The following is a 119,270-nucleotide window of genomic DNA, read 5'->3' as shown; positions in this document are numbered from 1 at the left end:
GATAAAAAAGCACTCTGCGCACGTTCAGAGGCACTCTCTCTTCGCCAGGCACGTCCAACTAAACTTTCGCTCCTCATTTATTCATATGTGTTTATTTGTGATGTTTATTGCATACCCTGCCTTTCTTCCATAGAACTAAAGGCCACCATCGGTGGCCAGATGTGCAGTGGACAGGGAAATAATTATTTATTAATTATGCCAGGACCAATCGCTGCACTGAAAATAGGCTGTGCGCCCCTGGAGTATCCCATTTAACACCACCAGTTACACCAGCACACTTTAATCCGGGCACAAGTCTAGCCCAGTGGTGTAATGGTAAATGTTGACCAGCAGTTAGTCTTAGCAGCAGTCCTCAGATCTACACACCCCAAGGAGGGACCAAAAATTCAGGCTGCTGTGTTGATCCATATCAACAAACCAATTCTAGCAGTTTTCATCTCTGCCCGGAGCAAATCTTTGGTAAAGCTAGTGGGCCTCAATTCCCATGCAAAACCAAGCCACCCCAGGATACTCTGCATGACACCAGGGAACAATATATTGTTGCCGGGAGGATTCATTTCTCCCCAGCTACTGTGAAGATTGCAGCTTTGCTCAGCAGGAGCAGGGAAGCCTGAGTGGCAGATGGCATCAGTGTCCCTGCTCATAAACAAGCGCAGGTGCTGAGTCCCTGGGAGCCCTGGCTCCCCTTTACCACTGGTGCGGTCCCAGCCCCCACTAACCGAAACACATGTGTGGACATTATATAGAACAGATGGAGAACCAGTGGCTCACCAAATATTGTTGGACTCCAATACCATCATCCCTGCCCATTGGCCATGTGGGCTGGGGCTGATGGAAGTTGGAGTCCAAAAACATCTAGGTAGGTCTAAGCTTACTCAACTTGGTTCCAGTGAGCCTCCCTACCCAGAAATGGGGGGGAAAGAATAAGAAAACTTGATCATACCACTCTGACATTTTGAAAATCTCATATCCATCACATCTTTCACATATATTCAAGCCAGAAACTGAGATTCTGAATCACATTAGTGACTGAGTATTCAGTGTGGAATTTGTCAAATGAAAACGGGTGGGGATCATTTAACCTGTTATATAATAGCTCATTCCTTAAAACATTCATTTGGTGTCTGGTTGCAGTTATTCACTGCTAAGGAAAAGAGCCCTCCTTCACCCTTAGGTGGCCTGTCCTAGGAGTGATGCCGGGCCCTAAAAGCAGGCTCCAAGGCATACTGTGTGCGTGCCACCTTCGGGCTTAATTTTTAAAACGCCAGCATTGGTGAGGAAATGTACTCTTCAAATGCCCAGAGGTGCTTTCCCTTTGCACATTCTAGTGCTGAGCAGTAGCTTGGTGGTCTTGGCCACTTCTTTTCCTCTAGGAAGAGAAGAGGAGGGACACTAAAGCTCAGGACACTTGGGGAGCAATGGGACACTGACTCTCTTTCCCTATATGCTTTTCTTTGACTGAGACAGAATTGCAGATGTTTGTAGTAACAGACTGTATAACCGGGGGGGGGGGGGGGATTAGTTGACTGGGAGAGGCAGGCTTTGGAGCAAATGTCTGTTTCATCATGAGATGACCTACAAACTAACAAGAGAAAGAAGGAAAGAAGTCCTGCATTTATGACTAGAATATTTGGGGTTGGTTTGAGTGATCCCCTGGAGGTTCCTTTCAAGCCATGGTGCTTCCAGACATAGGGCTCTTAGAGTGCTACCTATCAAAAGACATTCTGTAGTTATTCCATCTTTCTCTCCTGAACAGCTTTTTAATTTTTTTTATTTTGGTGGGAAGAAACAAGATGGAAGAAGTGGCAGGAAAACACAAGCAGGGCTACAAGCGGAAGGCATCAGTGTCTCAACCCCTGTAAATTCTGTGAATTAGGGAAAGCAATGGTGCAACAAAAGCCTTGGCTGGAAGCCCCTCCCCACTTCCTGAGACCCCCACCCCATAGCTTCTTCCTCCTCCTCACCCCAATCTGCAGCAGACAGCAGTGCCACAACACACTGGCCAAAGCCCTATCACACTGGGGGGTTAACACGCTCCCTACCGTCACTTCTCCGTCCATGTTTTCCTTCCTCAAGTTACTTCCTCTTTCAAGAAGAGGAAGTAGACAATGAGCACGAGGCCCATTGAGTCCGCTGCTCTAATGGTGCTACTTCTCCTGCACACAGCAGGAGAGAGCAGCGATTCCGTGTTTAAAAATACATCAGACTTAATATGGGGGGGGGGGTTGTTGTTGCACAAGGAAGGCCAGAAAGGGCGGAAGGCGCGTGGGAGGCAGACGGTGTCATGTGAGGGACCTGAGCAAACTCCGTGAGTGCCCAGTGACGAGTGCGCAACAAAATGTGGGCTGCCCACTGAATGGACCACATGGTCGTTGTGACTTCCTATTGTGGAACAGAAAAGCAATGGTAGGGATTTCCCCTGTCTAATGAAGCTCTATCTATCAATCTACTATTTGCACAATTTCTCCATATAAAAGGCTCTCTACTTGGATATGGGGCTGCCCTTGCACCTGGTTCAGAAGATGCAATTAGGGTAGAATGCAGCAGCTAGGGTGCTGAGTGGGGCACCCAGTTATGCATGCATTACACCAGTGTAGGCTGGTTGCTTCGATGTCAGTGGGGCAGTGAATCTGCTCTGGGTTTCAGTCAGAACCAGTCAAAACTCTAAAAGTTGGATAGCACAGTTAAGAGTTCTGACTGAAACCCAGAGCGGATTCACCATCAGCCTCCATTGTATTACACCTGTGCATTTGCGCCTACTAGCTACTGAGCCATGTTCAAGGTTCTGCTGTTGACATATAAAACTCCAGACCAAGATAATAAACAATATCTAGCAGGATGCCTTCCGCTCGATATACCTAGGCGACCTTTAAGACCATGTAACATCACGCAAGCAGGACTTCTCAACAGTGTGGCCACCCTCTGGAACACCCTTCCGTGTGTGGTTCACGAGGCAGAAAATGTGGTGAGATTTAAAGGCTTCTGAAAACTTTCTTCTCCATGCAAGCTTTCAAGTGTTTTTATTAAATTCTTTAAAAATACCTAAACCCCCAAAATTCATGTTTTTAGATTTTTTCTGATCCATTTATATGAAGACCTGCCTGGGTGAACAGCATTAAGGCAGTACCATATGTGGAAGTGGGTAAACATTTTGGGACAAATGTGACACACACATACTTTCCGCTTTATAGGTAGAAGATATATATTTGAAATGGAAGGGTGGATGGACTTAATGGCCTTACAAGCCCCTTCCAACTCTACTATATGATTCTGTTAAATCTCTCCCCCCCCCCCATAATTTTCTTTTCTTTCCCCTTTTTTATTGCTGTTGTTGTTGTAGTTGTGTTTACAAATAAAAAATTAAAAACAAACAGAAGAAACATGGGGACTGCCTTGAGGTCTTCTTTGCCCCAGGGTTCTGAATCTGTGCAGCGTTGGTTAGATGACGCAGTCGCAGATTCAAAGCCGTCCTTTAGCAAAGAGCCAAAGATGCACAGCTGAAAAGTTGGGGACTCTTCCGCTGGTCTGTCCTCGCTCCAGAGCCACTCTAGGGGCATTCCTGGGGGATGGCGACTGTGAGGTCCACCCCCTTGGAAGTCCTTTATTTCTCCTATAAATCGAAGGATCACAACCCTGGGGTGGTTCCTCAGAACGCTGCACTCTGTGACTCACCACCCTCGTCTGACCTGCCAACAGCCCTGCCCATTCTGCTGCCACCATGAAATACCTGTACCCCACCTTAGATACCTCACAAACCACAGAGTGAAACAAAAGAAGATTTATGAACAAGTAGTAAGGTATTGCAGTTGTAAAAGCATAATGGTTTCCTCAGGCACAAAACGTAATGGGTTCAGTACAGTTTCTTTAAATGGTTTCAAAAATACTTCAGTTTCAACCCTGCCTACTCTACCCTCTGGGCCACACTATCACTCCTCCCTCTATCTACTCCCCCAAAACAACAACCCACATAGATCCTATACTATCCTAGACTCTTCCTATCTCTGACAGATCCAAAACCAAACTCTCTCACACACAGCACTTCACACACAGACCCACTCATCTAACTCCTCCCACACTCTTTCCAGCAGCCAATTCAGACCTTCGACACACCAGCCAATCAGCACTCCCATCACATCCTGATCACTCACTCCCCCTCTCTCTAGCATTTACCCCTAACCATCCAGGTTCCAGTGTAAATTTAGAGCTTCATCCTATGTACCTGTTTCCCTCGAATTATCCCCTACAGCGCTAAGCTGTCGCTGTTATTGTTGGTGTTGCTACCAGGCGGCTAGGTCCTTTGCATGGGTTTAAGGGGGGAAATGTAAAAAAATCATTAAAAATCAATGGATGACCCAATCCAATTCAAATTTGATATGCTTAAAGCTGTCCTTAATGAACTTTATCACACCAGCATTATACTGTGCAATCACTGCAAATTGCATGCAAAGGACTCCAAAGTTTTCCAGCTTATAATCTGCTTTTATTGTAAAGTACTCCCATGAATCCTGCTTTAATTGTGCTATAAAAGCAAAAGACTCACCGTATTTTGATACTAGTTTTCGAGCGTATCATCTGAGCGGCCACTGGGGCGCAGGAGCAGGATTTGAAGAAAAATTAAACAAATGCTTACATCTGCGTAAGCTTTAAAGATAAAGACATCAAAATTGGCATAGTAATAGATATTAAGGAGAGCTTTAAGCATACCAAATTTGAATTGGATTGGGCCATCCGTTGATTTTTTAATTATTTTTTTACATTTCCCCCCTTAAACCCATTTCCTGGTATGCAAAGGATCTTGCCGCCCGGTAGCAACAACAACAACAACAACACTGACAGCTTAGCACTGTAGGGATAATTCGAGGGAAACAGATACGTGGGATGAAGCTTAATGTCTATTACTGTGCCAATTTTGATGTCTTTATCTTTAAAGCTTACACAGATGTAAGCATTTGTTTAATTTTCCTTCAAATCCTGCTCCTGTGCCCCAGTGGCCACTTGGAAAAGAACAAATGATATGCTTGAAAACTAGTAGCAAAATATTGCACTTCTTTTGGGTAAGAAGCACAATTAAAGCAGGATGCATGGGAGTACTTCACAGTAAAAGTAGATTATAAGATGGAAAACTTCGGAGTCCTTTGCATGCAATTCGCAGTGATTGCACAGTATAACGCTGGTGTGATAAAGCTCAGAGTGAGTACATCTTTAAACAATAAACATTCTTAAAAATGTTACACATGCTTACATCTAGAACAGGCATAAACCAGCAAAAAAACACAGCGACCCCTAATTGGTTGCTGTCCGTCTGGGCAGAAGGTGGATCAGCAAGTGGAATGGACTGTGCTGCCCCCCAAGCTGCCTCCTCCTCCTCAGTTAAATTCTTCCCACACACACACAGCTGCTGCCACCACCGCCTCCTCCTCCTTGCCCTAGTCTCAGGGAGGGACAGGGTGGGGTGGATGACAGCCATAAACCCCGCGCTTGGTCCTTGGCATGGGGATTATCTGGCACAACCCTGCAGCAGGAGTGAAAGCGCAGGGTTTGAGGGGAATGTGGCACCAACTCAGCATTATGAAGGTAGCCCCCATGGACAAAAGAGGGGGAAATAAATGGTTGAATCTCAGTTATTTCTCACTGGATCTTTCTGAAACTACATTTCGGACAGTGGTATTGGGTGATTTCTGTACCACCCAGTAGCTTTTGGTTTATGGATTACCGCAAGGTTCCATTTTATCACCAATGCTCCTCAACATGAAGCCGCTAGAAGGAGTCATCTGGAGGTGCAGACTTCAATGACATCAGAATGAAAAGCAGCTCTACTTACCTTTTCTACCTAAGTATCCCAGGGAGGCTGCGGAACTCTTGAACAGGCATCTGCAGTCAGTTCTGGGATGGATGAGAGAGAAGACGCTGTAACATATTCCAGGAAGTGTGGAAGTTCTGTGGGTTGGGAAGCCAGCTGATCTGGACAGTGATGGGCAACTCGTCCCTGATGGGGTTGCACTCTCCCTGAGGGCCAGGTATGCAACTTGAGCCTGCTCCTGTATTTGTCACTGTCTGGGGAGGCATGGGTGGCAGCAGTGATCACAAGTGCTTGCACAAGCTCCACCTTGCACATCAGCTGTGGCTCTATCTGGAGCAAACAAGGGCATACACCTGTCCGCACAAATGGGAGCATGTTTGGTAACAGGACTTAATTTGAGCCTGATGGTAGTGGTATGTCAATCCTTGAATCTGATTCTAGTACGACGTCTGGAGCTACGTAGAGTTTTGAGAAAGCCTGCTGCTGAGTGAAGGGTTTTTGCATTTTGGACCTCAGCATCTCTCTTGCAGATAGTAACCACTGAGCACGGCTCCGCTTGTTATTCACCCGGGGGAGAAATGGGTAACTGGAGAGCTGCTGGTGTCTGAGGCAGAAAATCCAAACGGTTGCACATACCACCACCACCACCATCACCAGGCACAGTCCACTGAACAGTTCTCCTATGTCCGCTTCCTTAAAACGAACAAGAGCACAGGGCCTAAAATAAAAGCAGGAGAGATAGCAAGGCAATATGTTGCCCCGAATGCTGGCAGTATCTGAGAAATCTGCCTGCTGTGACAGATGGGTGGCTGGTTTGCAATCAACCAGCAGATTAAGCCTTGGGGGAGTTTAGGGGCTTCTGCCTTATTATCAGCTAAAGCACAGAATTGATTCCATTTCTGGATCCTGTTGTTATTTTCACCCCACTGAGTCAGGACAACGACTAGTGTTGAGTGGCCTAGAAACGGCCCCTAGCCCTGGTGCCCTCCATCAATAGCAAGGTCAGCCACTGGAACGTGAAGAATGGGGGGAAGAATTAAAGACATAAGCCTATGCGGCAGGGCCTTGCTATTTACTGTTTTACTCTGTACAGCACCATGTACATTGATGGTGCTATATAAATAATAATAATAATAATAATAATAATAATAATAATAATAATAATAATAGCTTAATAATGTTTCCAAGCAGGAAACATGGGGATCACAGAGGGTCTGGGGGAAATGTGGAGCTTTAGGGTTACCCTGACCATTGTGACAAATTGAATTGATTTCTGCATAGAAAAGTTATTTATCGACACATGGAATGACTGACATTCCATTATAAAAAGGAGGGTTTTAATTCCTAAATGCAGAGATAATACTAGATTTTAGCATATTATGTTATTTGTGTATTAATGACTGTTGGGGTGGTGGTGAATCCTTATTGTTATTTTATGGAGGGCAGAGCTAAGCTTTGAGATTTTTTATTTATTTATTTATTTATTTATTACATTTTTATACCACCCAATAGCCGAAGCTCTCTGGGCGGTTCACAAAAATTAAAACCATCATAAAACAACCAACAGGTTAAAAACACAAATACAAAATACAGTATAAAAAGCACAACCAGGATAAAACCACGCAGCAAAATTGATATAAGGTTAAAATACAGAGTTAAAACAGTATAATTTAAATTTAAGTTAAAATTAAGTGTTAAAATACTGAGTGAATGAAAATGTCTTCAGCTGGCGACGAAAGGAGTACAGTGGACCTCTCCACTGTACTCTCTGGCGGACCTCTCTAGGGAGCTCATTCCACAACCGGGGTGCCACAGCAGAGAAAGCCCTCCTCCTAGTAGCCACCTGCCTCACTTCCTTTGGCAGGGGCTCACGGAGAAGGGCTCCTGTAGATGATCTTAAGGTCCGGGTAGGTACATATGGGAGGAGGCGTTCCTTCAGATAACCTGGCCCCAAGCCGTTTAGGGCTTTAAATGTCAATACCAGCACTTTGAATCGGGCCCGGACCTGGACTGGCAGCCAATGAAGCTGGAAAAGGACTGGCGTAATGTGATCTCGCCAGCCAGTCCCTGTTAGTAAACGGGCTGCCCTGTTTTGTACCAGCTGAAGCTTCCGGACCGTTTTCAAAGGCAGCCCCACGTATAACGCATTGCAGTAATCCAAACGAGAGGTTATCAGAGCATGGATAACTGTAGCTAGGCTATCTCTGTCCAGATAAGGGCGTAGTTGGTATATCAACCTAAGCTGATAAAAGGTGCTCTTTGCCACTGAGTTCACCTGTGCCTCAAGTGACAGTTCTGGATCCAAGAGCACCCCCAAACTACGGACCCAATCCTTTAGCGAGAGTGCAACCCCGTCCAGGACAGGGCAAACATCACCTCGCCGGACAGATGAACCACCCGCTAACAGTACCTCCGTCTTGTCTGGATTGAGTCTCAGTTTGTTAGCCCTCATCCAGTCCATTACCGTGCCCAGGCACTGGTTCAGAACAGTCACTGCCTCACCTGGGTTTGATGAAAAGGAAAGGTAGAGCTGGGTATCATCCGCATATTGATGACACCTCAGTCCACATCTCCGGATAACCTCCCCCAGCGGCTTCATGTATATGTTAAACAGCATAGGGGATAAGATAGAGCCCTGTGGAACCCCATGGCTTAGGAGCCACGGCACAGAGCAATAATCCCCCAGCACCACCTTCTGGAATCGGCCATCCAAGTAGGAGCGGAACCACTGCAACGCAGTACCTCCAACTCCCAGCTCAGACAACCTATCCAGAAGGATACCATGGTCGATGGTATCGAAGGCCGCTGAGAGGTCCAGGAGAACCAACAGGGTCGCACTCCCCCTGTCTCTCTCCCGACAGAGGTCATCCCACAGGGCGACCAAGGCAGTTTCCGTTCCAAAACCAGGCCTGAAACCCAACTGAAATGGATCTAGATAATCCGTTTCATTCAAGAGTGCCTGGAGTTGTCCTGCAACCACCCGCTCAAGCACCTTGCCCAGGAAAGGGATATTAGCCACCGGCCTGTAGTTGTTAACATCCTCCGGGTCCAGATTAGGCTTCTTCAGGGGTGGTCTAATTGCCGCCTCTTTTAAAGAGGCCGGCACCACTCCCTCCAATGCAACCTCTTCCCCCTCTTTGTTCTACAACTTCATTTGAGCAAAGCTTGGACCCAAAATATGTCTTGAGTAGAAGGGCTTGGCACCAGGTCAATGTGATGTAAAAAGGGACATCTCTGGGCATATCTAGAGTGTTTTTCCTTTCCATAGAGTTACCACAACACACACCCTCCCATTGGGAAATTAAGGGCCAGTGTTTCCAAGTCAGGGAATGCGGTTTCACTGCATGCTTAAATCCTGAAGCTAGAAAGAGCAAGACCATTGTTCCTATGAACCAGTGTAAAGTACACAATGTTATGTGATGTGCTCTCATTAGACCCGTGTACAAACTTGCACACATTCTAATAAGACTTACACCCACTTATAAGGAATCTTTTGACTTTGGCAATAGAGCGTCTGTGGCTAAGTAAAGCGATTCTTACTCAAGAAACTTACAGCACTGAAGGGGATATCGCCACAATGGCACATTTATTGAAATTGAAACAAATACAAAGGCACAAGCTAGTTTTGGGGAAATTAGCTGAGCAAGTAGAAGCTTAGAAGCAGTTTCAATACTGAAAAATAGACTTTTTGAGACTTAAGAGCATACACACACAGACAGCAGGGGAAAGAGTAGAGGGAATCTTTAAAGGCAGTATACCTTTCCTTGGGCTGCAGCCCTTTCCTGTAGACCAGAACTGGGGAGCGTTGCAACTCTTGGTCTTAGGTGAAGAGGGAAAAAGAAAAAGAATACAGCCCGGCAAAGCACTCACTCATGGCAGCCAGCTGGAATGTGTTGTATGCTATGTGTTTCTCTGTTTTTACAGAGAGAGCCAGCCTTTTTCTTCCCCCTAACTTGAGGGGTTTTTGTGTGTGTGATCTTATCTAAAGATCTACTTGCTATGGGAACAAAAGAGGGTGATTTGGGATGATGGCTGTACTTGATGCAGCCTGGAGTTCAGCAACAGGGCTACATTAGCATGTGTATGACCAGGTAAAACTCTTGCCATCCAGCATTCATATTCTGCTTAGTTTTACCCCTACCTTTGTCTCTGGGGAAGGCATTTGAAGAAGTCTATCAGGAAATGGTTACTTGACCTAGGCCTTCTGTGAATGCTCTCAGTCTGTAGGTGGGGTTTTGGGTCGCTTCAAAATGGAGTCAGTACTGCTCACAGAAGCTACCTTGTAACAACAGGGAATGCCAAGACCAGTCTGGCCTGTACTGTGGATCAGCGACCTGTTCTTAAGAGACGTTGCCATGCTCAGATGCTGGCAAGCCTGAACTAGGGTGAACTAGATGGGCCATGTGGAGCTGGAAGAAGTTGGAGGAACTACAGGAAAATAAGGTATGGAGCATGAGGTCTGGGAGGGTGCTGAGGGTATCAGCACCAGATGGCCTTGGGGCCTAGTTAAAGGGTAATTAAAATTAATATCCTGACCTTTGTTCTATATCATCACCTTCTCCGTGGGCCCCTGCCAGAGGAAGTGAGGCAGGTGGCTACTAGCAGGAGGGCTTTCTCCGCTGTGGCTCCCCGGCTGTGGAATGAGCTCCCCAGAGAGGTCCGCCTGGCGCCTACGCTGTACTCCTTTCATCGCCAGCTGAAGACCTTTTTATTCGCTCAGTATTTTAACACTTAATTTTAACTTAAATTTAAATTTTACTGTTTCAACTTTGTATTTTAATCTTATGTCAATTTTGCTGCGTGGTTTTATCCTGGTTGTGCTTTTTATACTGTATTTTGTATTTGTGCTTTTAACCTGTTGGTTGTTTTATGATGGTTTTAATTTTTGTGAACTGCCCAGAGAGCTTCGGCTATTGGGCGGTATAAAAATGTAATAAATAAATAAATAAAAATCATAGAGAGCCTTCTGCAGTCACACAGACACTTACAAAGACATTTATGCATGTCATAAACCATAAATATATCATGCAACCTACAAGTGGCATAAAGTTAAATGATATCATTAATTCTTTTAGAAATTTTTCAATGCAAATTAAGTTAATTTGCATAAAGTATTTTACATTAGATCATTTTCAGTTTGCATCAGAATATTTTCTGATGCCCTAGAGAGTGATTGAATTTAACATGTTTATTTTACTTTACCTCGTGTTAATTTTTTGTGCCAATATACAAATATTTCATCAGAATTATTTGACAAGGAAAATTAAAGCACATACTCATTTTTTGTTGGAATACAATAGTATTTACTTCCCTTGCATTGTTTCAATTTAAGGAAAAATAGAGTTACTGGCCTATCCAGTGGAATTTTAAGGTGTTTTTAAAATGTTTTTAGGATGTTTTTAACAATGTATATTATGTTTTAATTTAGTATTATTTATTTATTTATTTATTTATTACATTTTTATACTGCCCAATAGCCGAAGCTCTCTGGGCGGTTCACAAAAATTAAAGTATTATGTATAAAGTATAAAGTATTATGTATTTTATCGTTTATTGTTGTTCTCCGCCTCGATCAAAATGGAGAGGCAGGCAAGAAATAAATGTATTATTATTATTATTATTATTATTATTATTATTAAAAACTATTGACTCACTAATAACTTTTAGCAATCAAAAGAACTGTGCACAATATGCTGATAATCGCCCATCTAGTTCAACAGAGTTCAACGCTCTTCCACTAAGATGGTTGGGGCACCTTCAGTTTCACTGTCACCATCTATTGGTTCTATTTCACACTGAGACAGCTCTTCAAGCACGAGGAGCCCTACTGAAAAGCATCTCGGCCCCATTGACAAAGCATCAGCACACAAATGAGTTCAGCACCTGTGCAAGGAGAAGAGTAATGCTATTTACTTATTCACTTATTTATGAATGAAATTATTTCAAGTAGTCATTTAAAACTCATAAATTATCCACTGAAGCCAAAATAAGGGTGCAACAAAGGGAGCTAAATCCCAGAAGGGTAGCTCTTTACAAACCTACAGTTGGGAGCTAAATCCCAGGGGGGAAATCCAACAGGAACTTACAGTTCTTGCAGCTTTGCTCTAACAGAGATTCCCAAGTGGTTGAAGAGATTTAATAAACCAAACCCAAATTAGGACCTCTAATTGGGTTGCCTGCAGCAACAGTTGGGCCAGGCTAGATAAAGAGATAGGCTTGCGAGGGAGCCAGCTCTCGGAGCATGAGAATCCTCACTGGCAAAGCATCTCAGCCCCAGAGATAAAGCATTAGCACACAAGTGAGTTAAGCACCCATGCAAGTTTAGCAACAGGATGAGAAGTCCAGGACAGTCAACTCTTCCCTTCCTTCTCATAATAAGTAACTGCAAATGAATAACTAAAATTAAATTCACCACCTTCTCCGAGTGAAGAATTTAGTTTTCGTGGTAAACAAACTTAATGATAGCAATAAAAAACAAAACAAAAAATAAAAATAGATATAAAGGTAGAAAGCCAGTAGGGGCGTGGTGTCTGTCCAGTGTACTGCACTGAGTGCCACATGTATCACTACCTGCCAGTTGGACAGATGTTATGGGTGTGTGGTCGATGTAATGAGCACCTGGCTGTAAAGGAGCAAGTTGGTTCCCTTGAAGCCAAGGTTACTAACCTGGAGAAGCTAAGAGAGGTTGGTGGACGAGACCTTCGAGGACCTAATAGTGGTGTCCCAATCTCTGGGTGGTAGCTCTGCTGTCATGGAGAATGGAGGTCTCATTGGAGGAGGGCATCTGAAGAAGAGGGAAATGATGCATTATAAGGAACCCATTCCTTAGAAGATGAGAAAATATCCTCTTGCACTGAGGAACTGCCTCCAGGGGACTTGTGGTGTGTCCAATTTGATCACTGGACACATAGACAGCTCAGTTTGTGTTGGGTGTGTAGACCACATGGTAATTGCCTGCCTGGTAAGAAGGTTGCAGGTATCACTCCCCATCTATTTATTCTTTCTTTATTTATTTATTACATTTCTATACCGCCCAATAGCCGGAGCTCTCTAGATAGCTTTGTAGACAGTGCTGGGGTGGAGTCAGTGGTCATCTTGGAAACAATGACATGGAGAAATGTAGTCACAAGGTTTCTGGAAGACAAATTTAGGTTGTTAGATAGAAAGTTGAAATCAAGGTGGCTTTCTCTAAAATACTACCTGTTCTACATACAGGGCCAGCTAGACAGGCAAAGCTGAGGAGTCTCAATGCATGGATGACACAGTAGTTCAGGAAGGAAGGGTTCATAAATTTTTAGGCACTGGGTAACATTTTGGGACAAAATAGGCCTATACAAGAGGGACAGGCTCCAGTTGAACCCAAAGGGAACCAAACTGCTGGCACAAAATATAAAGTGGCAGAACAGCTTTTAAACTGAATCCTGGGGCTCGTCCACATGGGCACTTTGCACCTGGATTGCTTTGGAGTGGTGACAGGTGATCTACATGACGCAGCCTCCACTCTGATGCAATCCAGGGGTAAAGCCCCAAAGCTCCGCTCTAAAAAAGTTGGGGACTTACCCTGACGTTTTTATCTTGGAGCAAGGCTCCGTGCCTCTGTGGAGCCTTGTTAAAAAAAGGGGGGGGGGGAAGAAAAGAAATAAAGGGGGGTGTAAATCCCAGTAGGGAGGGATTTGCTCACATGATATCATGCTTGTCCTGCATTCACTCCCTCCATAAATGTGCAGAGGTGGATTAACTCAGAATCAGAGGTGTGCGTGTGTGTTTATGGAGGGGAAATGATTTGAGAGGGGATTTTAAAATCCCTAAAAAATCAATGGATGAAGGGATCTGGTTCAAACTTGGCATGTCTAAAGCCCTACTTAAGAGCTATCATGGTGCCAAGTTTCATCTCTTTTTCTTTAAAAGTGATGGAGTTGTAAGCATTTTTGTTAATTTACATAGACTACAATGGAAATGGAATGGAGCTCCCATGAGGCGCCCCCACTAGACAACAAAGCTAGAGTGAGGGGAAGGACGGCCACATCCATCACAATGTCCATCAACGACAAGAACCAATGAACAGGAGGGGGAAGAAGAAGGGGTGGGGTAGGGCAGGGTAGAGTGGGAGAGTGAATATGCAAGGAGGTGAAATAGCACAACAACGTACGCATGTGAAAGTGACCAGTACTTGCTGCGCCAATGGTCAAAATCGCAGGTGCATATCAGGAGGCGGGGAAAGTAGGTGTGCTGGAGCTCAGTGCCATACATGTATTCTTTCACATATTTGCTACTAAAGATAATGACCTGAAAAATATTAATTGCAACTTTGAAACTGCCAAGCTTGTCTAAGTTTGTATTTGCAATTGGCCTCCATTGTTACTAATGAACTTGAAATTGAAAATTTCCCATGGAAAAATAAAGCACAAGGAAAAAATCCAAACCAGAAAATTTTCCAGGGTTTTGTTTTACCACCGGGGAGGGGAGGGGGAATCAGTTTTCAATTTCACTGAGCATCACTAATAAAAAGTGGGGAGAAACATAGAAGAGATAAGCGACTGTAGTTGAATTGAAGACAAGGCGACAGCCATTGAACAAAAGCCCTATTTTGGGCGTTCCCCTCCACACAGTTACAATTTTGTGGGTGGGGAGAGTAGGGCTGTGCTCGCTGAGCCTGGTGCCTCTGTTGCATCCCTGCAACCAAGCTCCACAGCCTTCCACACGTTGGAGGCGACAGGTCTGAAGGAGGCAACCTGCTCTATTGAGATCACAGTGGGTTCTCGATCACACGGGGCCACACAGGGAACCTACCTGTGCTCTCCCACATGTGGAGGGCAGCGGAGCCATGTGACTGGGCTGTGAGGAAGGCAGCAGGGCCAATGAGTATGGCCCTGCTCTCCCTCTCTACAGAATAAGGAGGAGTACGGACTAAGAATTCCCTGGTAGGTCCATTTCAGGACAGTCTGCTTGAGGCCTTTTTCTGGGCTGACCAGAAAAGGTCCAGGCCCCTGTCTCGACGGCAGCTGGGAGGCCTCAAGCTCCTGCACTGGTGCTGCTTCCTGGCATCTGCACCAGAAGGAGCGTGAGTGAGGAGTTGCTGTCGCCGAGCACCAGGAAGGGGGAGGAAGGCAGGGACGCGAACCGGCTCTCCTCCCTCTGATCTCCCACTTGCCGCTCCATTCCTCCCCCGCCCCCATCGTTGTTTTTGATCTATAGACGTGAAGGATCACATCTACAGATTAAAAAAAAGGAGGGTGTGGAAGGAATGGGGCAGCGAGAGGGAGATCAGAAGGAGGAGAGCCGGTTCGGGTCCCTGCGTGAGCCCCCCTCGCTGCCCAGTTCTTCTCCCCACCCCTTTTATTTATTTATTTTTATCTATAGATGCGATCCCTGAAGATCAGAGATTCTGCTCATTCCCCCTTTTCTGAAGATGTTAATTGCATTCTGAAGATGTTAATAGCATTCACAAACAGCTGATGTTGTTCAGTAACTACCCTTTCGTGGTTGGATTTTATACTGATTACTGTTTCATAACATTGAGCTGTATCTCTTTTCCACGTCCGTCCGTTGTTCCCTTTCCAGGCAATCACAGTATGTTCAGCCCTTCAGCTGAGGTGCGTGCCAGCACTTACAAGGCCAATACTTCTCTTCGCTTCATTATTGAGTCTGTCCTACCAGTGGATCAGCACTCCTCAAGGAGGAAGTGTTCCCCCTGATGTTTCCTGTGGGTGGGTGAGTCTAACGGGCTTTGAGGATGAAAGTGAGAAAGAAAAGAGTCCTGGGTGAGGGTGTAATGGAGTGGAACCAACAGCTGCTTGTAAAATAACAATAGGCTAGTTGAAATGGTCGCTGCTTGGACTCCTGTTACATGATAGACAGAAATTCACTGTAGCGCTCCACTTGTTGAATTTCAGCCTGCCTTGAAGTTTCTGGGGATATGGGAACCATGTCAGAAGTAAAAGGTGGCAACCTTATTTGGCAATGCATGCACACGCAAACAGTTATCGTTCCTCACCTTCAACAACAAGGGGGCAGCAAAACAGGAGGCACCCTTAATCACCTAACTGCATCTTCTCCCTTTTCCAAAGCTATTATTTTAGAAAAAGAGGGAGAGGGTTATGAGAGGGGGTGGGGTGGATGTCCCTTCCTCCACGCTGGGTACAGTCGTGGGGGAATCACTCCCCGTTCTTTAAGCCTTCATTTATGAAAGCCAAGCACGGATGAGCAGTTTCGGGGCCAGAGAACAGGCCAGGCCTGGCAGGATTATAACTGCTGAAATCTAAAAGCCTATTAAAATTAAAACCAAATTGATTTTGCAACCGACAGAGAGAGAAAATAGCACTCCTCCCCACTGCTCTTTAATCTGTTTGTTAATAGAGAGATTATAGAATGTTTGTGCCTGTTTACTGAAAAGGTCGTAAAAGCCCCAATCTAAGCAAAATACAACAGATCTGAAATGAAATCCCAGATAAAGGATTCAACAGATGCGCCACATCGACTTGGAAATTATGAGGCTGCTCTTCTGTCTTGTGACCCTTTATTTTGCCATGGGATAAGCCTCCTCCCAGATTTAGCTGATAATTAGGAAGAATACAAGTGAGGACCTGCAACAAAATGTTGCAGCATGTATCTCCAAACCTGAATAGGACTGCTGCTATTCAGGGCTCCAGACAGCTTGCAACAGAGGCCTTATATTGCTGTTCAGGGGGTTGTCTTGATGACTTGTTTGCCCCAGGGGGGGTCTGAAACTGTGCAGTGTCGCAGATGATGCAGCCACAGATTCGAGGCCACCCCAGGGTAGGGTTGCCGTATTCTGAATCCACAAAACCGGGACATTTGGGGGGTGGGGGTGGGCTAGGATTTTTTTAAAAAAACTGAGCAATATGTAAAGGTCTAGGGAAAGCCCAATTTTTTGCAAAGCCCAATTTTTCAATTAAAACATCAACAACTATAAAACATCTTAAATTCACTGCAACTTACTTCCAGGTAACAGATTTGAGGCTTGCAACCCAAATCCAAGGAGGTGGATTTTTGAAGGGTGATTTTTGGGGGAGTGACTTTCCTTTCTCCCCTCTTTCCTTTCCTCTCCTTCACCTCCTTGTCCCCCACTCACTCACTCACTCCTGTCCCCCACAAAACTTTCTTCCCCCACAAATAACCCAGCAGCTCCGCCCCGCGCTTACCCTAAAGGTCTGACCGCAACCAGCCAAGCTCACCAAACTCCTTTGCATGGCCTGGGGCTCAGGGAGCCAGAGGAGCGCACTTGCGCCTTTCCTCGCTGTTGTTCCTCTTCTATGCATCCACAGGCGCAATAAGGTGAGCCACGGCAAGTGATGCTCTGGAAAAGGCGCCAGATTGATGCGTCTTTTTCTCTGCTGTTCCACTGAGCACCATTTTGGAGGTCAGAATTTCTCCAGCCTGCTGGACCAGGAATCTGGGATTCTTGCCCAGCCAGTCGGGACATTTCAGAATCTCCTGGAAATTCCCAGTTTTCCGAGATGTATGGCAACCCTACCCCAGGGCAAAGAGCCAACGAGCTTCATCCCACGTACCCGCTTCCCTCGAATTATCCCCATAGCATAAAGCTGTCGTTGTTGTTGTTAGTTAAATCACACCCCAGGCAGCAGCACTCCTAAGATCCTTTGCATACCAGGTAAAGGGTTTAAGGAGGGAAATGTAAATAATAATAATAATAATAATAATAATAATAATAATAATAATAATAATAATAATAATTCAACAGATGACCCAATCCAATTCAAATTTGGTGTGCTTAAAGCCCTCCTTATTGCCAATTTTGATGTCTTTATCTTTAAAACTTATGCAGATATAAGCATTTGTTTAATTTGTACTTTAAACATTTCAAATCCTCCTCCTGTGTCCCCAGTGGCCACTCGGAGAACAACAAAAGATTCACTCCTAAAGGAGCTTCATCACACCAGCGTTATACTGTGCAATCACTGCAAATTGCGTGCAAAGGACTCTGAAGTTTTCCAGCTTATAATCTGCTTTTACTGTGAAGTACTCCCATGCATCCTGCTTTAATTGCGCTTCTTAGCCAAAAGAAGTGAAATAGTTTGGTTTGGGAAAGTCTGGTCCTTCCGGGCATGCGAAAACACATCGCTCAAATATCAACATGTATTTTCATCCATCATTTTGAATGCGCTGTACTGTGGGTGTGTTTTCAAGGGGCAGTATTGATGATGAATGAGAGGGGTGTGCAAATTCAAAACTTTTCCTCCTCCTGCTTCTGAACTCCCCCGCTCCCTCCTGGCAGGGAAACAGGAGTGTAATGATTGTGTGCTGATTGGGTTAGTTGACTTGAGTGAGTGTTTTAGTGATTTGTATAAATGCATTCACCTGACATGGGAGAGGCAGTTTTTGTATGTATCGTGACTCACTTGAAATAAAGGTTATTCTTCGTATGCTGGCTGTAGGAAGTTTTTCAGATATATGAAACCATAAATACTACATGGTGTCAGAAGTAACCAAATGGATCAGCTAAAGCTTCCAGAAAAGCTTTTGTTTGAAGGTAATGTGGCTGAAAAGTGGAGAAAGTGGAAGCAAGCATTTGAACTGTATTGTATAGCAAGTGGAGCTGATAAGAAAAGCGAGAAGCTTCAAGCTGCTTTATTTTTGCACGTAATAGGCGAAGAAGCAAGAGAAGCATACAATACCTTCCATTTTGATGATGAAACTGATAGGCACAAGATACAAATTTTGCTGAGTAAGTTTGAATTATATTGTGCTCCTAAAAGAAATGTTACATATGAGAGACACAAATTTTTTTCAAGGGTTCAAAATGAGGAAGAACCTATTGATTCCTATGTGACTGAATTGAAGCTATTGGCACAGTCATGTGAATTCAGTCAGCTGTGTGACTCTTTAATTAAAGACAGAATTGTTTGCGGAATAAGATCAGATAATCTCAGAACAAGGCTACTGAGAGAAGCCGATTTGACTTTGGAAAAAGCTGGATATTTGCAGAGCAGAGGAAGTGACTATGAAGCAATTAAAAGGACTGGGATTAGCCGAAAAACAAGTGGATATTTTGAAAAACAAAGATAGTGTACAAAGGAACATTCAGCTGCATGAAGAGCCGATCGTGAAACCCGTTTCAAGTTTTGGTTCCAGTTTAAAGTTTTGTTCTCGATGTGGAAACAATCATAAGATGAGACAATGTCCTGCACTTGGAAAAGATTGCAGGAGATGTGGAAAAGCTAACCATTTTGAGAAAATGTGTAAAACTAAGAATGTCCAGTTTGTTAACAAGAAGATGCATTTGGTGGAGGAAGACGATTTGCAAGATATGTTCATTGGAAATTTAACATCTGAAAAAGGGGAAGAAGAATGGACTGTGGATCTTAAAATAAAGAATAAACATGTAAAGTTTAAGATTGATACTGGGGCACAGGCTAATGTTATATCCTTAAAAACTTATAAGAAATTCCAGAATGAATGTTTACAGAAATCAAACACGAGATTAGTTACCTATTCAGGTACAAGATTGGAAGTATTTGGGAAGTGTGTTATGAAATTTACATATAAAGGGAAAGAATTTGAGTTAGAATTTCAAGTAGTAGATTTTGAAGCACAATCAATTTTGGGTTTAAAAGCAGTTATTGAATTAGATTTAGTGAAATGAGTAAAATTGTTAGAAGGAGAGGAAGGAATAGAAATATCTAAACAATATGAAGATGTGTTTCAGGGATTAGGATGTTTGCCAGGTCAATATGTAATTAAAATGGATCCACAGGTAACACCAGTGGTGCACGCTTCTCGTAAAATTCCAGTTATGTTAAGAGCAAAAGTGGATAAAGAACTTAGAAGAATGGAGCAAATGGGTGTAATTGTTAAAGTAGAAGAACCTACTGAATGGGTAAATTCAATAGTAATTGTGGACAAACCTGGTAAAGATCAAATAAGAATTTGTTTGGATCCAAGGGATATGAATAAAGCAATCCGAAGAGAATACTTTCAATTACCTACAGTAGATGAAATTACTAGTGAGTTGTCAGGTGCAAAAGTGTTTTCTGTGTTGGATGCTAGTAATGGATTCTGGCAGATCATACTGGATGAAAAGAGTTCCAGACTATGTACTTTTAATACACCTTTTGGCAGATATAGATTTACTAGAATGCCTTTTGGTATCTCATCTGCTCCTGAAATATATCAAAGAGCCATTCAACAAGTGTTTGAAGGGTTAGAAGGAGTTGTGTGTTATATTGATGACATTTTGATATGGGGAAAGACACAACAACAACATGATGAAAGAGACAAGTTCTAGAAAGATGTAGATTAAAGAATTTGAAATTGAACAAAGATAAATGTAAATTTTCTATGAGTGAAATCAAATATTTGGGACATATTTTGACTATAGAAGGAATAAAACCTGATAGAGGTAAAATTGAAGCTATTAATGCAATGCCAAGTCCTCAAAATAAAGAGGAGTTACAGAGATTTTTAGGCATGGTTAATTATTTGGCTAAATTCATTCCAAATCTTGCTACATTGACAACTAATTTGAGACAACTTCTAACTCAGGAGGTAGAGTTTGAATGGACCCAGAGTCATGAAGAAGCATATAATGAATTAAAACAGATATTAACAAAAGCTCCTGTGTTAAGATATTATAGTGTTACTGAACCTGTGGTTGTATCAGTAGATGCTAGTGGTACAGGATTGGGAGCAGTTTTGCTGCAAGGAGGTTTACCAGTGGCATATGCTTCTAAGGCAATGAATGAGTGTCAGCAATCATATGCACAAATAGAAAAAGAAATGTTGGCTATTGTATTTGGGTGTACTAGATTCCATCAATACATATATGGTAGAGAAATTACTGTTGAAACTGATCATAAACCACTGGAAGTAATTTTTTTAAAAATCATTACATGCTGCTCCTCTAAGAATTCAGAGATGGTCAGGAGAAAATTTTAACACTGAAGAAACTGAAGTGGCTGTAAATCTGCTAATGTCTTGTTTACCTATTTCTGACTCAAAATATAAGGAATTTAAATTAATAACATCAGAAGATAATGTTCTGCAAGAATTAAAAGCAGTTATTTTGTCAGGGTGGCCAGAAAGGAAAGCACAAGTATCTGAAGGACTTAAGCCATATTGGAATTATAGAGAGGAATTAAGTGTGTATGATGGATAATTATTTAAAAATGATAGGCTGATTGTGCCTCAAAAGTTAAGGAAAGAAATGTTGCAATTAATTCATGAAAGTCATTTGGGAATTGAGTTATGTAAGAGAAGAGCTCGAGATGTGATGTTTTGGCCAGGTATGTGCATGCAAATAGAAGGATTAATACAATCTTGTAAGATATGTCAAACTTTCAGAAATAATAATCAAAAGGAACCAATGTTGCCTCATGAAATACCAGAAAGACCCTGGCAGAAGCTGGGAGTAGATTTATTTGAGTTTCATGGGAAAGAATATCTTTTGATAGTAGATTATTATTCAAAATTTGTGGAAATTTGTGCATTGGAAATGCTAACTAGTAAATGTGTGGTCGTGCATTGTAAATCTGTATTTGCTAGACATGGCATACCTGAAACTGTAATATCTGATAATGGTCCTCAATTTAACTCTAAGGAATTCAGAATGTTTGCAAAAGAATGGAATTTTGTGCATGTCACTTCTAGTCCATATTGTGCAAGATCAAACGGAATGGCTGAAAGAACTATTCAAACAGTCAAAAAGATCTTAAAGAAGAGTAGCTTGGATAATACAGATATATATCTTTGCCTGTTAGATCTTAGAAATACACCTATGCTAGATAATCAGTCCCCAGCATAGCTACTAATGGGAAGAATGTTGAGAACAAGATTACCTGTAGCAAAGACATTGCTGCAACCAGAAAGTATTTCACATAGTAGGGTGCAAGAACAGTTAAAAAAAAGACAGAAAATGCAGAAAACTTATTATGATCGTGGGGCTAAGCTATTGCCACCACTGGATGTGGGAGAAAGAGTTACTATTCAGAAAGAAGGAATATGGCAACCAGCAAAAGTAATTGAGCATCATCAAAATCCTAGATCATATGTGGTGGAGACGCAGGATGAAAGGTTATATAGGAGAAATAGAAAGGACTTACAAACATCTGGGAAAAGGATGAGTGAGGAAAGTCATGACAGGGAGAGTGAGAAAGAAGGTGGTGTAAGTGTAAATATGGAACAGAATGAAGAAAAAAAGATGGAGCTGGAGGAGAAACCAGTAATCACATCTAGAGGAAGAATTGTGAGAAAACCTCTAAGATTTGGGTACGAAAATTAAAAGAAAAAAAAAATAGAAAAAAGGAAAGATGTAATGATTGTGTGCTGATTGGGTTAATTGACTTGAGTGAGTGTTTTAGTGATTTGTATAAATGCATTCACCTGACATGGGAGAGGCAGTTTTTGTATGTATCGTGACTCACTTGAAATAAAGGTTATTCTTCGTATGCTGGCTGTAGGAAGTTCTTCAGATATATGAAACCATAAATATTACAAGGAGCAGCTAAATCCCCCAGTTGAATAAGCAAAAAGCAGCAGCAGCAACCCTCACCCACATATATAGAAATCAAGCATACAGGACAGCTAGGGAGGAAAGGAAGGTGGGGAGGGGGAGAGATTCTTTAGATCTGTGTGTGCTTTTAACCATTTCCACTGCAAAGGAACAGGTTGTGCTCTTCAAAAGCTGGCCACTTTCTCCCAAATGTCTGGTCAGTTTCAAGCGAAGTCCTTTGGCTGCTTCTGAAAGTGTGTGTTTGTGTGTGTGTGTGTGTGATACTAGGAAGCCTCCAAACAAATTTACCAGCTCTCAGTTGGATATATTGTGACTGCCCTGTCTGAGCGACGCCATGCCCTCTGACACCCCTAGGCAGGACCCCTGCCGTGGCAACCCCTTTAGTGCTCTGAGGGGCCTGTCCACCCCATTCCCCTGTACCAGGGCTGTCCACTTGTGGCTTGAAACTGTATGGACTGCAAAACTATGTGGTGTTAGGAAGGTCTGCCCCTAGTTGTTGAAGGTGGTACTGAAGGCTTCATTTTATTTATTTATTTGTTACATCTATATACCGCCCCATAGCCGAAGCTCTCTGGGCGGTTTACAAAAGTTTAAAACAGTAAACATTAAAAAGTATACAAAAGTATACAACAGTATAAAAACAACAGTAGCCATTTAAAAACAACAGTTCTGGGGTCCATTAAAAAACAAACTTAGTGTTGTTAAATGGTGTTAAATGCCTGGGAGAAGAGGAAAGCCTTGACCTGGCGCCTAAAACATAACAGTGTTGGCTCCAGGCGAGCCTCATTGGAGAGATCATTCCACAGTTGGGGGGCTACCACCGAAAAGGCCCTGTCCCTTGTTGCCACACTCTGATCCTCTCTTGGAGTAGGCACCCGGAGGAGGACCTTAGATGTTGAACATAGTGAGTGGGTATATTCACGTCGGGAGAGGCATTCCATCAGGTATTGCGGTCCCAAGCCATGTAGGGCTTTATAGGTTAAAACTAGCACCTTGAATTGGGCTCGGAAACGTATATGCAGCTAATGCTAGCGGGCCAGAATCTGTATTATATGTTCGAACCTCCTTGTTCCAGTTATCAATCTGGCCGCTGTATTTTGCACAAGCTGTAACTTCAGAACCATTAACTGGAGTCCGCATAGTGTGCATGCCAGGTTTCAGGTGTCTGGGGGCTGTCTTCACAGGGTTTTTCCTGCAACTTGGCTGTATTGCTAGGTCCTTTGCAGCACATGACATTGTGGCCAGTGTGCTCTCAACCAGCTTCTTCCACCTAGAAAAGCCGCAGTATCAGAGAGCCCTTTTATTCCATTATTTTAGTTAAAGCACCTCTCAGATGCTCGATTTGCAGTATGCCCCCGTGCCTGCGCATTAAATCTGGGATGTGCCTGTGACGTGGGCTGGCCCTTCCCCCATTCACGCCTTTAGCATTCCCAATGAGAGACGTCTATGCACTTCCTGTGTTAATTAATTCTGGAACTTTGTTAATTTGCTTTTCTGATGTGTTGTTAGCTCCAGAGCTGTGCAGCTCCAGAGTTGCAACTGGACTGTGTTAATTCGCTTCTGTGATGTGGTGTTAGCTCCAGAGCTGCACAGCTCCAGAGTTCAGAGATACGTTAATGGATTCTCTGATGTAGTGTTAGGGCTAGCACGATACTTTTTGGAGTGGGGGTTGTTTGTGATGGTGGGGTGCTCTCATGGGCAGGCAGTATTGTGGGTTAATTACTCCCCATTCTCATTCATTAAACTGTAGTGGCAGGGTGAACCTGGAGAGGGGCGGGTAACAAGCCTCTCTCCGAATGGCATTGGTTGTACTCTGCCCGTGCCCCCAGCCAGAAGTATGTCTTTGCCAGCACTGAAAAGCCAGGTTTTTGGGATGGCTGGCTCTACAGTATAGCAACGAAAGAGCGGAGCCAATTTCACCATACTGCAGAGAATAACAACAATGCACACTCCTCCCACATGTGTGAAGCTGAGGCCCTGGTTTCATGGTCTTGATGCTATGGTGTTGATGGACGGACAAACAGATATCTTCTTTTATTATTATAAATTTGTTTTAGTTTGTAAACATATAATTTTGCATGTCTAGGAATGCTCTGATGACCTAGAACCCACCACCATATTTTTGAGTGGCCCTTTATAGCTTCCAAGTGAATAGGCACTAAGCAAATTGGGTTCATTATTACTGGGAACAAGTGGGATCTGCAACAAAGTTTTGTAGTACATCCCCACACCTAAAGAGCAGTGCTCCTGTTCAGGGCCAGCCAGTTTGGAACAGGAACCATGCAGTAATGTTCAAGTCTCTTTGGAGGAGGAGCAGGGGCGCCATTGAGGAAGTAGAGCATAGGAAAGAATCACCCCTTTTCACCCTTTCCTGTCCCCCTCAGACCTTCTCCTGTTATGCTATATAACAAAGCTCAAGCTTGCAGCTGGTTGACCAGTGAGGGTAATTAGGGAACCCTGATGAGCACGCAACTGGCACATGCAACATGTTAACCGTGGCTTGTTAATCACACCAGTCAAGCAAACTGGGTCACTGTCTCTCTCGCCCATTTTATAGCCACTCCATTCCACTTCCCACCCAGTTTTTCTTTCCCCTTAGCCACCCCATTCCACCCTATTCCCTTTCACCCAGGTTTTTTTGTCTCAGTCTGTCAACACTGAATGCCGCTGAGGGGCTGCCTATACAAATCTGCACTGCACCGGTTCTATGATGCAGGTGCAGATTCGCAGCCACTGCAGGCTTTTCCGCGGAGCAGCATGCTAAAAAAAGTTGAGGAGTTACCCCAACTTTTTCAGTGGGAGCGAGGTCACCCGAGCTCTTCCGCCGTCTGATCTCGCTCTGTGGCTGATCCAGGGGGCAGTTGTGGCGGATGGTGACCGGCGATTGGTCACCGAAAGCCAGGAAAAGGGGTGCAGCTCCAGCACTCAGATGACCGCTGGAAACCCCACACTCCCTCCTTGGCGTGGGAATTACCCGACGCCACCCTAGGTAAGCGAAACCAACGGGTTTAGGGGGAATGCGGTGCCAACTCAGCACTGTGAAGGCAGCCCCTGAGTTATCACTGGCTACTTTTTGGTGCCCTCCCCTTGAAGAGATTAACAAATCTTTTTTCTTAAGATTTTTCATACCCCTGCAAGCCTTAGGTTTACCTGAAGTTGGCTGATATCTCCCTCTTCTGAATTGGTGTTGTTGTTTTGGCAACATTCACACAAGCATGGGATTACTTGAATTGGTATTAGAAGGGATAAATGGGACCTTGCACCCATATGTTGCAGTATGGTGTGCTTCTGTTTAAGAATTCAGCCATTCCAGATATTTGTTTTCTCAGCTTTTTTTCCTGGCAAGTGGGGTAGATGCATTCGTGTGTGGTTCAAGCTACATTAAAAATCTTTTCTGCATTGATATCTATGGGCAACTCTCATGTCTGTCCCTGGGGACAGAAGCTTCTCAGTGTGGACCAGGGAGTGACCTATCCAGGCAATTATTTTTCCTGTCTACTTTTTCTTTTTTTAAACTCCATGTGTCTTTTCCTCCCTCCTCCTTGCCCAGCCACTTCATTCGCTTTGCACCCGGCCTTCATTTATTTCTAGCCGCTCTATTCCATTTCCCCCTCCCATCCAATTGTCAGGATTTTTCCCTCAGAGCTCCATCCCACGAGCGTTTTATTGCACGCTTGTTACTGGGCGCTCACAGAGTTTGCTCAGGTCCCTCCCATGACGTCGTCTGCCTCCCGCCCCTTCTGGCCTTCCTTTCATGACAAAAAAACCCTGGTTAAGTCCGATGTATTTTTAAACACGGAATTGCTGCTCTCTCCTGCTGTGTGCAGGAGAAGCAGTGCCGTTAGAGCAGCGGACTCCATGGCCCTCGAGCTGGTTGTCCACTAACTCTTTTGAAATAGGAAGTAACTGAGGAATGAAAATACCGGCTGAGAGGCGAAGGTCGGGAGCTTGTTAACCCCCGGTGTGATGGAGCTTTCAGACTGTCAATATTCTGCATCATTGAGTTATTGAGTTGCAGGGAGGGTCAAGTATTTTCTTAAGAGTTTTTGTACCCTTGCAAACCCCAAATCTGTTGATACTTCCCTCTTGTGCATGGGTAGTGCTCATTTGGCTACATTTGCATGAGTACATTTGCATGGGTCAATAGCAGGGAGAATGATGATGTTTGATACGCAAAGTGCCTTTCTCTCGGCAGTAGCCCCTGCCAATCTTGGACCAAACAGAAAGGTTTCCAGGGAAGCGTGTGAGGCCCAGATATTCCTCAGCTCAGGAGTGGGGAGTCTGTGTCCCTCCCCGCCCCCACACAAATATTGTTGGACTCCCAACTCCTATCAACCTTAGTCATTACGGCCAATGGTCAGGCATGATAGGAGCTGTAATACAACATCATCTGGAGGGCCACGGGTTTCCCATCCTTGGTTTAGCCCTAGCATCTTTTATGTTCTAACTGAGAATGTTATCCAGCTTGTGGGTAACAGGGTGGGATATATTTTATATTTTTGTTGTTGTTTATTCGTTCAGTCGCTTCCGACTCTTCGTGACTTCATGGACCAGCCCACGCCAGAGCTTTCTGTCGGCTGTCGCCACCCCTAGCTCCCTCAAGGTGACCTGAATTCTCTGAAATCTTCATCAACACAATCAACAGCTATTAAAATAAAGTGTTTACATTATATCCTCCATTACCCACATTTCCAAAGAAATTGGAAGGTAATAGGTTTGATGTAGTGATCTATACAAGGTCACAGTAGCATTAATTGATCTGGAAAAATTACCACACCATTGCTCTGCATGCACAACACATTGTAAGAATGTAGTGAATAGTTGTTGTTGTTTTAAAAAATCACTTTAAAACTTTGCTGTGGGATTCATGATACTTTGGCAAATTGTCTCAACCATATGTACTCAACCATCAGAACCATGCCACATCTACAAAGTATTTACAGACCTGTCCAATCCAGTTAAGGTTAATGTAGCATTTATTCTTAGCATGTTTCTCTCAGTATCAGATAGGGGATATGTCCTTTCAGAATCAACCACAACATCACTCAGCAGGGCAGCCAACTTGTAAAAACCCAGCAAGCCTTAGAAGTTATTTCTTGACTGAAATCTGATGATGGATAAACAGCACTCACAAATTCAGGTAAGTGAGCATGAGCTTGCTATCAAGACAGGCAGGGGGTGGGGGTGGGGGGTCCTCCAAAGCCAGTCCTTGGGTCCCAAGAGCCTCACCTGCAGAAACATGCAGGACATGGCAAGATTCATCCCCAGGGTATTATGTGGTAGCTCCAGCCATCACGAATTCATCAAACTTTGAAAGAAGTTGTTGGCAGAGAACAAGCTTGGCATTCATAGTGGTGAGCCTGCCATGCCTATCAGACTCCAATGGCTTTTGTAAACAACAACAACAACAACATTTAACCAACATTTAAGAATAGTCTTTTTGTTTATACTTGTCATTAATAGCAGGGGTAAGCGGAAATTAGATCTGGATCTACTGGTGGATTTCTGTGTTATTTGCAGGAGATCACAGAGCTATTTAACAATAGCAGCAACAAAATGAACACACACACCCCATCTCTAAAATATATGCTGAAATGAAACTTTAAAAAGAATGGATTTTGTGGGGAAGGACAGTGAACTCCATGCAGTTTTAGTACTCTACTCAAATTAGAAGCATTGTGTACAAAGGCTCTTCCAGTACCTATGAAGAAATTTGTATGCAGTGCAGAAATATGCTGGGGCTCTTGCCTTACCTTGTGTTATCTGTAAATCATGCCACTAATCCACAAGAGATGTAGGTATTAAGTGATGAGGGCAAAGCATTCTGCAGATGATCAGAGGCAATCTCTTGTCAATGTGCATTCCAGGGCTGAGTCCTAGCCTTAAAAGCAGGGTCCAGGTTCTGTATCCTGACGATCTCTAGCTCAAATTAAGTCTTATTTTCTATAGGCAAGGTACCTCCTGTTCAGAGGAACGTGCTGGAGATGGACGGTTTGTTCTAAGAAAGCCTGTCCAAGGGTGGAGTTTCCACTGGGTAGTTCCAATATCTTCATCCACTCTGTAAATGAGACGTGCCAAAGCCTGGGCCACACATTATATGGGAGCCGTGGGCCCCAACTCACCTTTTGTATGACTCCCATCATGGAGGAACACAGTAATAAACACTTTCTCGCCATTCCCTCCTTCTGCAGGAGTTGACAGTCAGCACAGAATGGTACTCATGGGAATATGATGTCTCATCACCAACCCTACCTGAGTTGTGTGAAAAGGAGGCCATCCGTGTTGTGGCACATATCTACCTCCCAGTCATGGCCATCCTGTTCTGTGTGCTGGGTGTCCTTGGCAATGGGATTCTGTTGCTGGTTCGTCTCCGTTACCATACAGTTCAATCCCTCGGCAATGTTCTCCTCTTACAGCTTGCTACCTCCGACTTGCTGCTGCTCCTGACACTGCCAGTGGGTGTGGCTGGGATGCTGGGCAGCTGGCACCTGGACAATGCCACATGCCAGGCCCTACAAGGCCTCCATGCCCTCAACTTCTACAGCAGCTTCCTGTTCCTCATGGGCCTCACCATGGATCGCTATGTAGCCATTGTGAGGGCACCGGTTGCCCACCGCCTACGTCCTGCTGCCAGCTGCTGGGGCAGGCTGACCTCAGGATTGATGTGGTTGCTCTCTGCTGCTCTAGCACTGCCTCACTTCATGTATGCTCGTGTTGAGGACTATGAAGGTTTCCAACTCTGCAGGGTGGCAGTTGTCACAGCTGCTGTTAGACTGATACAAGTAGGCGTTGGCTTTGTGCTACCGTTTGCAGTGATGGTAGCATGCTATGCAGCAATCACCTGCACCCTTCTATCCTCCCCTTGTGCCCAGTCACACAAGGCTTTGCGGTTGATCTTGGCCCTGGTCTTGCTCTTCTTGGCTCTGCAACTGCCCTATGCTCTACTCACCTTACTGGACACAGCTGATTTGATGGGCCAACAGGCATCAACCTGCAGAGTAACCTTACACCGGGACCTGGCCCTCCTCATCACCAGTAGCTTGGCCTTTGCTCGCTGCTGCCTAAACCCAGTGCTTCACACCTTCCTAGGTGTGCGTTTCCGTAGGGACCTGCGGTCGTTGAGCAGGGATTTTGGCTGCCTGGGGCACTGGGTATGCTGTGGTGAAAAGGCCAGGAGTAACAACCGGCAAGCATCACTCACCACCCACCTGGAAGGAATATCAGGAGCACCATGAAACCAGGGGCACTGCCCACTTGGAAAGAACCTCAGAATGTTGAAAGACTGGCTTATGTACTATGGATGCATTTACGTCACTGCCAAAATTCTCTGGGGTTCTGGTAGAGTTCATATTTCCCCCCCATGTGTGCTCTGCATTTTTTAAAAAATAAATAATAAAAAAAAAACATTTGCATTCAGAGGGCCACTTGATTCCTGTATTCACATCTATTAACAGTCAAGGCCACTGTGGTCACAACTGAATCTAGATCTGGAGGGCATATATTCCAGATCAGGTTCCTGAGGTTAGAGGCAGGAGGTTGGATTATTCTAGGGAGGATGGAGCCAACATTCAGCAGGAAGAAGGTTCTGCTATGCTGATGAGGGGGCAGCAGCGCACGCGCGATAAACGCTCCTCTGATGAGGAGCGAACCTGTTAGAGTACAGATTCCACTTTGTTTGTTTTTGTTTTAAATTGCTTTATTTATTTTTCCAATATATACATTTAAAAAATATTCATAAATAGGTACATGTTCATTATACAGTAACCTTTTTCTCCTCCTAAATTTATAAAAATAATTACTTTTCATTTCGAGTTTTAATTTTTAACCATTTTTTACCTCTTCCATCCCTTTTTCCCCTCCCCACCTAGAAGACTTTCTCACAGATTTCCCATCTCTTCTTCTGGCATGTTATATCACCTCTATTTGTCTCTTCCTTTGTTATTTTTCTAGACTCTACTTGTTTTTTATGAGTCCCAGAGGATCCTATAAGCCTCTGCCATAGTTGTTCTATTCGTTTCTTTCTTCATATATTCGATATATTTTTGCCAATTGCTCTTAAAGTTATCCTTTTGTTTTATTCCTCTTTGTACTTGTAATTTCTTTGTCAATTTTTCACTAATTGCTATTTCCCAAATTTTCCTTTTCCAAATAGCTACTGTAAGCAACTTTGCAGTTTTCCAATTGCTTGCTATTAATTGTCTTGCAGCTGTCAGCATGTAACCTATTAGAGGCTTTTCTTTTATCTCTTTATTTTCTTTGGCAAAAATATTCAATAATGCCAATTCTGGCTTTTTATATATATTTTTGATCCATAATTTTCTCCATTTCCCTGAAGACCCTATCCCAAAATTTGTTTACTTTCCCACAATCCCACTACATATGTACTTGAGTTCCATTTTCCTTACACCCTCTCAGACACCAGTTCATAACCTATTACTCCGGCCAATCAGAGAGCAAGGGTGTGTGTCAAAACCACAATGTTCAGTAGTTTCTCTTAAGACTATAGAGAAACTAAGTCCATAGACTTAAGATTATAGAGCAATAAGGAGTTAGCAGACATGCCTTGTATACACAGAAATCATCATGAGAGTGCACCTGCGCCCTCGAAAATCCTGTTGGAAACCCCTGCCTTAAAGGAATCATAGAATAGCAGAGTTGGAAGGGGCCTACAAGGCCATCGAGTCCAACCCCCTGCTCAATGCAGGAATCCACCCTAAAGCATCCCTGACAGATGGTAGTCCAGCTGCCTCTTGAAGGCCTCTAGTGTGGGAGGCATACAGGTCCTCCCTGTATTCCAGCTGAGCAGAACCAAAGAGGATCAGCTATCCATTAGATACAGTTGGGAAAGCGTGTCTCAAGGCATTCCAGGTAAGTTTGTTCCTAAGTGTGGGACACAGATAATTGGCAGGTGGAAGGAAACCCAGCTAGCAGTCACTTGAAACTCTGCATCCTTGCGCTATGAGTCTTTTTATTATTATAAAAGACTGATCTCTTCCGGCAGGCCTATCCAGTGGAATTTTAGGATGCTTTTAGGATGTTTTTAGGAAGTTTTAACAATGTATACTGTGTTTTGATTAATATGCTTGCTGTTGTTCCCCACCTTGATCAGAATGGAGAGGCGGGTTAGAAATAAAATAATAATAATAATAATAATAATAATAATAATAATAATAATTTATTATTATTATTATTATTATTATTATTATTATTATTATTATTATTATTAGACAACTCCGTGAATTCTCACTTTGCTTCACACAGGGCCACCTGTGAAACAGAGGGAGATGAGAGGCAAAGCAGAGCCGTTCCATAAACCCTGCTACTGAAAGACTACTTGATTTCTCCCCTCTTTCCTCCCCAACCTTTTTCTTGTGCATTGTATATTTTAAAAGTGTAAGCCTGTGGGCAGGCACTGCCTTGTTTTACTGATTGATTGTATGTAAACCACTCCAGGAGCCTTTTTGGCTGAAAAGTGGAATAAAAATACTTTAAATCAATCAATCAGGGATGCTTTCGGGTGGATTCCTGCATTGAGCAGTGGGTTGGATTTGATGGCCTTGTAGGCCCCTTCCAACTCTGCGATTCTATGATTCTATGAAATATACATTGCATCAAGTACAGAGAAATCTAAATCTGCATGTCTCCAGCATTTTGTAGTATAGGGGAATAAATATTTTAGCCTATTTTTCTTTTACAATTGCTTTTTAAATTGCTATCTCCCCCGAGTTCATAAGACCATTAGTACAAAGTAAAACTTCAGATATATGTATTTGGAACAGTATATAATATTTATATTATTATTTTTTTAGTTATATAAGCATTGATGTTTTCCAGAGTGCCCTGCAGGAGGCAGCAAACTCAAGCATTTCTTACCCCAGTTGCTAGCCTATTTGTCCTGCTTTTGTATCCGAAGCCCTGTGGCAGGTGGATTATTAGGGCCATCCAGTACTCTGCTGCCCAAATTCATTCTAACCATGTGACCACTCTTTAAATAGGGTGACCATGTGGAAAGGAGGACAGGGCTCCTGTATCTAACAGTTGTATAGAAAAGGGAATTTCATCAACTGTCATTTGTTTGCATGCAGCACCTGGGGAAATTGCCTCTTCATCAGGGCCGGTGCTACCATGGAGGGCACTCAGGCGGCTGCCTAGAGCGCCAAGGTAAGGGGGGCGCCAAACGCCGCACCCGGAAGCCGCTCTCCCACAGCGGCTCTGAGAGGACAGCTTCCGGGCGCGCCGTTCCGAAGCTGCCCGCCCACCCCAGTGTTCTGGCTTCACTTCAGCTGGGCACCCACCCAGCCGAAGTGAAGCCATGACCGCCCCCCCACTCCAGCGTCCTGGCTCCGCTTCGGCTGGGTGGGCGCCAAAGCGAAGCCAGAACACTAGGGTGGGGGTGGGTGAGTGGTTTCGGAACAGTACGCCTAGAAGTCGCTCTCCCAGAGCAGCTTCCAGCTGGCTGCGCTGTTCTGAAGCCGTCCACCTGCCGGCCCCCCCACCCCAGTGTCCTGGCTTAGCTTCAGCTGGGCGCCCACGGAGCTGAAGTGAAGCCATGCCGGCCCCGGCCCCCCCCCAGCGTCCGCTTCGGCTGGGTGGGTGAGGTAGGTGGGTGGGGTGGGTGTGGGTGGGTGAAAGCAGCTCACCTGTCTAGGGTGGAAAATAGTCTGGCACCAGCCCTGCTCTTCATAACAACAATTAAAGCTGCAGGAGCCCTGACCTCTTTTGTATCTGCATGAGCACAGGGCTTCTGCAGCTTTAACTGTTGTGATGGAGGGAATTTCACTAGGTGCTGCATGCATACAAATGACACCTGCTGAAATTCCTTTTTCAATACAACTGTTAAAGATACAAGAGCCCTGCCCTCCTTTCCATATGGTCACCCTATATTTAAATACCTTCACTAGGCCAGTTTACACAACATGGAGGTGGTTAATGAGCTACTGTGGCTAGTTAACCACCCCATGCGTCCTGCCCAATTGACCTACTTTCACTGGGTGTGGCTTGTTGTGATGTCAAAACCTGACGAGGGTGGCTGGCTGGGGTGGTTAACAAGCCACCTAGCAATAGTTAACAACCCTTCACAGCTGATTGGCTGTTCACTGAGCCCGGAACTCGCAGCAAACAGCAACAATACTACAAACGAGAAGGATCTTGGAATTGTTGTAGATCACAAGCTGAATCTGAGCCAACAGTGCGATATGGCTACAAGAAAGGCAAATGCTATTTGGGGCTGCATTAATAGAAGTATAGCTTCCAAATCACGTGAGGTACTAGTTCCTCTCTATTCGGCCCTGGTTAGGCCTCATCTAGAGTATTGCGTCCATTTCTGGGCTCCACAATTCAAGAAAGACGCAGACAAGCTGGAGCGTGTTCAGAGGAGCGCAACCAGGATGATCAGGGGTCTGGAAACAAAGCCCTATGAAGAGAGACTGAAAGAACAGGGCATGTTTAGCCTGGAGAAGAGAAGATGGAGGGGAGACATGATAGCACTCTTCAAATACTTAAAAGGTTGTCACACAGAGGAGGGCCAGGATCTCTTCTCGATCCTCCCAGAGTCCAGGACATGGAATAACGGGCTCAAGTTAAAGGAAGCCAGATTCCAGCTGGACATCAGGAAAAACTTCCTGACTGTTAGAGCAGTACGACAATGGAATCAGTTACCTAGGGAGGTTGTGGGCTCTCCCACACTTGAGGCATTCAAGAGGCAGCAGGAGAGCCATCTGTCAGGGATGCTTTATGGTAGATTCCTGTAATGAGCAGGGGGTTGACCTCGATGGCCTTGTAGACCCCTTCCAACTCTGCTATTCTATGTTTCTATGAACCACACAAAGGGGGACACACCACACACGTTTTTTGGAATGGACACGAGAAAGCTGGAAAAACCATGACAAAATCAGGGATTTTGCTAGATATTCCAGGAAAACTGAGAGGTGGAGCCGAGATCATCATGGGAGCAGGTGAACGTCATGTGCCCTGTTAGTGATGACTGCAATTTAATCCTGCAATAAACGGGTGGTGTAGACTCCCCCTGGGGCTAAACTTTTACCTTGATTAAAATTTGGTAGAGCCACTGGGGTCCAGTTACAGATAAGTTTTTCGAACAGTTTCAAAGTAAAACAAGGGTGTAGAATTTCAGTCCAGGGTGACAAATCCAGCCCAGTCTGACTTTCTGGAGAACTCCAGAAAGTCATGTTCCCTTTCCCCCGGTCAACAATCATTTTGTGTTTTCCCAGCCTTTTTGCAGTTTCCCCCCTGGACAAATAGGTTGAGGTGCCCTTCCTAAGGCTTAGGCTGCGTTTGGACATCACTTTAAGCCATGATGGGTTAATAATCTACTCCCAGTAGTTTATTTTGGAAAACAAGCTACTGGTAGCTTTCCCTGAAATGCTACCAGTTCCACATGCAGGGCCAGCTAGACAGGCGCAGCTGAGAAGTCTCAATGTGTGGATGAGAAGATGGTGCAAAGAGGAGGGGTTCAGATTTGTTAGGCACAGGGGAATATTTTGGGACAAGCTGGGCCTGTACAAGAGGGACGGGCTGGACTTAAACCAAAGTGGAACCAGATTGCTGGCGCTAAACATAAAAAAGGTGGCAGAGCAGCTTTTAAACTAAACCCTGGGGGGAAGCTTACAGGAGCTGGGAAGCATCCGGTTCAGGTTAAAACATCTGAAGGAGACAAATATGAAAATGTTTTTGATTGTCCCAATGTAGAACAGGAGCAAATAGGTCAAGAGTACAGGATAGAACATGATAGCCAATCAAAGAGACAACAATGAAAAGGGGACATGCCAGAGACATCTGGGGAGGGACAGCATGCATAGGTGCTTCTATGCAAATGCTAGAAGCTTCCGAGCCAAAATGGGAAAACCGGAGTGTTTAGTTTCCAAGGACATTGTGGGCATGGGAAAGGAAATCCTTGTTGGAGGATTATCCAATGCAGAAGGCTCGGTCAGAGGGAGCCCTGCAATCCAGGCCACAGCATGCCACCAGCAGAGCAGTTGTGCTGCAGAAAAAGCTTACAGAGCAAATAGTTTGAGATAGTGACTCTTGCAAACAAGCCAAGCTACATGCTATAGTAGTTTGGTACTGCCACCTCCTACCTGCACATCTATCATATAAAGATTTGTTCGTTTGTAAAATCTTTTTTTAAATTGCTGGATGTGACTCATTTTGATTTCTTCACAATAACGTCTTTTAATGACCAGATGTTCCACAGCTCTCTGTTTCTAACAAATTAGGCTAAATGTTTACATGCAGTTCAGCGGGTTTCTGCTCGTCATTATTATTAGTTGAAGGCTTGGGGAAATTTTATAGAGGGGGATCGGAGGACGCTTCCCCTCCCCTGTCATCTTGCCTGAGCCCTTTCCCCCCACCCTCACTTGGTAACTCCGCCCCCAACTTCTCTTCCACCCATTCAATACCCCTACAATGAGAAGTCACTCCCATTGTGCAGACAGACAATTGAACTGGAGGAGTAAGTTACTTGCTCTAGGAAGTCTAGCAAATTTACAATTAATATAGTATGTGCGATCCTAAAATTTTATCCATCGGCTCATGATGTCTTTTACAGTAACATTACTGTAGGATACTTTTTTGGTTGTGTGTGGGACCAATTTCTGTCCATTTTTTTTCTTTTCTTATACTGAGGTCAGGACCCATTGAACAGAGACTTACTTCTGAGTAAACACATATAGAACTGATTTTTAATAGTGTGGTCACTCAGAAGCTTTTTTTTAAAGTCTAAAACAGCAAACTGGAAAGAAGTGCTCTGCAACCCTATGCTTACTTTGGAGGTCTTACCTGTTTACTCAGATGTAAGTTCAATGGGGTTTACTCAAAGGTAAGCATGCATGGGATTTTAGTATGAATTGGATGTAAATGCAGTTGAAATCAATGGGATTTACTCTTGAGTAAGGGAACCAGATGATCTGTAGTTTATGAATTTGGAGATGCACAACTTCACTGATCCTTCACAAATGCAAACAGGTGGAATTTCACACTGGTTGGCTTTCACACTGGTGGAGTATCAGGAAAAGGGTTTAAGGGGGGAAATTAAAAAATAATCCTAAAAATCAAGGGATGAACCGACCTGTTTCAACTTGGCATGCCTAAAGCCCTCCTTAAGTGCTATCACTGTGCCAAGTTTGTTCCATTTATCTTTAAAAATTCCACAGGTGTAAGCATTTTTGTTAATTTCCATTTTAAAAATTCCTTAAAATCAAGCATCTCCCTGAGCCTCTGATGGTTCCTGTCCTCCTGAGTGGGCACTTTGAGGGCAATGCTTGCTTGTTGCTGGGCTAGCCTGAGCTGGCTAAGCTTAGTCATCTTCTTCTAACATGTCACAGGCCCTTGAGTGAGCAAGCAGGCAGAGAGGCAGCCAGTCAAGGCCAGCAGGCATTGTGCATGTGCTGCTCTGCTCATGAGATGCGTGCTGATGTTACTGCTGTTTGAGAGCCAGTGAGTTGGTGCCAGGCAGGGCAGTGAGCGAGTGGCAGCAGAGCCGTGAGGTCATGGCATTCAGCCGGCAGTCCGGTTGGCTTCTGTGTATGGAATTGGGGGGGGGGGGGGGAGCATCGTCTTATCTTTTGCCTCAAGCAGCAGAATGTCTCAGGGCAGCCCTGAAAGTTCTGGCACTGAAAAAATGGGTTGTGGTACTGAGCAACGGCTTTCGAACATGGCTTTCCTCTTTCTAGTGCAAAACAAAAAAGAAAAAAATCCCGAATAACAGCTCAAAACAAACACAAAAAGGTACAAGGGACCAAACAGAATTGCATGAGACCAGTGAGAAAGTTTTACAGAAGAACCATCTCTCAACCTATAAATCAAATTGGCTGTTTTGCCTCGTTGACCAGTACACTATTGGAAATTCATTTATTCAGGAAGTGAAACAGTCTTTTAATGATTATCAGTTATCAGAGTTTGTTATCAGTTTGTTGTGTAGTTTAAGAATGATCTGTCGGAGCTCCTGGTAAAGTTTATATATTGTTAAAATAGGAATATATCAGGGTTCCATAGACTGATATGATTATGATTGATATGGTTGTTACAACATTGGCATGACTGTTATAAATAGTATATAGGCATTGGAAATATTCGCTCCCTTTATAATTTGATGTGTACCATCAAATGCTCTATTTATCATATAGGTTTATAAATATTTTATAAAATTTATCTCATTGGTCTTGTAAAGTTCTGTTAGGTCTCTTGCACCTTGTGTGGTTGTTTTGAGCTTCCCTCTTTCCAGGAAATTCCCACCAGCCTACTGTCCACATCAGTGTGTAAAGCAGAACTCCAGAGGGGACTTTTATTTTGTTTCATTTTCTATGGCAGACCAGACCTAAGCTCTCGTGCATTTCCCCAATTGGCTGCGAGCAGCAAGTCATTTGCAGATGTGATAGGACATGCAATATCAGCAAATGCACTTCCTTCTGCCCAGGCCCAGCTGGGCCTTCTTTAACCAGTTTGCTTGCAGACCCCTTTGGAAAATAGCAACTAATCATTCCTGTGGACTGGAACATTGCAGTTGTAGAGTTATTAGTAGTCTCAGACTCTTGTTATTTTTGTTTTTATCAGAAGTTCTAACTGTAGGACAAGAGAATAAAAAAAACACCATGTATATTCTAAACATATACATGGTAGGCTTACACTGCTTGACAGGGCAGTATTCTTCATTTTCATTCTTCAGGCAAGTGAAGATGGGAGAGAGCTGCTTTCTTCTCAGCAAACTGAGAAGAAAAGCAACCATTAAGCGCATACACACACATCAGTGAAATACCAGTGAATATATTACTGAAGTCAAGCATGTTAGTAACATGGAAGAAATTGCCTGTTTTAAAAGCAAGGCTGCCAATGCAAATTTAATTGTTTATGACAAAAACAGCATCAATTCGAGAAATCCCAACTATAAACTTCATCCCACATACCTGCTTCCCTCGGATTATCCCCGTAGTGCTAAGCTTCCAAATTAGATTACTGCAATGCCCTCTACATGGGGCAGCCTTTGAAGACGGTCCGGAAGCTGCAGCGTGTGCAAAATGCGGCGGCCAGATTGATAACTGGAACAAGGAGGTTTGAGCATATAACACCGATTCTGGCCCGCTTGCATTGGCTGCCTATACGTTTCGGAGCTCAATTCAAGGTGCTGGTTTTAACCTATAAAGCCCTACATGGCTTGGGACCGCAATACCTGACAGAACGCCTCTCCCAACATGAACCTACCCGTACACTGCGCTCAACGTCTAAGGTCCTCCTCTGAGTGCCTACTCCAAGGGAAGCTCAGAGGATGGCAACAAAGGAGAGGGCCTTCTCAGTGGTGGCCCCCACTGTGACTGTGGAATGATCTCCCCGATGAGGCTCGCCTGGCACCAACATTGTTATCTTTTTGGCACCAGGTCATGACTTTCCTCTTTTCCCAGGCATTTTAACAGCATTTAACAATGTTAAGTTTGTTTTTAATGGACCCCAGAATTGTTGTTTTTAAATGGATACTGTTGTTTTTATACTGTTGTTTTTATGTTTTTTTATGGTTTTTAAATTTTGTATACTTTTTAATGTTTACCATTTTTAACTGTTGTAAACCGCCCAGAGAGCTTTGGCTGTGGCGTGGTATGTAAATGTAATAAATAATAAATAATAATAATAATAATAAGGAGGAGGAGGAGGAGGAGGAGGAGGAGCAGCAGCAGCAGCTTTCGCAGTTGTTGTTGTTTTTGCATACCAGGAAGTGAATTTAAGTGGGGAAATGTAAAAAATAAAAAAAATCAACAGATGACCCAATTAGATTCAAATTTGGTATGCTTAAAGCTCTCCCTAATATCTATTACTGTGCCAATTTTGGTATCTTTATCATTAAAGCTTACACAGCTGTAAGCGTTTCTTTAAAATCCTGCTCCTGCGCCCCAGCGGCAGCTCGGAAGCTACGCTCAAAAAGTAGGGGCTAAATATGGTGAATCTTTTTGCTTTATTGCACAATTAAGGCAGGATGCACGGGAGTTCTTCACAATCAAAGCAGATTATAAGGTGGAAAACTTCTGAGTCCTTTGCATGCAATTCGCAGTGATTGCACAGTATAATGCTGGTGTGATAAAGCTCTAAGCCTCCTTTGTCTCAGTATGGGGCATGAAGAACTGGAGGAGGCTGGAAGGCACAAGGAGAGAACAGGGAGTGCAAATAGGGCACAACAGTAGAAACTAAGAGCTGTGAGGGGTAGGAAGGAAGAGGATAAAACTGGGGGTGAGAGACTGTGGGGAAGCTATTGAGAATAGCAGCCATCCACTCCTTCTCCAAGTCTGCTAAAGTAACAGGGATTCCTCAGATCATTCAGCCAGCTGAGTCATCACCATAGCAAAGCTGAATACTCATTTGTAAATGGTTAAAACCTGCTTGTTTAAGAGGGTTATCAGGTAAAGTGCATCCGGATCCTTTGCAAGTTTCTCTGCTGATATGATTTGTATTTGCATTTTTACTTAATTATCCATTTATTACTGGCTCCTTCCAGACAAGGCCTTTAATCTGCCTCAATGATGGGATTTTATGAGCAGTACTGATGTTGTCTTGCATTTGTAGCCCTCCTATATTTTCCCAATGCCTCTTCCACCTTCTTTTAAAAAAAACAATTTAAGGAGGAGGAGAAAAAATAGTTGCACAATGTCTTTTGATTCATAATGCTAGGAGACCTCATCTGGAAGTACCCACTATCTTTCAGTTTAAAAAATTCCCAGGGCACTTTGTATAAAAAGAATACAAATAAAAATATCCAGTCATAAAAACACAAGAATTAAAAGGAAACAAAGTCTTAAAAGACATATAAAAACAACGAGCAGAACTAATATTATGTCTAAAAAGGCCTGGGAAAATAGAAAGGTATTTGGTGCTGAAATGATAAAAAAAGTAGGCACTTGGAAGTCCTCTGGAGAGAACATTCTATAACTGGGGCACCACCACTGACAAGGCCCTTTTCTCCAGTAGCCAGATGCCTTGCATCAGACACAAGGACATCCACAGAAGGCCTTATAATAAATATGGAGGCAGTTGGTTCTTCAAGCAGCCTAGTCTTGAAGGACTTTAAAGGTCAAGACCAGAATGCTGACTTGGGCCCAGAAACAGATAGCGAACCAATGTACCTGATGTAACATCAGCATAACATGATCATAATGCTGAGTCCCATCTTGTTGATAATCGAGCTGCCATAGTCTGAACTGCAGTTTCTGAATTGTCTTCTGAGTAAACAGAAGTAAGGCCTCAGAAGTAAGCATAGGTTACAGAGCACTTCTTTCCAGTTTGCTGTTTTAGACTTTTAAAAAAGCTTCTGAGTGACCACACTCATAAAACTGTGTTTATTCAGAAGTAAGTCTCTCTCTGTTCAAAGGGGGTTTACTCAAAGGTAAGCATGCATCGGATTTTAGTATGACTTGGTTGTAAATGCTATTGAAATCAATGGGATTTACTCTTGAGTAAGGGAACCAGCAGAACTCTATTTTATTAACTGGAGATGCACAGCTTTGCATTATCAAAGTAAAGGAAAATCAATCCTTCACAAATGCAAACAGGGGTTTAAGGGGACTTTTAAAAACAAAAACCTAAAAAATCAAGGGATGAACCAATCTGATTCAACCTTGGCATGCTGAAAGCTCTACTTAAGAGCTCTAAAGGTCCCAAGTTTCATCTCTTTATGTTTAAAAATGAAGGAGCTGTAGGCAAGGAGGGTGGGGTTGGAGCAGTAAAAAGTCCATTCATTTGAACATTGAGCACGGAGTGCTAGAGGAGAACTGCTCCGCCCTCCCCCTTCATCAGCAAGACTCCATTCAAAGCACACACACCCCAATGAAGGAAAAAGCGAGAGGACAGCACTACACAAAGGCTTCAAGGTACATTCAATGCACTTGGGGAAAATCATCCAGCCTTTCCATGTTCTCGGAAATACAGAAAAGGCTGGGGAAGAGGCAGGGTGTCTGCAGGACAGGCATGGCACCATGTGAGTACCATGTTGCAAAACCACACACCAGGCATGCTGAGAGTGCATTAAATCGCTGGTGTGATGGAACCTGGTGAGAAAGAGTAGAAGAACAGAATATCTTTAGATTATGTACTTTCACATGATTGATAGGGCAAAGGCATTTATATGCCTAGAAATGCTTGGAAACAGAAATTACATTTGCAGAGTGTTAAACTAATGATTCCATTTTTTCACAACAATTATACCAAATGTGTTAGCAAATGATTGAACATTAACAAGCAACTAGAAGTAGAGAAAGAAAAGTAAATTCCCATTAAAGCATCAGACTATGGGTGGGGGTACGAGCAGATATGCTCATGTAATGGAAAATCAATGAGCCATATGGATTGCAAGTCAGTATGCAGCAGAGTAAATTAAGAACATTAAGAAGCTACCTACAGAGAGCTTAACGTTGCATGTCTCCCTCCAACTACTGAGGCTGTTATGAACTGGGTTCATTTCTGATGGTGGGTATGGAAAACACTTGAAATGTGTTTCAGAAACAATAGGGATGGCAACGTTTATATGGGTATCTTCATCCAAGAGCCACCCAAAAACAACAACAACCTCAAAACAAAAGCAATACATAGCACCAGAGCTGCACCAGCCAAATCAGTTAATGAAACTTGTAGTTGATGATGTACATGCCAGCTTTGCACTATTGCTTGTAGTTTGCAAGCGTTGCAATGGAAGCAACTGCACAATTCTTACCAATGATTTTTCTTACCAATTAATTTTTGTGAACCGCCCTAATTTTTGTGAACCGCCCAGAGAGCTTCGGCTATTGGGCAGTATAAAAATGTAATAAATAAATAAATAAATAAATAAATGAGGAAGAGAACCAAGCAACAATGTTGGTACTGAAAAACCAATGCATGTGTATATTCCTGTCAATTGGTTCAATGTCAAGACTTCATTATAATGACCACATTGACATATCACCCATATCTGTCTATATTTTGGTGTAATCAGACATTAAATATAAAGTAGGTAGCTTCAAGTTTCATGTTTAACACTTTTTGACAGTTCTCTTATAATAAACACAATTTACATTTGAATTTCATTGAAGTATTATATGAAAAACAAAAAGAACACATTTATTTTTAGACCTGCTTCATTGGTTCTAGACTGTGGATATTAAATGTAGAATACTGTCCTAAACAAAGTATAAGTGAAATGTCTGGTGGAATTTGTTTAAGGTTAAGCCATTCTATGCAGTAGGTCTACTAGATTAATCAAACTAAAAGAAGAACCTTTCTGTGGCAAGATTCTATCAGCAAATCTTTCAAGGTTAGCTACCTTAGATCAACCTATCAAGCCGCATAGACTCCATTCTAGGAATCCACTGGTCAGCAGCCTGGGCCAGTGCAAATGTGATGTAGCCAGTGTGGTGTAGTGATTAGAGTGTTGGACTTGGAGTTGGGAGATCTGGGTTCTAGTCCCCACTTGGCCACCCTACTTCACAGAGTTGTTGCTGTGAGGATAAAAATGGAAAGGAGGAGGATTATGTACACCACCTTGGGTTCCTTGGAGGATAAAAGGCAGGATATAAATGCAATAAATAAATAAATAAACTTAACACAGATTAGGGGCCTCTCACCATCATTTAACCTGGATCCCACAAGGTTGTGAAAATGCTGCGTAAGGATGGATTTTTCACATGCAAGAACTGAAACAGATGTGACCCAGGAGACCCTTGATGAGGTCTCTGAAGGTCTCCCACTTAAATACAGCTGCAGGCACCTCTGATTTGATTGGAGCAGAGGTGCTGGGACAAAGTAGATTTGATTCTTCCCATGCCATTTTCTGGATCTAAATCACCCCTCCTCCAAAACTCCTATGAAAACAGGTGCCTATATCTTGCCTGTATTTTGTCTGCTATGAGGTTCACAGCAACTTCAAGGTGGACATCTCAGATCTGGCAAATTACATGGGAAGAGTTAAACACCCCCTCCAGCTCCACTGTTTCAATAAAAACCAGAGCACCTATAGCTGCCTCAAAGCGAGAGCACACGAGCAAAACAAAACATTGAAATTCTCCTAAATGTTTTTGATCAATCTGGAACACAAACTTACATGAAGAATGTGCATTCAGTTTTAAAACTGCAATGCTCTATTTTCTGTTCCACCTTAATAACATTTCCATATAGGAAAGATCACAACCTTTTTAAATGTCCATATCTTCATATAACAGGGGAAAGAGACCTGCAGACAAAGGTTCTACAGAATCACCCCAATCCAAGTGCAAAGTCAGTAGTCAAATCACAAAGGACCTCGCTATCCAACCTGCAAACTCCACAGTTCACCAGACACACAGTACATCTAAGGAGGAAGAAGAGTTAAGAGCGTAAAACGAGCCTCTGGGACAGACCAAAAACCCATGCAGTCCACATCTTGTTTCCCACAGTGGGTAACCAGATAATGCTAGCAAGCTCACCCAACCAGGGTGTAAAAGAAACAGTTCTCCCCTGCCTGGTATTTAGTGGCATGCTGCCTTTGAGCCTCGTGTGGCACAGAGCGGTAAGCGGCAGTTACTGCAGCCGAAACTCTCCCCGCCGCCTGTTTGATACCAGCGGAAGCTGGTTCTCAAGTAGCCAGCTCAGGTCGACTCAGCCTTCCATCCTTCGGAGGTCGGTGAAATGAGTGCCCAGCTAGCTGGTGGAAAGGTAACTGCGACTGGGGAAGGCAATGGTGAACCACCCCGCTACAAAGTATTCCAAGAAAACGTCAGCGAAAGCAGGCGTCCCTCTAGGAGTCAGCAATGACTCAAGTGCTTGCACGAGAGGTTCCTTTCCTTTCCTTTTTCCTGCCTTTGAGTATGGGGCTTCCATACAGCCATTATAGCAAATAGTGCCTGACAGACTTGCCAACCACGGTTCAAACGTTATTTCAGCTTCTCTAGCACGACTGCGAAGAAGCTGGTAACTGGGCATGTACTGCTTTATTTATGTAATGAAAAGTAATGGAACGCAAGCAGAACTTATTTTTTAACTGGAAGATGCGAGGCCTTTGGCCTTTTATCTAGCTTGGAAGCCCCGAATGTATGGAGGTGCTGGTTATTCCGAGGGGAAGGCAGGCGAGGGAACTTCTCAGCACATGCAGAGGAGAGCTCTTGCCTTTTATGACTTTTCTCACACAGTTTAGGGCGACGGCTTGTGAAGCCTTAATCTGCTTCCAGGTCGCCTGGAAGTCACATTCTCGAAACTTCCCTATCCTAACTCCTGGTATGTATGTAGTGGAGGAGGAGCGAGACCGGCTTCAAGGGCAATGGCGAGAGGAGAAGTTCTCGCCGTTTGCCCAAGAGACCTTCGTTCCTTCTTCCTCATAATGTTCTAGGGTTGAAGCTTCGTCTTGCCAAAGCTCCCCCGCGGCCATCTCTGAAGCTTCGAGGCCTTTGGACGCCTCTCCCGACCTCGCCCCCACTTTCCCTCCCCCGGGCAAAATGTGAAAGCCATTCGGCTCCCGAGCACTTGTTTCGGCGGCGCCTCGCCTCCACTGAAGGTTGCGGGAGGCTGAGACTGGCCCGCGCCGCGCCGCGCTCCCACGCCAAGCCAGGACAGGCCATGTGATGCAATACGCCGCCGGCCCCCCGGAAAGGGTGGCTCTTCCTTGGGCAAGCGGCAGGGCCTCGCCTCGCCTCGCCTCGCCCCCGCTCCCGGACGGAGGCGGGGAGGAGAGCCGTGCCGGGGCGAGACCGTGGCGACGCGAGCGGAGTAGACGGCTGGGTCGGGGCGCGGGCAGAGGTCCCTCTCGCGTCTCCAAGTGCGCCCTGGGCGCGCCGAGCCACCGCTTCGCTTCCCCGCGCAGAGCGAATCCCCTGAAGAGAGACCCGGCTCCGGATGCCGTTCTCCGGCGGCTTGTGGTGGCTGCTGTGCTGTAGGCAAGGCTTCACCTTGCTCCGGCGTGACTATGGCGAGGCAGGCAAGCGGGGGGCAGACGAGGAGGAAGCCGAGGAGTCCTTCGAGCTGCGCAGTCAAGCCGACCAGGTGGGCTCTGCTCGGGCGGGCGCAGGCAGTGCCGGGGTCGCGCCCCGTTCCCTTCGGGGGTGTGGGTGTGTGTGACTTCTGCAGTGTTGTTTTTTGTCATTTATCCCGTGCTTTCCTGACCCGAAAGGAGTCACTCGCGTGTCCCCCGCCCCCCACCGGAGGACAAGGGCTTCTGGAAGTTCCTGGGTTGGAACTTCGCACAGGTTAACTTCTAAAGAGAAAAGGGCTAGAATTTGGAAGAATTTGGTGTGGACTTGCTTACGTTGCGATGTGCAAGAATTAGTTTGGAACATGCCCAGAGGCCTTCTAAGTCGAATTTTGACTCAAATTAAGTCCCGGACCCCACGTCCTTTATTCCCGAAGAGGTATCCCTTGGTCTCTAAATGGATCCATGCTCTGACTCTGTCTAATTTATATGTTCAGGTTTCTTTAGGGTCCTTTGGACTTTGGGAGGTAGCCCTCTGCTATTTGGGGCTGATCTAAACCGTAGAATGGCCCCATTCAGCCCCCCTCCTTCTGCTTGAGTCTCTCCAACCTATCATTAATTCTTTGGGAAACCACCCCAGGGGCAATGTTACCTGCCTCACACTCTATGGGATCAATCTTTCTCAGATAGGCAGAAGCAAGCCGACCACAGGAAATATCTGCTGGCAAGGTGAGTGGGGGAAGGGATGTTTCCTTATATTTATAACCCTTATAGAATGTCATTGCCATGAATTATGTAGGAAAGCTGTTGGCCTGGGTGCTTGGACACCACTTACTCCCCAGTGCATTTCCTTGAAATTGTGGGCAGAGGAAAGTCATGAGGGTCAGAGTCATGGAGAACCAGGCTGCCCCTTGGCTGGCATGAACTCAGACCTGACTTGCAGGGGCGATCAAAATTCATAAGTCATTCATGTCTCGTCTCCCCACATTTCCCACTGCCATTCTGTTTCCCAGGGAATGGAAGACATGGCACTGGTTCTACTGTCTGTATGCCTCCCTCACAGGAGAGGTGAGGACCCAAGCCAGCTGAGATGGGGATGAATTTCCTGACTTGCTTCATCTATCTTCCTTTAGAAAAGGATGATTTCCAGAAAGAAGATTCTGAACCTCTTGGCTTATGTGAGGGCTGGTTGTGGTTACTCTGGAGGCAATGCACTGGGATCTTACCCAAATGTAGTATTGTCTTTGTCATTATTGTTGTAAAATCCTTCTCATTCGAAACAGGTTCAAGGTAGCCAAGCTCTGGCTCAAATGAAGCCATTGTGGCAAGCTGATGTGAGTTGATTTTTAGAGGCATGGTGATGCTAGACACAGAGTCTGACCGCCAAGGACATCTTTCCTTTGTCTGGGCTAGTTCTTTGGATAATCTGTTTAATGGCATCATTTCTTGGCACATGCAAAAGGACAAGCTGCCCTCTTGTACAGAACTGGGCTGAAGGCTGGCTGGCTGGCCGGCCTTTAGAATCCGAAGGCACTTCATAAAGTTTAGCTTAACACAGAGATGGATCTGCTAAGGAATTATGTTTGTGTGTGTGTGTATGAGTGTGTGTGCGCACGCTCACACCCTTTCTGTTCAGGAGCCTCTCTTTCATGCTTCCCTAGTCAGGAAGGCAGGCCCTGTCAAGAGGAACGGGATGTGACATGTTGAGGCAGTGCATTACCGCTGACTGGAAGGAACTGGTTTGAGGTTCTTTAGTTTTCCACACGTGTGCTATTAGGACTCCACAGGAGAGGAAAGACTAGCCCTGAGTTTAGAAGAGGAGAGGGGATCTCAAAGCTTGATTGCCCGGTGGGTTGCAGCTTTGAGTTGCTAACACATCCCTGCCTCTAGCTGCATTTGTAGGCCTTGGAGATGGTCTTCGTACTTGCAGGTTTGGGCTGACAGTTGCTCTTGAATGGATGTGAGTGAAGGTTGTGTCCATCCTGGGAAGTGAGAAGGATTTGGCTTCAAGGAGACTTACATGTGGCTTCCCTTCTCACTTCCTTCCCCCACCTCTGGCCTGGAAGTCCCTGAGGAGCACCTTCTCCTTAATCCTACTTAGCAATAACATTTGAAGAATACGTGATCAGCTAGAGGCAACTGGGAATGGGATAGGTCAGCGTGCCACACCTGGACTATAAGGTATGATTAGTACAGCAGATGCCCCATTCCCTAGAATCATAGAATAGCAGAGTTGGAAGGGACCTACAAGGCCATCAAGTCCAACCCCCTGCTCAATGCAGGAATCGACCCTAAGGCATCCCTGACGGTTGTCCAGCTGCCTCCTCCCCTGCTAACCATGGCATTCTTTCTGAGAGTCCAGAGGTCTGATGAGGCTCCTATCTAGTCACTGCATAAGTTGAAGAACCAACTAGGAGGTCCTGGGAAGTCCACAGCAAGGTGTGAAGTCAATAGGCCCTCCCTTGCTGTTTCTGCCCTCCACCATAACTGATATTCAGTGGAAGAATGCCACCTTTGGACTTGGAAGCTCCATTTAGCTGTCATAGCTAGTAACCATTGACAGTTACATTTAGGGAGGTCTAATCCCATTTTAAACCATCTTAGCCAGTCTTCCCCCAACCTGGTGGTCTCCAGATATATTCCTAGCCAGAATGGGAAATGTGCTGGGGCGTTGTAGTTCAAAGCATTGGAAGGCACTGGCTTGGGAAAGGCTGATCTAAGCCCATGGCCATCACATCTTTGAGCAGCAAATACAATAAAATTAATTGTGTTGTGTGAAGAACTATTTTCTCTTCTCTGTCCTGAATCTACTGCCAACCAATTTTATTAGGTGACCCTTAGTCTTAGTATTGAGAAAGGGGTGGGATTTAATTTTCCCAACACCATACATAATGTTATAAATCTCTTGTCATGTCTCTCTTTAGCTGTCTCCCCCCTCCAAGCTACATAATCCAAAACACTTTAGCCTCTCCTCATAGGGAAGATGTGCTGACTGCTTGATGTTGTTGAACTATTGTGTCTTAAGCCACCAGAACTGCTTTCCCAATTAGATGCTGTGCCAAAGCAGCTGTGGCAGGCATTATTATCTTGCCACTTTCAAGATATCTTGTCATGCGTGAGAGACCAGATGCTGAAGCCAGTCACTAGATAAGTGTCAGCTGGGCGTGCTATAATGTCACCTGAGACTATTACCCTTGCTCCTCTCCCCAGACATCTTGGGAAAAGGGATTTAGAAGACCTCAACCAGACTAAGTTGGCTTTGGGGAGCATGGTCCATAGGAGCTGTCTAGGTTCATTTCCACACACGAAGCCCCATGGGACAACTTGTAGAGAGGCAACGCTTAAGAATGAAGTATGTGATGGTAGTAATAAAACAAAACTATCCCCTTTAAACAGAAGGGCAGGAACCTGAGTCTAGCCAGGTAGTTCTGCCTAAAAGTAGGTGCCATCTCAGCAAGAGATAATGTACCAGAAAGTGCTTGAAATAGCAGCTTTTATCTACTGCAGCTGAGATAGCTGCAGTGCTAAAGGACACCATCCTGTTGTGACTCTGCTTTCATAATAAAGCAAGAGCTCTGGCTTCCCTTTAGGTGCAGTGTCTTAGCCATGTGATGTGAGAGTCCAAGGCTTTCTGAGAGAGGAGTGGAGAGCGCTGGATCCTGGGAACGGCATCCCCAAGAGTCTGCAAGTTGGGTGGGCTTGATAACCATGCATGGATTTCTAGTAGTAGCTGCGAAGTCCCACTATGATAGTTGAACTTTATTGCATGCATTTATTAACACAAATACACAGGTTTTACCTAAGTTGATGAATATGTAAAATTATGGTTTTTTACTTTTAATCTTTGATTCATCTACAGCTTTTAACGGCTTTTCCCCTCCCAATTTTTAAAAGACTGTACTCTCCCCCCCCCCTTTCATACATACAGCAATGTCTATGTTTTATGTCATTTCAGATATTAACTTTGTTACTTTCTGGTACAAAGTCCCAAATGTGGGAAAGGTGGATTTTTTTTCTTTTTTATAGCAAAAATGTATATTTTCCAGGGTGAGGATTTGAGGACTGGAAGTTGTCTATTTTAATTTCTTGTCCAAAAATGTTTTTTTACAAAAATAAGGAAGAAAGACAATTTTTTCAAGGAGGAGTCCTGTGGCACCTTAAACTTTTTTGCGGCATAAGTTTTCATAGGCCAGAGCAGACTCCAGATATGTTAGCTCCCATCATCCCCAGCCAGCAGGGCAGTAACTTTCTGGCTGTGGATGATGGGAACTGTAGTCCAAGCTATCTGGAGGTTTTTCCAAGCTGGATCACTAAAACTCTCTGCCTTTGGGGTTTGAAGAAGTTACTCTGGGGTTTGTTTGTTTTAAATCAGAATGAATGATGAAACCAGATTTTTGCCATGCCTATCTTTGTTTAGGGCAGAGGGATGTGAAAACTGTGGCCCAAGGTCTGCGTGTGCCCTCAGCCTAGTTTCAAGCAGGTGGAGTAGTCTCACCTGCCCTGCCCACCTTTGGCTCTGGCTAATCCACTACCGGCACGCATTCCCTGACTGAATGTGGCCCTAAACAGAAAAAAGATTCACCACCCCTGTTTTAGGGCCTCAGAATGGTGAATATTGATTAATTTCTTCCTCCAACACCTTGCGTGACAAAATGATACAATGCAATCATGCTTTTGCAAGCTGATATCACTTTGCTCTTAATACAACCCCCCCATAATTTGGCAAGTTGTTGAACTAATTAGTCCCATTAAATAAAAGAAGCATCAAAACTCTACTTGATTGGGTTCCTCACTCCTTTTATACATTTATTCTTTGATATTTTAGTCCTTCATGTTTCAAGCTGCTAGCCTGAATTTGAAATATGTGGACTAAAGGTGTTTTTCTTATGGACTGCAAGGGCTTGCAGATGAACAGAGAGAATCAAATTCCACCCTCCATCCCCCCACCTGTATTTTTAGTCTGGAATCCTTGCGTGCTTCTCTTGATTAATATAGATAAGGTAAGTGACAAGTATTCTCTCGCAGAGAACTTCCTTACCTGTTGAATTTTAGCTAAACAGGACAGACAGCAGCAAAACTTTTTTAAAAAATGCCTGAGCTTAGTTGTTATCAACTTATTCACTCCAGTTGGAGAGGAAGGAATGGGAAATTGCCAGAGCAGGTAGGGCCACTTGTAACTCAGGTGAGTGCTTTTGTGAAATCCTCAGTATCTTGCCCAGGGTTCTCCTCACTAAAAGGTAATTAGGGTCTTCTGCAAGAACTCTGAACCAGTAGTTCAGGGGAGGATAACTTGTGGCCCTCAGCATAGACAATGGTGAGTTACAGGCCAAACTTTCTGAAGGGCCACGATTTGCCTACTCCTGCAGTAGTTGCTGACTCTGGGGGACTGATTCTGCCAGGAAGTGGAAGAAACCCCTTTGTGTTGACTGAGGAGGATTCCAGGGGAGTGATCTCACATTCTGATGGGCTCATCATGCAACTGAGCGTCAAGCAAAGATCTGGAAGCACTCTGCCTCATTTGGGTGGTGGTAAGCCATGAACTGGGCCATGATGAAACGTCGTAGGGGGGTTCTCCCTGCCCCAACTTACGACCCCCACGATAGAACACCTATGGTCTTTGCTGCTTTCTAGTGCAGAACTGTAGTGCTGCTTTTCTACCCCGCCTAGGCACATTCGTACGGTCGGCCACGTACAGGACAAGCAGGGGCCCCATCAATGCTGCAAGCTTTGCTGGTGCTGCTTTTGTAAGCCCCTGGCTCCCACTGAAGCTGTCATTCCCAACCCCCCACCCTTTTGGCACATGAGGATAATTGATAACAGGTGGATCCATGCTGTTTGTCAGTTGTTTTACAATGATGTCCTGCCTGGTGTTTCCCTTTCTTCCACAGCCATAGGGCTGGCACCTAGTACGGGAGGCGGAGTAGCGGCCGGAAGAAGAACAGGCGGGCTCTCTATGCCCTCACAACTTTGGTATTGGGTGTGATGGCTGTCATGCAGGACTTCTGCTGCTAGCACTCTACCTGCCTAGATAGTGTTGCAAGCCTCCTTCCTCCTCCATATGTGCCCAGATGTTGCCCTCTGGCAGATAAACATAGTACTGATAAATATGTAATGAGCAACAGTGCCAGAGCACATTTATACTCTATACTCCACTTTTAAAGTGTTGAAATGGCCTTACATATTAGAATTGCATCCATATTATCAAGCACATTTGTTGTTGTGATGTATAATTTGGTATACATTTACTCCGCTGATAATTTATAATTTGGTATAAATTTACTCTTCCTCTAACATTTATCTGGCTAAATGTTAGAGGAAGAACAATAAAGAATGGCTGCATTATGGCTGGTTAAAATGTTTGCATTGGGATATGAAGATCACACTTGCCACCATATTCTCCCACCCACAACATTTCTTTATTTTTAGTGGTTTTCAATATGTTAAGAAATCAAGTGTGTTGTATGGTTCTCTTTTTTTCGCTGGTTTGGTGGAAATCCCTTGTGTTTTCCTAAAGATATGTGGTTTCAGAGTTCTAATTTTAATTAATGGGAAGTGAACTCAGGGTAAGTTACACAACACATGTCTAGTTGAAGCTTCTTCTTTTTAGTGCAGCCTACCCTGCTACCCAAAAGTAAAATGGCTGTTTTGCAGGCTGTAGCAATGGAAGCCACTGCTTCTCAGGGAAGGGGGGATACTGCTGCTTGAATTTGAATGTGAGACTAAGGAAGACAGCTGTGTGTGTGTGTGTGAGTGAGAGAGAGAGAGAGAGAGAGAGAGAGAGAGAGGTTTCAATACTATAACGCACAGTATAAATGCTAGCTAATGAACTGCAATTAAGTTAAATTCTGTCCCCCTCGCCCCCACCAAATTGTTCACCTTTCAGAAAAACAAGGGAATTCTAGAAGAGAAATTCTATTTTATTAAAATATTCCTATACTGTCCTTCAGTCAAGATCATTCAGAGTGATATACAATATAAAATTTAAAACACTTCTAAACTAAAAAAACAAACTTACAAGCTTGGAAACAAAGCAGCAGAGACATACAGGTATAAGAAGAACAATCAGCTCGTACAACAGTCATGGAAAGCTAAACCAAATAAAAACATCTTTACTGCTCACTTGAAGGCAAACAGAGGGGGGAGTAAATCTTATCACCTTGAGGAGGGAGTTGCACATATTTGGTGCAGCTACAGAAAAGGCTCTGTCCCATGTCAAGAGTACTTGAGCCTCATTCAAACTTGCTCATGCACCCCCAAACATGGATATTGTTAGAAGGCTTTAACTTAAACATATTCTGCACTTTTGCATATTGTCTTTGCTTACAACTTACAAATGTACTTACATTTGATCTTTCAGTCCCAGTTCTCTTCCTCTGCAGGTTGGGGCAACACTGAATATCGGGACGGTAGTTTATCAGAGACTTTAGTAAAATACATTGTAAATTCTCAACTCTTCATTTTGACACCCATCCTATTCCAAAGCTTATCTTAAGCTGAAAAATTGTGGATACTTAATATCCAAATGTAAACCTAACAATGTTTATTTTATCAAGCATTGTTAGAACATCAGACCTACTCTGCTAATAAATTCTAAACAGTTTATTTTAAAGGGAGCCAACCTATTGCAAAGGCCAATCCCATGCATGTTTCATCACTGACATGACTTGCCTCTCCTTTTTCATGTTTGTGTGTCGCCTCATGATGATACAGACCTTTTGCCCAATGCCTGCCTGCTCCTCGTAGAATCATAGAATAGCAGAGTGGGAAGGGGCCTACAAGGCCATCGAGACTTGCATTCTTCTCTACAGCCTCAGTCTGTCAACCTTATGTTCCAGCCCACTCCTCAGTGGTATATACAACCCATCACTACTAACATGAAAGCATAAGGCATGGGTGAGCAACTTGTGCCTTTCCAGATGTTTTAGCTGACAATTCCCATTAGCCCTAGCCAGCATAGCCAATGGTTGTAGCCCAAAACATCTGGAGGACCCCATCCCTGACATAAGGAGTCAGTCAGTATGCAGCTATGTGGCTACTGACTCCATGTTCTTCTGAGGTTCAGATGTGAGGGGTGTCCCTGGAGATCCCTTCAGAGACAGGCATTTAAGCCTGACTAGCTCTCTGAAGAGCCACACCGGCCACTTCCTCAACTGGCATGGCTCTGGCTCGTGCTGAGAGCAGCCAGAGTGGCTAAGAGCAGCCACTCAGACTGAAACAGAAGGAGGACGGGTGTTCCAGAGCTTCTCACTGGCCACTCTGCCGCTGCAGCAAATGCCGTGGCGGTGATGGCAGCAGGCTCCCCTGGTGGTGCTGCTGGTGGCAGGGGGAGAGGTGCAATTTGCGTCCGCTCCACCGCCTGGGGTGGGGGATTCGCCCTACCTCATGGGAGGGCTGGCCCTGGTGAATGAATTTGTAAGTCCTTGAACTCTTCTTCCCTTTGAATCAGGAGTGGGGAACATGTGGACCTCCAGATGTTGGTGGACTGCAACTTCCATCTACTCTAGCTAACATAACCTGTTGTGTGGGATGATGGGAGTTGCAGCCTAGCAACATCTAGAGGGACACAAGTTCCTCATTCCTACTTTAAAGCAATGTTTTTGATCCAACAGCACCTGTAATTTGGAATGTGATGAATAGTTAAATTACAAGGCAGGGGGGATTCCAGTTTTTGCAAGGTCGGAAATCTTGCTCGAGATTTCCCCCCCATTTACGATTATGCTTCGTCTCTGGTATAATCCTTCCATGCCTATGGAAGGCTGCTGCCACTCTGCCCGCCCCTGCAGGATTTTGACAATCTGTGCCGAGTTGAGTTACAACAGGTGTTTTGGTGCTTTGGGACAGTTGGTGCCCTGTCCATCACTCCCTACCTGTCGCAGTAGCTCCCTGATCTCCCTCACTCAGCTTGGCTTTATATTTAGTCTCTCTTGCTCTCCTCCCTTTCCCAAGAATGTCCAATGTGATCTTTGCTTTGGGGAAATGGTTGAGAGCTATGCCTAAGCAGAACTTGGTTTTCTGCCTCCACAAGTTCCCCTTAACTGCATGACAGATTTCCTTGCCATTTTTGCCAAGGTTGGGGACACCCCTTGAACAAGGGGCATGAGGCCAGGGTTTTCCCTGCCATCTACTGGGATCTGCCTGCTCTCCTCGCATTTCTCCCCACTCCCCTGCAGAGGAAGGAAGCCGTGGCTACAATGGGACTTTGTTTGTCTGCATCTTACTCAGCAATGTGCTGAGCCCAACACCGAGGTCAGCCAAGGATAAAGGAACCCGTTCAGCTGCTGCAACTTGCAGAGGGGGGTGGCTAGCCAGGCTGTGGCCTGGGAGGGGCAGTAGAACAGACTAGGCAGCCTGGGAAAGTTGCAGATTAATCATTCATTTCCTTGTGTGGTAGGGAAATGGGATGGGGAGGTGGCCTGCATGTACCAATGTCATCATGCATTCCCATTCTTTCTTCCAACCAGCCTCCTGCACCTGATTAAGTAAACAACAATATTGTGAAGCAGGAGGTGTTATTGCATCTCTTGAAACCCCCATCTCTAAACCCTTCCAGTAGTATCCTGCCGTATTTCCCGTTATATTTGGCTCTCATATCTGCCATGCATAGCTTTGTCTTTGTCCTGATGAGGTTTTCTCTCTCTCTCAACCTCTCTCACTTTCCAGGGATCTGCCTTGCAGGTGAACTTCACTCAGCCCAGTCGTGCTAGCAGTGATTCTGAAAGGTGAGCAATGAAGGGTTATTGCATGGAGGTGGGTGAAGAAGAGCTGGCACTCCAATGAGGAAGCGTGTGCATGTGCTGGGGGAGGTGTTACATGTTCCGCACAGTGAGAATTCTGGCTTCCATCACTGCCACCGTAGAATCATGTGCAAACCTGCAGCTAGTTTAACAGACCTCCTCCAGACTGCCTCTCATTAGAGGCCCAGAAATGTGTAAGCCCCCCCTGTCTGTTGCCATCTTCTCAATTTCTCCTTTAATGCTGGCATGGGCCCCCACCCCCAGGCCTCAAGGTGACAGTTTTTAAAACTTGGAAGGAAAAGACTGAGAAGATTCTAGTAAATACATCTTACACATCTCTGTGACATTATCCTCCCTCAATGACATGCCTCCTCATTTGGAAGTCCTACCATCTAATCCCAGAGCTGTGGTGGCTGATGTTGTTTCTCTTTCTCTTAAGTGCTATGGGAAAATTACACTACGTGGTTTTTGGATTCTAGCATGGGGCTTGTTATTGTTTAAACTTATTGTTGGATCACCTTCTCCCGTACAATCCGCCCCGCACACTCAGGTCCTCTGGGAAGAATCCACTTCAGCTAGCAAAAACTAGATTAACAACCGTTACCCAGAGGACCTTTTCTTCGGCTGCTCCCAGACTGTGGAATGGCCTGCTGGAGGAGATTCGTCAACTTGACAGTCTTTTAGAATTTAAAAAAGCAATAAAGACTGATCTATTCCAGCAAGTCTATCCAGTGAAATTTTAGAATGTTTTCAGGATGTTTTAAACATGTATGCTATGTTTTAATCTGTTTTAATGTGTATTTTATATCATGTTTTTATACTGTTTGTTTTATACTTTGAATTGTTTTAGTTTTTGTGAACCGCCCAGGGAGCTTCGGCTATTGGGTGGTATAAAAATGCAATTAATAATAATAATAACAACAACAACAACAACTTATATCCTGCCTATATACGGAATACCCTAGGTAGCTTAGTCCTGTGTCTAATTAAACTATGACTGGGAATTCCTACTGACTTGGATTGTAAACATGGAGAGGTTGGCTGGAGGTTGGGAGGGAGGAAGAGATTCAGTTGCCCATGGTGCAGAGACCTTTACCTACCTAGACGACACACCAGCTGAGTTCGGACGACACACTAATCAACTGGGGGTGGTGGTGGTAATAGGAACAGAATGGGAAACAACCGTTGATTAGCGTGTGGTCCGTACTCAGCCTGGAAGTTTCCCCCTGAAATTCAGGTGTCTGGGAATGACTATAAATGGGGATGATACTCTGCATATGTTTGGAAGCACTCTGCTCTTCATGATTATTTCAAAGTCTAAGGTTAAGACCTGATATTGGGCATACTTCCTGGGTCTCAAACCTAATCCAGATTAAGGCCTTCCAAATACACCTGTTCTCTTTATTCCTGAAGGTTTCAGTTCTTTCTCAGTTAGACAGCAGCTGTGGGAGAGCTGATTTGTTTGGGAAGTATTCTGTTTGGTGACACATCTCCTGCTCTGCTTCTAAGCTAACGGTTCCCAGCTGGGCCTAGGCTTAACTTTGGAGGAATTGACTGCTGGAGGAAGTGACTCTTGCATCTGATCTGTTGCCAGATGGGGCCTGGGAAAAAGCAGAGGGAAATAGAAAGGTTGTTATTATTGTGATGGTAAAATGCAGAGGACGAGGATCATGTACACCGCCTTGGGCTTCTTGTGGGAAAAGGTGGGACATAACTGTAACAAAAAAAAAGCATAAATAAGCCTCTTTTGTGAGACTGAAGGCCCTGGGATTCAACCTCTGGCAGTGGGAGAAGGAGATTGACCATAGCTGTGGTCAGCTTGTGGGGAAGGGAGGAGTGAGGCCTAGTGGGGGTAGAGCAGTTTAGTTGGGAACAGAGAGGCGTTAGAACAGGTGACATCAGGAGGGCCTAAAAGTGCACTTAATTTGTACTTGAGCCTCAGAATTCATTCTCAATAGTTGGACAAATGACGTAGCAAACAAGTAAAGAGTGCCTCTGAGCAATGCAGAGGTGCTTTCATTTCTCACTATCCCCAGCTCCCAAGTATCTGGGATGAGCTTCCAGATCAAAGGGTGTAGCTTTTGGGTGAGTTTGACTTCCGTTATCTCTCACTTTAGAGTGCTGGGGGCCTTGTTTTTCTGGGGGTTGCCTGCCTTGCAAATATCCTTGCAAGCTAGACTCTGTGGAACTGGATTCTCTGAGATGTGCTAGGGGGGGGGGGTCATGGAATGGGGAGGAAGGCATGTCTGCCTCTCGCATGTCTGCCTTCTCTTTTTTGTCCCCACTTCCCACTCCCCCACATACACAAAGAACACACGCACATACTTCTCTCTCAGGCAATCCAGCCAGCATCCTCTCCTCTACTGAGCTCCTTCATTTCCCAAATTTTTGGCAGCCCTTCTATATAAACAGCTTATTTTTAGTCTGAGGTTAACAGTGCAAGTCCTCTCAGCCCACTTTCCCATAACTGTAGAGAGAAGCGGTGGGGGCGGGGCGGAGGCTGCATCCCTTTCTCCTTCCCTAAAAGAAGAAAGGGGACGGGTGCTAGACTGGGAGTGGGAGAGGCTGGAGTTCTCTGAGAGGGGAACTTGGAAACTGTAGAGCAGTAGCAAACCTTGGGCCCAACCTCCAGCCAAATCAGGCATTTGAAAACTCCAATTCTTCTACTTATTTTTTTTAACCATATATGTTGACAGTGCCGCTGTTGTGAGCCGCTTTAGGTCAGGCTGCAAGCCACTAGCAGGTCCCAGCCAGCCAGGCGGAGGCTCTAGAGTGGATCCCACCATGGGCCCAACTACCTTTTATTTGGTCTTTCATCCACTGTTCTGCCTTGTTCTGTTTTTTTAAAATACAAAGAATGTGGGTAAGGCGGAAAGATAAGGAGAAAGTGAGTAGAGAAGAGCAGAAGGAAAAACTTGCTTTTAAAAAAAACAATAGACATGGATCTCATGTAGTGAGGGGTAAGAGTTTTACTTGCTTGGGTATCCTGAATGTGGGGTTAAACGTAGTCCTGGTTCTGAAAAGATGGAAGACTACCGTTCTAGAGCAAGCATTATGGGCTAGAACTGAATGATATCTAGCTCGAAGAGCCTTCCCAACCTGATGTCCTATGGATGTGTTGGACTGTAGTTCCCATCACCCCAGATGGGAGTTGTAGTCTAACACATTTGGAGACATGCAGGATGGGGAAAACTGGTCTAGAATTTGTGTGTGGGCGGGGGGGGGGGACAGTTCTGTGTCCTCTCCACTTATGCTCTATTCGCAGCTCAGGTTGATGTCTCCATCCCATTACCTGTTTGCTGCCCTCAGGTCCTTGCCAGTGGCTGAAGATACGCACCACCTTATCACAGAGAAGAAGTGTGGAAGGGTGCAAGATGTACCTGATGCTATTGTGAAAGGTGAGATCGCTTGTAGCATAACTCACAAGCTATAACCAGGACTTTTTCATTCCTTATGTATTTGTAATATATTTGATTATTCTGTTTTATTTGATTATATATATGTTTGTAATGGCTCTGGCTACACAAATAAACTTCTCTTTACATTACCTCTGGGAAGGGTGGTCGGACCACCAGATGCTGCCCAATCTTTTAAGGGTGGTTTCCCCAATACCATGTAGGAATGGTAAGTTGTGTCTTAAAATGAAAGAATGAAAGGGGCTAGATTCTGGGCTGGTGGCTTCCATCAGGACTTAAATCACACATGCTGCCCTAGTCTCAGGTTGCGCAGTACCCAAGAGTACTTGAGACCATTAGGTGTGATCTTCCGTGGTTGTATGGACTGGCTGGTCACTTCTGCTTGTAATCAGGACATATTCTCTGCACAACCTGGAATGTAGCTCATAATGTAGAAACCTGCATTTTTTCACTTCTTTAAAAAAAAGCCTTCAACATGATGTTTATGTGCTTACAGACACCTCTCTTGATGTCTACCAGGTTCCCTGCCCCTCCTGTTTTTTATTTTATTTCTTCTTATTATTATTTTTAACAAAACGGGGAAGCTAGCATGCTGCAAAGTGAAGTGCTGCCCTCCAGTGTCATCTTTATTTAGGTTCAAGAGTGGGTTTGTGTGTTGGACTTCAGATCCCAACTCTGCCCTGTACTTAGGTATTTGGACGAGTTACTTTTCATTTCATCTTACCAGTTTGCGTTCTGGGAAATGAATGTTTTGTGACTGGCTGTGCCCACCGTGGTAGCCATTTTATAAATTGGTACGACGACGCCCCCCCCAGCAACATTTTCAAAATTCTGAATGTGGCCACCGATCCAAGAAGGTTGGGGACCCCTGTTCTATTCTTTATGGACGCACAAAGAGAAGCAAAGGGTCTTGAGTTTAGGAAGGGGGTCAATGTAAACCCATCACCCCATCTTCCTATCCATCTTGCAGGCTGGCTGCAGCGAGAGGTGCGGGGAGGTATAAAGACTCCGTGGCTGCGGCCCCGCAAATACTGGTTTGTGCTGACCGAGGATTCCCTTGACTACTATAGCGGGTGCGAGGTGAGCGCCCGGCGCCTTGGGTCCCTTGTCCTCACCAGCCTCTGTTCTGTGCTATGGCCTGACAAGCAGACCTACAAAGAGACAGGTAAAGAGTATGTGTTTGTGCCTGATTGAGGAGTAGGACCAAAGCAGGGAGCCCTGCCTCCTGAATTCGCTTGCTTGGGTGTTCTGAACATTTAGCATCTGTGTGGTCTGTGAGTGGCAGCAATGGGGAATCCAAGGCCTCTTCTCTCTCCCCACCCTCCTCTCGCCCTTTGTTTGTGTGTCTTTTGTAATATGTATGTGTGTGTGCTCAGCAGGGAGTTGAACTCCTAGGTTTTCCTGCCAGGGTATCAGAAGCTACTGATATACCTATTGTCTATTGTGAGGTTGGGCTGGAGGGAAACCTGTTTCCTGTTTGTTTATTTGTGTGTATATGTGTGTTAATTGCTTGTTGGTTCTCCCAGCATGATTTCTGTTGTGTTTGTACTCCCTTTTCCCACTTCTGCAGGATACTGGGCAGTGACTGTTTTCGGCAGGAAGCACTGCTACCGGCTCTACACGGAGCACTTAAATGAGGCTGTGCATTGGGTTTGTGCACTGCAGAAGGTCATCATCAGCAAAGCCCCTGTTCAGACCCCCACGCAACTCCTCATGTGTGACATTGAGGTGAGGGATGAAGGAAGGGAATGAATGGGTGAGATGAGCACAAGGCCATGCTAATGGAGCCAGGAATGGAAGTCCTCAGTAATGGGCACAGTGGTTTAATTCCTGGAAAAAGGAAGAGACATTTACATACAGCGTTTCTTACTAGGGGTGTGACCGTAATCCTTTATGGTTGTATTGGTGTCTTTGATTCTAATATTTGTAATTTAATTCTTAGAATTGTTTTAAATATATCTAAAATGTTTGAGTTTCATGTATTGTTTTCAAATATTTTTATACTGTCATGATCTAACCTGCATGTGTGTTGGTTTCGGTCAGAGGTGCAGCCTACATTAAAATTAGTAATATTTAATGAAGTCTTGGGGGGGGGGGCATGGGTGGAGATCTGGGCCTGTTCCTTCTATTTCTCTGTGACTTATCACCAACAAGTGCAACATCGCACATTGTGGAGGCTGCCCTGTGGGTTTGCCATGTAAAATGTGGGTGGAAGTTGAGGATGACTTAGTCTGCTGTCTGAGACATATCAGCAAGGGAAGTGCCTCTATGGTGACAGCAGCCATTCACACTGTACACAGACTTAGAGTGCTTATTCCAGGAGGGTGACATCTTGGATACCGTAGCAATTCCATACATTGGCACAATAGTTCTAGGAGGTACCCTGATGCCATCCCCTACTGAAGGAGGGTGATCTCAAGGTTCCTCCCCTTGCGGGTTGAATGGAAATGCCTCTATCTTCCACCCTATCCTAGGAGAACCGCAACAGCCCAGAAAACCTGGATCAAATTTATCAAAATAATCCCATCCTGTGTTATACGGCTGGTCCTATCTATGCACCACTACTACCCTTCTCTTATGCAGGTGAGTGGGTCCTTCCTCGTGAGGGATCAATATCCTCCTTATCTTGTTGGCTTCAGTCCTTGTTGCCATATGTGCTTGGCCTACGTGGTTGAAAATGGCAACAAGCCGCGGGGCGGATTTAGGTTCGTGGAACCTTGGCTAATGGCTCGTTTCTCTCCCCCCATCCCTGGCCTTGTTCTGCAGCTCCTGGTGGCCAAGGCTATGCAGGGCTTCGTGATGAAGCTGTCAAGCTGTTCCACTCACTTCAACAGCTGGAAGGGGTGCGAGAGCCAGCACTCCTCATGCAGGGGGTGCTGCAAACTTGCCATGACCTCCCATCCCTGGTGGATGAGATTTACTGCCAACTGGTGAAGCAGACAACAGAGCCACCCATACCAGGTGCACCTGCAAACCTGCGCTACTGGCAGCTGCTCACTTGCATGAGCTGCACCTTTATGCCTTCCCTGCCTGTACTGTGCTACCTGCAGCTGCACCTGCAGCGGTGAGTCTGGGGCAAAGGGAAAGGAATGTGTGTGGTGGCAGTCTAATGCTTTATTGACTGCCGTAAGGTTGAAAGACCAGTGATCAGCTAGCCAAAGCCTCCCTGTCAGTCTGAAGGAGATTAGAGGGGGGAAGGTCTTGACTACCAGCTTTTCTGCTTCTACAACAACTCTTATTCATAGGGGGATTAGGACAGGTTTTCTCCAATCTCTGTGTTCAGAGACAGGTTACTTCCAATTTCCAGAGGCTGGGTTTAACCAGAGGGCATGGATATCTCCATCGTGCCGTACTTGTGATCTGACACATCAGTAGGCTCTTTAATAGTTGTGTCTTTGAGTGTGGAGCAGAGCACTGAACAGCATTCGTATTAATGAGGTTGGACTATAGGTCTTCAGTTATCTAATGCCAGCCTTTTCCTGGCCCCAGCAGGACAGAGAATCGGTTCCCAGCCTCAGAGATAGCTCAATATGGACACTTCATCACAGAGGCCCTGCGTAAGACCAAGAGGTGGGAGTGTGTGCCCTCATTGGATGAGATTGCAGGACTGATGGGACACCAGGAAGTGGTGTGCACCATGCACTGCCCTGGCACCGGCACCTGTCATGTCGCCATCACCTCTCAAACCACAGTCCAGGAGGTGAGCAGAGGCCAGGGGCTTAAGCAGCGGCTGGGAGACAGGACTTTGGTTTGTGGCAAAACCCCTCCCTTGGTGGCTTCCAGGCTACCCAAACAGCTGACCGCACAGATCTTGGTGTTACTGCTTCCATCCCTTCCTCGAGAGGAAGCAAGTGATACAAGATGTCCTTGTCTTCATCAAGAGGGCCAGGCATTCAGAAATTCACCTTCATCCCCTCCCCAACCCATCTGTCTTTCCTCAGCATGCTTGACCCTGTCTGTGTCCCCTTTGCAGCACTGAGTGCCCTCCTGCTGGACATGGCCAGGCCTCCTGTCACCTCCTTTGTCTCCTCGTCCCAGGTGGCCCAGAAGCTGATGTTGCGCCTGGGCCTGGCCTGTAGCCCCAACTCATTTGTCCTCTATGAGGAGACCTGGCAGCGTGAGTGCCCCCTTCCGGAGGATGTGCTGGTGGCAGAGGTCCTCACCAGGTTTGAGAAGTAAATGTCCTCATACAACTGAACTTGTGTCTCAGTCACATCTGAACAGAGGAAAGGTCCAAGAGTAGGCAGTATGTGAAGTATCCTGAATTTCAAAAGCAAGCAAGATCCTCACACCTAGGTCTGCAGAGATGGTCTTGCAAATATGGAAGTCATGCTTTGAGAAATGTTGGCTGCTGGTTGCAGTGGTAGGGGCCACCTCCTGCAAGCAGAAACAGGAGTTTGCTTAATTTATTCAGGACACAATTTTGAGAAATGAAGGATGTAAACAAGAAAAGGCTGCATACGACTTTGTCTTGGGTAGTGGGAAGAGGGATGTTGAGCTTTACCATGGAGAAGTAGAGGAAGGGTGGGATTGTCCAAGTTAAAATCCCTTTCATCTGCCTAACGTTTGATTAGGATAGGATGGTTTATGAGCTGCAGCCCTGATGAACAGTCTTTTCTTGCTTGTTCATTTGGCCTAGCTTAGCTGGAGATGAGTCACACTGGAAGCTCCCTGGAAGTCTCTGGTTGAGGCATTATAGGTGTCTGAACATGGACCGTGTCCCCTGCAAAAGCCAGGAGTTTGCACTGCTGTTTAAGCAAGTAAGGGTCATGCTTCCGAGTTGTCAATCTTGGAAGATTAACACACTTCTCTACCCTCTACCTACAGGCCCATGAGCTGGTCTTCCATAACTGTATGCCTGCCACTAAAGAGACACTTCAGCCTTTGGCTGCAGTGCAAAGCCTGAATGCTGACTTCTCTACCCGCATACCCTGCCCTTGCTCAGACCAGCTCTTCCTTGTTAACCTACATTGCATTTCTGCCATCGTTCTCTACTTTACCACCCTCTAACACCAAGATCTTCCATGCCACCAGGGGATTTCTCGCTGGAGCGTTGTCTGCTGGACTGTGGAGTGGCTCCTCACTGGCAAAGCAACAGGTGAAGTGGAAGGAACATTCACCCGGCCATCTCTAGGAGGCGGCCATCAAGGACAAACCGAAGCAATTGCAGGGGATGAGACAGCTAGAGGCCATGGCAGGCCACCTCGACCTGGTGGGCATGTGGTTGGCCTTTGGCTCTGCTGCCTTTGATTGAGAGGCTCATCAGGTGAGTTTTCCCACCTGCATTTCTACCCATGTAGGCATGACATTGAGAGATCAAGTGTATGGGTTGGGGAGAGGGACAAGAGATAGGTGGCCGGCCCACACAAGATCAATGGTGAGAAATGTGGGGGGTGGGCAAAGCAGAATCTACATGGTATTGTAGATGTAAACTGGACACGGGTTGTGAAAGAGAAATAGAACTGGTATCAATACAATTAGATGTATTTATGATGAAGCATATGCCTTGCTGGGATCAGGAAAAGGTATTTTCCCCATTTTGGAAAAGGTATGTGTGTTGTCTGGAGGCATGTGCAAGGGAGTGTGTGACATGGTCTTATGTCCTGTGGTGGATGAGGTTTGCTGGAAGATTGATCCTACTGTACACACACACTGTTCCTCTCCCTAAGAATAGGGTCTACTAGCCAACGTGGCTTCTTCTCAGTCTAGCTTTAAAGTGGGGGGGGGAGAGGCGTTGCTGGTTTTATCCATTAGTTGTAATGGCTAAAAACTGGACTTACAGTGAAGTAGTGTTCCGGTCCATGAAGTGTGCAGCAAGGAAGAAAGGCTTAACTCCCACTTCTGTAGAAGGTAGGGCCAGTCACATTCAGGCTGTGTCCCACAGGAAGGGGAGGAACTTGCTACAACTATAAGAACTTTAAAAAAACACCAACGCTTCAGAATAACTGCTGGAACTAAATTAGCTCTCGTAGAGGGGATTGAGCAGAATCTCAATTCCACAGGAAGGGTGGGGGGTCCACTCAAATGCAAAATAGCACAAACCACCCCCAACCCCATAGCAAGAAAAGCTTCTCCCTATTTATATGCATGATACAGGGAGGCGCTCCATGTCTTGCTGACCAGAACTTCACTTCATTTATTTATTTATTTGGAGTATTTTTATCCCGCACCTCAGCCAAAAGGCTCTCGGACTGGCTTACAATTTATCAATAAAGAAGACAGCCCCCTACCCTCAGGCTTACATTCTAAAAAAGACAAGACACACAAGGAAAAGTGGATGGAGGGAAGAGGGAGAAAGAAATTAAGGAGACTGTTTAGGCTGGTGGGAAGGCCCTGCTCCGTCCTCTCATCTCCCAATGGAGGGGCAAACCAACAGCTCCTTCTTCTTCCCCACAGGGTGAAGATGTTAGCCCTGGAGAGGGGGTGGGCATGGGGTCCAACTGAAGCAGGCTCCAGAGCCAAAGCGGGTGGGTCACAATTATATGATCCGTTGTAGGACTTGAAGTCCAAAGGATGCCCCGTGGAAGCAAACTTGTCAATTTTACAGTGGTGTGTGAATGTGGAAGGTGAAGGTCAGATAGCTGCTTTTCAAGTGTCTTCTAGCGATGCATTGGTTTGTAACACAGCTGTGGCTGCTGCACTTCTGGTGAAGCACGCAGAAATATCTCCTGGAGGTTCCCAACATAGCCACTGCTATGCATTCCCTTACCCATCTGCATATGGTGGTGTGACTTTGACCCTGTTCAGGTGACACTCTAAGCCATCGGTATGCGTTTTGAGCTAAACAGTACGGCTTAGTGTGTCATGTGAACCATTACTACTCATGGTGGCTACGTAAACACAGTTTAAACATGCTCACTAATCATTTGTTCCAAGAGTTAGAGGCCTAACCATGGTTTAGTGTGTTGTCTGAACGGGTCCTTTTTCTCAGGGCTCCTGGCTTGTAAGAGATAAAAATGTACATGATTACTCTAGGGTGTGCTTCAGGTAAAACCTCAGAGCTCTGGTTGTGCCGAATCTTTTCCTTCAGATGAGAAAGGTTTGGGCAGAAATCAGGCAAGACGATTTCCTAAATGCGATGAAAAGTGGAGCTAACCTTTGGCATGAATCCAGGTCAGGTCTCAAAACTATCCTGTCCTGTACAAGAGATCCTTGCACATAGACAATGCTCCCAATGTGTGTGGCTGAAATTAATGCTACTAAGGTTACCTTCCAGGTGAGAATATGCAGGGAGATATTGCGGAGTGGTTTGAATGGTGTACCTGTCAATGCCTTGAGGACCTTTGTCATATCCCAGGAGGGGCAACGAGGAACTGCTGGTTGGAGAAATTAGGGTCACTCCTGGCAGGAAGGATTTTACTGTGGGAGAGGAGATGAATTGTTGGGCGCCTAGGTGGGAGCACCGTATCCAACGCTGTCACTTGTCTCTCGGGCATGGCTGGTGCATCCCTCAGCCGCTTATCAACTGCCTCAGTTTCAGCTAGAACTGGAGGTGGAGCCTATCATTTAAAGTCCTTATGGCTTTGGCCAGAATAACGGGGGGGGGGGGGGGGGAAATGGGCTGAAGCAAAGTCCGCAGTGTCCCCTTCAAAAAACTGTCAATCTCCTTGCTCAGAGCCTACTTGAGACCCTTGCTCAATATCAGAAACAGGCCGCAAAGCATTCCCTCTGCCAGTAGACAAGCTTCCTCAATGTTGTCTATCACCCCATCGTTCCTGGTGGTGAACTACTGGGGCAGAGGGTGGGTGCGTGCCATCTTATCCACTAAAGAATGCATGACTGTGCTGGTGGCTGTGCTTGCTCTTTTTTACAACTTTCCCTCCTTTTTGTAACGGGGGTGGGGGTGGGGGAAGTAAAGGCAGTGGGGGAAGTAGAAGAGCCGCTAGATGAAAAAGTGCGATGTGTATCCTGCTTTTGGTTGCGGCCGCGTGACACCTTTGCCAACTGTTTGGCTAGTGCCGTGGCTACTTCACAGACCACCTGCTTGTTTAAGTACAGGATGTCTGCTTGAGTCTAGGCCAGTCCCTGTTGCAGGAAAGCCTGAAACAGCCTCCCTTGGAAGGGCCTGAGAACGTCAGAACAGGCTTTGCTGAGCCCCAGGCATGTTGCCAATGGAGATTCCCCACACGCGGGAAACCTGTCCTCACTGAGGGACATTCCTCTCCCCCACTTGTAGCTTAACTTAACTGGTCACATCTAAAGGAGGGATCTGTGGTGTTCATCACTAACTCAGTAGAAACGAGCCATCTGGAGACTGTCTTGCCTGGCCGAAGCCTGGTGTGCACACTAGCAGAACTACTGATACTGGGGGACGGCCCTTCCTTCAAGGGAAAATGCGGAGACCTGGTAGGACCGTGGTCAGGACACACTCTAAGCCCGCTAACAATATCTTGGTGGGCTTCTGTGGGCAACGATAGTGCTGAAAAACCAGACACCCCCCCTCTCCACTGATTTTTGGGGGAGTTTTAAGTGAAGTAATTTCTGAGGTGAAATAGAGAGAGGAGGAGGAGAAGTGGAGGGCTTGAAGGAGTCTCTCACTCATCACCACAGTGGGACTTCAGCCCAGAATATGACAAGTCCTAACACCTGTCTAAGAACTGACAGAAAGGTGACAGGCCCTCTTTCTCTTCCCAAAGAAACTAGGAGTAAACTATTAACTCTACTCTTCAGTAGGATGTAGAGCCAAGATTGACAAGGGTGTGTGTGTGTCCCCCTCCCCTTCCTGTGGGACACAACTTTGATGTGATTGTCTCTGCCTCCTATGGAAATGAGTTTACCCTTTGCTCCTTGTTCTATTCCCTTGCTGACCCGGAAACTGTTTGTTCCTTTTAAAAAAAGGTGTGTTTTTGGAAACTGAATTATTTGCAGATACAACTTTCTTCCCTCTTGTTCAAGGATATAGAGCACATCCTCCCATTTTCTTTTTGGGCCTGGCTTGGAGTGCCACCAATATCTGGCAGGACCCTCAGATTTAATCTGCAATCAGAGGAGCAAAAAACTATAGCAGGAGTGAGCTGAGGTGTGATATAGCAACTATCTTTTGCTTTCTTTTCAGGTATTATGCAGCACCTACATGCAAACATGTTCAGCACCAACCTGCAGCAGGAGACTCCAGTGGCCGCACTAAAATCAGGGATTGTGCTCACCCAACTGCCAGAATTGGGATGCTGACTGCCTCCTTGCCCTGGAAGCAGCCTTGTAATCCAGGACCAGTGCCTTCAGACACTTGTAGCAAGGATACCAGTGGTACTTTATGCTCCTAAGGAGCTGGTAACTATGTCTCCTCTCCTGTGCAGAGGGATCCCCCATCCCCACAATTGTATAAAAATATTTATATCAATAGAATCACTGTCTTTGTTCTTCTCTCCAGTAAAAACAAGTGGACATTCCCCCATTACTCCCAAGCAGTTTTACTGCAGTGCCTACACCTCATAAATCACCTAGTTTTTACAGAGTGCATTATTTTTGCACACCCACTAGACATCAAGAGATTTCAGAGGCCAGTGGAACCTACCCAAGGCCATCACTATCTCTTGTAAAGCTCCCTATTTTTAATGCTTTGTGTGGGCATAGGGAGAGAAGATAGCGGCTGTTTATTTTTGACAAGGTTAAAGTTAAACGGGGAAGTGTACATGTATGAAACATACTAAAGGGTGCTTAGCTTTTCTCTAGAACTGTTTGGCATTAGAGCAAAGGTTTGAACTACTAGGGGGGGAAATCCCTCCTCTCCCCCCACAAAGACATTGTCAAAGCCAAGATGATACTGTACTCAATGCTTCAGGGCAGCAGTGCACCTCCAAAACAGAGCCACAGCTCATGTCCACAAGTTGCTATAGTAATATGGTCGCTTGCCTTTTTGAAGTGAAAGTAGGAGAGGGGTAATTTTTTAAAAAAGAAATCTGTGCACAGTGTGATTGGCAGTAGTGGTAAGCTTGCTCAATTCATCCCTTCTCTAGACCATCAATGGAAGGTTACAGCCAAACTATAAGATCTGCATTTATTTGAACACAGGATTACTTGACTCTGGATCTCTGAATGTACAGCTTTAAACCCCTTTCCACAACAGCCAGAGGAAAGGGTGGACAGGAGCCTATTATTTCCCACAGCTTCCGATGCTGAACAAACATTGAGGACTAGAATCAACTTTATATATTTCTACTACTCTGAGGAACAGTGGGTTTCCCCAGGTATCCATACATTCTGCCTAGGTTTCATAAGCAGGACTATATTAGAGATGCTTCTGAGCACATGCAGAGTCTTTCCCTTATTTGAGCCAGTACAACCTACCCTTTCCCTATGTATGCATACATACATACATATGGATAAATGCATTATTGCCACCCACAAGTCTGAATCTCCTTTTAGAAATTAAACGCTACCCCAAGTTCCCTACTCAGAGCACAATAGATGACACAGACAGGGGTGGGAAGTGTGTAGAAGAGAAAGACCTACAAACCACTTGCTGGGAGAAGAGCAGAGGGTGGAGGAGAGACTGGGGGAAGAGATTAGAAGGATTAGCAATAGAGCAGCAGATACAGAGTTTAGTTGCTAATAGGGATAATTCTGGCAGTTAAAAAACACAAGGATAAAATAGAATGCTTGTCCTGGTTCTATACTGCAACCCAGTTCTGATCATTTGGTATAAATTCTTAGTTCTCATGGCAACCACATTATAAATACTACTGTTATTTCCTGCACTAGTTGAACTATGTAGAGTTTCCCCTAGGAATACACACTTAAAAGGAGGAAAGGAGGGTTCCTGGTAGAAAATTGTTTGGAGAGTGCTTGAAGTAACAAAATAGGAAGTAGAAAACGAATTCTGTGAGTGATGGAAAATGGATTAAGACCTGTCAGTATAATGGCAGCACTTACTGTCTCATAGAAACAGAACAATAAAAATGCTGGTTAGTATATTATATAGAAATATAGGTTTGGGTAATTTTAAAACGGCTATTATCCATTCTGGTACTTACTCCAACAGGAACGTGTTTAAATAAATACAAGGGCAACACACAAATACTTTAGGAGAGGAACAAGTTTCTTAAGAACATTAAAAAGGAACAAACAGAAAAATAAGTTATCCTAGTACTGCTTGCTGTTAATCAGACCTACTAAGTTCTGGTCCAAGGGGTGATGCCATATATAGGCAGGTTCCTCAAGGGGACAGGAGGTGGTCAGGGCCAGTAATAGAAGCATTAGATTGCAATTCAGCAAGTGATGGAGGAGCCTAGTATCAGGGCCAAAAACGCTGCCAGAATCCCTTCCCCTAATGAGGGGCCTGCAAGAACCCCTCCCCCCCAATACCCTTAGACATGGGTAACAGAAAAGGATGGATTGGCATATTTGGAGGACTTTGATGCTTCAGGAGGAAGATAAACAGCATGCAAGCCCACTTATTGCTCTTGCGTGCCCCAGGAGATGTAGTCAGACCGAGTAGCAGCATGGTATTCGTCTATCAGCTCCTGGACAATCTTGCGGGAGTCATCAAGTTCATCAAAGTTCTCCTTGAAGATGTCTTCCTTACGAAATTGCTCGAGGAAGGCTTCACGTTTGCGCAGTTTGTCATACTGATGACAGGTACGTTCGAAGAGCTGGGCAAAAGAGGGCAATGGCTCAGAAAAGACATGGGGGGGGGGGAAAGGTATACAGAAAAGGCACGAAGTGACTTGGTGTTGGCATGAGCTTTAGAGAAAATGCCAAACCCCCCTCACTGTCACAATAAAAATACTACAGCGCACTGGATCACTCTTTGTCCAGTCCACATCTATCCATGAGACAAACACACTCTGAGAAGAGCAACTGGAATCCTGGCTTTCATTCTTATTTAAAAAGGGATGCAAGTAGTAGGATAAGATTTGTCCAACAGAAAACACTACATGCAAAGCTAGATAGCCCTAGAGCCAGACCATGAAATTATGCTGCCTGGAGAACAAGGCTTCTGTTCAAAGAAATTTGGCATAATTACTTTTATTTGACTTTTCTTTTGTATGCACAAAAAGCAGCTTATAAGGATTGACAGATGAAACAATGAAATCCTAAATAGCAAACAGAAGCATTTAAAAGCAGAGTAAAAGCAAAATGAAAAGACCTAAGACAAAGTTAACACTTATTTTACCTAGCTCCATTTTGTTAGCTCTGTTTTTAAATTGTTTTAAACTATCTTGGGGGTGGGGCAGGGCGTGTTTGTCACAAGGCAGACTAAAACTATTTAGATCAATTTAAAGATTGATTGATTGATTGCATTTACATCCCGCCTTTTTTCCTCCAAGGAACCCAAGGCGGCATACATAATCCTCACAACAGCCCTGTGAGGTAGGGTTGGGCTGAGAGTCTGTGTCTCGCCCAAAGGCACCCAGTGGGTTTCCATGGCCGAGTGGGGACTAGAACTTGGATCTCCCAACTCCCAGTCCAACACCTTAGCCACTACACCACACTGCCTCTCTCAAAGATGAAGGACTGGCGTATTCCACAATCTTGGTGCCACCACTGAAAAGGCTCTGTCTTGGGTATATATGATAAGAGCCATGTTGGCTCAGACCAAGGGTCTATCAAGTCCAGGACTCTGTTCACACAGTGGCCAACCAGCTGTCGACCAGGGACCCACAAGTAGGACACAGGTGCAACAGCACCCTCCTACCCATGTTCCCCAGCAGCTGGTGTATCTAAGCTTACTGTCTCTGATAATGAAGGTAGCTCATAGTCATCAGGACTAGCAGCCTTTGATAACTTTCTCCTCCAGGAATTTATCCAACCCCCTTTTATAGTCATCCAAATTGGTGGCCATCCCTACATCTTGTGGTAGGTTTCTGCTTATCTAATCTCATGTAAGTAAGGGATCAAGAGCAGAGCCTCAGATGACAATGTTAACCAGTAGGCAGGCTCATGTGGGAACAGGCGGTTCTGAGGTATCCTGCCCCCAAGCCATTTAGGCCTTCAAAGCCTAAAATCATAACTTTAAATTGAGCCTTGAAACAGATAGCAACCAATGCAGATGCTGTAAGATAGGAGTGTTATGCGTCAATCTTTGGGTTCCAGATAGCAATCTGGTTACCATATTTTGGATCAATTGACATTTCAAGGCTGTCTTTTAACGGGATCTCCACATTCTCCCAAAGAGGTTGCAGCTGGCAAACAAAGCAAAGCTGATAAGACACTCACTACTGCTATCACCTGACTATCCAAGAAAAGTGTTCGGTCAAGGAGCACCTTCACCACCTGAAATAACTACACTGGCCAACAATTTGCAGATGATATTGTAGAGTGATTTCTTAACTGTCAACAGAGCAGGCTCCAATATGAACTCTAGACACTATTTGGTTGGATGCATCTCATGTCTTCTACCACTTATGCTCCAGTTGTTGCCACAACTATTTCACTGCTCCTAATTCCTCAGCAAACCAAGAATCTAGATGATTCAGGAAGAGGAGGTTTGGGAGCAATTTTGTGTACAGTCCGGATTATTTCCCCATTCTAAAGTTCAACCAGGACACCAACAGGACTGACTGAAATGTCAGCAGGAAAATACCCAGAGGCTCTAGAAATCGCTATGTTCTATTAGCCTTCAGGGCTGGGCTACCCCTGTAGGTTTATTTACCTCAATTAGTTTTCAGACCATCAAACGCCTCAATAAAAATAATATATTGTCCCATCCACATCTCACAAAGACTCACCGAGGAGATGTTGGTGTGATTAGCCATCATCAGACCACTGACTCTGTGTGCTGACGGCAAGTACGGAGACTTCCTGGAAAGCGCCACTTGAATGCTGGCTGGGCCCCAAGGAATGAAGTTGGCCAGTTTCCTCTCCCTGATCCGCTGTAAACTCTTATGGACCTGAAAGGAGGCAGATGTTTGTGTGTGTTGATACAGCCATTCAAACTGGGGTCCTGAAGTTCAGTAACTTCCTCTTTAAGAAAACAGCTAGGAAGAGAGGTTCACTCAAAGACACCATGTTAAGGACTGCAGGCATTTGCAGCATTCTGCAGGCATAGAGAAATATATCTACACAGTGATTAAACTGTGTTTATTGCTACCATGAGCAAAGGTAAACCCTGATGGAGTTTTCTAGATAGATCAACCAAACCAGATTGACTTTCTGTAGCCACTGACCTGGGTGGGGTCCACCTCGCCCTGGATGATGTTAAGAATAGCAATGTAACAATGGTTTGTCTGCCGATCACGCCCCATAGATACCATGACATTCTTGGGCTGCAGAAGCCGTCGCATCACGTCAAGGACAGTGGTTTTGCGCACACTGGCCACCTGCGAGCAATAGATGATAACATGGACTACACATTCTGCAGAGGAGGTGAAGCTGTCATGCTGCAGAGATAAAGCATCACTTGTACAGCTTTGAAGGATTTGCCATTTCAGGAAAGTCTCTCCAGTGGACTGTTTTGTTGAATGGCAGCCAAAAAGCATCCCTAATTCCAATGCTATTCGGAAGGAAAGTGTTACAGCCTTTGAAGTTAGGCTAAATTACATACACACACACCCTTCATACAACATCTCTTTTCTGAGATCTGTGGAAGTGGGGTTCAAGCTTCCTTGAACCATTCTGTTTTTTTTTTCCTAAATGACAAGTAGATTAATGGAGAGAAAGGAACAGAAATACAGACTTGACAGGCTTGTTGAGGCAAATAGCCATATTTATAAGTAAAGATAAAAAAATTAAAAGACAGCTGATCTACTAAAAGAAGAGAGCACATGCACACACACAAAGTCAACCTGCCCCCCACATGCATTTGATACCCTCTTCTGAATCATCAGCCTTTGCGATCTGTCCTTCCGCATCTTGTGTTGTTGCTTGTGGAGAAGGATAAAAGGAAGGAAGACAGCTATGTTTTAGCAGTCTGCAAATGTGGCTGAAGAAGTTGCCCTTACTTTTTTTCTGCACACCTCGTGGCCTTTGACACTGTGAAGGACATTCTGACTGAATATTTGCTATGAAGTGCCATGGTTGACCACTAAACCAAAGGCCCAAAGACCCAAACTGCCCATTCTCAGACCAGCCGAGTGTACATCGAGAAGCACAAGAACTCCCAGAGCTTGTTTTAGGCAGAGAGGGGGGAAAGCACTTACAGCTTGGTCTGTGGTTAGAGGTGTGTAACCTGTGATGAGGAAGTGCAACCTGGGAGTAGGAATAAGGGAGGCAATCAGTCCAATCAAGTCATTATTCATGTAGCCCGGGTAGCGCAATGTGGTGGTGCTGGCAGACATTATAGTGGACACCTAGAAAGGAAACAAGACAAAAAATATGACAACCTCCCCAGGGGTCCAAAAAGAGGATTGTATTTCCCAGGCTCTCTCATCTCACTTCCTCCGGGGATCCTGGAAGATGTTGGCCACAAAACCTTCAAGCCTAGTCAAAGAGGAGCGCTCAGACACTATCTATTTAGTGCAAGTACTTGAAGTGTTAAGAATTCTCTACACAAAAAAATGAATGCAAACAATGTGCAGTCATCAGCCCTTCCTGTGATGTTTGATAGATAATTGGAATAGAACCAGGTTCAAGTCTTTGATCACCTACACAGCTCTCTAGAAAGTTTCAAGTATTCACTCCCCTATCCATTCCCTACCTATAAAAAAAGGCTATGGAGGGAGCAATCCTATTTTGGATTCCTATATCCAAGGTTGGAGACAGTGCTCTGACCTCCGGTCCAGGAATCCATGCTTCCCACTCCTCCCCCTTGCAGGTGGCACAGAGAGAACTGCCCTGGCTGCCTCTCCAAGATCACAAAAGCTCTCTTGGAGAGGGGGTAAAGGGGGTGTTCTTGTGGGGGGGGGAGGAGCTGGGTTTTGTTGCATCTCCAGGCCTCCCCTCTGCAGTGCCCTAGCTAGATGAGCAAAAGAGCCCATCTAACTAAAACTCATAGCAGGAGGAGTGGCAGAGGCTGTGATCGCCTCCACTGCTTCTCCCACCATGCCGCTGGAAGCTCCTAAGTCCCTAAGTTCAAAGATCTACAAACTCTGGGTACGGATGTCATAGGATTGCACCCTTAATACCCTACAGGACTGCAGCATTAAAGCAAACTGAAAAGTGCCAAAAATAATAGCACTCTACACAGCCTAACAAGCTAAAAAAAAATTTTTTTTTTGAAATATAAGACACTTCAAGACCCAGCCTGTTTTTTAATTTAAGTTTTAATTAGACACCTCTTTTCAAAAGTATTTTTCTTCAAAGTGGTGTACCATATTATAGTTTAAAAGTACATACAAAACTAAAGGCTTTGTCATCAACAGACTTTAAACAATGTCCAGCCCTGGATCTCTACCATCACCCTAACCCCTCTGCTGAGTCACAACTGCCTCTCATCAAGACATACCCCATGGATCATCCAGTATCAAACCCTCCCCTTTATCTTTTAGGGGCTTGGTGAAGCCTCTTCACAACATTCCTGCTCACTCACCAGCTGGTTGATTTGGGAAAAGGTGGGGTTTTGGATGTGCAGTCTGTCAGTGGCAATGCGATTCAGAGCTGTGTTGTCTAAAACCACCTGTTAAACAGGAATCTCGTGTTAAGAAGTATAGGGCTGTGGGGCAACCCCCAGCCCTGGAAACAGGTACGTAGAGTTCAGGCTCCATGCAATACCCCTTATCTTTCTGAGCTATACCCATCTATATCGCCACATGTTATAGATCATCAAATAGGGAAGTGGATGGAAGTTGATACAACAAGTAGCAATAAGACAATGGCTCCGTTCAGACAACATGCTAAACCATGCTGCTTAACCACAAAATGGTTAATGGAACCATTTTGTGATTAAGCAGCATAGTTTAGCGTGTTGTCTGAATGGGGCCACTGGGAAGCAAATACCCTACATCAATCCTAAACATGTTGCCATAGGACTACAAAAACTAAATAAAACCAACCTTTCCTTGGAAACAAAATAGTTCCATTATACATTTATGTGTTTAAGCATAGGGTAGTATGATCCTCAGAACTACTAGCGGGGTGGGGGGCAGTCCTAGCGGAAGGAATTAGTTGTTCTCTAACCCCTTACCACACAATCAGCATTCTGTGTCAGTCGCTTGAGTGTTAAGAGAGAATTATATGGCTGCACCACTACATCACTCATTTCATCCTGGTTGGGGAAGACTGAGTATGTCTGCACCAGCTTCTTCGGGTATCTGTTGGGAAGGAAGATGGTCACCTGCTCATTGCTTTGGCAGAAAGGAATACTGCACATCTTTTCAGGGACTCACTTCTACGCTATTTGCCCTAGCCATGACATAGGACTCAGTGGAGCGCAATTCAACCCCGTAACTTCAAGACGTTCCTTTTCCCTGCTCCAAACCTAGAACTCTGGTGTGGCAGCTGTGTCACATCAGCAGAACATAGCGAGATTTACACATTAAAAGTGTAATACCCCAAATAGCTTGAGAAGGCAATTGTGCTTGTAGATTACACTGGAAAAATATTAGGTAATGTTAAGGAGCCTAGAAGTATCCCAGGAGAAAACGGAGGGCAGAATTCCCCCAGGGCAAATTTTAAGCCTCTGGTCTTTGGTGGATGGGAACACTTGTCCACATGTTTGACAGAAGAAACCTTACTGTTCAAGCTCAGCAAGATGAGACACTACTTGCTCCCAAACTCAGTGCAATATGACGCATCCTCCTCCAAGGTCGCCAGCATGTGCAGAAGACTTGATGGAGAGGGGTCAATGGAAATCAATGGACTCTTCCCCCCCCTCACAGGCAAACTGCCATCTTGGCCCTGTGGGGAAGAAGAAGGACCGAGGGGACAGGAGCAGGCAGAAGTAACATCGGGGCCTGCTCCTGCTGGACTCTTCCCCCCCCCCCCCCACAGGGCAAACTGCCATCTTGGCCCTGTGGGGAAGAAGAAGAACCGAGGGGACAGGAGCAGGCAGAAGTAACATCGGGGCCTGCTCCTGCTGGACTCTTCCCCCCCCCCCACAGGGCAAACTGCCATCTTGGCCCTGTGGGGAAGAAGAAGAACCGAGGGGACAGGAGCAGGCAGAAGTAACATCGGGGCCTGCTCCTGCTGGACTCTTCCCCCCCCCCCCCCCAACAGGGCAAACTGCCATCTTGGCCCTGTGAGGAAGAAGAAGGACCGAGGGGACAGGAGCAGGCAGAAGTAACATCGGGGCCTGCTCCTGCTGGACTCTTCCCCCCCCCCCACAGGGCAAACTGCCATCTTGGCCCTGTGGGGAAGAAGAAGAACCGAGGGGACAGGAGCAGGCAGAAGTAACATCGGGGCCTGCTCCTGCTGGACTCTTCCCCCCCCCCCCCAACAGGGCAAACTGCCATCTTGGCCCTGTGAGGAAGAAGAAGGACCGAGGGGACAGGAGCAGGCAGAAGTAACATCGGGGCCTGCTCCTGCTGGACTCTTCCCCCCCCCCCCCACAGGGCAAACTGCCATCTTGGCCCTGTGGGGAAGAAGAAGAACCGAGGGGACAGGAGCAGGCAGAAGTAACATCGGGGCCTGCTCCTGCTGGACTCTCCCCCCCCCAGGGCAAACTGCCATCTTGGCCCTGTGGGGAAGAAGAAGGACCGAGGGGACAGGAGCAGGCAGAAGTAACATCGGGGCCTGCTCCTGCTGGACTCTCTCTCTCTCTCTCTCTCTCTCTCTCTCTCTCTCTCTCTCTCCCCTCCCTCCCTCCCTCCTTGACTCCTTTTCCTTGTGTGTCATGTCTTTATTAGATTGTAAGCCTGAGGGCAGGGACTGTCTTTTTTGCTAAGTGTAAGCCGCTCCGAGAGCCTTTTCTGGCTGAGGAGCGGGGTATAAGTATGATAAATAAATAAATAATAAATATAAATCACAAAATGGCTACATAGTAAGCTAAGTGCAAAAAGAAGGAAAACCCTGTAGGGGAGTAAAAAATAAGCCAAAGGCAAGGACAGAACCAAGGAATCTTCTACAATAATTTTATTAGTGAAAGGTTTATTAAAGTGCCAGGTGCAAAGCACCTGGTTCTGCTCTTGCCTTTGGCTTATTTTTTACTCTCTTACATAGTAAGCTAAGCCACGTTTTGTGGATTTCTGGCGTTTTGTACTAATAGTCAAGTAAATGTTTCAAATATTTGTATTGTCGCTGAATGTCTACTTCCCCCTTCTCACAATTTTTGAGAACTCTGCGAGGATATAATTCTCAAACCATTACAGAATTCATCCAAAACCAATGTGATTCTTAAACCACTAGCAGTATTCATCTAAAACAATTGTGATTTGCTTTAGCAGAGGCTGAAGAACTTTCCTTTCCTGAGGGGGCAGAACTAATTATTTCAGTCTCTTTCATGTTTCAAGTTACAACTCCAGCAACTACAGGTTTGCCCAAGCTGGTGTTTGGATGGAACAGATTTACTCTCTAGTCAGGTGTGTATCTGATACATACATCCAACCATTGGTTTTACAAAGTAATCTGACTGACGTTGTCGTCTACTTGCCCCCCAGAGTGTAAGTAGGTATGTGTGCATATATGTGTATTCGATGCAATCACTAACCTGTCATTTAATCTCTCTAGGAGGTAAGAGCCCAAACCAGAGCCAGTCCCACCTGCAATAGAATGGCACAGCACAAATCCCTGGAGGGAAGAACATAAAAAGAGAGGCGTGTGTGTGTGGCACACATTATTTACCTATATGAGGTTCAGTCAGTGCATATTACAAGAGCTGGTGGACACAAAAGCTACCTAGAAAACAATGCAGTGATTACCAGAAGCCAGCATGGATTTCTCAAGAACAAATCCTGCCAGACTAATCTGATGGCATTTTTGATCTGATAACCTCCCTTGTGGACTGTGGGAATGCGGTGGACATAATATATCTTGACTTCAGCAAAGCTATAGACAAAGTGCCCCATGACATTCAGATTAGCAAACCAGTTAAAAGTGGGCTGGATGGAACAACTATTAGGTGGATCCACACTTGGCTACAGAATTGGACTCAAAGAGTGCTCATCAATGGTACCTTCTCAAACTGTGGGGAGGTTATGAGCGGGGTATTGCAGGGTTCAGTCCTGGGCCCAGTGCTCTTCAACCTTTTTATTAATGATTTGGACAAGGAGGAACAGGGAATGCTTATCAAATTTGCAGATCACACAAAATTGGGTGGGATAGCTAATAATTCAAAGTGATCTTGGAGAAAGGGTTGAGGGATAGTTCAGGTAAAATGGTTTGGGAGACAGACTTGAATGTACAAATAGGACAACAGAGCTGGGAGGGACTTTGGAAACAAAGAGTGTTGAGAAATATGTCAGTGAGAATAAAAGAGAATTACTTTAAAATTATATGGAGGTGGTACCTAACCCCGGTTAGATTAAATAAGGTAAAATAATCAGCACTCAGCAAATTGTTGGAGAGGATGTGGGGGAAAAGGAACGTATGTACATATGTGGTGGGAATGCAAATATGTACAAAAATTGTGGAAGATGGTGTTTTTGGAGATTGAAGAAAGTGTGGGAATGAAGATAGAACAAACACCAAAGTTGCATTACTGTCACTATTTGAAGATTTAAAATGTAAAAAAGAAACTAAGGAATTGATATCGAATTTGCTGACTGCGGCACGATTGATTGTAGCTAGGAACTGGAAGATTCAAGGGGAATATTGTATTGAAGAATGGTATAAAGAAGTTTGGGATATAGCTATTAATGAAATGTTAAATTGAGAAGAGGTATAGCTAAAACAAATGATTTTGAAGGAATTTGGAAACAGTTCCTAATATTTGTATTTTCTAACGGAAGTGGGAAACCGCCAGCAGAAGAAAGTATGAGATTTTGGAATCAGGAATGAGATCCCGAGGTGGGGGGAGCACTTATATGTTAAGTTTGATTATGTTATGTAGACATATTATGTATTCAACATTTATTCAACATTTATGTAGTATGTTTTTTTCTTTAATTGTATGCTGTATGTTTAAGTATCGTAGAAAATAAAAATATTATAAAAAAACCAAAAAAAAAAAAAACCCAAAGTGATCTTGATAGGCTGGAGTGCTGGGCTGAAAACAACAGAATGAAATTTAATTCTTCCCCAGGCATTTAACAGCATTTAACAACATGAGCTAAGTTTGTTTGTTTTTAACGGACCCCAGAATAGCTGTTTTTATAAGGATACTGTTGTTTTTATGTTTTAAACTTTGTATTTGTTTTTAATGTTTACTGTTCTTAACTTTTGTAAACCGCTCAGAGCGCTTCAACGATGGGGTGGTATATAAATGCAATAAATAAATAAATAGGGATAAATGCTATTTTGGGCTGCATTAATAGAAATATAGCTTCCAAATTGTGCGAGGTACTGGTCCCTTTATTTGGCACTGGTTAGGCCTCATCTTGTGTACTGTGTCCATTTCTGGGCACCACACTTCAAGAAGGATGCAGACAAGCTGGAAGGGGTTCACAGAAGGGGAACAAGAACTGGAAACAAAGCCCTATGAGGAGAGACTGTAAGAACTGGGCATGTTTAGCATTGAGAAGAATGAGGGGGCACATGATAGCACTCTTCAAATACTTGAAAGGTTACACAGAAGAGGGCAAGAATCTCTTCCTGATCATCCCAGACTGCAGGAGACGGAATAATGGGCTCAAGTTACAGGAAGCCAGATTCCGTCTGGACATCAGGAAAAACTTCCTGACTATGACAATGGAACCCATGACCTAGAGAGGTCGTGGACTCTCCCACACTAGAGGTGTTCAAGATGCAGCTGGACAACCATGTGTCAGGTGTGCTTTAAGGTGGATTAGTGGGTTGTACTTGATGGCTTTATAGGCCCCTTCCAACTCTATTGTATGATTCTATGAACCTAGCTTCGGCTATTGGGCGGTATAAAAATGTAATAAATAAAATAAAATAAATTGTTAAAAGTGGGGATCTTCTACAAAATGCTGAAGTGTATTCCCAGCAATAACAAGACTGCTTCTGTTCATAGCTTCAGTCAGCTCATGGGGGGAAAAGACCTCTTACTTTCCCATCCTGCTAAAGCCTTCCTATTTATATAGCGCTAAAGGGCTCAGGTATGGGATTAGCTCCTGGAATCTTTTTACCCTTTCCTCCCTCCTAAAACTTGTCCTAATAGCAAGGATTGGGGAGGTTTTAAATCTCATAATGTGCGCACATCATCCAACTCATTTCCAAAATGCTGTAAACGGTTATGAGATTAGGTCTCTGGGCTTGAGGTTCCCCGCACCTGAACTCAAACCTGGGAATATTCCATGAGTATGTAGATTAGAGAAGCCCATTTCACAACTTGGATGGTTCCAAGAATGTTATTAGAAGGGATAAGTGGGGACCCACAACAAAATGTCAGTATATCCCCAATCTGTAACAGGAATACTATTGCAAGTAATCTGGAACAGAAGCCTTGCAACACTGCTTCAGGCTCACCTGGGGAGGGGGGGAATTCAGGATGTTCCCCCATATATTGAATTGTAGTCTCATGGCACACATCCAACCCAGGTTCCCCCAGTCAGTTAGGGTCTCCATCTCCCCACTCCCCCGCAAAATGGAGACCCTCAACTTTTCATGGATTATTAAAATCACCATAGATAGGTAATTGTCAAGCCGTTTTTTTATTTTTGTAAAAATCTTTTAATGCACAGTCATATATTGTGTACCTAGGGGAGTTACTTACCTCTAAACTGTCACTGCCATCAGCTTCTCTGTCTATAATGTCAAAAATATCTTCATGGATCTTTTCTCCCTGCAAAGCAAATAAGAGATACCCCGAAATGTATCTTATATTCAACTGTAAGTCTCAGAGTTTTATAATTGTCTACAAAATAGACAATGTCCAGGTTCACACAATTATTACAGCCCACCGTGACATATTTGTGGTGCATGTTGGCAACTATTTTAAATATTCAACCTCGGTGAGGGGGAGCCATGGTTTGTTGTGTCATCTGAACAAATCATGGGTTATCTGAGGGCTATTCAATAACATGACAAACCATAGCAACCCACCCATCCTGGTTGGGGTTTGATACTCAAAATGGCTGGCAGCATGCACTACAAATAAGCCAGAGTGGGCTGCAGGGTGCGCAAACCAACCCATTATTAAAGTTGCATTCTTTCGTTCAGCAAATAAAAACTACTAGACAAAATTATGTTTTGAGGGACGAAGCTGTGTTTACTCCTAACTTCTTGACTTTCTTACCTGTGAAAAGCCACTGGCCCAGTTGTTCCCAGCCCCACCACCATGCTCAGACAGGTATATGTTTTCTGGGTTGTAGAGGTTGGCATAAGGAGAGTTCAGAATGGAATGGATCACTCGTGGCTCCAGGTCCAGGAGGACAGCTCGGGGAATATAGTGTTCATCATCTGCCTGATAACAAGAAATGCAAACTCCCTAAGCAACCTGCAGAAAGGACAGCGGTTTAGAAATTCCATTGTCCCTCCCATCCATTATCTAATTGCATACCTACAACTTTAAGCATGCTACGCACTGACAATAGCAACTGTCACTAGGGAGCAAAGTAGCTGCCCCTCATCCTCTCTAGCTCTCCCCAAATCTACCCCAATTTTCTTGCACCTCCTATTTCCCCTTTTTTAAAAAAAATATTAAAGATAACCAGTGCTTTGAGAACACTCTGTATAACAGTGATGAAGCCAACATAGATTCTAGAGTGCTAGCAGGTGGCAGTTCACCAGCAACACGCTTCAAGTTTTCATTGGCTCCCTTTTCTCATCTCTGGCTGGCAGGCAGTTGGAGGCGGGCAGGGGCTTGTTTGAGCTAACCTGTGAGGGGGGCGGAGGTGAGAGAGGGTAAAGTCAGACTTGGTGAGTTTTCCTCTCCACTTTGGAATTCCATTGACAGCAGCAGTCAGGACTCCAGAATAGTTATTGAGGTCAAATTTGGAGGAGGATCAAAGAAAGGCATATAACCTTTAGAGGTGAGGGAGTGGCTGAGTGCCACTGTGAACACCTGGAAGGGTTTTAAGAAAGAAAGGGGCTAGGCTACTACAGCAGCAAAAGGAGATGGCAGCCATTTAAAGTTCTTCATTACATTTGCCAAAAGCATCTTTGATGTGCAAATGTGTGACTTGATGGGAGAGGAATTACAACTAGTTTGTTTTCAAGCATTTGTTCTCAGGTGTAATGGGAAAAACAAATATGAAATGTGAAATGAAAGGAAAATATCTGAACGTTTAGGATTCACATGAAAGTGTATATAACTACAGGAGCAGTAACTCAGTACATTTCTTTTTAAACAACGTGGTAATTCTATGCTCAAAAACCATTTGGTATAAGAGTAGAATTACTCTTACAAATGCAGTCATCTCCAGAAAGCACAGAAATTGTAACTGAAGCCTCCTGTCAAAGAGAGATGTTCTTTCTGCAGTCTCATATATCATGCTCTTTCAGCAGAGATGCACAACGTTTTTGGGGTAGCGGGCACATTTGGAATATTAAGTGTTATGGGTACTCTCACAAAATAGTTCCCATGGGGTGGGGGCTTACCCATTTATAAAATGGCTGCCATGGTAGGCACAACCAGTCACAAGACATTCATTTCCCAGAAGGCAAACTAGCGAGACTAAAAGAAATGTAACTTCCCCAAGAACTTAAATACAAGGGAGAGGTGATTGTCTGTCAGCCAGAGTGGTACAGTGGTTAGACGGACTGGGACTCAGGAGATCCGGGCTCTAGTCCCCATTCAACCACAAAGCTCGCTCGGTGACTTTAGGCCAGTCACAGACACTCAACCTAACCTACCTCACAGAACTGGGAAGATAAATTGGAGAGGAAGGTGATGTAAGCTACCTTAGGCTCCTAGCAAGAGAAAAGGAAGGATATATCTGTAATATACAGTAGCCATTTTGTGAGTGCCCACAACACACACGCAAAATTCCAAATGTGCCCACCTATTCAGAAAGATTGAAGACTCCTATTTTAGAATGAAGGGCCAATTAGAAATACTTGTAATAAAAAATACACGTACAATTTCCATGTTTTCTGATGCATGATCAAATTTGTAAGGACAATGACTGTCTAAATCTGAAGGCTTTTTGATCAAAGAATATTTATTCAATTGTTTTCAGAGAGGAGCGAGTTAAACATCTTTCTAAAAATCATTAGAGGAGAGCAATATCCAAAGGCGGATACGCATGCAATATGAGGTGATCAACTGGTGAGCAAGTACATTATGCTTTCACAATCCAGTCCTTTGCAGAATCAGAGGCAGACCATCCACAGACCCCACTGCAAGCCCTACAAGACAAAGCGAGGATTATGGTACTACCTGATAGAAAAAGACATCTTTGCGGTCAGTGCCCTCAGTAGCAAAGTCCTCCACAATACCTTCTGGGCTGATGCCATGTTCTGCACAGAGCTGTTTCCAGAATTCAAACCCAACTGCAACGGTAGAAAAGAAGAGAGCCCCTGCCTGGTTATCAGATAGAGAATGTGGTAAATGGCATAAAGAGGAAGAAACTGGGCAAGAGGCTCTGCCCTTGGGTATTTCAATATTAGAACGATACCTGTGGCATTACAAATGGTGCTCAGGCCGGTCCCTATTAGCCCACACCGCCGGCTTTATCCTTCTTCCACAGGGACTAGCAGCCCCGGAACGTCAGAACCTAGCTGCCCTTTGCCCAACCAACGAGCAAAGAGCAAGGCCCTCCTTTTCTCCGTTTCCCCCTCATTCAGAGTCTAAACCCCTCTGCTTTCCGGAGACACCCACGCAAAACAAGGCCCACGGCTGGCTCTAGCTCCAAATAAAGATGTAAAATTTCCGAAAATTTTGAACCCATGGAAAAAAACCGAGTTTTTTCCATTTTTTTCAGGGGGAAATAGAAATTTTCAGAAAAATTGAAATAATGCAATATTAGCACTTTTTAAAGATTGAAAGTCACTTTGTTACTAGGAACATAAAATGTAATTATGTCCAAGTTTGTTTGGCATAAAATTATTACATTTGGTATACTAAAAGTAGTGTATTCAAACAATTATTACAAATTTAATTTACTTTTTTACTTTATTTTTTGGTAACAAATGGAGCTACAAGCGCCTGAACTGTTAGGAACACCTGAACTGTAAGGAACCTCTTTGGTTCTGCCAGTTTATGAGGAGCAGGCAAAAAACTATTTAAAAAAACAACAGAAGAAACCACCAACATTAGTAACCAAGAAATTTTTTTATGTCTCCACTAGTCCTCCAGTGTCAAGACATAAAGGCCCCATTCCCATAAAAAGAACTGAGAAAAATGGGGGGGGGGGGAGACCAAGATTCAACGAATATGCATGAAATGTAATCAGACTCATTTCCTGACCTATAGCCGTCACTATCAGTTTCAGTCTCTGCTTCAGTGGCATGCTGCCCCCTAGAGGCAGAAACGCATCTTGCTCTTGCATTTGAGAGTTGTAGTCTCAGTTTGCAACCTAGGACTTGCTTGTCCTCGATGCACAAAACATTGTAATAATCTGATACTGTACATAGTTTTTAGAAATCATTTGGAGAAGTAAATATTTGAACACCTTGTCTGAAACATTTTATTCATCATGCTAAAATAAAACATCCCGTAATCCGTTTTTTCTTCAATTTTTCTGGAAAAACCCAAAAAAGGCTTCGGGAAAAAACAGTTTTTCCCCCCCGAATTTTTCCGTTTCCCCCCCCCGGGCCGTCACATCTCTAGCTCCAACTCCTTGGAACTCCCCTCCACCGGAGCCCCCCCCCCCAGAGGGCCTCTCTCTCCTCTGGGCCTTACTTTGGTTGCCGCACTGCCCCAGCTGCAACGTGATGATCTCTCGCGGCATGGCGGCCCGGCTCCTGCTTCTCCCAAGCTAGCCACGGGCCCTTTCCCGCCTGTAAATAAACGCCGCCGCCACCGCCGGCCCTCGGCGGCTTCTTTACCTCTTCCCGCCGCGGCCTAGACTCCGGCTTTGCCTTGGCAACGCGCACGCGCCGAAGCGTCAAGGGGCGGGGTGTCTTCTTCCGGGCAAACCTTCCGTACAGCAAGATGGCGCGCCCCACGCCGCCGCTTCCTGTGCGCTCCCTGCCAAGGGAGCCGCCATTGGACCGTGTGTGAGGTAGTGTTGTTGCTGCGGTGATGATCGTCTCTTCGCTTCCACCGGTTCCCCGGTGACGCTGGGCACGACAGGAATGGAGGCGGCAGCAGGACGGAGCGCCGGTGGCGGCAGCGGGAGCAGCGGCGGCGGCGGTTCTCTCGGCGACGCTCAGGCCCAGGCCCCGGCGTCGGAGCGGGAGCGGCGGGTGCGCGCGCTGAGCGCCTCCCTCGGGGCCCGCCTCGGCCCTTACGAACCCGCTCTGAGCGCTCTGCAGGCGACGCTTGTCTGGGAGAGGCCGGCGAGGAGCGCCCTTGGCTGGGCCGTCGCCCACGCCGCCTTCGGGTGCGCAGCTTCGGCAACGGGGCTGAGGTCGGCGGGGTGGAGGTGGAGGTGGAGGTGGAGGTGGAGGTGTTGGGGCTCCTTCGCTCTTCTAAGCACTGGGCTGGAAAGAGATTTGGCGGGGGCTTTCTGTCGTTCTTAGAATCATAGAACAGCAGAGTTGGAAGGGGCCTGCAAGGCCATCGAGTCCAACCCCCTGCTCAATGCAGGAATCCACCCTAAAGCATCCCTGACAGGTGGTTGTCCAGCTGCCTCTTGAAGGCCTCTAGTGTGGGAGAGCCCACAACCTCCCTAGGTCACTGATTCCATTGTCATACTGCTCTAACAGTCAGGAAGTTTTTCCTGATGTCTGGCCAGAATCTGACTTCCTGTAACTTGTGCCCATTATTCCGTGTCCTGCACTCTGGGAGGATCGAGAAGAGATCCTGGCCCTCCTCTGTGTGACAACCTTTTAAGTCTTTGAAGAGTGCTATCATGTCTCCCCTCAATCTTCTCTTCTCCAGGCTAAACATGCCCACTTCTTGTCCTTGCTAAGCCCTGTTCGAAGTAAGGTAATGCAGAACGAGCCAGAGACGCTGGGAATCCTCCTTTCAGGGGGAAAAAGGCACGCCTGGCCTCTCTGGGTGGTGCTTTCCATGCTGGGTGCCCTGTTCCAGGGAAGCGTCTGGGTCCCGCGGCCTGCTGGGCCGATCCTGAACACATTCCTCCAGCTCCCATTTTGGTATTTAGCTTTGACCAGAAAGTTAAAACGAACGGACATAGAAAGACTTGCCCCACTGTGGAGGAAGCGCTTCTTATTTGTTCTTCTCACGCTAGAGGCCTTCAAGAGGCAGCTGGACAACCATCTGTCAGGGATGCTTTAGGGTGGATTCCTACATTGAACAGGGGGTTGGACTCGATGGCTTTGTAGGCCCCTTCCAACTTTGCTATTCTATGATTCTTATTTTGAGATCAAGGCAGCATCTTTCTGCTTTCTGCCATCTAGAAAGGAGATTTGAGTTGCATCTCCAGCGTTACCCAATTCTCTTTCGTCAGGCAGGTTGGCGCATGCTGAACTTCAAAAGTTTCATCACTCTAATTAATAATGAGGGTTGGTGATAGGTGTGTTTGCCAACCCCACCCTGCATTTGCCAAGGGGACATGGGACACCTTGTGTGCTTAACTGTGCTGCTTGGATGGGGAAGGTCTGCCCTTAAGCTTTTCAGTGCAGCTAGTATTGATAGGCAGAACTAGTTTAATTGTTTTTGGCAAGTCAGTTTGTTGGAAGTTCAGGTGCCTTTTATGGAACCTCTTTCAATTTGGAGTGTGATTGATTCTCATTGCCCCACTCAGCAAAGCCTTGTACTTTGCCCAGCCAAGTTCTGCTTCTGTGCTGTCACTGCCTGTCCTTCTGGATGACCAGATTGCTGGAATTCCACTTTAGAAAACCTTGGTGTCTTGTTATAACAAGTTCCTTATTTCAACATCAAGCTGCTAAGGCTGCAATGATGCCTCAAAGGTAACAATGAGAACTGTGCCGTCTTCAAGTAGTTGCAGCATCTACCTGCTGAACTGCTGAGCTACTTTTGGAACCAATTTATTCAAAGGATGGGGGTAGGAAACCACACACTACAAGTGCCAGGGTGGCATCATGTGGCAGAGGCTGGGGAATCCTTGTCTCTTGTGCAGCAAAGTCTCTGACATTTGATTTTCTATCATTGTGCAGCAGCAATATTGTTTTTTTTATATATGGCTTTTTGTTGTATCTATTAGTCAAGCAATTTCCATGATGGAAAACTATGTTGAAGTGTGTTAATTCCATTCAAAAGGCAGATTTGTACTGTTACAGATATCTAAGTTTTGCCATGAGTGAAACATTTTTGCTTATTAAAGCTCATGATCGGGCTAAATGTTAAGCATAAAAATTAAAAGGGGTTAGAAAAATAGCTTGATAGGCAAGTTGACAAAGATGCTGTAAGGATGAAAGGTGCTGGCTGACTGTGCCTCTGCAGCAAATTCACACTTTTAAAAATTAAGAGAAATCTTTTAACAGGTTTTTATCAATCACTGGAGTGCCAAAAGTTCTTAAGGCTGAATTGTTTAAACATTTGTCAGGAGAATGTGGTTCAGTGAATGCTGTAGAAGGGTTGTTTTGAGATCCTAGGGTACTATCTGTGTAACACCTTTTGCTTTCTAACCTTGTAGTGCTGGTCCTAAGGTCATCATTATTTATTCTGGGCTTCTGCTGCTCCATAGCTTAAATGCTTTTCTCTTCTTTTCATGTAACAGTTCCAGGAGAAATAATGTACTGACTGAGTTTATTTTTCCTCAGGTGTTTTGCTCTGACATCTCTCCATCTGATATTCTTGATTGCATTCACCCTGATACTGATAGTATGTTTAGATCAGTGGAAAAATAAAATCTGGCCTGAAATAAAAGGTAGGTTCCATTTTCATGAAATTCGGTTGCGGCTCACTCCCCCTGCCCCTTAATAATTGGGCTCAGACCAAGCTTCGTCAATCAAAACAGTGGTTGAAAATAGACTGGAATCGTATAAGCTGGGCTCATTCCTAACTGAAATAAGTTTAGGAGTAGAGAGGCCTGGGAGTATGCATACCCAGATTTTAGGTAGGTGTTCTGAAGCGCTGTTTTTGACTTCTGGATCCAGAAAAGGTCTGTATGTGGCAGTTAACATCAAATGTTGCGAGTGAGGAAACTTTTTTACCAGCTGAAGATTTGACTATCAGTACATCAGTAGATTGTGCATTGAGCCAACCAGCATCTTGGTATCGGTATACATCTTAAATTATCCTTTTGCCTGCACACAGTGAGGTCAAATGAACAAAACTATAATGCAATTTCTTAGGGAGGTAGCCATAGTTAAATAAGGTTTTTTTAAAAGAATATAGTAATAGATTATAATCCAGAAAGGTATACTCATCATGGATCCAGGAAATTATAGCAACAGTTTTTAAACGCCTGCACAGAAGGAAGATAATTTGCCATATGAAGTTTCTAGCTGAAGAAAATTCAAAGGCTAGTCCAGCCTGGGATATGATGGCTTTTTCTCTTGAATGAGCTGGAGATGCTAGATTTAAAAACACACACACCTTTATCTCCGTTTGACAACTAGCATGATAAAGTGACTGGAGTAGTGACTTGGATATAAGAAATCAAGATTAAAATCCTTGCTCATCTTGGAAGTACTAGATGAAATTGGGCAAGCAACTGTCTCAACCTAGTCTACCTTACATAATCATCATCATCCTTACCCGCCTCTCCCTTTGGATCGATAATGATAATGTTAGAGATGTGAAGGCATGGGGCAGGGCGGGGAGAAGGCAAAATGTGGATATTTTCAAGAACCTTTTTTGGCTTTTTCCAGGAAAATTGTGGGGGGGGGGAATGGTAAATTTTAGATTATTTATTTATTTGAAGTATTTTTATGCCTTTCCTAATGCCTTTCCTTGGTTTGCATGTAATTAAACAATGCAGTCCATACCTGCATGTTTACAGTCTAAAAAGACTCAACACTTAAGGGCTGAGTTCAGACGGCACGCTAATCAATGGTTGTTTTCCATTTTGTTCCTATTACCCCCACCCCCCATTGATTAGCGTATCGTCTGAACTTAGCCAAGGTCTAGGTTCAGATGACATGATAGTCAACGGTTGCTTAAATAGCCAACTGTTGCTTAAATAGTCAACCGTTGACTATTGTGACATCTGCGAGCCTTTTCCACACCATGGTTGGTTATTTCCCCGAAATAACCAACGTAAATAATTGAACTGAGTGCAGAGTTGACTATTTGCACAACTGTTGATCATTGTGTCATGTGGCGGGCTTCGTTGACTATTTCACATGCCTACAGAATCGCAAGGCAAGAGCTGCAGAAGCTGCTGCCGCTCTTGCCCAGCAGGGCTCCATAGACATACGTCAGCTTCCCGAGATGAGCACATCCCGTCCCTGGGTGGGATGCCACAACTGGCAGCTCCTCATGTGTTCCCAGGGATGTGCACATGCTTCCCTAGGTGGGGCGCCACAATTGGCCCTGGGCAGGGTGCTGCAATCAGCGACTCCCCATATGTTTCTCAGGATGTGCACGTGGGCTGGGTGCCGTGATCGATGGCTTCTCTCTCCAAGCTGTCCTCCCATTCCCATGCAAAGGATTTCTCATTTAAATCTATGGGAGAGATGCTTGCAGCTGCCTGTCTTTGCACTTGCAAAGCAGGGCAACAACAAGCATCTCTCGTATAGCTTTAACCCTCAAAGATTTGGGGGGCATTTCAAGTTACAGGAGAAATTGTTCCACCTTCCGCTCCTGAAATCCTGGAGGGTTAAAGCTACTCGAGAGATGCTTCTGCCCCCACTCCAATATTTGTGGATATTGGGCCGGGGTGGGTGGGAAATCTCTCCCGCAGCTGTCCACCCCTCTCGATGGATATACACAAACGGATATCCGGGCAGGGGGAAGAAGGATCTCTCCCTTGGCTGTCCACCTCTCTGGACCAATATCCACAAATGGATATCGGGGTGGGAGGCGGAAGCATCTCTCAAGCCATGGTAGAAATCCCTCTGGCCTGATAGCCATTTGTGGAAATTGGGCCAGAGGAGCAGAAGGATCTCTCCTGTGGCTTGACAGCCGCAAGAAAGATGCTTCCATCTCCCATCCCGATATCCATTTGTGGGTATTGGTCCGGAGAGGTGGAAGGATCTCTCCCATGGCAGTGGGGTGGGGAAGGGTTTCTGCTGCAGCTTGACATGTAACAGTAAACTGCAGGAGAAATCCTTCTGCCGATTGCAGCACATCTCATGAGAATTCCTCTTCATGCTGGGTCCCCCCACCATTGGTACCTGGTGGCGTGCCTGAGCCCACATGGGTCTCTCCTGGGAAGCACGCCCGCACAATGGAGCAGGAGGAGCAGAGCACATCTCCGGCTTGCTGGGAGAGCCCCATGTGGGCTCAGGCACGCCGCCAGGTACTGGCATGGGGGAATCTCATGGGAACCAGCAACACTATTTGGTGGGTGAGCGGGATGGGGTGCGACGGAATCAGCTACAATAGTCAACCATGTGTTAATAGTCATCTCACAGTTGACTATTATTTTGTCGTGTGGGCAGTACCCTTAAATAGTCGACCGCAGAGTTGATTATTGACACATGGTTGACTATTGTGTCGTCCGAACTGGCTCAAGGAAAAAGAAATGGGGAGGGAAGGAAGGAAGTGGTGGAATGGCTTTGCTTCCTCTTCTCATCTTCCTCAATACAGCCTGCTGGAATATTATGTAATATTTTCTTTTAGAATGCCCAGCATAGTTGTTTCTTCCATTAAAATTACCGATCTAAAGTATCATTTTTCTGATAGACCTTTATGGATGTTTAAGTCATGCTCATTTTCCCAAGATGTGACTAAAGACCTCATACCATAATATGTGAAGATGTGGGTTCTTGACAGTTTGGGTTTTGTTCTATAGAGCCGTGTGTTTCTGGGATTGTAATGGTTAGGTGCTATAGCAATCAATGAATGCAGTTCTAAAATTGACATGTGAGAAAACACTATAGGTTATCCTCCTGCTGCATTTGATAGGTGTGTGTGTGTGTATTATCCCACCTGTGTTCCTTTTCCTGACATTTTTGTTGTTGAGGCTTGGCTCTATGGAACTCACAGCCACTGTCTAATACAGTTCTCAATTAAACCTCAACATTAGGCAAAAGTGTCACTCTTCAAATAACAGATTGAGATTATTTGAAGGTTCTTGCTTTAATTGGTTATCATTCCTAATAGATTAGAAACCCTTCCCCAGCTATTTATTTATTACATTTATATACCACCCCACAGCCGAAGCTCTCTGGGCAGTTTACAACAGTGAAAAACAGTAAACATTAAAAAAGTATACAAATTTTTTAAAAAACCATCAGAAACATATAGACAACAATATAAATATAAATATAAAACAATATAAAAATATAAAAACAATATAAAAACAATATTACAGCTTTTCTTTCAGACCTTATTTATTTATTTATTGCATTTCAATACCGCCCAATAGCTGGAGCTCTCTGGGCGGTTCACAAAAATTAAAAACATTCAAAGTATAAAACAACAGTATAAAACCATAATATAAAATACAATATAAAAGCTCAACCAGATAAAAACAGCAGCAATGCAAAATTACAGATTTAAAACACCGAGTTAAAATTTATGTATAGACTGTTAAAATGCTGGGAGAATAAAAAGGTCTTCACCTGGTGTCTAAAAGCATATAACGTAGGTGCCAAGCGAACCTCCTTAGGGAGCTCATTCCACAGCCGGGGTGCCCCAACCCTACCAATTTTTCACCAATAGGAACAGATGCTGCATTCCCATCTTCCTCCAGCTCTTCCCGTTTTTGGTTTCTAGGATGATTCAGGGATTACTTGCTGAAGTTCCCTCTGGAACCTAAAACAGGAACCTAAAATGTATTATGCATAACTTCCTGATAAATTATCATGTTTGGTATATTGTTGAAAAGTATAGCTTATTCACACAATATTTGTTTTCTGCATTTACTTTTAAATATTTTCCATTTTAATGATAATTTTATGAGCAAACCAAGTTATACGTGATAACAAAGAGGCTGTAAAGGATGCTAAAATATCAGTACTGCATAGCATCTGTAAAGGATGCTAAAATATCAGTATTGCATAGTTATCCATTTCCCCTAAAACTTCCATTAACCCGCCCCCCCTTGTTTTTCTCCATGGTTTGAAATTTCTGGAAATTTTACATTTTTAGATAAAATGCTTAGAAGGATACAAGTGCAAGAAATAATTTCCTAAACACACTTTTTAAAATTTATCCTAAAAGAGGGATAATTTTCTAATCTTAGAGCAGAGCATTTAAGGCTGTAACCCTATACACACATACCTGGAGCAAGTCTCATTGAACTCAGCAGACATGTATAGGATCCCACTATTAATGTCTTAGTGAGCCTCCTTAGCCTATTCCGATTGCTTTCACACCAACAGTGGAAAGTAGCATAAGAAATTCCTGTAGGGTCATTCAGGAAGGTATGCCTTTTATGCAGTTTACACACAATTGCCTACTTTCTTCCACAAGCAAGGTCATGTTGAAGGAAGCCATCTGAGTTACTTATTGCTAAGCTCTTTTGAGCTCTATACATAGAAAGTAGCAATTCTCTTTGGACACGGTTACTGGCTGTCAGTAGTAAAAAATGCATACATGATTCACAACTCATCTGCATGTTTTAATGATGCAGCAAAGTGTTTTCCCAGACATTTTTTTACAACTAATCCTGATGTGTCTTTACTGTTCTAGTAGCCCGACCTGATGAATTAGACAGTGAAAGGTATGAAAAATTCAGTTACCTTCTTTGTTGCACCTCATGATATCTGTGCTTGTATTGATGAGTTGTTACACTTTTTGTTAAAACATTACTGACAGCAAATGACCTTGAATGGGTGGGTTGAAGGAAAGATACATTGCTTCTAAATATTGTTGCTCACCTGCCTCTTCTGATATTTTGTAATTAAAACTGCAATTCTATGCCTGCTTGGAAGTAAGAGTACTATAAAGCAAGTCCCTGAATAAAACATCATTAGGATTGGGCTGTAAACTACATAAACCTGAGGCCTTGAACTCTACATTCACATAATTCTGTGAATCCCAGTTTCCCGGGAAGAATGTACTGAAAGGATGGTAAAATCCACTCATTTTGCTGCTCTTTTATCTCTTTGAGTGCACAGTCAAAGTCATTTAATGGAGTTTAATTACTCCCTTAGCACACTTTAAGTGAATGTGTAAGGGTGGCTTGTCTGAATTTCAGCAGGCTGCCTCCCATAACAAATGTCTTCAGTTCATGTCCCATTTAAATTGAGAATTATTTTTACTTCTGTGGGATTTGTGTGCAGAAGTGCTTACAGTTTATAATAGACTCTTTGTGTTAGAGCAGAGGCACACAACCCTTTTGGTCCCAAGGGCCACATTTGGTGTCATGGGGGTGCGGGCAGGGTCAACACACATAACAGTATTCACACTGATTCACGCACTGGGAGGTTTAAACCTACTCTCCCAGCCCACTGAGATCTTGGGATTACTGTTTCTCCATCACCTGTAGCAGCAGAAAAATCATCTCACAGGTGGAATATTGAGGATTTGGACATGCTTTCACCTCTCCATTGAGATAAGTGTTTCTCCAGTGCTACTAGTGGCAGGAAAACTGCGATCTCAGGCAGAATTGCTGGTGGTTGGGAAGACATCCCCTCCGATCAAGCAAGTATGAAATTGAAACACAGAGGCAGGATGCCAGGCAGGGAGCTAGCAGGGTGCAATAGGTAGCTTCAAATTCCACTTCTGCTGTGGATTTAAGAAGGACAAATCACTACTTTAGGGCGCAAGCCGATCCGGATCTTGGAGGCTGACAGTCATCCTATCCAGAGCAGGAGGAGCGTGGAGGCTTCCCTCGCTTTGCATTTTTGCTAGGCTGCTGTTTTTACCCATCTAGCTAGTACTAGGGGGTGGCTTGTATCCTCTGTCCCTCCCCGCCCACAGAACAACCCCCTTTCCCTCCTCTCTGAGCTTGCTTTTGCCAGCCACTTCTCTCCACGTCGGTTGCGAGGGGGCAGGGAGCAGGGAGCTTAGACTCCTGGGTTTGAGCGCTGTCTCGGACCTTGCACCCAGGAATCTGAACTATCCTATGTCCCCCACAGACACTGCCTAGGGGCCATAGGATTGCTTTCCCCATCTTGGTTTCTCATTTGTAAAACATGAAGATTAATTTGCTTCATAGAGGAGTAATGAGAATGAATGAGGAGGGCCATTTTAAAACTGCAGTAGGATTCATTTCTTAATGCTTTATTAGCAAGGTAAAATGTCATCTTTGTCCCTCCAGCTGGGGCTACATCCACCCGCGACTGCTGAGTGTGCCTGAACTATGTCACTATTTGGCAGAAGGATGGGTCACCGGAGACAGCTTCATGAGGAACCTGTTGGGCTTCAAAAGGCAAAATCCGGGCAAGGTGAAAAGCAGCCCTCAGTGGTACCAGCCATCTGGTAATGGGCGAGTGGAAGGGTTAATCTGAAACAAAGACCTGAGAACAGCACCTGTATGAATTACCCATTATGTACAAGGAGGACTGTTCATACTACAGCTGTAATGGTGTACACAAATACATTTATAGGTCTACTTTCTATGCCGGGAGGGAGAGCCTGGAGGATTTAGAGGGAGTTTCAAAGGGAAAAGTGTGGAAAGGGGCAGACTGAAAATACTGCAGCCATTCTATATGGTAGAACTTTAAACAGACTGGTCTTACATTCTAGAGGTTTTGCCCCGTTTCTGTCAATGCCACCCAAGACCCTAAGACAGCTGCAGTTCATGAATCTTCTGCCCCATCCCCCTGCTTACACAAGGCCCCTCAAGCAGAATAAACATTTTGGTTTCAGTTCCTAAGCAATCACCTTGCTGACAGCAATCAAAATGTGCTTGTATGGTCTTGAGCCATAAGAGCCGGTTTGCTTGCTTTCCTTAATTTAGTAGAAACTAACATTGGGTTTTGTTTCTCCAGTTCTGCCTTCTAGCTTGTGGTGTCTTCACGTTTTTGGCCGTGTTGGGCCAGTACATTCCAGGCGTCTGTCTTGCCTATTTAACAAGTGAGTAGCTGTGCGTCAAGGAGAGGATTGGACAATAGAGAGCTCTTCACTTGAAAGGGCAGAGCATTTGTAAACACAGTTATGCTGAGCAGTGAGCTGACAGCTGAATTCAGCCAGAGCCAGTTCCATCTTGCTTTAGTTTTATTATAAATTGGGGTGGGCAACTTGTGGCTTTCCAGATGTTTTGGCATATAACTCCCATGACTTCTCACCATTGGCTATGCCGGCTAGAACTGATGAGAGTTGTAGACCAAAACATCTGGAGGAAAAACCCAAAGGAAGTGAGCATCCAAATCAGATCACAAAGGAGAGAAACACATTCTCAGGATGCAAAATAGTTTATTCACAAGAAGCCCAACACTTTTCACCCTGTTTCTTATTCTGAGGCCTTCAGGGGGCTGTAACAATAATAATGTTGTATTTTATTAATGTTATGGCCCCCTGAAGAAGGCCTCAGAATAAATAAGAAGCAGGCTTCCTGTGAATAAACTATTTTGCATTCTAAGAACATGTTTCTCTCCTTTGTGACTAACCAAAACATCTAGAGCACCACCAGTTGCCCACTTCTGTTGTAAACTGTGTGTCCTTATTATGTTACCCTAAAGATTTTCCCCTCTACCCTAAAATGCTTCTTGGGAGGAGTGTTCATTGAGCAATTGAGCACCAGGCCTCTAATCATCCTCTTCCTCCAGTGCTTTCCCTCCTGCTGTGGCCACTTGCTGTGTACCACCGCCTGGGTCAACGCCTGTACACCAAACTGGAGCCAGCTGTGCAGCGATTAGACTTCAGTGTTCGTGGCTACATGATGTCCAAGCATAAAGAGAGGCAATGTGAGTATGGTACACAACTGGTATTAACTGCCACCAGTTAATTTAGGTTGTTGTTGGGTTTTGCGTTTTATAGTCTTGTCAGCTCCCACTTCTTGCTGATGACATGAGAAACTTGGCACCTTAGTGGTTTGGAAAAAAGCACTGATGAGCCCAGTGGTTGCTTCAGAATGTTCCTCCTCACCTAACCACAATTTCTTGGAAATTAGTACTTCTTGCGGTCAAGGAACAATTTGCTTGTCAAAAACATGGGACCAAGATTATAGCAATTTTAATTAGGGTACAGAGGTCCGTTGTCATTCTAGCTCTTGATGTGTCCACCCCTGCCTTCTGCAGTCTCTGGTTTCCATTCTTAGTATCTTATTCCTCAGTAGCATTGCTTTAGTCCAACACTTTTTTCTTCTGCTTGAGTTCTTTATGGGCATGCTAAGTTGTTTTGTTCCAATCTCTAACCACTACTATGGGCTCCATTTTCACTGCAGCGCGACACCAGATGCTGCGGCAGCATCCTGCTACTGCTGATGGGAGTGACAGTGAAGAAGAGCTTGCTGCTTTCTGTCCCAAGGTAAATATAGCACAGATCTCGCTAAAGCATCGGACACTGCTGGGATTGGAGGGAGGGGCAACAGGGTAGCCAGTGAGTTCCGTTTTATATTTTCCTGATTTGAAGCATGTGGTATCTCCTGGTGGTTCTATTCATCTTCATCATTTGAATAGGAACTTGTTTTTATAATGTAATTGGACTTGCTCTTGTGAGCACTGTGTCTTAAATTCTCAGAAGCAAACTCTAGTTCTGACTACTCTGGTAAGATTAGGAGTGGTGACACAGTTCTTTTTCTCAAGTACCATAGGGCACATGTTGGTGGGGGAGGAATAAATACCTCAAGGAAATTGCAACACAAATACAGGATTTTTCTCAATCAAAACATCCAAAGTCTACCAAAATCAAAGTAGGCAAAGGCCACCATAGTTGACTTTTACTCTGATGGACATGGAAAAAGACACATAAATTGATCCATGTTGGACTAATTCACTTAATGTAAAATTAAAGGTGACTAAACATCTCTGGGCTGTTTTCAGGGATAGGCAAACATGGTGCCCTAACCCTCCCACTTAACAAAAAAGATAACATAACACATTTCTTATTGATGGCTGAAATTGCTATGAAATAGGCTTCTGTTGAAACAGTTTTCTACTGTTTCTACTGAAAACTGTGTTAAATAGAGTTTGCCTTGTACTCAGTTTTTTGGGCAGATTGTCCTTTGCCATGCCTCCCATCGCAGCCATTTTGTGATGGTGCCCAGGACAATTTTTCAAAAGTCCAAATGTGCCCATGAACCAAAAAGGTTGCCTATTAATTTTGTATCTAAGACAATAACTTCCAGAGGGGTAGCAGTGTAGAGGGTTGCAGCAAAAGCAAGAATCCTGTAACACTTCAAAGACAAGCAAATGTCATAAGCTATCAAGAAGTGGAATCTACTTCATCAAATACATGAAGTGTTATATTCCATTGGCTGTGGCAGTGGTATATTATCTAGATGCATTCCAATCTGGGTTTTGTCCTGATTACAGGAACGAATCCACCTTGGTCGCCTTGATGAATGGCCATTATTGGGAGAAGGACGGGGGAGTGCAACCCTGTTAATTCTGCGCTATCTCTCATCAGCTTTTGATACCATCAATCATGATATCCTCCTGGATCGACTCCATGGGATGGACTTTGGGGGCACTGCTACAGTGCTTCTGGTCCTACCAGTGGACTCAATTTCAGAGAATAATATCAGGTGACCATTCCTCGGCCCCTTGGCAATTGAGCTATTGGGTTCCGCAGGGTACCATCTTGTCCCTAATGTTGTTCAACATCTGTATGAACCCACTGGGAGCAGTCATTAGTGGCTTTGGGGGCAAGTGCCAACAGTATGCTCTGTTTCCCTGTAACATCTGAATCAGGTGAGGCTGTGCAGGTCCTGGACCAGTGCCTAGATTCAGTAATGTGCTAGATGAGGGCCAATAAACTGCAGCTGAATCCTGACAAGATGGAAGACCTGTGAGTGAGTGGTTCCCAAGTCTGGGAGACAGGCTCATTTTCTGTTCTGGATGGGGTTATGTTCCCTTTGCAAGATCCGGTTTGTAGTCTGAGGGTGCTCCTAGACCCATCACTATCACTGGAGGCTCAGGTGGTGCCTTTTACCAGCTTCAGCTGGTTTGACAACTACAGTCTCTCTTGGACTGGGATAGCTTGGCCACACTGGTACAAGTGCTAGTAACCTCAAGACTGGATTACTGCAAAGCACGCTGTGTGGTGCTGCCTTTAAGGCTGCACTGGAAGCTGGAGCTAGTGCAGAATGCACAAGGGGAATGAAGCTTCCCCTTGAGGGAACTGCACTAGGCGCCTATTCGCTACCAGGCCAGGCTTAAGGTTTGGGTACTAGTGTATAAAGGCCTAAATAACTTGGCCTCAGGATGCCCGAAAGAGCACCTTCTTCCTTATCAACCTGTCTACTCACTGAGGTTATCTGAGGGCATGCTCCGGGTGGTTCCGTATGGACGTATGGCCCGATTGGAATCCATCCAGAGAAGTGCCTTCAGTGTAGTAGTCCTTTTTCTGTGGAACTCCAGTCTCTGGAGGTGAGGCAGGCACCAACATTGTTCTGTTTTCAGGAAGTCTTTCTTGACTGACCAGCCATGTTTCTTTTTAACAGATATTCTATTTTTAAAAAGAACAGTTTTAAATATGGTATTTTATTCTTTTACTGCTCACTGTTCCAGAGTCTGCTTAGATGTGGAACAGTTTATAGTTGTAAATACGTAAATAAATATTTCTGGGAAAAGAGGAGTTGGCTATAGTAACCTTGCCTAACTTTTCACACACACCGTGCTTGCTTCTTTAACTTTTTTAAAAAGCCTCATGGCTGCTCATAGTGTGAGGCAAACCCATGTTTCCTCAGGGATGATCCAGGATGCCTCTGGGAACTAAGCTCCCGTGGCCACTTCATAAAGATAAGAAAGGAATGCGAAAAATTCAGGGAAATTTCTCCCCCCCCCCCCAGCAATAAAAAACCCCCTCCCTATTTTTGCAGAAGGGCCTTGCAAAAATGGGGAGATAATGTTACCGTTTGCTTGGCTCACAGGGTGATACACTGGCCCTGCTCAGACATAACAGCAAGCGTCCAGTGGTAATTTGTGGGTTAATTAACCTAGGAATTGCAGGGACGTGTACTATCCACGAGCTGCTTCCAGTTCCTTGCAACAATCTATGAATAGGGCGTTTCTAATTTGTTTCTATGACGCCCAAACCTGGACACTTGAGGGTTGTCAGGGCTGTTTGTGGGTAACACAACGAGTTAACCTATGGCTTGTTCTTGGGTTAACTTGGCCTTATTTAACTCATGAACAAATCCATCTGGGTTCGGACGTCACAGGAGCAACCTACAAATGCAGCATTTGTAAGTTGTTGCAGGAAACTAGAAACAGCTTGCACTCAGTGTGCATCCCCGCATTTGCTGCCAGACTCCACTGTTACATCTAAAACTCCTTTATTTAGATAAAGTGCAGTTAAATGCAATCTGTTCACACTTTTCACCTAGTTACCAGTGTTGGAGCAACCCAGGCTGTATAAGCAGGAGGTGTGCTGGCTTGCCAGCTGCTGCTTTGATGCCCATGTCCTCCTCAAAGTTCTGCAGATATTAGTGTAGTTTAAATACTTTGTCCAAAATCTTTGCATGATGTACAGAAACGTATCATTTGACTACATGTCCTAGTTCCACAGACAGCTTTGCACTTACACACGCTTGTTTCAATTCTTCAGCCTTTTCCTTCTGTTAACTCCTCCATTCAAACCTCAGGAACCCTTCCACTCAAATCAGTCCATTATATGATTTTATATGACAGGAATTTCAGCCCGCCATTAGTTTTAAGTAAAGCAGAACAAGAGGGGTCCAATTATATGTGCATTATTGTAAATTTATGAGACCAAAACTCAGCTTTGGCCTTTGCCTCCATTGATTTGTGTAGACTTTGGATATGTTGATTGGGATACCCTTTTCAGAGAAAAATCACTTTTTGTTTGCAATTCCTTTGAGGTTTCTCCATAAAATGACTGGCCTTTCCTGTCTTTGTGTGTGCATGCGCTCCAGTTTGGTAACTGAAAATAACCTTGCTTTGTTTGTTACCTGTTTTCTTTCAAGTTGGATGATGCAGTGGTTGCCAAAGAGCTAGCTATCTCTGATTCAGAACATTCTGATGCAGAAGTATCCTATACTGAGAACGGGACATTCAATCTGTCAAGAGGCCAAACCCCCTTGACGGAGGGATCTGAAGGTAAGGAGGAGCTGTTATGGGGGTGGGGGCAAAGAAGAGGGCAGGGTGTAGTTGCTATTAAATAATACTTGTTAGTTCTTGATCTCTCCGATTCAATTCTGAGTGTCTTGTTGTACAAAAGCCTTGGTTTGGTCAAGTTGGTTTGCAGATGGGTTTTAGAGAACCAGTGTGGTGTAGTAGCTAAAGTGTTGGACTAGGAGCTGGGAGATCCGGGTTCTAGTCCCCACTTGACCATGGAAACCCACTGGGTGACTTTGGGCCAGTCACAGACTCTCAGCCCAACCTACCTCACAGGGTTGCTGTTGTTGTGAGGATAACATGGAGAGGAGGATTATGTATGCTGCCTTGGGTTCCTTGGAGGAAAAAAGTTGGAATATAAATGCATCATCATCATCATCATCATCATCATCATCATCATCATCATCATAGCTCCCTTAGATGCTGATAAACGTTACTGCCCAGATCATGGATTCCTGGGGGAGGCAATAGAGCATAAAAGGGATTCCATAAAAGAAATTGTTCTCTAAAATGAGGTTAAATTGTGCTTGGTGACTAGAGAAGAAGCCACGCCATGGTTTTAACAATGAAACTGACTTTCCCTCCTTAGACTTCGATGGCCACAGTGACCCTGAGGAATCCTTTGCCCGAGATCTTCCAGATTTTCCTTCCATCAACCCTGAGATGACAGGCATAGATGATGAGGATGACACCAGTATAGGCATCCCAAGCCTTGCCTCTCGTATACAGGGCCAGGAAGATATCCGGCTTTCCCATGACCAGGAGGAAGTGGCCTCGGAGGTCCTCCTGGGTGAGCTGCCATTGGTGCACAACCTTACAGATGACTTAGCTGGCTTCGTAACCAGGGGAATGATCCAACTGGCCTTGTCAGGAGCCTCCCAGCCGGGCTCAATGCGAGGCAACAGACGGCAGCCAGGTCCCAAGGCCTTCCTCCGGACCTCCAGCTCAGAGCTGGACACAGATGCTGAAGGGGATGACTTTGAACTGTTGGATCAGTCAGAGTTGAATCAGATGGATCCTTCTAGTTCCCGTGGCCAATAAATAATTTTCTTCCCTTCCCTTTTGTGGCTCTTCGGTCTCATGGAGCACAGCTGGAAGAGCCCTGGCAAAGAATAAGATAGTATCCCACTGTTTGGTATATGACCTAGCTCGGCAAATTTGGAAGATGGTGTGAATTTTAGAACAAACTCCTCCTGGAGAAAAATCAGACAAGATTGCCTGGTACCTTTCTAGTTTGCTGTGTGTTGCACTCCTTGTTCAAAGCCAAAATGTCTTATTCCTGCTGCTGCTGCTGCTGTTGTCCTTGTTAAATAGGTGTCAAAGTAAGATCTTAGCTCCTGTTTAATGTGACAGACGCTAGGCAGCAGGAATTGTCTTTAATTTAAAAGTTGGATAAAAAGCCAGATAAAATCTCTTGATCAATGGAGGTGATTATTGTACCCAGCTGCTGATTTGGGATTTAAATCCTTAGGTCCGATAAAATGTACCTCTGTTGTGTATGTGTATTAGCCTCTGACCCTGAGGTATTGGAAACTACCTTTATCCCCAGTAAATATTTGCACGGAACGACCCCAGATTTGTACCTTTTGAAACCCTGGAGTTGTAATCAGGCTCTTTTCGCACATCATAATGGCAATAACATTTGAATGGGTTAGAATCCCTTTCACACACATATACATAACTTTAAAAAAAAGAAAAGATGCCAGTACTGGAAGAATACCCTCCACCCTAGTTCTATAAAGGCTCAGGCAGAAACAGCATGGAAGAATTGGCCCCTATTCTCCTTATAACAGCTACCAAAGCATACACCAATGTGGGAGCCAAGAACATGTTTCCTCATTAAAAAATGTCTTATCTCCAAATTAAAATAATGTGATTTCTTTGGGATTTCTTACAGGTAACCTGGAAGGGGCCTGTCAGTCTGGCCTCTCTAGCTATTGCTGACTTGCCTCTAATTTCTGAATCCATGGATGTTGAGTGTTCTCAACCCCCCACCCCCTTGAAGAAAGCTGTACACCTACTATAGAAAGCTAGTTGACTAGTACTACAGATGAAAGCTGGTAGCAAAGCCAGGGGCTGCTTCCCAAGTGTGGCATATATGTGGGCTTTGCTGTTTAAGAATATTCCTTCAGAAAAAGCCCCTGGGAAGACAACATGGGAATAGATCTGCATCATTTTAGGGGATCCCTATAACCTTAGTACAGCAGCAATATTTTGACTATTTAAAGCTATTTAAATTCAGAATGGCTTCATGTCAGGTTTGAGGATACATATTCCAGTATTTTGATTGCACTATCTGCATTGCTGTGAAGATAGTGCTGTGTTCCTCAATAATAAAATATTTTAAATGCTATCTGGATGTTACTAATATTTGGTGCTGGGCCACTGACATCTGTTTCTTCTTGTTTGAGTAAAACCAGCATGGGGTGTGCTGCATGGTCTTCGCCAACATCTCAGACCTGCAAAGCACTGAGGCCTTCATAGGACAGTACAAGCTGTGAGGAGTTTATGTATGTGCTACAGCTAGCGAGTTTGTGATTCTGGTGCTACGTATCTTCCCGTACAGAACTCCATATCGAAATTAGTTTTGTATGCAAAACTGTTGGAAGACTGTAACCTAGAAGTAATTCTGCTTGTTATAAAGCCATCCTGGTGACCCTCTGTGGACAGAACAGAGACTTGAATAAATGCTGTGCTTTTACATCTTAAAGTTTTCTTTAGATAGTTTCCAACCTCCTATAGCTATTTGTGAATCTGCTGAACTGAACCATTTTGAATACCTGCATATCCAGTTAGAGAGCCTTGTTCTAGGTTCCTGTAGTTCCAATTCAACATGCGCCATTTTTCAGGCTCGGTAGCTTAGAAGTTTCCAGATTTTCCTGACTTCACATTTGAAGATCTTTGTGACTCACTGCCTATTTTCTTGGCCAAGCAGTAATGTGATGTAGATGCTATATGCCTAATAGCACATTCTTGTAGAGGAGACTCAAGAGGGTGGTGTTTTGTAAATTTGAAACAGCTTGGTTTTAGTAGCATTTGTGTGGCAATATCATGGTATTTAACTGCCTTTTTTAGTGTTTACAAAACAGCCAATATTGTGGATGTTTATAGAGTAATTTGTCATCTTGAATTTTTAAAAATAAGATGCTGATAACTTTTGAGATGGGAAACTGACTTTATTTCATTGGAATTTGTCTTATGTGGATTAGAACAAGAGTTTAGTCACTAAACCTTAGTGCAATAAGACAACCAACCACATCTTCTCCACTGTATCAATAGTGAAACAATACTTTTTTTCTTTTTTGTCAAGTGTTCCTTTCTGCCCTAACTAGTGCAAAATAAAGAATTTGACACACACCCAGTTTCTTTGTCTCCTCATTGTTGCAATTAGAATACTGAAAGACTTCTTTGAAGAATGCTGATATTGACTCACATTGTAATAAGATTGCCTGTTGGTTCAGCATCTGTGCTTGTACCATTGCTATTGTATAAAATGAGTATTAGCTATGTGTCATTGCAATGTCAAGCAAGATCAATTCGAGGAAGGAGATTTTCAAACTAAAGAATTTCCAAACTCATTGTTGATGTGTTACATCCCCTATGGAGACACTGGAGTGCTTTGAATTGCTGTGATTGTGTAAATAAGTGGTATTTCTAAAACTTAGCTTGAGACCTGCTTCTTCTGTTCTAGTTTGAGCTATTAGCAGTCTTGATCTCCAAACATTATGCATGTTGAATATTTATGGTAGTGGTAACAATATATTGGTTGATATACAAACATGGAATTGTCATTGTTGGTGGCCTGCAAATCGATTTTCTTTTCTTTTATAAGGAGTTACAAGTGGAGAGCTAACTGTTCACAGTAAATGCAGAAAAACAGCTTTGTTTAAAAAAATACTTTGTGGAAAGAGTGTTTTTAAATTATTATGTTTCTATCCCACCCTTCATCCAAGGAGCTCAGGAAGGCATGCATGGTCCCCGCTCCTTCCCAGTTGCTTGTTTCTAAGGATATAATTCTTCCCTCACCTACTATGCTGTAGCATTTGCAAAAATCGAGCTCTAAAAATCCTTTATGGGGAGGGTAAAGGCGGTATGTGAGGAAGTTAATTTCTAATATGGGGTAGGAGATAACTATTAACAATCTCACAAGTAAAAATTAAGCCTTGTCTAGAACTCAATGGAGTTTGCTTCTGAGTAGACATGCATAGAATTGCTTTATAAGAGTGGGTTAATTTCTAGCCCAGCTATTTCACATGGTTGAGTCATTAGATAGAGGGAGGTAGCTGGTGTTGGCCAGCTGCTGTAGTTAAACTTAATATTGTGGCATTTTTGTACTAAAAATATTTTAGATAGTGTACTTCATTTTTGTAAAAAAAGTAAATAGCATCAAATTTTATTGTGGTATAGCTTTGTAAGGAAGAACGAGAAGTTGGTGAGTATAAAACCATAAGACTTGAACATTGAATAATTGCTGTATCTCCACCCTCTCAGTTATTTCAAAGTTATGGAAATTTTAAAATTTCCGGGTGAGACAGAGAACAAAATTTGCAGTGCATCCTTCCCTCCTAGCAAGCGTGCTCCTCTCCAGGGTTCCAGCCAGCTACCCACACCCTCCTCCAGGACAGGGTGAGATTTAAGGAGCTAAAGCAGGGGATTCTATTTTCTCGCCCTCCTCCACCCTTTCGATTTTCCTTTCCAACTGATGCTCAACAGGTTGCGCCTAGTGAACAAAGTCCTCATTGAACTGTTCTAGGGTTTATGCCCAGCGCATGATGCTGACACCTCCCTCTAGTTTCTCAGAGGCCCCGTTTTGGCTATAATTCTGTTGGCAGCACCTCAGCTCACTATTAGGAGTCATATAGAACCAAAGTGCTTTTCATATTCTTTCCAATATAAACTTGTGAGGTAATTATAAGCTTTTGACATCTGACTTTAATAGCTATTGAGATGAACAAACTAGAGAAACATGCAGCTAGTTTCTGGTAGCATTTGGAATTTCCATTGATCCATTATTATAGTAAGAACACAATGTGTCAGTATGAAAGTGGTTGGGCTGAACAGGACTGTTGTGGGGAGGGCATTTTTTTTACACAATAATATATGACTAGTTGACTTTTACCATTTTGTTTGGCTTAGGATATACTGGCCAATCACAATTACATTATATAGATTTCTCCATTGATTTCTATGGGCTGCTCTCACTTCTGCCCTGGGGAAGATTTAAAAATGGCTTCCAAGGTAATCACAGTAGTTCCCTGTTGATTCACTGTGCATCAGTCTGCATCCTATCCCAGAGTAGGGAGGAATACAACCATGTAACATAATTCTAAGACTACGTTAAAAAAAGCTTGCAAGATTTTTAACAGATCAATGCAGTAAAGAAGGCTTCTAAAATGACAATATGCGAAACTAGTTTAGTGAAAAAATGCAGACATGCAGAAATGCATTCTGTTACTTGAAAGAAACAGAATGTTGTTGTTTTTAAAAAAAATAACAAAAAAATTGCCTACAGTATTACATGATTTTACCATGGCTAGAAGTACACTTTGATGTATTCAGTATCTACAAATTTCAGTTAAAAGATTTTATACAAAATGAGTTATTTTTTTAAAAAAATGGGGTGAAAACCCGGGAAAGTTCTTAGCAAATAAATTGGCGAAAATTAGAAAAAGAACCAACTAATCAGTGAAGAGGTGATGCTACTAATAAATTTATGAAATAATAGGAACAAACACACCTTATGTTAGATTTCAGATGCTAATTTATGATAGATTTCTTTTCCATTGCTTTATTTTTCTGTGTTTGCTGTTACAACTTTATTAATCTTTCTAATTTCCTTTTCGCTCTTTGTATTATGTAAGCATACTTTTACAATATTTCCCCTTTTTGTATAACTTTAACTGTTTTACGGGGGGAAAGCTTGTTATTAAATAATTGCTATATTTATAAACAACAACAATATAATTAAATATGTATACTGATCAGGCTGACTTTTTCCCATTTGGAACCTTAACAGCTAGCTAACAAAAGGTAATAACCAATGTCTCAGTGCTGGCGTTAATGGTTGTGCTAGCATAAATGAATCCTTGCACAATGTAACAAGCACAATGGAAAAGTGGCAATTTGCCACTGAAATTCAGTGGCAAATAAGCAATTCCTACTTCAAAACAAGAAAAAATGCTCCCCTTTTTCTACTGCATCACTGAATTTTGGCAGCAAGTCACTGGTTCTCCAACTGGGGATGTGAAAGCAAAGCACCATACACACTTAAGAAAAATAAAATTCATGTTTTAAAGAATGACTGTTGAAAATATTTCCAATTTCCCCCCTCCCCTTCTAAAATATGAATACTGTGCAATAGGTTAACCAGTCCTTGTTTCAACAACTGGTAGCAGGATATGTATGTACTGAGCAAATTCACTGCACACACAGAGTTCTGTTGTAGATATTCACGGGGATGGGTGGAGAATATTCTGTTCTAGTTAGCAGAAGCAGATTGAGAGAAGGGCACTGGAAGGATGCCCAGATGGAAGCAGTCTCGCAGTCACTTTGCTCACAAACACCTACTGAGTGTTACTCACCTATTGACTTATTACTCATCCAACTGTGTCTCTCTAAAGGCAGACCTCCAACAGATGCAGAGACACCCAGGCAACATTTACGATCTTCAGAGGAGGCCCTGCTCATCATTCCAAGGTGAAGAGAATGTCTTCATGAAGAACCTCTACAGCAGGCCTTCTCTGTAGCGGCACCCACCCTCTGGGTCCCTTGTGCGGTTTGGGAGGCAGAAAATGTAGTATCTTTTAAATGTCTCCTAAAAATATCTTTTTAGATAAGCCTTCCCTGGATTGTAACTTATTCTGCTTTTATATGAATTTTAAAGTTTTAAATTGGATTGTTATATTATGACTTTAGCTGTAAACAGCCCAGAGAGCCTAGGCTGTTGGGCAGTATAAACACTGTAAATAAAGTCATTCTCCCACTCTTGGAGCCATGTAGATGAAACTTTCAGCCGTTCTTCTGGGGTTGTCAATATTGCTCTGGTTGGGCTCCTGTGATTCTGCAAATAACTTGCAGGCAGTTATGTAAGGAATAAAGGCATTCCTTGTGAGGGAAGAGCAAGAGCGTGAAAGACACCTGCTAATCTGCTGTTTCTCATGCATCTTTCACAGGTACAGGAGTCCAGGTTTGGGCAAGACCTATTGGCTACTCATTAGCTAGTCTAGCCTAGTCTATCTCTGATCTATTTACTCCAGACTAGTCCATCTTTGATGCTGTTCAATTAAAATATTTTCTTGCCTCATGCTGGGAAGTTTGGCAAATGAGGATGCCTTCCTTCCAACCTAGTTCCTTCTTATTTCATCTGCCATTAGGATAGAATTGAATGGGTTTGCATGATATGATAGCCCATTCTGGCTTAACTTACTCATTTTGCATGGCACCTGCAAGCTTGCCATGTCATGCAAACCCAACTGGCAGGATTGTTTGAAGGTTGGGCAAATAACCTCAAATAACCCATGACATAGGGTTATTTGAGGGTTATTTGAGGGTTGTCTAACTCTCAAACAGCCCCTGCTCTCTGGGTTTGCACAATATGACAAGGGAGATAGATGCCAGGCACAACGTGACAGCCCCGGTGGGTAAATCAAGCCATGGTGGCTGTCGTGTCATGAGAATCAAATCTGGGTCTTTTTTACTACAAGTGAGTACCATCTTCCAATCACGAGTGCCAGCAAGGGTAAGGGAACAGGCTCCGAATAAGCTCACAAATAGGGCATGAGTGCAACAGCAACCTCTTACTCACGTTCCCAGAAACTGTAGTGTCCTTGCTTCTTCCAACCCAGGAGGAGCGGGGCTAACATGACACCCAAGGTGTTTTGACCCAAGGCCTTGCTCTTTGTAAGGAAAGTCCGTAACTTTTGGAGAATAGTCATTCAAACTATTTCAGATATGCTAGATCAGAGGTGGGCAACATAAAGCACTGCCACCACTACCACTCAAAAAGAAAAGAACAAGGTGTCTAGAGCTACTGCAAACCGCCAAAATGGCAAAAACAAATGATGTACGCCATTTTCTTTTTATGTTATTTCCCCCCATCTTTTGGGAGAGGTTGTAGCCTGTAGCTGAGGAGGAGGGAGGGTTGGAGAATGAAAATAGTTCTTGGATCTCTCAAAGTTACCCACCCCTGTACAAGATGTATCAATCCCACTAGAACCATTACTCTATTTATGTAGGGTGACCCTATGAAAAGGAGGACAGGGCTCCTGTATCTTTAACAGTTGCATAGAAAAGGGAATTTCAGCAGGTGTCGTTTGTATGCATGTCGCACCTGGTGAAATTTCTTCTTCATCACAACAGTTAAAGCTGCAGGAGCTATACCTGCAGCTTTAACTGTTGTGATGAAGAGGAAATTTCCCCAGGTTCTCCATATATACAAATGACACCTGCTGAAATGCCCTTTTCAATACAACTGTTAAAGATACAGGAGCCCCGTCCTCCTTTTCATATGGTCACCCTAATTTATGTTATAAAACTGTACAAAGTAGTAATAAACCTATTGTCTGCCAGACCTGGAAAATAAAGACCATGTCCTTTAAAGCCCTAAATGGTTTGGGACCAGGTGACTTGAAGGAGCACCTTCACCCTTATTAACCTATTCCATGCCGGAAGATTGGTCACAGAAGACCACCATTAAGCTTAGGTCTGTAAGCATGAGACAGGGCCTCATATCTTTGGAACTCCCTCATGAAGGGGGGGGTGTTTGTGTGTGACTTCCCTTTAGTTTCCTTTCAAACAGATTTTAAAAGCAATTTTATTTCAGTCCTCTTTTGATTGAAATAATGACTTGTACAGTCATTTCTATTTTACTGGTATGTTCAGAAATAATGTTATGCTGCTGTTTTAAGTTAATTATTTTTAGGGTTTGGTTTTAGTGCTCTTATTGTATCAGTTGTAAGGTGGCTTGAAAGAACTTTTGTTTTGAAAGGAAGCCTATACATCAATAAACAAATAAATAAAATTTCCTTGAAGCAGGTAAGCGTACTACCAGAAATCTCAAGATATGCAGGATTCATTAACATTAACTTGAGTTCTGGTATATAACAACTCAGTTTTAGCCTGAAACACACTTACCTGAGACTTACTACACCGAAAACAAACATGCATAGTTTGCTTTGCACCTTCCAGTACGGGATTTATTTATTGCCATTTGAAATCTTCAAGGTTTAACTTTCTCTCTTTCTCTAACTGTATATAGCATGTGTAAACTTTAATAAATGATTAAAATTCAAATCAGATTTTTCAAAGACCTGCATTTGAAAGATCCTGAACTTCTCTCTGCTTCCACTTCTTGTAGAGTGAGTCATCCAGTGCTTGCTAAATCGGTGCAACGATAAAGTCCTGGTTTGGATTATTCCGTGGTCTCCTGTCAGCAGCTGCCACTTTTACCTTTGCAACAAGAGTCGCAGCCAATCGGGCTTCAAAAACAGCTAGGAAATGGTCCGCAGACAAAAACAAAACAAAGGAAAAACCCTCCTACTCCCATAGAGCAAAGAACTGTGGAGAAAATCATCCTCGTGGTTTAGTATGGAACTTCTGGGTTCCTTATACGCCTTTATCTCCCTCCAGTTCAGGCGGGTGGGAGAGCACCCGTAGAAAACAATGGCGAAATCCAGGATTTTAGCAGCGTTTATCTTCACCCCACCCTAACAAAAGGGAGCAAGGAAACAGGAGTTCATACTCTTTCGCATTCAGGTCTACTGAATGTGAAGATTGTGATTAAAAAACACTTTTTTTTAAATACATTGCCACACGTACATTACCCCTATATTTCAGAAGGGATGCAACTTAGATAGACTGGCTTATGACAACTAACCCTACAATATATTCCACAGTTAATATTGCAAGTTAGAGGTGAAGCTAAGAGAGTAGTTTACACTTTGCAGTGTAATCCAGTGTTAACCAAGCAACATCCTGGCCCCAACTGGATATAAATGCCGGGACGGTGTAAAAGCCGGAACGGAACGGAACAGGCCGGAACAGCCCCATTATATTAAAAAACCATACCAAAAACAGTGGCATGTGTTAGCAACACTTGAGAACAATATTTTAGGACTAAAACCATACCAATATTATATCACTATTAACCCCAAAACTCCCAAAACGACGTCCGGAACAGAATGGGATGGCCGGAACGGCCACTAGGGAACGAGCGATACCAACCAAACTCACCAGTCATGCATAACTAAATGGCAGGGATGCAATAAGCCACAAAAGTTGCCCCGAAACCACGTTCAGATACCCGTTCCGGGCAAAAACACGTATTGAGCAAAACGGGCCGTAACGGCAGCTTCCCAATGAGATAAGTGAACCAAACTCACCAGATGCACATAACTAGGTGGGACAAATATAGAAAGCTCCAAAAGTTGCCCCCAAACCACGTTCAGATACCCGTTCCGGGCAAAAACGTGTATTGCGCAAAACGGGCCGTAACGGCAGCTTCCCAATGAGATAAGTGAACCAAACTCACCAGATGCACTTGACAAGGTGGGGCAAATATAGAAAGCTCCAAAAGTTGCCCCAAAACCACGTTCAGATACCCGTTCCGGGCAAAAACGTGTATTGCGCAAAACGGGCCGTAACGGCAGCTTCCCAATGAGATAAGTGAACCAAACTCACCAGATGCACTTGACAAGGTGGGGCAAATATAGAAAGCTCCAAAAGTTGCCCCAAAACCACGTTCAGATACCCGTTCCGGGCAAAAACGTGTATTGCGCAAAACGGGCCGTAACGGCAGCTTCCCAATGAGATAAGTGAACCAAACTCACCAGATGCACTTGACAAGGTGGGGCAAATATAGAAAGCTCCAAAAGTTGCCCCAAAACCACGTTCAGATACCCGTTCCAGGCAAAAACGCGTATTGCGCAAAACGGGCCGTAACGGCAGCTTCCCAATGAGATAAGTGAACCAAACTCACCAGATGCACATGACAAGGTGGGACAAATATAGAAAGCTCCAAAAGTTGCCCCCAAACCATGTTCAGATACCCGTTCCGGGCAAAAACGTGTATTGCGCAAAACGGGCCGTAACGGCAGCTTCCCAATGAGATAAGTGAGCCAAACTCACCAGATGCACATAACTAGGTGGGACAAATATAGAACGCTCCAAAAGTTGCCCCGAAACCACGTTCAGATACCCGTTCCGGGCAAAAACGCGTATTGCGCAAAAACAGCCGTAACGGCAGCTTCCCAATGAGGTAAGTGAACCAAACTCACCAGATGCACATGACAAGGTGGGACAAATATAGAACGCTCCAAAAGTTGCCTCAAAACCACGTTCAGATACCCGTTCCGGGCAAAAAAAGTGCTTTCTATATTTGTCCCACCTTGCGCAATACACGTTTTTGCCCGGAACGGGTATCTGAACGTGGTTTCAGGGCAACTTTTGTGGCTTATTGCATCCCTGCCATTTAGTTATGCATGACTGGTGAGTTTGGTTGTTATTGCTCGTTCCCTAGTGGTCGTTCCGGCCATCCCATTCTGTTCCGGACGTCGTTTTGGGAGTTTTGGGGTTAATAGTGATATAATATTGGTATGGTTTTAATCCTAAAATATTGTTCTCAAGTGTTGCTAACACATGCCACTGTTTTCGGTATGGTTTTTTAATATAATGGGGCTGTTCCGGCCTGTTCCGTTCCGTTCCGGCTTTTACACCGTCCCTTCTCCCACATGGTCATTTCCAACCCCGCCCCAGTAACATGAAAAAGCTTGCCTGGGAGAGACTACTAATAAAGTTCCTTCCTAGAAAAGAGGGCTGCTTTGACGGCACCACATTGACACCATGTTGCCCCTAAAGCCCGCAGTTTTCCTCCTGCAGGGTTGCGCTTGGTAATCCTCACGCCAAGGAGGGAGCACAGAGTTTCCAGTGTCCTCCTCCCCCACCCGTTTCTGGCTTGAGAACCAATCATCAGTCCAATAAAAGGGGGGCACCAGTTGAATTTGCAATTAAAAATAAATGCTAAAGAGCACACAACTCTACAAACAATATTATAATGCGTGACAAACCATAACATAGGAACGATGCAATTAAACAGAAAATAGTAAATTGAACGAGTCTACACAAAACATGCTAGACACTCAGTATGAAATGAAGACGTAAATAAAGTGCAAAAAGCAATGAGGTTTAACAGCTGGGCGACGGAGAGAACATGAGAGCGTGCATTGAACACAGGTTTTCTACAAGATAGGCAAAGTATAACATGCACCCATTTCAGTCCTGTTTTGCCATGTTTTGGCTTCTTCAGAAAGCCAAATTTCAAACTGAATCTTTAAATCTGTGAAAACCAAAAAACATACATAAGACAAAGTTATTGGCAAATAGCAACAGATAAGGCTCAGAGACTTTTCTGTTAGGACTCGCTGCAATTCACAAGCAATGTGGTGGGAGTAAGGGAAAGTTGAAACACCTTAAGTAATCTTTCTGTCCCAAAAACTTATTAATTCCCCACCCCAGGAAGTTTGGCTGCAAAACAAATACAAAGTTTCAGAAACATGATCAAATTAACAGCCAAATGTTAATTAAGGAGCTCAACCCTCAATCCCAAGCAACTCTATTGAACAGATTCAATGGTGGCCAGTTCTGCAGACAGGTGTGTTAGTTTAGTCTTTATCTACCTGTATCTTAAAGGTACAGGTAACACTCTAGTCCAGACTAGAACAGAGGTAGTAACCCATCCTGCAGCTACTGAGGGAAGTAACAAACAGGAAGAGGTCACCTTCCAGGATTTCTCTAGCAAAACTCGAGCAACATGAGGTAGCCTTAACCCTGGTCTTAAACCAACACGTGTTTTGATAATGAAATAGTATGGTGTCTAAAGTTATATGGGAAGCACTGCAGAAAGTGATTTGATTTAATTCCCTCCTGCCCTCCCAAGTTAAGGGCATTTCCCCCCTTCTGCAGGGGACAAATGGTCCTGTGGAAGGGAAGGGTGTGATATTCAGCCCAGCTGAAATAAAAGCAACAGCTTCAAAGTAACTTAAGAGTTTAGAAGAACACAGAATTAAAATGGAAAATCAGCCGCAATAATTAAATTATTTTTTATGTTAAATGGGAAGGATCCCTCTTCCATATGCATGTGAAGTGGGCTGTTAAGCAAATTAAAGCAACTGTAATTGCTGTTTCAATTCATTCCTGGGCAAATATAATGTATGCATCCCTTCATTCATTCTTTAGTTGTCAAGGTGGTTCAGAGCAAAAATAATAATAATTCCTAAAAGATATAAAACCAATAGGCATAGCAAACCAAAACAAGAAAATACCAAAACCAATATACGTAATTGTTGGGAAATCACACTCTGAACCAGAGTTGAGCAGAAGTAGCAGCGGCTCTCAGTTTAGGACGCAGCAAAGACTCGATGAGGCAAAGGATTCTTTGTAAGTTAAAAGCAAACCCTTTACTGACAGTTGAAATAATTTAGTTATGGCAGCATATATACAAATACTCACAGACGATCAATACACATCAGCATACATCAAGATGGGGTAAGATGAAGAATAAGAAACATGAAAACATGCAATCACTAATTGATTAATTGATGAAAATGCTTCCATACAATACTTCAATAACTGTCCAGCTGAGACCTTGACATTTAAGGGAATTGCGCGTTCTGCTGACTCCTCATTTTCTTCAAGATCCAACACCCGTTCTTTTGATTTTTACGCCACAGTTTTTACAACACAACACTTGTACAGACGTTTACATTTCATCCTGCCTGAAACCTAGTGTTTCCCAAATCTCCCTGTGTTTTGTAGCTCCTAAAGGTTTTGTGAATATGTCAGCAAAGTTTTCTTGTGACTCACAATAACACAACTTCAGAGTTCCACTACTTATGTGTTCTTTCACATTTTGGTACTTAATAGCAATGTGTTTGGATTTTGACTTGAACATGTCTGCGTTTGCCAACGCAATACATGCCTGGGAGTCACAGAACACTGTGATTGGCGTTTCAATTTGGATTTTGAAATCCTTTATTAATTGCACTAGCCAAGTGATTTCTCCACACAACTCTGACAGTGCCCCATACTCTGCTTCGCAGGAAGATCTGGAGACAAAAGCCTGCTTTCTGGACTTCTAAGAGATTAGTCCTTTTCCCAACATTAGCACAATTCCAGACGTTGACTTCCGGTCTTCTATACAGCCTGCCCAATCCGAATCCACATAACTCAAGAGCTTTTTATCTGGCTCAGCAGATAACTTCAAACTGTAATTTAAGGTGCCTTTGAGGTACTTAACACTCTCTTGGTTGCATGCCAAGCAGCCACTGTTGGCTTGGCAATGAACCGGGGGGGGATCCGCACGTCGCTTCCAGAGCGCTTCTATGGGACCCCAGTGCACCCCGAAAACGATAGTCTGACTTCCCTGTAAAAGAAACGAGGAAGAGCCGTCCATGCCGCCGAAGACGAAGAGGAGGAGGAGAGCTCTCCGCTGACGAGGAGAGCTCGGCAAAAGAAGGCGGGCTCTCCTCACCGAGCTTTTGCTGAGAGGAGAGCTCTTTTGCCGAGCTCTCCTCGCCGGCGGAGAGCTCTCTGCGGCGGCGGCATGGACGGCTCTTCCTCGTTTCTTTTACAGGGAAGTCAGACTATCGTTTTCGGGGTGCACTGGGGTCCCATAGAAGCGCTCTGGGAGTGACGTGCGGATCCCCCCCTGCTTAAGATAGCAACCGCAGCAGACAGATCTGGCCTTGACCAGCTTACCAAATACAATAGCATACCCACCACAGAGTGATACAGGCTTGGGTCACTGAAACTTTCTCCTTGCAGGTTTTTCTGGATATCCAATTCCATGGGGCTTTTGACCCCTTTGCAATCCTGCATTCCAAAATCCTCTAGCAGCTTTAGAATTTTTTGCTTCTGACTGAGCAAAAAACCTCTGTCTTCTGCTAGTTTAACTTCTACTCCTAGGTAATTCTTCACTGGACCTAAGGATTTCAAATTATACCTGCTTCCAAGCTGATTTGCAACTTTCTGGACCTCTGCATCACTAGGACAAGCAATCAAAACATCATCAACAAAAACCATGAGAGCTTTATAATTCTGACCACTCCCCTTTGTGTACAGACACAGCTCCTTTCAAATCCCATCTCACTTACCAAAGTGGTGTTTTGGACAGAATTCCAACACCTGGCACTCTGTCTAAGGCCATAAATTGCTTTCTTCAGGAACCAAACTTTGTTGTCATCTGACTCAAAACCTTCAGGTTTTCTCATGTATATTTTTTCCTGAATTGGGGCATTCAGGTATGCAGTTTGGAAATCATATTGCCTAATTTTTAACTTTTCTTTTGCTGCAATAGTTAAAAATAATCTTAAAGTTTCTGCTTTTACAGTTGAGGTATAGTCTACCTCCTTAACTTGATTAAAACCCCTTGCGACAAGTCGGGCTTTGAATTTTTCTTCCCCTGTCTCTAACTGTTTGCGCTTAAAAACCCATTGACACATTACAGACTTCTGCCCTGGAGGCAAAACTGTTTCTTGAAAAACTTCATTGTCTTTTAGGCTTTTCAACTCACTTTCCATGGCTTCTAGCCATTTCTGCCTTTCTAAAGAACCGAATCTTCGTACATCTGCATAAGAATTCGGCTCAAAGCTTATATTAGAGGCTTCAGAGGCAAACCGCTTTGGCGGGACTCCTTTATTTGCTCTCTGAGAGCGAGGGGGGATAAATGCCGCCTCCTCTTTCTGTTCTGGCTGCGTTTCTAACTCTGATCCGGCCTCTGTTAACTCCTGTGGTGTTCAATTCAATAACTGTCCAGCTGACACCTTGACATTTGAGGGAATTGCATGTTCTGCTGACTCCTCATTTTCTTCAGGTCTCCAGGTAATTGGAAAAATAGTGGAAAAAGAAAAACCAGATCCAATCCAGGATCCAACAGTAATAATGAAACAGAATGAAGCTGAAGTCAATAAAACCTTTATATTTTTTAATGTACAATATGTTAATATTTTTTTTCATACATGCAGTACATTGTGTCATCACTTCAAAAAACAGGCTGTGCTACTGCTTGGAGTCAGGCGTGTGTCAGAGAGAGAGAGAGACAGAGGCCTTTGCTAGACCTACCATTAAATCTGCGACGGAGGAGGGGATTGACCACGATGCAACTATCGTGGGCTGTTGCACTAGTCCAGACGTCACGCGTGACGAGCTCAAGAAGAGAGCCGTCACATCCGCCATTTTTTTGTTTTCTTAAAGGGATGATGCGCACGAACGCTCGTGCACACAGGTAATTTATTTTTAGAAATTAAATTGATTTTCCCACTCCCCCACCCTGCCCCCGATAGGCGCAGCACTCCTGGAGAGTGTTGCACCCTGTGCGCGGCTCCCAGCCTCGCACGAGTAACCGCGTGGAGCCAGGGTCAAGCCACGGAAACGGGCCACACCTTCTGCGGTCCCGGGCTCAGCCCGGCACCGTGGAAAAAGCAGTCCCAAAGTGTAGGGCTATATCCCGAGGCCAGGCAGGGTTGATCCTTGCCGGAGCCTGAGATCCCCTGTGCATCATCTGGACACACAGGGGTGATCCCGGTTATACGCCAGGGATATAGCCTGGTCTAGCAAAGGCCTGTGGGCCCGATTTCTCCACAGTCCCAAGCTGAGCCCAAGACTGTGGAAGGTGTGGCCCGTTTCTGTGGATTGACCCCGGCCCCGCGCAGTTACTCGCAGGTAGCTGGGAGCCGCGCACGGGGTGCAGCGCTCCCCAGGAGTGCTGCGCCCATCGGGGGCAGGGTGGGGGGAGCAGGAAAATCAATTTAATTTTTTAAAAAAACCAATACCTGTGCGCATGAAAACAAAAAAAATGGCAGACGTGACTGCTCTCTTCTTGAGCTCACCACACGTGATGTCTGGATAGTTGCATCGTGGGCTTTCCCCTCCTCAGTTGCAGATTTAACGGTAAGTCTAGCAAAGGAGAGAGAGAGAGAGAGAGAGAGAGAGAGAGAGAGAGAGAGAAAGAAAGAAAGAGAGAGAGAGACGCCCCAGTTGAATTGACAGCCTAAATAATTGCAGGTCATCAATCCCTCTTCAAGACTGGTGTTCTTCATTCATGTTCTTAAAGGGCCGAACTTGGAAAAGGCTTCCGTATCTTTCCTGGAGAAAGAGTTATGAAGGAAAAAGCATTAGTTCTCATGTGGGTTCAACTGCACTGGCCATTAGGGCTAGATGAGAATTTAATTGGGTCTCCATTTTACTGCAGACCTATCCAGTTGGCACACCCCTCAGACCAAAACGCATTCCAGAATGCAGTTGTAACTGGAAATCTGCACTTTCTTGGGTAGCTGGGCTAAAGTTCCATCAATTAAAAAAAATCTGTCCCCAAATTGTGCATGTTTCAAAAGGCACGTCATGTGGGCAAATACGTGCACCGTCGCTTTATCTGATGGGGAGAGCAAATGCATACATGTGCACCTTTGGATAATCCACACACAAAACAAGCCATGGATTTGTATCCTGCAGATTAGTACAGAAATGAGTCGGAATGATTTTTGGTGTGCAAATCCAAGAGCCTGTTTTGAAAAACGACTTCACAGCACTGCCCGCTTATTGTACAGTTCATATCACTCCCCAGTCCTTGGCTTCCTCTTAAGAAGCCATCCCCTCTAGTTACATTGAATGGCAATTCATGGTATCCCAAACTTTAAAATATAAGGATTATCGAAATACGTTTGGTACCGTAAAAGCTGAGTCAAACAGGCAACCATCCCTTCAAATTGACACTTACTGTTGAAGCAATCTTTTCAATAGACTCCACCAGTATGTTCTGGATGTTATCCTAAGTGGAATAGACAGAGAATATCTTTTAAGTCCCTCTAGTGCTATTAAGAAACTTGTCAGAATTTTGTAATGTGAAGATGTGAAAAGCTTACGGTGCAGATATGCATGACTACTCGGAAGTAAGCCTCAGGGAAGTTATTTTCACATAAATGTGTGCACATCTCCGAACAGGGAAAATGTACACTTATTCAAGCAAGAATGCAAATGCCCCCACACCACATTAACCATGGTGTAAAAATGTGTCCTTTTTTGAAAAATGCTCATGTTAGAGTGTGCATTTTTCAAAACGGATACACCCTTCCAAATGTGATGGCAAGCTCAAGAATGCACAAGTTTGCATTCAGGGTGCTTTCCTCACATTTTCACAGGTGAAGGAAGTTCTCATACATCCCTAGTATAGGATTTCAGCCTTAACTGGTAAAAGTGACTTTTTACTTAGAACTTCCCTAGCTAATCAAATTGTATCGTGATGTTAATCGACAATTATGTGCAAGTATGAAGAAGCCATCAGGGATCAAATCCCACGAACAGGATATCCCTATGTTACATCAATTCACAAATGAACTTCCCAGTGCCTGCACACTTTGAAGCTCCTTCAAGTCATCCTGCTAAAAAGCCCTCCAAAGGCTGGCTGGTTTGCCTGCCTGGCTACGACCACGTAAACAAGCATCAGGCAGGCCATCATGATACATGATTAGTCGTCAGGTTTGTCCTGGAAGCTTCTGATTTATGCTGGGGGTGGGTGAGCAGAACATGGATCTCCATGAAACACTGAAGTCAAAAACATCTGGAGATCTATCTTCTGGCCACCCCTGATGTACAGAGCCCCAGTTCAGTGAGTGAGGAGAGACCATAACTTCTCGCACATGCTTAGTGTGCTGGCTCACAGTTCTTCCCAAATGCATTATCTTTCTGACATGATACCTGATGAGGTTCTGATGAAAGGACCTCCTCTGAAGAGTACTTCTTCAGGACTTTGAAAACGGACTCGATATGGCTAGATGCAATAAGCCCGATG

At 44.3% G+C, this 119,270-nt stretch overlaps 4 protein-coding genes across 6 annotated transcripts; 3 read left to right on the top strand and 1 right to left on the bottom strand.

Annotated features, from left to right (window-relative positions):
- Window positions 1–27,384: 27,384 nt before the first annotated feature.
- Window positions 27,385–29,524, top strand: CCR10 (C-C motif chemokine receptor 10). Its single transcript, XM_063126930.1, has 2 exons — window positions 27,385–27,429; window positions 28,481–29,524. The coding sequence occupies exons 1-2, from the start codon at window positions 27,400–27,402 to the stop codon at window positions 29,522–29,524; spliced, it is 1,074 nt and encodes a 357-aa protein (XP_062983000.1). The 5' UTR covers window positions 27,385–27,399.
- A 15,445-nt stretch (window positions 29,525–44,969) lies between these two features.
- PLEKHH3 (pleckstrin homology, MyTH4 and FERM domain containing H3) lies at window positions 44,970–67,687 on the top strand. 2 transcript variants are annotated; one of them, XM_063132153.1, is made up of 12 exons: window positions 44,970–45,266; window positions 54,853–54,911; window positions 58,236–58,324; window positions 59,313–59,507; window positions 59,913–60,070; window positions 60,817–60,925; window positions 61,109–61,406; window positions 61,832–62,042; window positions 62,381–62,517; window positions 62,982–63,102; window positions 63,377–63,608; window positions 67,398–67,687. In XM_063132153.1, exons 1-11 carry the CDS (start codon window positions 45,120–45,122, stop codon window positions 63,590–63,592), a joined length of 1,740 nt encoding a protein of 579 aa, XP_062988223.1. In that variant the 5' UTR covers window positions 44,970–45,119; the 3' UTR covers window positions 63,593–63,608; window positions 67,398–67,687. The 2 variants fall into 2 exon arrangements, with proteins under 2 accessions (XP_062988223.1, XP_062988232.1); XM_063132162.1 differs by having other exon boundaries at window positions 44,971–45,266; window positions 61,835–62,042.
- A 547-nt stretch (window positions 67,688–68,234) lies between these two features.
- Window positions 68,235–85,175, bottom strand: TUBG1 (tubulin gamma 1). Its single transcript, XM_063132174.1, has 11 exons — window positions 85,002–85,175; window positions 83,538–83,650; window positions 81,453–81,620; window positions 80,931–80,999; window positions 77,805–77,884; window positions 75,345–75,471; window positions 74,751–74,837; window positions 73,423–73,572; window positions 72,451–72,603; window positions 72,013–72,174; window positions 68,235–69,933 (listed from the first exon to the last, which is right to left on the bottom strand). The coding sequence occupies exons 1-11, from the start codon at window positions 85,048–85,050 to the stop codon at window positions 69,736–69,738; spliced, it is 1,356 nt and encodes a 451-aa protein (XP_062988244.1). The 5' UTR covers window positions 85,051–85,175; the 3' UTR covers window positions 68,235–69,735.
- Window positions 85,176–85,295: 120 nt separating this feature from the next.
- Window positions 85,296–103,789, top strand: RETREG3 (reticulophagy regulator family member 3). 2 transcript variants are annotated; one of them, XM_063132138.1, is made up of 9 exons: window positions 85,296–85,644; window positions 87,953–88,059; window positions 92,937–92,967; window positions 94,510–94,636; window positions 95,183–95,267; window positions 95,960–96,097; window positions 96,577–96,659; window positions 100,282–100,414; window positions 101,022–103,789. In XM_063132138.1, exons 1-9 carry the CDS (start codon window positions 85,397–85,399, stop codon window positions 101,471–101,473), a joined length of 1,404 nt encoding a protein of 467 aa, XP_062988208.1. In that variant the 5' UTR covers window positions 85,296–85,396; the 3' UTR covers window positions 101,474–103,789. The 2 variants fall into 2 exon arrangements, with proteins under 2 accessions (XP_062988208.1, XP_062988197.1); XM_063132127.1 differs by having other exon boundaries at window positions 85,296–85,671.
- Window positions 103,790–119,270: the final 15,481 nt, after the last annotated feature.

This window comes from Elgaria multicarinata, chromosome 1 (genome assembly GCF_023053635.1).
Source record: "Elgaria multicarinata webbii isolate HBS135686 ecotype San Diego chromosome 1, rElgMul1.1.pri, whole genome shotgun sequence".
In the NCBI taxonomy this organism is placed as follows: Eukaryota; Metazoa; Chordata; class Lepidosauria; order Squamata; family Anguidae; genus Elgaria; species Elgaria multicarinata.
The sequence above is the reverse complement of the archived record's forward strand: the minus strand, read 5'-3'. Positions and strand labels throughout refer to the sequence as shown.

Coding starts and splice junctions, on each gene's coding strand:
- RETREG3 (XM_063132127.1), top strand. CDS start 85,397: ATGGAGGCGGCAGCAGGACGGAGCGCCGGTGGCGGCAGCGGGAGCAGC. Junction 88,060..92,936: donor AATCTGGCCTGAAATAAAAG/GTAGGTTCCATT, acceptor TTACTGTTCTAG/TAGCCCGACCTGATGAATTA. Junction 92,968..94,509: donor GATGAATTAGACAGTGAAAG/GTATGAAAAATT, acceptor TTGTCCCTCCAG/CTGGGGCTACATCCACCCGC.
- TUBG1 (XM_063132174.1), bottom strand. CDS start 85,050: ATGCCGCGAGAGATCATCACGTTGCAGCTGGGGCAGTGCGGCAACCAA. Junction 77,885..80,930: donor ATGGCAGTGACAGTTTAGAG/GTAAGTAACTCC, acceptor TCTTCCCTCCAG/GGATTTGTGCTGTGCCATTC. Junction 73,573..74,750: donor TTTCCCAAATCAACCAGCTG/GTGAGTGAGCAG, acceptor TTTCCTTTCTAG/GTGTCCACTATAATGTCTGC.
- PLEKHH3 (XM_063132153.1), top strand. CDS start 45,120: ATGCCGTTCTCCGGCGGCTTGTGGTGGCTGCTGTGCTGTAGGCAAGGC. Junction 59,508..59,912: donor GCAGACCTACAAAGAGACAG/GTAAAGAGTATG, acceptor CCACTTCTGCAG/GATACTGGGCAGTGACTGTT. Junction 63,103..63,376: donor TTGCACTGCTGTTTAAGCAA/GTAAGGGTCATG, acceptor CCATGCCACCAG/GGGATTTCTCGCTGGAGCGT.
- CCR10 (XM_063126930.1), top strand. CDS start 27,400: ATGATGGATAAACAGCACTCACAAATTCAG. Junction 27,430..28,480: donor AACAGCACTCACAAATTCAG/GTAAGTGAGCAT, acceptor CTCCTTCTGCAG/GAGTTGACAGTCAGCACAGA.